This window comes from Anabrus simplex, chromosome 2 (assembly GCF_040414725.1).
Source record: "Anabrus simplex isolate iqAnaSimp1 chromosome 2, ASM4041472v1, whole genome shotgun sequence".
Classification (NCBI taxonomy): domain Eukaryota; kingdom Metazoa; phylum Arthropoda; class Insecta; order Orthoptera; family Tettigoniidae; genus Anabrus; species Anabrus simplex.
Genome location: NC_090266.1, coordinates 505,402,763 through 505,546,941, shown reverse-complemented (window position 1 = coordinate 505,546,941; position 144,179 = coordinate 505,402,763).

Genomic DNA, 144,179 nt, shown 5'->3' with positions numbered 1-144,179 from the left:
TGACTGACTGACTGACTGACTGATTCATCATCGCCGAGCCAAAACTACTGGACATAATGAAATGAAATTTTGGGGATACATTCATATTAAGATGTAAGTGCTCGCTAAGAGAGGATTTTTGGATATTCCGTCGCTAAGGGGGTGAAAAGGGGGGTGAAATTTTAAAATGAGTGCACCTATATCACGAAACTTTGAAAGTTTACAGATGTAAAAATTGGTATTTAGAATCTTCATTAAAAATAAAGAAACACGTATTTTTTTTGTTTTCGGGAAATCCCAATAGGAGGGTGTGGAAAGGGGTGAAAATGTTTTGAACGCATTTAATGAGGATACTTATATCTTAGAAACTGAAGATATTACAGACCTGAAAATTGGTGCTTTGGATCTCCTTTTAAAATAAATAAACACGTATTTTTTTGTTTTTGGAAATTCCAATTAATGGCGGTTAAACAGGAGTGACATATTGGGGTGAATTTTTTGAAAGACTATATCTACAGAATATCAGAGAAACGTAGAATGTTACAGACGTAAAAAGTGGTATTTGGAATCTCCTGTAAATATAACGAAACATAGGTGATTTGTTTTTGGAAACTCCTCTTAAGGAGAACTAAAAAGTGGGTGAAATATTAAAATGAGAATTTATACAGTATATCTAAAAAAACTGAACATGTTACAGAAGTGAAAAATGGTATTTTTTTATCTCTATTAAAAATAAAGAAACGTGTATTTTTAGTTTTCGGAAATACCACTTGGTTGGAAGGGGGGGGGGGTAATAGTGACTGAAAATGGTGTTGAATTCTTTTAATTAGGCTACAGTTATCTCAAAAATGAAGAAGTTACAGACGTGAAATTTGATACTTGGAATCTGCTTTAAAAGTAAAGAAACACGTATTCTTGGAAAATCCAGTGAAGGAAGGGGTGGGGGGAGGCGAAAGAATTGAAAAATTCATTGACTTAATTGTATGAGAATACTTACATCTATTAAAAATTAAAGTTGTTAGGGCCTACAGACGGGAAAATTGGTATTTGGATCACCTTTACAAACAAAGAAAAACGTCTTTTTGGGGGCAAATCATCTTGGGGGGCGGGAGTGAAAAGGAGTTGAATTCCTTTTATGAGGACACATAAATCAGAAACTGAATAAGTTACAGAGTGACAGTCGTGATGATTTGTATTTAGAAGATCCTTTACTATTAAAGGAACAAGTATTTTTTGCCGGAAAATTCACCTGCGGGGGGGGGGGATGTCAAAGTGAAAAAAAGTTAATTATTTTAATCTCAAAACTGAAGGTAATAGACGTAAACCATGGTGTTTGGAATCTCCTTTAAACATAAAGAAACACGCCTCCTTTAATTTTTTTTTTGGGGGGGAGGTAAATAAACTTTACGGCGGTGGGGGTGTAAAAGGAGGTGTGACGAATTGATTTTACTGTTCATAATGTATTTATAAGGAGCCTCCGTTGCTCAGGCGGCAGCGCGCCGGCCTCTCACAGCTGGGTTCCGTGGTTCAAATCCCGGTCTCTCCATGTGACATTCGTGCTAGACAAAACGGAGGTGGGACAGGTTTTTCTCGGGATACTCCGGTTTTCCCTGTCATCATTCATTCCAGCAACACTGTCCAATATCATTTCATTTCATTTGTCATCCACTAATCATTGCCGCAGAGGAGTGCGACAGGGGCTTTATTCATTCCATTCCTGATCCTGTCAAATGACTGGAAACAGTCTGTAGATTTTCGATGTACTTATACTGATCATAAACCGATCATTTTTAATCTTTCCTGGGTTCGTTTTCAAGAGCCATCTTTTCCTTCGGAGAACGTTCCTAGATTACAGTAGATTCTCCTGGCATATAAATAAAAATTTAAACACATTTGAATTAAATGATAGGAATGAGATTGACCGTCCAATTTTTCGCCTCCATAATAAGGTCAATAATGCACGGAAGTATGTCATTCGTATGGCCAGAAATCCCGCACACTTGCCTATGCGCGACAATGGTGCTGGTCTCATTCTCAACAATGTCAATGGCAGCAGATGTAATTTACCGGCAAGTAGCGGTCTTGCATCTTGCTGTGGGGTCCTGAAATCTATAATAATAATAATAATAATAATAATAATAATAATAATAATAATAATAATAATAATAATAATAATAATAATGTTCTGGACCGTCGTCAAATGTGCGGACCGCGCTGGAAACGGGTCCTGGACGGGTAATGACTACGATTGCAATCCGGCCGCGGGTTCAGTATCGCCAAGGCACCCAAGACGACACCACGCTGGATCTCCTGAAGGATGTGATCCGTATTAAAAATGCTTATAGGAAAAGATGGCAAAGATTTAGGGACCCAACTGACCGGGTGGAATACCTCTACTTAGCTCGGGATGTACGAAATCGATTGCTGGAATGAAAGATTGAAAAATGGGAGGATACTTGCCATAATCTATTAGAAAACGAGTCAGATCACGAATTTTGGCGGATTCTCTCAAAAAACGAGTCAGATCGCGAATTTCGGCGGATTATATATAAAACAATAAGCATTCCATTCTAAATTTCAGTATAATACCGTAGCGAAGCACGGGTATCTTGCTTGTACTGTATAAGGTGCTCAAGAAACAGTATCTAAAAGTAAGTAGAATTTATTTGTAAAACAAAAAAGTCGCTCTAAAATATAAAATTACACTATAGAGAACGTAAGCCTGCACTACAACATAAAAGGATGATACGAGGGCTAATCAAAACGTAAGCTACACTTCCAAGTTATGGCCGTTCATGAACCCACATACACAAGGCAACACGGCTATGACAACGTACAATGTAAGTTACCTTTTCCACATAGTCCCCGAGAGAATGCAAGCATTTCTTGGAACGGTCAACAAACTTTGCGATTCCGAATGCGTAGAATCACCTCCAGTACTACGTAACCACCTGCAGACAGCTGCATTCACCTCCTCACAGTTTCGGAATCGTTGTCTACCGAGATCCCTTTTCATCTTACCTAACACATGATAATCGCATAGCGCTGTCTGGACTGTATGGAGAATGTTGCCATACCTCCTAATTTAATCGCTGCCTCAGTTCGAACGTTTGGCAGGCCGTGTGATGTGTTGCGTTAACGTGTAATAAAATCCCATCGGCGCTCAATTTTACCCGCCGCTTTTCTTTAATTACCTTAAGTAACCTGTTCAACGTTTGACAGTAAGAAGCCTAGTTGATAGTCGTGTATTTCGGCATAAATTCTACGTGCGCCACAGCCTCCATGTCAAAGAACACTGACACCATTCCCTTTCATGCTGAAGGTTGGACCTTGACCTTCTTTCATGGTGCTGGTGTGGTGTGCACCCATTCCATCGATGTTCTCTTTGTTTCGGGGGCGAAGTATTCGACCCACGTTTCATCCCCTTGATGATTCACTTCAGAAACTCCTTGCCGTCCACAAAATACCGTTGCAAATATGCCAGTGACGATTGGAAACATTATCCCTTGTGAACATCGGTGAGGAGACTTGGGACCCATTCTTGACACAGTTTTCGAAATCCAGGGTGCTGGTGAACAAAGGAGAATACACCGCCATACGAAATGTTCTGCATGCCGGCAATTTCCTGCTGTATTATGCACCGATTTTCTCTAATGATCCCATTCACACGGTCAACATCTTCATCAGTACTGGACGTTGCTGGCCTGCCTTCGCGATATTCGTCCGTGAGATCCGTGCGCCTGTCGTCAAATTGCTTACGCCACTTTATAATATCTGGGCGAGAAATTGCACGCTCACCATATACAGCAGTGATTTCCTGAAGAATGTGCGCGCAATTTAACTGTTTAGCCCATAAATATCTGATCGCTGCACCCATCGCTAATTTGGAGTGAGCATCCAGTTGACGAGCCATTGGGCCTAGTACGCTCTAATACACAACACAACGGGATACAAGACCAACCTTCCTATCGGACGTGTTAGCAATTACTGCAGCTTGCTCCGCATTGGCCACGGTCACGACACACAGCGTGCTCTCACGGCGAGCTAGTGCGTCTTACTTTTTGATTCGCCCTCGTATATGATTTTCTTTTACCACTGCTTCACTCGTAGTTTCTAGTTCTTCCTTCAACTTTAAGCGTACATTGACTGTTCAAAAGCAGCATTTCTTTCACATTTCTCTCGCTGTACTATTTAATTTATATTCTACAAGAAGAGATTAGAACGGTATAGCTGGATGGATTGTATTAAAAACCTTCGAAATATGATTCTCAAGTCCGTCATTATGGCCCACGGGCTAATTGCATAGTCGAAGGATTTGCTTAAAACTGACGCTAAGACTGAAGACCCTAAACAAACTACAACTTGCTCGCCGAATACCCGTATACGCACGGAAATATCGGCCTCCGTCAAAATTATCTGGAGCCAAGCCTAAGATGACACAGGGGCAAAAATTCTACCACTGACGGTCCATCTTACCTGCCATCTTTGAACTGCACCCTTTAGACTAATGCATGCAGTTTCCTTTAGAGGGCATTATTCTACAAGGCAGTATCTCGAGGCAGCATCTAGGTTATGGAACCTTGCTTAGGCCATGCAGAGAGCTGAGAGTCAGTTGTCGCCTTCTTTGTAGCTAGTTAGTTGTCGCCAACGTAACAAGGTGTATCACGAAATGGGTGAAATATGAAGCTTAAGAAGCCGGCACACTCAGGCTATGCATAATTACGTATCAACAGGTAGTGTAATAAATGAAATAAACATGTGCGTTCTGTTAAGTTTAATTTTAGTGTTTCGATAATGGTAAAAGGGCTTACTGCTCCAGCTTCTTATGCAATATTCAAAATCTATTTTCTCCATTTGCTTTTCGAATTGTCCACGTCGTATTTCCATACATGTCTCATTCGAATTAATATTGTAGGATTCCCTGTCTGATTTAGTTTTTATTTATTCATTTATGTGTTTATTTATTTATTTATTTATTTATTTATTTATTTATTTATTTATTTATTTATTTATTTATTTATTAGAGACAGCCTATGGAGGGCATTGTATACTGATAATATTCATTAGTATAAATAATTATAAAAGATAACAAAGGTATAAACAACAATATTAAATATCAACAATAAATTAACAATTATTGAAATTAACAACGTTACAACAATGGCAACGATAACTGGCAAGCGTCGGTTACAGAAATAGGAAGAAGAATGATCGAGGGTTGGATGGACGGAAGGAAATAGAAACCTGGAGTGGACTTAAAAGGAAACTTTTAATTTTTTGTTTGAAAGATACGAAAGGTGTGAATATGTCGATATCGATTAGTTAGTTACCAAGAGTAGTGAGACGGTGGAAGATAGAGCGTTTTGTAAGGTTAGACGCGTACGGGACACATGATAAGTGCGCCGGTTGCGTTTAGGGTGGGGAGGAAAGTGTATTGGGAAGTACGCCGGAAGAGTATTACATTTGGTGTAGCCATTGGTTATTTTATGAACGTAACATAGATCAGAGTACTGTAAACGGCTTCTCAGGACAAGTATGCCCAGATAGTTCAAAATGTCAGGTTTAGGATTGCGAGTCTTAACAATGAAAGGAAAAAGTTAAAAATGATATTTAGTTGAGATATGCTTGTGATAGCAGATGAGTAGCAAATAAGGAAACAAAAGTCATTATGGGGAGAACATACGAGACAGAGTATAATTTTAAGGTGTTAATATAATTAATGTCAGTGAACCTGTAAAGTATGTCTATTGTACGCATAGCACGGGAATTTGTAGACTGAATATGAGCAGAGACGGTTAGTTTACAGTCTATTATTATAACACCTAGGTCAATTATCTGAGAAGCCGATTGTAATGTATTTCCCTGGATAGGCAGTGTTCATTCCTTGCTTTAGCAATGAAAAGGAGATTGTATTGCACTTCTTAACATTGGGAGAAAGATTACATTTCTTAAACCAGCCACCACACGAATGAGTTATATATAAATATCCACCTTGTCAGACATCACAAAAATTGAAACCCGCTGCCTCTACTCATAAAGCTGAATATATTGACACAGGCCTACGCTACTCACATTTAAATAATTATAAAATCCCAAGTACACCAGTAAAAAGTAAAATATAAATTTCTTCGATGTCTAACTTTATATCGCATGCTGAAGTTCCTTCTGTCGATTGACGATTGAAGCACCAACTTGCGGTGCAGGAACTTAAGTAACGTGCTAAATGACCCAGACAGTCGGTGATTGGTATTGTAAACGTGGAAACTGAAATTTTAGATGCAAAAATATACGTACAAAATAATTTAAGAATGCTGCTGCATGTTTTGTGCCTTTCATAACGTGTGTTGAGTACACTACAAGGAGAGTGCCCTCCCTGACTTCATTTAGTGATTAATTAAATTTAAGATTTTTCATTTTAGGCTATGTTGATTAGGCCCCCTACGTTGAAGTTTAATTATTGAACATCTGCAGCCCCGTGGAAGTTAACGAGGCCTGACACTCTCCTGTACCTGTGCTGTTTAATATTACGTGATTTTCACTTGTCAAGAGATAAATTTTACTAGCTGCTTATAGCGCATGCACTACAGTACTGAATATTTGCAGTTTATCAACTTATAAGGTTTGATGGAAGTGAGGCCCGTCGTCGCTGTTCCGGAAGATGATTGGAAATGAATTATTGAATTGAATTGAATGAATTATTATGTTCATGTAAGATTGGAGCATACCACGCCAGTTTATCTTTCGAAAGAATATTAAGTGGGTTTGACTTTCTCCGTTCCAATGCGATACGGTCTCACTGGCTCACTTTATTTACTGTTCAGATGTGGTAACTTAATCGTCTCTTTCATAAAACACTTCTTGCGAGCAAGCAAGACATAGCTAAACATTAAACGTGATGAATTACAGATGACTTCAGAGTTAAGTGAAATGTAGGCTATGGGAATAATTTTAATGCTTATTTCATTGATACGGCATATATTTAGCCACTGTTTGAGTGAAATTCTCTCAGTGTGATGTCCATTCAGACTAGGGCTACCTAAAAACGTTACTGAAATCATAGAAATTAAATGGTAGTGGATTATTGGCGGAATCGAATAACAGATATCTGGAGATACAGTTCTGAAAACACTCCGAATTATTTAACAATATACTGAAACATTTAATGGCTCTCGTACAGGAAATATCGAGGTACTCATCTGTCTTCTTATTAAGATAGTTATTCGTCTTTGGTCCCTGGACAGCATGGGTAAAAGTCTGTAAGCGAGATATTTACCAACCCCCACAGAAACACGCAATAGTGATTAAATCCCTCCATATAAGGGGTGGTGATATTCGGCCGTAAAATAGGGCCAAATCCATATGTCTGACGCAATTCAGTCCAGTGACCCCACAGGTGTGGAAAAAGTGGTAGAAGGAAAAGCATAGCAATCACCAGATTGTTAAGAACATACCTCCAAATTTCATAAACTTGAGTTTCTGTAAAATATTAGGTAAAATGATACACCTTATAAATAAAATGCTAGGGTGACCGTTGCCAGTAATGTCATTTACTTCGACAAATGTTGATATATTCATCCGGTTCAGGTCAATACAAGGTCGTATCAGTAGTTTCTAGCTTTCATATCTGTTTGTTTGTTTGTGTATACGTTTGTATATTCCGTCATCACGGGTAAACGGCTGAACAGATCTCGACCAAACTTCGTATTTAGATTCCACCCAACCAGGAGCAGGCTTGAATCTGCATTTCATTTAAAAATCAATTTTCTCTTTCACTATTGTATATATCTCGACCAAAATTCATACAGTATTTAGAGTCTACTCATTCAGGAGACTGTTTCGATAAACATATAATTTACAAATTACTGAACAGACTGGAGATTTATAGGAAGAATGGAAGGGTTTCTTCAATTTTTCTATTACACTAATGTTTCAATATGCATACCATTTAAAAATCACTAAATCGACTGGGGGTTTAAAGGAAGACCAGAATAGATTTTTTAAAATTTTCTCTCACACTATTGGTAATGTTTCGCACAAATTTCATATCTAGAGTATATTCATCCAGGAGCAGGCTTCGATATACATATCATTTAAAAATTACTTAACAGACTTGGAGTTTATAGGAAGATCAGAAGTGTTTATTTCACTTACACCACTGATTATATGTAATATCTGTAGGCTATATGTGAAACGCCCCTTCATTTTAAATAATTGTTGTACATAATTTCGCTTGCATTTCAAATGACGGAGAAAATTACTACTTCTTACTGGCTTCATGTTTAGCAGCCAATGACGGACACACTCGCAGATGTACAGTTATTTGAAGGATCCATAACAGGAGAAAATCAGAGGGTGAATAAAATTTCTCCCGGCTTTAAAATTACCCCCACCTAATGTATCTTAACACCGACGTAAAATTAGGTAGAACTTTTTCCTTTGGTGTCTGTTGATGCAAGTGTGTAATGGACTAGTATAACTTGCAAACAATTCTCTAAACCCATAGATAAATAGTGAAAATATAGAGCTCGAACAGTTGGTATTATTATTATTATTACTATTATCTACATAGGTATGTATGACAGGTTGTCAGTACTGGCTTTATCTATATATATAAAACTAGCTGATGTACCCGTGCTTCGCTACGGAATTCTACATTGTATATAGAATTCTATGTTAGGTAGTGTACACGTTGTGAGCAAGATTGTATTCTATTGTATAGCTCTTAACGTTATCCTAGAAACGCGACGGGGAAGTCACCAAACGTCTTTTCTCATTTGAAGATAGGATTAGGGAATTTTCATTGTAATGGTAGACCCGCTTGCCTACCATCAGTCACAATCAGGTTGGGAAGTTATCATTATAATGGCAGACACTCACTCTCCACCATTTTTTTACATCCTCAGAAAGACTGTCATAGTGGTTTTCGTAAGTGAAATGAACATAGGTCATTACAAAGACGTCGGTAGAAATGGTGCGATTTAAAGCAATATGAAATACTCGATCAAATGAAAAACAACGCATTTTCTCACTCTTATCGAACAGTAGTACGCTGCCGATCTACCAGTCCAAAGTTCAGAGCTGGAAAGACCAAGCCGCAGACAGCCGTGATCCGTGAAAACTCTTCGCCTTTTTTCGGTGGGGGGTTAGGGGTCGAATAGTGGAGAGTCTCAGTGCAAATCAATGTCCTTTCACTAATCTGTTTCCTAGGAGTACCAGATGAGTCGGAAAAATCTCATTTCACTACACTGGCGGCGGAAAGATCTGACTTGGAGGCAATTTTTCCTCCAAGCCAGAAGAGAAAGCCCCTGTTCGCTGCTAATTTGGAATAAAATGAATGTAGAATTTAATAAAAGTGAAGAGGAAGTCGCTTTTCTTAAGAAGCGGCTCTTTTCAGGGTTGAATTTTGAATTATTCAGTGAATTGTAGTGCTATAATTTGGAATAGGCCTAAATTGTAATTCTAGACCAGGTCATACTACTATTACTAAGTGAGCCTCTGCCAAATGTGCACGCTGCTCATTCAAAACACCGCGTCCGTGTAGGGATCGAATAGCTGGAATACTATGATGAACCAGTGTGTTACGTACCGGCAGTATCAGACATTGTATGATGCAAAGGAATGGCATGCTAAAGAAAAAAGTTTCCTAACCTCCCAGCTATTTCCCGCCAATATACAGTCAGGCTGTTATACTCGGTATGCAACAGTAATCCCATCAATCGGAGTTGAGTGGCAGCATAACCAACAAAGAACTTCACAACAAACAATGGTCAAGGTAATGTTATTGTTGATCAATGTTATGCGCTTTCGATATTCTAGGCCTTCATATTTAGTTTTCTTCCGACTCTGATATACTACTCTTATCATAGTCGGTACGGTAAAACTGAATAAAACCTTAATGATCGAAAATTGTATTCTCTACAACTTTTGTTATGTAGTACTTTTCTATAGGACCAATAACAGAAGTAGGGTATTTAAAAATTAAATTTTAGTTGCTGCCCCTAAACTACAATTTAATCCAGGGTCAGTAAAATTGTTTATAGCTTAGGCTATAGTCTCTTCTTTATCAACTCTATATACCGATTTTCATTAAAGTCTGTTCACCCATTTTCCCGTGGCTCGCGTTTCTGCGGACTTGGCAACAAAAATCGAAATTCATGAATATCTCGGTTATCGTAACTAGTACGGTAAAAATGTATAAGAAATAAATGGTCGGAAATTTAATTCTATGTAACTTTAGTTATGTAGTATTTATCGATAGGAGCACTAATAACATAAATATTTGAGAATTGAATTTGAGGCCTCCCCCTAAACCACCATTTCACTCAGCGTGAATAAAATAATTTATAGCCTATATTGTAGTGGCTCATCCCCCGACTTTACATACCGATTTTCATGAAGTTCTCTTCTGCCGTTTTCTCGTGATGCGTGTACATACATACACACAGATAGACAGACAGACAGAAATTACGGAAAAGTAAAAAATGCATTTCCTTGTTACTATGGACATGACTGATACAGAAATACCATTATTTTCAAATTCTGAGCAATGTACAGACAAAACTCTTATTATATATATATATATATATATAGATAACACGTAATTAATTGTATAAAGTTTATTATTACCTGTAAATGTGATGTATAATTGCGTTGTAATGTTGTGCAACATATTGTAAGATTCTAGAACAACGCACCTTTGTGACTCGCGTTTTACAGAATGTTGCATATAGGTTACTGGAGACTCGATAATATACGAGAAAGCATGTTGTGTCATACTCTTCTGGAAGCCTGGCCAGGCAAAGTATATGAAAGGACGGTCTTGGGTGGTTGAGTCGAGTTGTTAGTGTGAGACTTTAGTCGAGTAAAGCATGTCAACTCATGTTGTTGTTTTGCCGTTGAAGTGGATATGTTGTGTTGGTACCAAGTGTTCCGTAGTTGGTTGACATGCTAATGTGGCAGTCGATTGAGTACAAGATGGTGGTTCATTTGATGTGCAACTATTAATGTGTATATAATTTGTAAATAAAACGGCACCTCGTGTGTTTGTCTTTGTGAATACAAGTGGCGACCGTGACAGGGCGTGAGAATAATTTTCGGCAGTGAATAAGAGTGTAAATGGAAATGAGGATAAAAGGGAAGTAATACTGGAAAATATGTCTCTAAAACAAATTCAAGACGAACTCGTAAAACAAAATCTTCCGACGAACGGCAGCAAGTGATCATTGAATACACGGCTACAGGAAGACCTCATTAAAAACGATGAAGATACTGGTAAATTTTTTATCGACGTGGACAAACAACGAACCCGTCATCGGAAGATCAGGTAAATATAACCACAATGTGTTCCAACATAATGAGCGTGATACAGACACTCAATAGCAAGATCTCCGAAAGTAATTTCACCTTAAGAGAACAGATTTAACAAGTTAATTCCGCCATAACGGAACAGATTTCCGATAACATCTTGAAAGTAAATGACAAAATTTCATACGAAATTTCACACGTTCTTTCCGTCTTAACAGATCTGATTTACGAACAATTTCCGAAGGCTAATACAGTTTTAACCGAACAAATATCTCAAGTGTACACGCAGGTTTACAAAGTAGAACAGTGCCTAGAATCAAAAATGTCAACCATAGATGATAATATTTCGCAGATCAATTCCCAAGTTAGCGACGTCACGAACCAATTAAAGCAGCAGATATCGGACATAAGTTCAGCACTGGGGAAGACTGAGTAGATCGATAGTAGAGTAAGCCAGCTGCAAAGGGACATCTCTATCCTAAAATAGTAGGTGGAATTCCAGGTTTCCGACATCAAACAACAGGTTGAGGGGACATCATTTTATGACACTGAGGGATATTGTGGAGGCGTATTTTTGCCATTGAAGGAACGTTACAAAACCATATTCCGTAACATCAAGGGAGATGTTCAGAATATGAGTGAAACCATCCTTCGCGCGGTAGAAAACACATTAATTCTAGCTGGACCTATCACCATACCTTCAACCCCCTCATACCTAGCCGGCAATACAGGCCATCTAGACCCGAAGGTGATCAAAGGGAACCTTCCGGAATTCCACGGGACAATAGAAAACCCGACTATCTTCATCAAGGGATGGATCAGTCTACTAGTAAGGACTAGTCTGCCGGAGGAAATCTTCACGCAACTCGTCACACCTCAGTTAAGGGGACAAGCCGCTACTTGATGGAATAACTTGAAGGGCTTGAACTTAACCTGGACAGACTTTAAGAGGGAATTCCTTGCTAGGTTTAATTCCGATATGCTGAAGAGCTCTCTGAAAAGGAAGATACTGACTGATGCACCACCCACCGCCATGAGAGCTAGCGCGTTCGTCATCCAGATGCACCAGCTCTTCAAGCGGCTGCATCCTGAAGGAGATGAAAACGAGATCCATCAAGGCTTCGTGGAGCTACTCCACGTCAAAGTTTACACCCCTAGTGATGCTATCGCAACCGAGATCCTTTGATGATCTGCATAGAATCATCGCCCACTTGAAAAATAACACAAGAATAAAGCCTCGGAGGAGACCAGCTCCGTTAGGAAATGCTACCAGTGAGGAAGAACGGAACACCTGAAGAACAAATGCCCAAATTTTACGTCGGAAAACTAGGTCCGGCCCTTTCTAGATTGAGGGGGTTTGGACCGGGTACAGGAATACGCCTCAAGACATGACGGGCAAGCAACTCTGGACATTATATTAGATCATTAATTTTTGGTAGAATACAAGGTGATCCTAGACTATGCAGCTCATGAAGTCTTTTTGACAACAGACAGATGTTTGAGGGTCACCTGGCACGATGGAAATCTCCAGGCTCGCAATGATGTGGAAGTCGAGGTAGATCTGGGAGATATCCCGTTAACGCATCTTCAACCAAGTGAAAAGGAGGAGGTGAGACACGCTTTAAGGGACTTTCAAAAAGTCATCACCAATAAAATAGGACGGACTACCACTGTTACGAACACTATTGAATGCAGCACTTCTTTACACATCAAGAAACGCCCATATCCAATCAACCAGGTTAAGAGCAACTTCGTCATTCAAAAGAATCAAGGGATAGAAAGGCAAGTTCTCATCGAACCCCCTACAACCTGTTGCGCTTCGCCTATCGTACTACCGAAGAAGAGGAATGAGGATTATCGACTGTGCGTGGACCCGCGAAAGTTGAACCGTTAGTGACGCCTACCCCATGCCTGACCTGAAAGACTCACTGAAACCAGTAACTGGATCTAGGATTTTCAGCACATGGGATCTCAACCCCGGATACTGGCAAGTGGAGGTCGTGGAATGTTTTAGGCCACTGACCGCCTTCATGACACCGAGAGGGTTGTACTGGTTTACATTAATGCTTCTTGGACTGAGGAATGCTCCTGCAACCTTCATCCGACTGATGGATAAGGTTTTGTCAGGATATATTGGAGATTTCTGCCAAGTGTATCTCGACGATACTTTATTTACAGCAAGAATTTTCAGAAACACCTTGTACATCTGAAGAAAGTGCTGGAACAACCGAAAATTCATGGACTGACTTGCCAACTGGACAAGTGCCACTTCGCCCATTCCCGCATAGGTTATCTTGGACATGTCCTAACATCCGAAGGTTTAAATAGGCAACCAGGGAAGAATCAAGCTATGGAGGAAACTGAACGCCCGCGGATCAAGCGACAAGTACGTCAGTTCCTTGGATTGTGTGGATGGTATAGCAGCTTCGTGCCACACTTTGAAGAGAAGGAAATTCCGCTCATCGATCTAATCCGTAACAACCGCCCGTTCTGATGGACCAGCAAGGAAGAGGCAGCATTCCATGGCATAAAGGCTGCGATATGCAACGCTTCCCGTCTATCCCATGCCGACCCTCAACGGAAGATGTGCCTGCAGGCGGATGCCAGAGACTCCGGCTTAGGAGGACTGTTATTCCAGGAGAGGATTAACGGCGGAAGGGTCATCATAGAGTATGCCAGAAGAAAGATCTCTCCCTCGGAACAACGCTACTGCAATGCCGAGAAGAAGCGTTATTCGTGCTGTGGGCCATGGGCAAATTCAGCGGCTACTTGAAGGGAAGGAAGTTCCAGCCCTAAACCGATAACGCAGCTCTCATTTGGTTGAACTCGGTTTCTGGCTCAGTATCTAAACGGATGCGATAGGCTTCGTTAATCGCAGAATTTGATTTTGATGTGTGTCACGTCCCAGGATCGGTGAACATAGGAGCAGACAGTTTAACTAGGCATCCGGCTATGGAACCTGAAACTAGGAACACCACTGTCGAGAGTAAGTTTCCACAAAAACACCAGAGTGAACCCAACGATCCTGTTCTTATGATCATCAAGAAGGAACTTGATCTAACAACAAGAGTTATCAGGCAATGGGAAGAACAATACAAGCCCTGTAGGACCATAAGGCAGTGGATTAACAGAGAGAGCATCGATGGTCGACTCGTCCCGAGGGAATTCACGACGTGGTACAAGAACTTCCGGGTTGATTTGGACTTGATGGGTCCTTACCCTAGAACAACAAGGGGTAAAACAGGACTCCTTAATAATCACCGACCTCTTCACAAGATGGATTGAAGCCTTTCCGATACCGCAAGCCACGACGGGACGCATCACTGTTCTTCTCCAGGATGAGGTATTCGGCCGCTACGGTTATCAACCGGGCGAGTTGGCCGTGCGCGTAGAGGCGTGCGGCTGTGAGCTTGCATCCGGGAGATAGTAGGTTCGAATCCCACTATCGGCAGCCCTGAAGATGGTTTTCCGTGGTTTCCCATTTTCACACCAGGCAAATGCTGGGGCTGTACCTTAATTAAGGCCACGGCCGATTCCTTCCAACTCCTAGGCCTTTCCTATCCCATCGTCGCCATAAGACCTATCTGTGTCGGTGCGACGTTAAAGCCCCTAGCAAAAAAGAACGGTTATCAACGGTGCATTCTATCAGGCAACGAGAGTCAGTTCACGTCAATGAAGTGGCAAGAAATAATGACTCAGTGGGGTGTGGAACCCTGGACCACCCCTATCTACAGCCCAAAGGCCAATCCAATGGAACGACGGAACGAGGAGCTAAAAAGGATGCTACGGGTCCACCTAATAGACAAGGGAATTGACTGTGGGACCTTCAGATACCGCAGTCACTCTTTGCCCTGCGACGATGCATCAACCATGTCACTGGCTATTCCCTAGCGGAGCTGTTCCTTGGCCGACAAATATTCGGCACCGGGGATTGGGACACTAGTCCACCACCCAATTCTGATCAAGTTAAGTATGCAGCTGTTTCCCTAGCAGAGTGGCTCATAAACAGCAGCTGGACATCAAGGAAGAGCAAGCATTGACCGAGAAGAGATTCCTAATCCCGGCCAAGGCTCAAGATGTCCAAGAGACCCAAATTTTCCTACCAGGCCAACAAGTATTGTGAAGTAACCACCCAGTCATTAATACGACTAGTGGGTTTTACGAAGGTCTCGCACCTAAGTGGGTTGGTCCCGTCGAGTTCGATAAGCAGCTGGCCCATGGTGTCTCCTAGACCAACCCTCCTTTAAAGGTCCACGCATCAGAATTTCGGCAAGTCACCCAGCCGCTGCACACAGAGAGTAAGCCTGGTACTGGCACGAGTCCACCTGGAGGAGAGGCTACTTGTGACACGGCACAATCTGGTCGTGAAGAGGAGAACTCATCGACTACCACCGAGAAGAAGGCTGGCGGTGAGGCAACACCGAACCCCGACACGGCTGGTTTCGGTCAATGTGAGGATAGCAATTCCAGCGACGTCGAGGAAGAGACAAGATATATTCTACGATCAAGGCAGCGTCGACAAGTGTGATAGACAGTTGAAATTGTTTCAAGTTATAGGGAGGATATTGATGTAAGTGTGTAATGGACTGGAACAACTTCGAAACAATTCTCTAAACCTATGGGTAAATAGTGAAAATATCGAGCTCGATTAGTAGGTTGTGTTATTATTATTATTATTATTATTATTATTATTATTATTATTATTATTATTATTATTACCTACGTATTTATGTACTGTGCTACAGGTTGCCAGTACGGAATTTATTTGGTATAAATCGTGGTCGTATCATTTATTATTTGTGTTTTGTATGATCTGTCGTGTGTAACAGAACATATGAGGTTATGTCACGATACTTCTGCTGTATGTTCATTAATGCGACTTTATTTAATGTAAGAAAAAGTAAAGTAATTAATAGTATATAATTTATTATTACCTGTAAATGTGATGTATTAATTAAATGTAATGTTGTGCACCACAGGATAAGATTCTAGAACAAAGCACCTTTGTTACTCGAGTTTTACGAAATGTTCTATCATTTGTACTTAGGTTATTGGAGACTCGAGGAGGTACGAGAAAGCATGTTGTGTCATACTTTTCTGGAAGCCTGGCCAGTCAAAGTACGCCTATATAAAGAGACGGTCTTGGGTTGCTGAGTCGAGTTGTTAGTGTGAGATGTTCGTCGAGTTAAGTATGTGAAATTATGTTGTTGTTTTGCCGTTGAAGTTGATATGTTATGTTGGTACCAAGTGTTCCGTAGTTGGTTGACATGCTAGTGTGGCAGTCAATTGAGTTCAAGATCTTGGTTAATTTGATGTGCAACTATTTGTGTGTATATAATTTGTAAATAAAGCAGTGTACACAATTGACATCATCTCGTGTGTGCGTCATTGTGAATACGACACTGTCTGTCTGTCTGTCTGTCTGTCTGTCTGTCTGTCTGTCTGTCTGTCTGTCTGTCTGTCTGTCTGTCTGTCTGTCTCTCTCTCTGGTTATCTATCTGTATGTATATTCCTGAAAGTGGAGAACTACTGGAATTATTTAAACCAAATTACGTATTTGGATCTTACTCACTCAGGATTGTATTTTCAGGTGCGTATGATGCCATGGTAATCACATGGAGCCGGTGTTTATTTGAAGATTATTCTCAAATACTCGTATTTTTGTTAACCTTTGGTCTATCAAAAGACTGTGTACAACAAACGTTTAAGAATATCTCATTTCCTTTCCTTTATCTCATATACGTATTCATCGTACGACGGATAAAAACGCAGATGGTTACGAAAAATTAAACTTTTAGTCCTAGTCGCGTGGGACATGTCGTGCATGTTACTTCAAGGTGAGCAACGGGAAATACTGAGGAGCCATTTTACTCTTTTCGATAGGACAAATATGAAGGGAGGTATTATTAATGTCAGAGCTCCACAAGTGGTCAGAGGTGCAATATGAAACATGAGAACCATGGAGAATTTCGCAAAACTTCGGAAAATGGACTCTACCTTACAATAAATTCGGAAATCGTCATCATTCTCTCTCGACTTTGTTCAGCTTCATCATACTTCACATTACTGCTACGCACTTTCGTAGGAAAATATTATTTGAACATGTCGCATTAAACCTACGAATAGAGCCATGTTGCTTTGCATAAATTTCCGAAGGTAACATTTAATGCACTGCCAATTCCCGTGCAAATAACGGGTACAAATGCTAGTATACAATAAAATAGTTGAACAAGAAGCAAGCATCATTCAAATATCATGCTTAAATTTCATGATATTACGATAACACAACTATCCCCTAGGTGTGGACCTATCAACACTAAAATAAATAATAATAATAATTTCGTGTGGCTATTTCTAGCCGAGTGCAGCCCTTGTAAGGCAGACCCTCCGATGAGGGTGGGCGGCATCTGCCATGTGCAGGAAACTGTGTGTTATTGTGGTGGACTATATTGTTATGTGTGGTGTTTGAATTGCAGGGATGTTGAGGACATCACAGACACCCAGCCCCCGGGCCATTAGAATTACCCAATTAAGTTTAAAATCCCCGACCCGGCCGGGAATCGAACCCGGGACCCTCGGAACCGAAGGCCAGTACGCTGACCATTCAGCCAACGAGTCGGACACTAAAATAAATGAACATGTCACTAATAATTCTGAAGTATCGAGCTCGATAGCTGCAGTCGCTTATGTGCCGCCAGTATCCAGTATTCGGGAGATAGTGGGTTCGAACTCCACTGTCGGCAGCCTTGAAGATGGTTTTCCGTGGTTTCCCATTTTCACACCAGGCAAATCTACGACGATCGTAAGTCCGCAGAAGTACACACACACACACACACACACACACACACACACACACACACACACACACACACACACACACACACACACACACACACACACACACACACACAAACACACACACACACAAACAGCACTCTCAGGCAGGACACAGTCTTCCGTTCCGTATGCCGTCTTCAGTCCAGTTACTCCCCCGTGCCAGGGAATTAACCAATGATAGTAAATATTCCCGACCCTGCCTGGAATCGAACACTGGACCCCTGTGACCAAAGGCCAGCACGCTAACCATTTAGGCATGGAGTCGGTAGCTGGGGAGACTGGACGTGAATAAGTTAAAGTAAGGACAGCTTGCGGATAGGATTGCAGCATTCTTCAGGTAAAGACTGCTCAACTGGCGTCCTGCTGAAAGCCTGTACAATCTTCCAATAAGACCAAGTCGTCGGCATGGGCCAAATTGCTAAGTACATTTCCAGTTAACTGAATCCCTCCCTGCCACTTTACACCTTTCAGTAGATGATCTTTGTAAACAATAAAGGTAAGATATTACCGCCTTGTTTAACACTTGTAATTACCTTGAACCGTGAACTCATTTTACAATCAATTCTAACCGCTCCCCAATTGTCACCATAAATGCCCTTGATTGTTTTAAGTAGTCTGCCCTCAATCCCATAGTTCCCGAGTATGCCCAACATCTTATCCCTCTGTACTCTGCCATATGCCTTCCCTAGATATACGAAACATAAATATAACTGTCTATTCCTCTCGTAGCTGTTTTCAGTTACCTCGCACATACTGGAAATATGATCCTGACAGCCGCTTTGTGGTCTGAAACCACACTTGGTTTCATAAAACTGACTTTGAAAAAATGATCGCACCTTCCCTTACAAAATGGTATTTAAAACCATGCCTTGTACACTGATCAATGCAATACCTCGATAGTTGCTGCAGTCCTTCCTGTTCCCTTGCTTATACAGACAGGTGCAATTGCAGCTTTCGTTCAATCTGAAGGTGCCTTACTGAACCCATAATTCTACGATGAAAAATAATTCCAAATATTTATTTCAGCTACAAACAACTTTCTTGAGAGTAGCCATGTTTTATTTCAAGAGCCTAGATATCTCGTGGGAACAGAGCTCCCCGTGAAGAGCGAGCCGCGAGCTCGGGAAATGCCGGGACACTTCGGTGGACCTCGGGTAATGAATAATCTACCAATTTCGAAAAATCCTCCATAACGAGAAGTTTTGGCGACATGGTAAATCCAGGAATAAAGGATCTCAATTATTTATAAACCGTATGTTTATATAGTACTGACACCTTGGGACGGAAGTTCAAATTTATTCCATTATCAGTTGCACATTTTTATCAGTAAGGGAGTACTATTAGGCGCAGAATTAGAATGAGTGGGATAGGGGTGTACCTCCCGGTACAATAATAATAATAATAATAATAATAATAATAATAATAATAATAATAATAATAATAATAATAATAATAATAATAATAATAATACTAATAATAATAATAATAATAATAATAATAATAATAATAATAATAATAAGGAAAGTTTGCGTCCTGCTCGCGGATCAGCGAGACGTGGCGAGGTCATTTTCCTGAAAAAATGCCGCGAAACTCCAGGGCAGAAATAATTCATTTCACCCGTTGCAAGTATGGGAAAAATATGGAATTAACACCATGATGAATTATAAGTCTGTCCGAAGTTATGGAATAAATTTCAAGAAAATTTGTCCAGTGGATGTGGAATTAGCAGATTTCATAACCGATTCTCGTGGAGAGGGTGGCGTCCTTCCCAGAGGGTCTAAAAGAAACCCCCTTCGCCTATTTTACACATTCTGTCTGTTGGTCTGAACAGTGGAACCCACGTCACTCGTCTGCAAGAAAGTGCGGGGTTTTGCTCTCAAAGTACCTTGTTACATATTCGTGTCAATGGTTCAAGTAGAATATTAAGTGGAAGGTGATAGAAATTTTCCTGAACTGCCGCCGATTAAAACTTTGAAGGTTTAGATATTTGGTTAAAGTACGTAGCTGAGTTTCTCTCTGTATTACAATTGTGTGCGTTTAATATTTGTCAACGGGAAGTCTGGAGGCTAGTCGTGAGGTCTGATTTTCTTATCTGTTTGGAACACCTGGCCAGCAGTACCGTGTACGAAAGCAGAGGCCTGGGAAAATAGTGGCAGTCGTCATTGGAGAAGCGTGCTCGTCGCATGTTAAACGCGAAGAAAGTGCGGTATTTGCGGTGTTAATCGACACCTACTGTATAAATCTGTGTAGCTCAAGTTATATATATAAGAAGATGATGTCAAATGTAGCCATGGAAGGCTAAGCACGAGACAACCTGGCTAAATGTGGCCAGAATCTCCAAGACGGTTATGATTACAGGTCTGTGACTATATTTTTATCAATGTTGTAGTTAGAATTTGTTTGTCCCAATAAATTTTCAGTGCGTGTGTCGAATTGATAATTAATAATGATCAGGCGAATATATTACATTTCTGGTCGTCGTGTGAAATTTTTCAGGGTGTAAAATTCATGTCGAGAAATTATAAAATGCGAAGTTTAAATAATGTGTTAATATTCTTTGAGATTGTGTTCAAATTTAGTAAAGTTAAGAAGGTGACAACGATAATATAGTCGTAGTGAATGTCTTAATTTCGAATATCGTATGAGTTCATAAATTTTCCCGGAATGATAATAATAATAATAATAATAATAATAATAATAATAATAATAATAATAATAATAATAATTGTTACCGTGGTTTGGTGGATCAGCAGAGGTGAAAGAATGTGCCGGGGTGGATGGGTCTAACTACAAAGCGGGGATATGAATTAAATTCTCATTAAAGGTTATATTTTCGAAAATGACAAAACTTAACAATTTTCACATATAATTTCAAAAGTTAACAAATAACAACAAGTCAACAAATAACCGATAATCAGCTACAAGACCAGGAAGAGCCAAGATCCAGAACAATTCTTGGCCTTACGCCCCTCGCTTTACAATTCCCTTGAACTCCTAGCTCGAATATACCAAACGCAATACTTTCAAGGGCAGAAAACCCCTTCATTCAAGGAGCACTTGCTCCAAATTACAATATTTAGCCTTCCAAGACCCACTTTACCATTACAAAACTTGAAACAGGGCTAATAGGCTCTGGGGTACCTTAAGGCTTATTCCAGGCAATACAAAAAAAATACACACTTCCTGGCCTTATATGGCCCAATCTCATACTTTGAAACAGGGGTATCTCGTACACAACCTACAGGGCCTTTACAGAAAGAACAGGCTAAGTAATTAAATGGCTCGAACACAATATGAAGGGAGGGGTATGCTTGCACTCCCTAATATGAACATTAAAACAACCACGGAGGCTCTAGGCCTATGATACAGGGGCAATTCCCAACCTACTGAGGTGACTCGTATAGGAATTACTTTACCACATTACAGAAAGAAGAAAAGTTGAAAAGACGTAGTCATCTCAAAACCAAAATGAAGAGGAGCTCGAGAGGGTGCATCACTCTCTATCCCCGAATTACATTTAAAGATTTATGAAGTTATTACAATAAGTCGGCAGAAAGTTACAACTTTAGGAATCCAATTTACATACCTAATGACTCGGACCTTTCCCTCAGGGTAAATTGTGGAGCTAACAAGAAATAAAGATGTTATGTGGCCATTACCTTGACGGAGTACTGCTGCCTGACGAAAGAGGCGCCTCCCGCCTCCTGCTTTACACCCCCACTCTCAGAAAGACGACGATGAAGTGGCCAAGAGACGTGAAAATCCTCAGGGAGGGGATCTTTCATGAATCCTCAGAACACGCCCACATAAATTTTATTGGCTGATACAAAATGGAGAAGAAACACAGGATAGGTTAGGAATTAATTACAAAAATTCGGGATTGGCTACATTCAAAATTGGCGAAATGGAGGGAAATATTGCCAACCCAGAAATAAATGAACATCACTTAGTTGCCAGAAACCTAGAGATACAAAACTTCTTCAAATCAAAAATTCATTCACTTCGCACCAGGATGCAGTATCCTAGGTGTTAGTACTGACACCTTGGGACGGAAGTTCAAATTTATTCCATTATCAGTTGCACATTTTTATCAGTAAGGGAGTACTATTAGGCGCAGAATTAGAATGAGTGGGATAGGGGTGTACCTCCCGGTACAATAATAATAATAATAATAATAATAATAATAATAATAATAATAATAATAATAATAATAATAATAATAATAATAATAATATTTACCTCTTAATAAAAATTTTTCTATGAAGTGTATTTAACAGTTATGTTCAGTAAGATTTGTGTTGTCTCGAAATCCAGTGAAGTCTGATAAAGTTATACTTATTCGTGGGAAGTTAAAATTTGTGACATAGTGTATGTCGGTGATATAGGAAATCACGGTGTGTGGTTGTATTCCTGAGGTCTGCAAGTTGTAGTGAAAATAAATGAAAAAGGATTCTTATAAAAGTTGTTTGACACGGGAAGACTGAGGTGAAAAGTCTAGAAACAGGAAGAAACTGATTGTGCCGGAATATGTTGAGATAAGAGTTGTATAGATGTTGAAGGCAGAGGAAGAGTGTATTTCATGTGTAATGCCACCGTGAGAGGCGATGAAGATGAATTTTTGAGACAGGTTGATTCGAAATGAGTGCTCTCTGACGCACATTATGATTTCAAGTTAAAATCCCCCAGTGAAAAACAAATTCTGTTGAAGATAGTAGCTCTTGGAAGTCAAGTCCAAGTGACGATGTATGTAAAGTCAGCATAATGAACATTATAGGTGACCTCAAGGGTAAAAGAGCATTCTGAATGCACGGCTGGTGTTATTTGATTGTTGTAACAAATTTCCACTCAGTATATTCCATAAATTACGAGATGATAATTTATCATTAAATCGGAAACATTGTGGGATGAGATATTGGACGTTATTAAAGCGATAGTTTGGCTGTGTAAATTCATTGAATTTCGTTTCACTGGATAATTTATAGATACGATATGTTTGGAATATTGAGATGGTAGGCGATTTATGGGCCTCACCCTAGAATTACAGTGTAGATTTTTGCACTGGTGATGATTACTGTTTTGGTGATATTCACGTATCGTTAGACGTTTGCTGAAAGTCATTATTATTTTTCCAAACTTCATTGCGTATGTCGAGATCGTGTTTGAGTTGTGGATTGCTTGCCACGCGTTATTTATTTTCAAGTTTACGCTTTATTAACAAGACTAGCAAGACACCCGTGCTTCGCTACGGCATTATACTGAAATTCATAATTGAATGCTTATTGTTTTATATATAACCCGCCGATATTCGCGATCTGACTCGTTTTCTGAGAGATTACGGCAACGTTCCTCCCATTTTTCAATATTTTTTCCAGCAAACGATTTCGTACCTCCCGCGCTAGTTCCAGGTATTCCACCCGGTCAGTCGGGTCCCTAAATCTTTGCCATGTTTTCCTATAAGCATTTTTAATGTGGATCAAATCCTTGAGGAGATTCGGCGTGGTGTCGTCTTGGGTGCATTGGCGGTACTGAACCGGCGGCCGGACTGCAATCGTAGTCATTACCCGTCCAGGACCCGTTTCCAGCACGGTCCGCACATTTTGAGGACGGTCCAGAACATTATTTATTATTATTATTATTATTATTATTATTATTATTATTATTATTATTATTATTATTATTATTATTATTATTATTATTATTAGGATGGGTGAAATTAGTTGAATTTAGGTATTTTTTTGCTAGTTGCTTTAAGTCGCACCGACACAGATAGGTCTTACGGCGACGATGGGACAGGAAAGGGCTAGGAGTGGGAAGGAAGCGGTCGTGGCCTAAAATAAGGTACAGCCCCAGCATTGGCCTGGTGTTAAAATGGGAAACCACGGCAAACCATCTTCAGGGCTGCCGACAGTGAGGCTGAAACCCACTATCTCCCGAATAGTGGATACTGGCCGCACTAAAGTGACTGGTGCTATCGAACTCGGTAATAAAATATAAATCTTGATTTTGTATGCACAAGGATATCCTGACCGACAGAAATCCTTACACAACAAATACATGTTATATTTGTGAAATGCATGTGTCATTATTGTCGTCACGGTCGTCATAGTTGTCACTTCTGCGGCTATCAACGCACCCAACGCCGTCGACATTGCATGCTGTCTGGAAATCATTTCAAACAGTTCGTGAAATTGGGAGCGCAAGAGCATGCAAACGTCTCCACACTAGACCCGAAACTGGAGAAGCGGTTGAAGTTAGTGTTTTGGTTGATGTTGCCGAAAACCCAAATACTCTATTAATTTCCATGGTACTGGAGTTGTCATTGGTTGCAGTCGAGGTAACGTATTCTTCTAATTCCTCGTAACAGGTATCCCTTCACCAGGAACAACAGTGAATAGTTATAATAGGTATGGTATTAATTAAAACGGTGAACGAGTGTTGCCATTGTTTGCTTTAAAATTGAGAAATCCTTACACAACATATATATTTTTTTCTTATTTGTGGAATGCATGTGTCATCATTGTCGTCACGGTCGTCGCAGTTGTCACTCATGTGGCTGTCAAGACACCCAACGCCGTGGACATTACATGCTGAGCTTACCTGCAGTGAAATGCACATTACCATAATCCTCACGTACCGGAATTCTTTCTATTTATAAATACAACTCGTTACACGCAACGTAGAAAACATTTAGCTCTATTTCGTTTAGGATGATCCAGCGCAATGTTTACATTGTTTTTTTCACATTTCACCGAGCTCGATAGCTGCAGTCGCTTTAGTGCGGCCAGTATCCAGTATTCGGGAGATAGTAGGTTCGAACCCCATTGTCGGCAGCCCTGAGGATGGTTTTCCGTGGTTTCACATTTTCACACCAGGCAAATGCTGGGGCTGTACCTTAATTAAGGCCACGGCCGTTTCCTTCCCACTCCTAGCCCTTCCCTGTCCCATCGTCGCCATAAAACCTATCCGTGTCGGTGCAACGTAAAGCAACTAGCTAGTCTTTTACCTTTCAGAAAGTAGGGTGATGCTAAACGTGACGAGGTTCTACATGTAAGTAGACACAGCGGTAATATTCAAGCTTAACATTGGAAGTGAAATCGAATCGTCAGTGGCGGAAATTTTGGGTTTGAAAGAAATATGATACTCAACCAACCAAACTTGGTACAGCTGTACCCGATTATCAATCATGAAATGATTTTGTGTGTGAAACGTCTCCTTGGTATTTCACCTCTGGATCATTGTAAGGTGAAATAGCGTATGGCTTAAAGTGCCGGGAGTGTCCGAGGACAAGTTCGGCTCGCCAGATGCAGGTCTGTTTGATTTGACTCCCGTAAGCGACCTGCGCGTCGTGAAGAGGATAAAATGACGATGAAGGCGACACGTACACCCAGCCCCCGTGCCAGCGAAATGAAACAATTAAGGTTAAAATTCCCGACCCTGCCGGTAATCGAACCCGGGACCCCTGCGCCCAAATATCAGCACGCTAACCATTTAGCCATGGAGCCGTACCACTGTACGATATAGGTTACTGAATATAATGATGTAGCCGAAAGTAAAAAGCAAGGCCAATGTTATTTAATTAAGCTTCTGAAAATGATGTAGGGTACAGTTGTACCGTGCTTGGTAAAATATGTTCAGTGTTGTTTTCCTCCCTTTTCACCAGACCGCGTGGTAATTACTTCCTTATTAACGTCTTGTTTCCTCTGTCTGGAAAATGCAACATGTATTCTTTATATGACAACAGTGCAGGCTTCAAAAGTATGAAAATAAAATGTCAGTGACAACTTTTTCTTCTTGCGGGATATTAGGCAATGTTGACGTTGTAAATATGTTTCTTACGAACAGGAAACATATGAAAATTAAAATAAATTCCTCCGGAACGTCGTTAGCCTATACCTGTGAGAAGACAAATGTCAATGTTTAATTTCAATAGGAAACCTCACATTCTTTTCATTTGTGCCCCAACCGAGTAAAGCAGTCATCCCTGTATGTTCTGAGCAACATTATAATAGTTGGACCTATCGTCGCCATAAGACCTATCTGTGTAGGCGCGACGTAAAGCAACTAGCAAAAAAAAAAGGTAGTTGGACCAGCGAATGAAATGGATGCAAATCACCCACAAATATGGGAAAAGCGGCAATAGTAGAAAAAGAAGAAGAACAACAACAAAAACAACAGTTTAAATGTTCCATGTTTTCTAGGAATCAAGAAATGTTTCGTGTAGAATTGGCGCTAACATCGCCATATGTATAATTGGGCCAAGAATCGATAATACGTTGACGCTCAGAGATAATCGGAATGGTACTCTCATTTAAGCTCACACTAAATGAACAGTAGATATACTGCACAAAATGGCGAGTAAATTTTCCCGCAATAAAACAACCAACGGGAGGCTAATTTTGTTAATAGTGTCATAGAACATTGCAGAAGTTGTGACCTAGAAAACTAAAAATCCTGATTGACATCCTAAATCATCAGATAGATGGTAAGATATTCTTCCGGGGTTGAGAGAGGATCTCATAAAGCCACACGTCGAGTGAAAACTGGAAAACGAACTGATTATTATCACGAACTATGGTTGCGATTAAGGACCTTCTGTGAAGTGAAATAGTGGAGAAAAGAAAGCAAAAGGTGCAAACAAGTTCGCCTATTGGACGATGTAATGTGTGTATAAGAAATTCAGGAAATGCAGAAAGAGATATAAGTTCACATGTGCCCTTTCCACGCATAATGGGTGCACTCTATTTGTTATAAACTTTCTGTAAGAAAATACTATCGGCATAAAACTTTTTCAGGGTACTTGGCTGACTTCCTGACTGCTAATGTGGTGTCATAATCATGTTTAATTTGTTTCCTTACATATTATTTCTTATTAATTTGATGACATTTTAATTTCTTGTATACCGGGCGAGTTGGCCGTGCGCGTAGAGGCGCGCGGCTGTGAGCTTGCATCCGGGAGATAGTAGGTTCGAATCCCACTATCGGCAGCCCTGAAAATGGTTTTCCGTGGTTTCCCATTTTCACACCAGGCAAATGCTGGGGCTGTATCTTAATCAAGGCCACGGCCGCTTCCTTCCAATTCCTAGGCCTTTCCTATCCCATCGTCGCCACAAGACCTATCTGTGTCGGCGCGACGTAAAGCCCCTAGCAAAAAAAAAATTCTTGTATATCATGCTTTATCTGGCTTGGTAATCCAAGTACGTTTTTTTGCAAGTTGCTTTATGTCACACGACACAGTTAAGTCTTATGGCGACGATGGGACAGGAAAGGGCTAGAAGTGGGAAGGAAGCCGTGGCCTTAATTAAGCTAAAGCACCAGCATTTGCCTGATGTGAAAATGGGAAAAGACGGAAAACCATCTTAAGGGCTGCCGACAGTGGAGCTCGTACCCACAATCTCTCGCATACTGGATACTGGCCGCACTTCAGCAACTGCAGCTATCGAGCTCAGCCCACGTATGTTTTAAAGCTTGGTATTCACAAGATTAAGTTAACTTTGAAATTAAAGTTTCTTTAAATGAATAACATTTGAAGCATTTGATGCGAAATTATGATGATTGCGATCGAAAATCGTAATCGATGTACCTGATTAGGTAGTCGGTAGATTGTCAGTTCGGTTGTTTTCTGTTTTTAAAAGTTTTGTCAGACTCATTGGCTGACCGGTCCTCATTGAGGCCTTCGGTTTAGAGGTCACGGGTTCGATTCCCGGCTGGGTCAGGGATTTTCATCGCTTCTGATTAATTCTTCTGGTCTGGGGCTGGATGTTCGATTTTGTCCTAATATTCCCCTCTTCATATTCAGACAACACACTACACTATCAACCACGTCGGAAAAACGCAATAGTGATTACATTCCTCCACATAAGGTTGAAGTCAGAGAAGGCATCCGGCTGTAAAATAGCCAAATCCGCATGTGTGGTTTCCCATTTTCACACCGGGCAAATGCTGGGGCTGTACCTTAATTTAGGTCACGGCCGCTTCCTTCACATTCGTAGGCATTTCCTCTCCAATCGTCGACATAATGTGGCTACTCCAACCACTACTCTTATACCTTCATATCTTCCACACAATATAAATAACATTTGTTTGAACGCCAGTTGCTTTTTAAAGAAAAACAACAAAATTCGGTAGTGCATACCTCTTATATCAATTATCTCAAGGCGTGAGGTGATAAACTCACATATCTGGCAATATACAGGGATATGGATCAGGACAATATTAAATTACTGTTGCATTTCCACAATTGAGGATTGTACATGGAGCTGGAATCACTTATTATAATTAAAATAAAACTGAGTTTATGACTATAATTTACGTCACAATGAACAATCATTGACGTCTTTTAATTTAAGAAAAAATATATATATATCGTGAGATTTGCGGTACTAATAAAAGGAAAATTTAATCTAAACAGAAAAAGCTATTGGCATGAACTTGAAGTGAGATGTGATATCGCCGCTGATTACATTCTTCTTCATGTTATGAATGCATAACATGTCTGATGCTTTAATTAACTCATGTCTGCATACACCGCTGTTGAACTTGAAATTCTTGGGAAAACCTATGAGCTGAAGTCGGGAGCCGTCTGCTGTTATCTTCTTATATAACAAGGAGTTGGCCTACATACTATGTACGCGTGTAGGGAGCTCCAAAGTAATTACGTCCACTCAATATATTATAAGAAATTGGAAAATATTATTGAAACATCTTGTGAAGTCCATCCTCACAAGAAGATTATGTTTCTTTATCAGCATAGTACTCGTCTCTGCTCGGATACAATCACCACTTGTAGACCTCCTCGATTATTACTTCTTCAAACACAACTCTTAGCTCTGACCATCACTCTAAGACCACTTCTTCCATTTGATACATCTGACTGATACCTATGATCTGATAGATATGATAGATATGATCTGAATACCTCACACCACCGTTGCATCGACTTTTATAACCTCGCGATGACGACTCATCTCCCTACTCTCTGTTCATCCCTTCCACTTCAACATACAGTAGCTGGCGAATTCTGACACTTGGTCGCAATCACGTGCCCACGCACTGATGTCATCAGTCAAGTGTTGTCTAAGCGTGCCCAAGCGGACTGCAGATGACTAAGTTTCATGCGTCACCGGGAATTCTACTTGCACATAACATTCTCAGTTAAACATAGCCTCGATTGCAAAATACTCTGCCAACACATCTGCCTAGAGTTACAAGCCACAGAATGACTATATCAAACCAACAAATCTCACTTACTAATATACAGCATAATTACAAACATATTCACTTAACCTATGAATAATACAATAATATGCGTGATACCTAATTATTACAGTCTAAATGATGAGAAACAGAACATAAGATCTAATGAATCGGGTTAATAATAATAATAATAATAATAATAATAATAATAATAATAATAATAATAATAATAATAATAATAATAAATACTGAATGGAATCTGTAACCCTGTTGTACGGTTACAGAACGCCTCCCTCATGAAATAATCGATTAAATGAATCGATTGATGCATGAAATATATACATAATCACCTGAAATCGAGTACACCATAGATACATGTATAAAAATGCCCTTTACAAATTGGGTACATAGTATCATCCATCTGGATGTTCGTTGTTACACATATAAAACATTGATCAATTATCATTTTCACTTTGACTATACAGTATTATTTACATACAGAGATTGCATTACTTTCTCACTTCTGTCGTTTCAAACGTTCATTTAGTGTCCAAAAGTAATTCTCGAAGACATTTCATTATATACACTTTCTCCAAGCACTGGAGTTTATTGCACTGCGGTGCTTCACTTAATATCACAACACACGCTAATTTCACTGAAGTCCTGTTCGCAATGCCAGCTTCATAAAACATGGTGAATTAACATAATAATGAAAATTAATCAACAAACTCACATGATATATTTCTTAAGATTTCTTATATTGTATGTGCCTACGATATTTCCCTCCTTGTCTTCTAATGAATAAGCACATTTCCCAATCCGTTTCACTACGGTGAAGTATCCCTGATATAACAAGGAAAACTTAGAAAATTGACCAGCTTCTGCTGATGACGGGAGTGGCACTCTGAGTAAAAACTTGTCACCAAGTTCAAATTCATCCAATTTAGTCTTCTTCTGCTGGCGAATTCGTTTATCTCCTGCTTTCTTTAAATTCTCCCTAGCCAGCTGGATATAAAAATCCTTAGTTTTCTCCTCTCCCAAGTCTAAGCCTAACATACTCGCAGTTTCATCAGTAGGCTTCCTGCCGTGATGAATCTCATAGGGCGTAAATCCAGTGGACTCGTGCAACGTGATGTTACACCAACGTTCGACATTACTCAACTGTGAAAACCACGAGTTGTGTTTGTCATGCACATATGCCCTAAATATACGTACTATTTCACGCATCGTTCTTTCAACCATATTGCTTTGCGGGCAACGTACCGATGAAAATATAGTTTTGATCCCCAGTTCATTTAGTTTGGTATTCCAGATCTTCGAAATAAACTGGCTGCCATGATCAGATAGTATTCTGAGGGGTCATCCGAACTCAGGAATATATCTGTCCACGACCTGTTTGAGACAACGCCTCCCTGTAGCTTTCCTCAATGGGTACATCTTGACTTATTTGCTGAAGGCATCAATCAAGACAAAAACAAATTGGTAACCATATCTGTATTTAACTAACGGTCCAAACAGATCAACACTAATAAGCTTCCCGGGTCTGTCAACAATAACAGCCTGCCTGGACCCCTCTAGAAGTCTAGTCGGGTGCTTAGAGCGTTGGCAGAGATCACACGTAACGAGTATTTTCCTCACGTGCCTTCCCATATTCCTCCACACAAAGTTACCCTGAATAGCATATAAGACCTTATTTGCTCCAAAATGACCCAGCTCCTTATGATAAAACCAAATCATATCCTCTTGCAGGGCTTTAGGTACACATACATTGAACTTCCCAGAATTACATTTCCGAGTGAGAAAACCATTACATAACATATACGTAAGTTTACCGTTCACTAGAACAGTACCTGGTTCCTTACCTCTAAGCGAGGTCAACAGTCCCGCCAACCCTTCTTCTCTTTCCTGCTCGGACAACAGATAACGAAGTCTATCTCTTTCTGCAGTATTATCAGTCATCGAGCCAACACAAATCAAAATACCTTCTTTCACCTCTAAAGATAGAGTATTTTCCTCCTTAGGGAGATACCTGCTGAGAAAGTCAGCCATAACATTATCTTTCCCTTTAATATGACGTATCTTAAAATCATATTCACTTATGGCTAAAATCCAACGAGTCGTACGAATACTAGTTAGTTTGTAGGTATTTAAGAATACCAAGGCCTGATGGCCAGTCCATATCTCAAATGTATTACCTAAAACATTCATTCTAAACTTACTTAATGAATACATGATTGCAAGAAATTCAATCTCAATGATCGTATATCTCTTTTTTGCCATACTGAGCCCACGACTTGCCAAGGAAACGATGCCTAAATTGCCGTTATCATCTCTCTGACATAAACATCCAGCAACTCCCTTCTCTGAACCATCAGTCATTAGAATAAATTCACGATCTGGCACTGGATATCTCAACATAACTGCTTCATTAAATCCATCCTTCAACTTCTGGAAAGCCTCATCATGTTCTGTCCTCCACTTCCACTTCGCACCTCCTTTCAATAGCTCACGAAACGGCTCTAACAGCGCAGAATATTTACCCACAAAACGTCGAAAGTAATTACACATTCCCAGAAAAGATATCAATTGTTTAACATTACGTGGAGTAGGAGTGTTGTTTATCTTGTCTAATCTCGTCTGTTCCGGTTTTACCCCTGTTCAGATACAGTGTGTCCCAGAAATGTAATCTGTTGTGAACACATTGTCGATTTACTCAGTTTTAATGTAAATCCTCCTTCTCTGATTTTATTTAGAACAATATGTAAGTGTTTAATGTGTTCCTCAAACGTGTGGGATGCTATAACAATGTCGTCTATGTACATGGTCACAAAACTATCCGTATCTCTCCCTAATATTTTACTCATGGCCCTAATTAATGCTGCAGATGAAGTACGGGTCCCGAAAGGCACCCTGGCGAACTGATGCAAGCAATTCTTGTATGCAAACGCCGTAAGTGGACGGTCGCTTTCTCTAAGTGGAATCTGCCAGAAAGATGACGACAAATCAAAAGTAGAAAACCATTTTCTACCTTCAAAACATTGAATAAGTTCCTCTACCGTCTCTGCCCTTTGCTGATCGGCTTCAATTCTCATATTCATTAATCTGCCATCAATGCAAAATCTTACCGTGTTATCCTTCTTAGGTATAATAACAAGTGGATTCAAATAAGGACTACATGATGGTTCAATTATATTATAATCTAGCATAATGTCAATCTGCTCTTCAACAGCGCTAGCGTATTTTAACGGAATGGGATATTTCGGTCCTACAAAAGTTGAGTTATAAAGAACATTAAATTTGTGTTCGTAAAGATGTGTTCTACCAGGCCGGTCATTAAAAATATCACTATGTGATATCAATAATTCACACAATTTGTCCCTCTGACTCTCCGCTAAATTACATTTCTCCACTGTCTCATACAATTCATCTCTAGAATCTCTCTGTATAGACACATGGCAGACATCAATATTTTTCCTAATATTAGGAATTTCACAAGCCCTTCCGTACTAGAACACACTTTATTCGCACTAATTTCTGACAAAACATCATATGGTAACCTGACTTCCCTGCTACTCTTTCCCCAAATAAGATTGGCATTACACAGATCAAAATTTAATTTAGCCTTGTGACACGTTAACCAGTCAGTACCTAAAATAACGGCATAAACTAAATTAGGCACAACTAAGCATGGTTGGAATATACATTCTCCACTTATGATAATGGGGACAGCTATTTGTTTATTCACCCTTTGAGTCTTGTTTCCAGCAGCTGTTACGATGAACGTATTCCTCACTGGAATTTCCGCTACATCATAATTCTCTCCCAAAACTTCCTCATACAGCTTGGAATTTACACATGACTTCTCACTACCGGAGTCCAACAAAATCTTTACTTTTCTGCCCCATATCAGCAGTTCAATCGTCGGTGTAACAGTAACACTACTTAAATTATCCTCATTACATAATATAAGATCACTTAACAAATCTTGCCTTATATCTAAATTTAAATTACACTTATAAAATTTATTGTCTACGATTAAGTCGTCACTTAAAACATTTGAATTATTGCTACTTAGGTCACAATCATGTTCTCTTACAAATATACGCTGGTCGACATTAACATACTTATCTACCTTATACGTGAACTCACCATTTACGGACTGTCTCAGTGACCTGTTTATACAGTCCGTTGCGCGTTTAAAGTACTTGGTTCGGTTACGACTTCTTGGTTACACACCTCAGTCGGCCTCCCCTGTTAACTATTTCCTCTAGCGTCATTATTATTATTATTAATATTATGGCCTGGATTCTCCCGCCTCCCAGCTTCTGGTTTATTTCCATAATCACGCCTCCCAGTCCTGAAATGTTCCGAACAATTTTGATAATTTCTCTCCCTGTGGAAATTATTATTAGGTCTCTCCTGATATTCTCTTCTGTAGTTACGATTATTCATAGGCCTGTTCTGATTATTAGATTGGTTACCCCTTCCTTCCACATTCCTATTTAGTGTCCTACTATTATTCAAGCTACTACCTAAAGCATCAAAACTTTCCAACAAAACCTCCATTTCCTTAATAGTCTCCACTTTTTGCATACAAACAGCTTCTCTTATTCTATCGGGATAGTGCTTAGCCATAAGTCTAACTATATCAGCTTCAGGTCCAATACATTCTAAATTTCTCCACACCAAAACATGAGCCAAAAAATATTCTGTCATTCTAACACCCTCGTTAGAATTATACCTGCCAAACATTACTCTCTCTCTCTCTCTACTCTGAACACCTTCACTCCAAAATTTAGCTATGAATTTTTCCTTAAATTCGGTTAGACTAGACATCGAGCTTCTATATACCTGAAACCAAGACTTAGTCTCTCCTACGAAAGCATTAAATAAGATCTCCAATACAGTTTCCCAGCTAATAATATTGTCTCTTAATTGAACAGCAAATTTCTTCTCTACTACTCTCATAAATTCCATCGGGTTAAATTCTTTCCCAGAAAACTTAGGTATATCATAATCTCTAGTGATTAAACCATTATTTACAATTATTTCACGTACATTTCTACTGTCACGCACTTCTTTCTGGAGTACTCTCTGGCAACTCAGAAATATTTCTTCCACTGTTTGCTCAGCCTTTTCTTGAATTTTTCTTAATTCCTCCTGCAACGTTTCTTCCGATTCTCTCACCTTCTGTGATAATGATTTTTGTTCACTCTCTAGATCACCTACTTCTCCAAGTTATCTTTCCACATATTCTACCCTACTAATACATTTCCTAGTATCTTGCCCCACTGTATTGGTTATCTTTTCAAACCTTTCTTCTACTAACTCATTGATTTCTCCTTTATTAGATTCGATCTTGGCGCCTAATTCATCAATCTTATGCCCTTGTTTGATGCATGTCTCACTAACTTGCTCGATTTCAGTATGGAGATTGCTCCGACCCAATTCCATCTCAGCTCTGATGTCACTACACTCCCTATTTAGCTTACTTTCTAAATTATTAATTTGCTTACTTATTTCTAACACCTTATGATCTATCTTATTACTAACATCATCGATCTTCTTATTAATACTAATACCCTGAGCTTCAATTGTCTCACTAATGACCGCTTCAATTTTCTTACTCATAATATTATTCTGAGATTCAATTTTCTCACTCATAATATTATTCTGAGATTCAATTTTCTCACTCATAATATCATTCTGAGATTCAATTTTCTCACTAATAACCGTTTCAATTTTCTCACTCATAATATTATTCTGAGATTCAATTTTCTCACTCATAATATTATTCTGCTCAGTCATTTTGGACATCAGCAAATTAAATAAACCAAGGTCAATCACCCCTTTACTTTGATTTTGCGTGACTGGGTTTTCCTCAGTTTCTACTATTTTCTGACTTTCAGTAGGCCCACCTTAGTCACCAACTTCCTATTTATGTTACCACCTTGGATTTCCTTGGACACAATAACCTCAGCCTCATCACCTGACTGCATATTGCTATCCTTGTCCATCTTCGGTTTCCTACCAATTTTTCGCGATCTCAAAGCTATTTCCCCTTGCACTTCCTCTGACATTACCCCTTAAATACAAACTTCAACAAAATGACCTTCCTAACATTACTCGGTGAATTTAACATGTGCGTACTCATTAAAAGAACTGATCCATGTATATTGCCATTTACAAACACTTTTTCGAACCTTTCGAGTCCCACGTTGCTGGCGACACGCTGTTGCTACTCCAACCACTACACTTATACCTTCATATCTTCCACACAATATAAATAACATTTGTTTGAGCGCCAGTTGCTTTTTAAAGAAAAACAACAAAATTCGGTAGAGCATACCTCTTATATCAATTATCTCAAGGCGTGAGGTGATAAACTCACATATCTGGCAATATACAGGGATATGGATCAGGACAATATTAAATTACTGTTGCATTTCCACAATTGAGGATTGTACATGGAGCTGGAATCACTTATTATAATTAAAATAAAACTGAGTTTATGACTATAATTTACGTCACAATGAACAATCATTGACGTCTTTTAATTTAAGAAAAAATATATATATATCGTGAGATTTGCGGTACTAATAAAAGGAAAATTTAATCTAAACAGAAAAAGCTATTGGCATGAACTTGAAGTGAGATGTGATATCGCCGCTGATTACATTCTTCTTCATGTTATGAATGCATAACATGTCTGATGCTTTAATTAACTCATGTCTGCATACACCGCTGTTGAACTTGAAATTCTTGGGAAAACCTATGAGCTGAAGTCGGGAGCCGTCTGCTGTTATCTTCTTATATAACAAGGAGTTGGCCTACATACTATGTACGCGTGTAGGGAGCTCCAAAGTAATTACGTCCACTCAATATATTATAAGAAATTGGAAAATATTATTGAAACATCTTGTGAAGTCCATCCTCACAAGAAGATTATGTTTCTTTATCAGCATAGTACTCGTCTCTGCTCGGATACAATCACCACTTGTAGACCTCCTCGATTATTACTTCTTCAAACACAACTCTTACCTCTGACCATCACTCTAAGACCACTTCTTCCATTTGATACATGTGACTGATACCTATGATCTGATAGATATGATAGATATGATCTGAATACCTCACACCACCGTTGCATCGACTTTTATAACCTCGCGATGACGACTCATCTCCCTACTCTCTGTTCATCCCTTCCACTTCAACATACAGTAGCTGGCGAATTCTGACACTTGGTCGCAATCACGTGCCCACGCACTGATGTCATCAGTCAAGTGTTGTCTAAGCGTGCCCAAGCGGATTGCAGATGACTAAGTTTTATGCGTCACCGGGAATTCTACTTGCACATAACATTCTCAGTTAAACATAGCCTCGATTGCAAAATACTCTGCCAACACATCTGCCTAGAGTTACAAGCCACAGAATGACTATATCAAATCAACAAATCTCACTTACTAATATACAGCATAATTACAAACATATTCACTTAACCTATGATTAAATACAATAATATGCGTGATACCTAATTATTACAGTCTAAATGTTGAGAAACAGAATATAAAATCTAATGAATCGGGTTAATAATGATAATAATAATAATAAAAATAATAATAATAATAATAATAATAATAATAATAATAATAATAATAATAATAATAATAATAAATACTGAATGGAATCTGTAACCCTGTTGTACGGTTACAGTAAGACTTATCTGTGTCGGTGCGACATAAAAACAAATAGCAAATAGCAAAAAAACTCCACACGTAATACACAGTTCACACCCGCGACCGAAGAAATGTGGAAAAAAGGCAATAGTGGAAAAAGAAGAAGGAGAAGTACAATATTTTAAATGGTCCATGCTTTCTAGGAATCAAAAATGTTTCATGCAGAATTGGCGCTAACATCACCATATGTATAGTTGGACCAAACCAAACCAAACCAAACCAAACCAAACCAAACCAAACCAAACCAAACCAAACCCCATGGCACTACAGCCCTTGAAGGGCCTTGGCGACCGCTGCTCAGCCGAAGGCCTGCAGATTACGAGGTGTCGTGTGGTCAGCATGAAGAATCCTGACGGACGTTATTCTTGGCTTTCTGGACCGGGGCCGCTATCTCACCGTCAGTTAGCTCCTCAATTCTAATCACGTAGGCTCAGTGGACTTCGAACCAGCCCTCAGGTCCAGGTAAAAACCCCTGACCTGGCTGGGAATCGAATCCGCGGCCTCCGGGTAAGAGGCAGGCACGCTACCCTAACACCACGGGGCCGGCGTATAGTTGGACCAAGAATCGATAATACGGTGACGCTCAAAGATAATCGCTATCGAATGCTGTAGTCTGTCTTATTCGGTAGGATACTCACTAGTAAGACACTTTCTTAGGTTGAGAAAATGCGGGACATTTTCCCGCCCGAAAAATGTTTTCAGGGTGGTGGGACTTTTTGCAAAAGAATGTGATGAAAGCGATACCTATTCTATGAGGAATATCTTCGCACGATTCATCGCACGCGGATGCTCTACTGGGATGGCTGTACGAAACAAACCGAGACCAGTTTAAATGACGGTAATAAATATTTGAATCCCTAATAGACCTGATAATAATACCAATTAGTCCCAGAAATTTTTAGCTGCATGCAAATATGCTTGCATTATAAAGTGTACAACACGGTTAAGCCACCTTTGTGAAAATAAATACTTGTGAAAGCCAGTCAACCAAATGTGTCAGAATTTATTAAAACTTGCAGTATAAGTGAAAGAGTTGATTTCTTTTATTCATTATCTAAATTTTATCGGTTGATTAATACTTTATGCATTAAAGCTCAATGTAGCGTATCTATCCATCGAACTGCGCAATACATGACTGAGAATCCATAATGAAACCCAGACATGGGTTTTGTAATAGATGAAGGTGATCCGTTAATAGAGACAGAGATGTTGGTTCTAAATGACCTGTATGCACAAAATGGGCGTCGAAGACGATTGCAGATATTCATTGGGAAGGCTCTTTGTCACACACCTTCTTGCTGTTCACATTCAGCTATTCTGCATCTGACAAGTAACATATTGTTCATTGTTATTTAATTGTTATGCAAAGTGGAAGTGTGTGCAGTTTTCAGGTTTCTTCCAGAAGGAGAAGTAAATTAGGAGTTCATTGCAAATGACAGACTGTTTATGGCCAGGGTATTTTAAGGACTGAAGAAGTGAGGTGAAACAACAAGATCGAAAGAAATTCAATAAAATCAGAAGGAACACTGAGGCACGTACGGAACCATTGTACAGTTGTCATCGTTTGCAAACAACAGATATAAATCGCTACCTGCTCTAAACAACACAGTTGAAAATGTTCTAGCTAACTTCTAATTGCCCTCTTCATTCGTGGTATCATTGCAAGTTAAAAACAACAAGAAGTAAGCTCTGATAAAAAAATAACCTCCATACTGGATTAAGTTCATTCCGTACTACCCCTGCATATGATAAAATTAGATTAGAGATTAGTAAGTACATATGTTGCTCAATAAAGCAATCATGTTCCCTAGTATACGGTGTGTCGCCAGTACTAAAATATCGGCATAATTATAAGTTCTGTACTCTCCTTGTGTACCAACAAATGCCTGCAGTCATTCATGCAAACGGCCATTGAGATCGAAATGATAATCTCCTATGCATTCTTTATCAAACCCCCTGAAAAATATTGTAAAATAACTTCAGCACATGCGAAAGCCGTTAAATGTGGACATCGTAATTCATTCTGACGAAAGATTTCGGCCTGCATTTTTGCAAAATATCTTTAAAAGCATAAACACTTCAACCGTATATTTTTAAATTATTAAAGAAAAACGTATCACCCTGTTTGGCTAATGCGCTCGTCGGTATTTAAAGCCCGCCAGAACCTTGAAAGCGCTGAGCAGCAGGCAAGACAGGAGAGGTGGAATGGCAGTAGACATTCATGCGCCGTCTGTGTCTTGCTGATCAACTGTACTGTACTTCGTGGATATGCATAGACGCCGGTGAGCTGTTGAACAGTGCACATTACATTTAAAATTCCTCCAAATTTAAATTAGAATTCAGTGTCTATTTGAAAATTAAAATTGCAAAGCAACTGGCAATATTCCATTAACACCGCTCATTATGGAATAAATTCCCAATAGCCAATAGATATTCATTAATGTGTGTGAATCGTCTTCTAACATATATCACAGATAATGACATTCCATTCCTTCTAGTGAGGAAATTAATGTTCTTGGAAGAGTTTTTGTAAAGGTTTTGTTTGTTTTGACACTTGCTTACCGCAAACAATGATCTATATGTATAAAACCAGCAAGATACACGTGCATCGCTACGGTATTTTACTGAAATTTATAATTGAATGCTTACTGTTTTATATATAATCAGCCGAAATTCGCGATCTGACTCCTTTTCTGAGAGAATCCGTCAAAATTCGCGATCTGTCTCGTTTTCTAATAGACTAGGACAAGTTTCCTCCCATTTTTTAATCCTTTCCCCAGCAATGGAATTCATACTTCCCGGGCTAGGTCCAGGAATTCCATTCGGTCAGTTGGGTCCCTAAATCTTTGCCATCTTTTCGTATAAGCGTTTTTAAGATGGATAAAATCCTACAGGAGATCCGGCGCGGTGTCGTCTTGGGTGCCTTGGCGGTACTGAACCCGCGACCGGACTGCATTCTTAGTCATTACCAGTCCGGGACCGGTTTCCAGCGCGGTCCGCACATTTGACGACGGTCCAGAACATTATTATTATTAATATTATTATTATTATTATTATTATTATTATTATTATTATTATTATTATTATTATTATTATAGTCCTTCTGGACCCTATAGCAATATGCAAGACCGCTACTTGGCGGTAAATTACATATGTTGCCATTGTCATTGTTGACAATGTGACCAGCACCATTGTCGTGCGTAGGCAAGTGTGCGGGATTTCTGGCGATACGATGACATACTTCCGTGCCTTAGTGACTTTATTACAGAGGTGAACAATTGGACGGTCAATCACATTCCTATCGTTAATTTCAAATGTGTTTAGATTTTTATTTATATGCCAGGGGAATCGACTGTAATCTAAGAACGTTCTCCGAAGGAAAAGATGGTTCTTGAAATCGAACCCAGGAAAGAATCAAAATCATCGGTTTGTAATCAGAATAAGTACATCGAAAATCTACAGCCTGTTTCCAGTCGTTCGACAGGGTCGGGAATGGATTGAATAAAGCCCCCATCTAGCGGCAACAATAGGAATTGTGCCGGGTGCCGAAGTCTGTCGCATTCCTCTGGGGCAACGATTAATGAATGACGAATGAAATTAAATGATATGATATTGGACAGTGTTACTGGAATGAATGATGACACGGAAAACCGCAGTATACGGAGAAAAAATTGTCCCGCATCCATTTTGTCCAGCACGAATGTCACATGGAGTGACCGGGATTTGAACCATGGTACCCAGCTGAGAGAGGCCGGTGCGCTGCCCTGAGCAACGGAGGCTCCTTATAAGTACATTATGGACAGTAAATTCAATTGGTCTCGCCTCCTTTTACACCCAACACCCGTTAAGTATCTTTAGCCCCCAAATAAATTAAAAGAAGGCGTGTTTCTTTTTGTTTAAAGGAGATTCCAAACACCAATGTTCACGTCTATTGCCTTCACTTTTGAGATATAAGTACCCCTTAAAAATAATTCACTTTTTTACACTTCCTTTCACACTCCTCCCTGCCCCCCAAGTGAAGTTTCCGGCAAGAAATACTTGTTTCTTTGATAGTAAAGGATCTTCTAAATACCAATTATCACGATTCTAAATTCTTCAGTTTTTGATTTATGTGTCCTCATGAAAGGAATTCAAATCCTTTTCACTCCCGCCCCCAAATTGATTTCCCCACCAAAACGCGTTTTTGTTTCCTTTAAAGCAGATTCCAAATATCAAATTTCACGTCTGTAACATCTTCATTCTTGAGATATCAGTAGCCTAAATAAAATAATTCAACACCATTTTCAGTCACTTTTACCCCCCCCTGACACCCAAGTGGTATTTCCGAAAACTAAAAGTACACTTTTCTTTATTTTTAATAGAGATAAAATATACCATTTTCACTTCTGTAACATGTTAAGTTTTTTGAGATATACTGTAGAAGTTCTCATTTTAAAATTTCACCCCCTTTTAGTTCCCCTTAAGTGGAGTTTTCAAAAACAATGCACCTATGTTCCTTTACATTTACAGGAGATTCCAAATAACACTTCTTACGTCTGTAACATTTCACGTTTTTCAGATATTCTGTAGATATAGTCTTTCAAAAAATTCACGCAAATTCGTCACTCCTGTTTAACCGCCATTAATTGGATTTTCCAAAAATAAAAAAGGATTTCTTTATTTTTAAAGGAGATCTCACATACAAATTTGCAGTTCTGTAATATCTTCAGTTTCTGCGATATATGTATCCTCATTAAAGGCATTCAACCCATTATTCACACTTTTACACCCCTCCTATTGGAATTTACAGAAAACAAAGAAATATGTGTTCGTTTATTTTTAAAGGAGATTCTAGTATCAATTTTTACATGTGCAAACTTATAAAGTTTTGAGATATAGATACATTCATTTTAAAAATCCACCCCCTTTTCACCCCCACTATTTGGATTTTCCAAAAGCAAGAAAAATGATTCTTTATTTTAAATGAGATCCCAAATACCAATTTTCAGTTCTGTAATATCTTCATTTTCTCAGATATAAGTATCCTCATTAAAGGTATTTCACCCCTTTTTCACCCCTCCTTTTGGGATTTTCCGAAAACGAAAAATACATGTTTCTTTATTTTTAAAGGAGATTCTAAATACCAATTTTTACATGTGAAAAATTTTAAATTTTTAAGATGTATATACACTCATTTTAAAAATTCGCCCCCATTTTCAGCCCCATTTTTTGGATTTTCCGAAAACGAGAAATATCTGTTTCTTAATTTTTAATGTAGATCCCAAATACCAATTTTCAGGTCTGTAATATCTTCAGGTACTGAAATATAAGTAGCCTTCTAAATGGCATTCAACCAATTTTCACCCTCTTCCTCCCTTCCTATTGGGATTTTCCGAAAACAAAAAATACGTGTTTCTTTATTTTTAAAGGAGATTCTAAGTACAAATTTTTACATCATTAAACTTTAAAAGTTTTGAGATATAGATACACTCGTCTTAAAAATTCACCCCTTTCACCCCACATTATTTGGATTTTCCCCCCAAAATAGCAAACGCGTTTCTTTATTTTTAAAGGAGATTCCAAACACCAATTTTCAGGTGTGTAATATCTTCACTTTCCGAGATATAAGTATCCTAATTAAAGGCATTCAAACCCTTTTCACCCCTTTTCATCCCTCCTATTGGGATTTCCGTAAACAAAAAATACGTGTTACTATATTTTTAATGTAGATTCTAAATACCAATTTTTACATCTCTAAACTTTTAAAGATTTTGATATATCGATACACTCATTTTAAAATTCTCCCCTTTTCACCCCCATTAATTGGCTTTTCCAAAAAGGAAAATACGTATTTCTTTATTCTTCAAAGAGATCAAAAGTACCAATTTTCAGGTCTGTAATATCTTCAGTTTCTGAGATATAAATACCGGTATCGTGACTAAAGGCATTCACCCCCTTTTTCACCCTTTTCACCCCTCCTATTGGGATTTTCTGAAAACAAAAGAATACGTATTTCATTATTTTGAAAGAAGATTCTAAATACCAATTTTTACATGTGTAAATTTTTAAAGATTTGAGATATAGACCCACTCATTTTAAAATTTCACCCGCCTTTCACCCCCTTAGCGACGAAATATCCAAAAATCCTCTCTTAGTGAACACCTACAAATTAATATGAATGTATATCCAAAATTTCATTTCTTTATGTCCAGTTGTTTTAGCTCGGCGATGATGAATCTGTCAGTCAGTCAGTCAGTCAGTCAGTCAGTCAGTCAGTCAGTCAGTCAGTCAGTCAGTCAGTCAGTCAGTCAGTCAGTCAGGACATGTTCTTTTATATATACAGGCTGTTAGGGGTATACGTGCAGATATTTCTTGTAGCAATAGAGAACAATGTGACGAAACACTTTATATTAAAAATTTTAGTAATCCGCGGAAGTAATTTTCTAGAGCAAACTGATACGATGTTTTTAGAATAGGTAGTACGCCTTGTTTTTGTGACTGAATCGCTTTCCGTGGATAACAGGCAAGTCAGGCGCCATCCATGCCAAGCTAGTTTGTGTTTATGTTTTGAAGCAAATGTACTACCGTAACAGCTGAATGCTACCTATGCAAGGCCACGAGATGTTACGTAATATACTTTCCAAACTGGTTTTATGCTTACGAGCAACTGAACTACGATAACAGTTGACGGCTGCTACCTGTGTATAGGATGTTACGTTACATTCTCGCCAGACTGGTTTTGTTGTTGTTAGTATTTAGTTTCGTCTTAGGGGCTTCAGACAACCCTAGTCATCGGTTTCGGACCATGCAGATGTATCGAACTGTCAGCGATAATACTGGTCCATTTAGCTGTTACGTCCTTTAGTGGATTGTGATATCTGTGGTCGTCAGCCCCGTTGTCTAGTGAGTGTGGAAATGACCTGAAAACCTGCGTCGGAGCGGGACATGTACGAGCGTGTGATATAATTATTGGCTGGGATGGGCGCGCCGACACCTAAAATACGGTACGATCCCCGTTGTGCATTGCTTAAAGGTAGAAGAAAGAAGGAAGTTCCTTACGCCAACAAAAGCGAGCATGGGATAGGACGTCCAAATGAGTAGCATCGGAATTGAATTTTGGAAGCACAGCGAACGTTTTGCTTCAAGCGAATAATGGACATGTTATTCAAATAAATAAATTAAACGTACCTACATTTCGTGCTTCCTGCCGGGCTGCGTGGTTCAGACGATTGACTCAAACCTCGCAGGCTCGAATCTGGCCCAGTCCGGTGGTATTTGAAGGCGCTCAAATACGTCACACTCGTGCCGGTAGATTTACGGGCACGTAAAAGAACTCCTGCTTGACTAAATTCCGGCAACTCATCGTCTCCGAAAACCGTAAAATTAGTTACTGGTACGTAACGCAAATAACATTGTTATTATTATTATTATTATTATTATTATTATTATTATTATTATTATTATTATTATTATTATTATTATTATTATTATTATTATTATTATTATTATTATTATTATAACTACTCGCCAATAATGTTTGCCCAAAAATACTTCTCATCGTTTAGAACTATGGATGTCGACAGTTGTATAATGTCCTAAATATGACGACATTTTAAAATTGGCTTTACGGCGCACCGACACAGATAGATCGTATGGTGACGATGGGACAGAAAATGGGTAGAAATTAGAAGGAAGCGTTCGTGGCCTTAATAAAGGTTCAGCTCCAGCATTTTCCTGGTGTGAAAATAGGAAACCACGGAAAACCGTCTTCAGGGCTGCCGACAGTGAAGTTCGAACCCACTATCTCCCGAATGCAAGCTCACAATTTCGCGCCCCTAACCGTACGACCAACTTACTCCAAGCTCTAATGCCGGGCTGAGTAGCTCGGACGATAGAGCGCTGGTATTCTGATCCCAACTTGGCAGGTTCGATCTAGGCTCAGTTCGGTGGTATTTGATGGTGCTGAAATACGCCAGTTTTGTTTCTGTAGATTTATTTGCATTAGTAAAGTCCTGCGGTACAACATTTCGGCACTTCGGCGTCTAAAAAAAGGTCAAAGTAATTATTGGAACGTAAAAATATTACATTGTTATTTCGTGCTTCCAAACGAAAAGCTTGTGTGTAATGCTAAATTAAAGCATAACTACTGCTGCCTTTGGAGTGCTCAATAAAGTTATCAAAATAAAAGTGGCCAGTCTGAGTTTCTCAGACGGTTAAAGTACCAGCTTCATGGTTCCAACTTAGCAGGCTCGATCTTGGCTCAGTCCGGTGGTATTCGAAGGTGCACAAATACGTCAGCCTCGTGTCGGTAGATTTACTGGCACGTAAAAAGAACTCCTGCGGGACTATATTACAGCACCTCAGCGCCTCCAGAAACAGTAAGAGCAGTTAGTGGGACGTAAATCAAATAATATTACTGGTATTATTCCTAAGTTATTATTATTATTATGATTATTATTATTATTATTATTATTATTATCAGGTCATGAATAGCTGAAAGGCATGGAATAAAGTAGTATAATATGCGTGGTTCTGGAGAAAACAAGATGAAATCTACTTCACACGTGCCAACATCGTTCGCAGTAGTTAACAACAGAATACTATGCATGAGACCAAAACCAGGTATCTTGGCGATAAGTCAGCTGTATCTTCGTATTGTGGTTAGCACGAGAGGACGAAGTGTGACAGACAGGTTTTGTGTATAAACATCAAACTTGCACATCAACAGACACACACTCAAACCACTTGCAGTGTAGGAATGAGGAACTGCCGAACAAGGTTCAAGGTCAATATCTAGCGTTTTAACAAGCTCGTCTTCCGTGTGTTGTGTTCATCTTTCGCGGCGTACAAGGTAATCGCGCACTGAAACTCTCGATTTATAATTTTTGTTACCGGTACTTCAATTTTTCTACTCGAATTTATGAGAATATCGAACTATCGAGACTCAAACTACTACAGAGATTGAGAACTAAACTCCCAACTCAATACGCTGCAGAAATAGTGTGACATCTAACATACCAATGTGAAACTCGTAGCAATTGTTCAAGTGACCACCCTGGGCTTCTATGAATGCTTCACTTCGTACCAGGCGAGTTGGCCGTGCGGTTAGGAGCGCACATCTATGAGCTCGCATACGGAAGATAGGGGTTTGAACCACAATGTCGGCAGCCCTGAAGATGGTTATCCGTGGTTTCCCAAATTCACACCAGGCATTGCTGGGGCTGAAACTTAATTAAGGTCACGGCCACTTCCTTTCCATTCCTAGGCCTTTCCTGTGCCATTGTTGCCATAAGACCTGTCTGTGTCGGTGAGACGTAAGGTAAGGTAAGGGTGTGTTCTGCCCGGAGGCAGGTCCGAACCTCCGCAGAGGTGTACCTGAGCCGGAGTTTATGTACGGTAGGGTGGCCAGTTCCTTTCCGCTCCTCCATTCCCTTACCCACACCAACAGCGCGTGGCAACCCATCCACTTCTCGACCACGCCCAATGTTGCTTAACGTCGGAGATCTCACGGGATCTGGTGTTTCAACACGGCTACGGCGGTTGGCAGGTGCGACGTAAAGCAACAAAAAATCTCCTCTGAATCCAGTTGCGTCGCATTCGAGCCAAGATACCAGCGTTGTTCCGTATATCCTCTGCTGCTTAAAACCTACGTTCTCGGAAGTCATCTGAAGTCGGTACTTAGGTTTGATATACTTTGTTATTGTCTCTCCCCAGACAAAAATATCCATTGGATTAAGGTCTGGAGATCTGGCGGGCCAATTGATGGGTCCACGTCGTCCTATCCGCCATTGGCCAAATGTCTGATCCAAATGATCATGCAGTAAGCGGCTTATATCAGCTGGTGCACCATCGTGTGAAAACTACATGTTTCTGCGTAGTCGAAACGGCGCGTCCTCTGAAACCTCTAGTAACGTACCTAAAATGAGGAACTCCAGATAAGATACCCCTATGAACCATGCAGGTAAGAAAATTATAATAATAATGCTATTGGCTTTAGGTCCCACTAACTACTTTTCACGGTTTTCGGAGACGCCGTGCGGCCGGAATTTAGTACCGCAGGAGTTCTTCACGTGCCAGTAAATCTACTGACACAAGACTTACGTATTTGAGAACTTTCAAATTCTACAGGACTGAGCCAAGATCGAACCAGCCAAGATGGGTTCAGTAGGCTAGTGCCTCAACCATCTGAACCACTCAGCTCGGCAAGATGATTTGTGCCACGCTGAGTAAAGTGCTGGCCTTCTGAACTCAACTTGAGAGGTTTGGTCTTGGCTCAGTCCTGTGGTATTTGAAGGTACTGAAATACGTCAATCTTGTGTCGGCAGATTTACTGGTAAGTAAAATAACTGCAGTGGGACTAAATTCCGGCATCTCGGCGTGTCCAAAAACCGTATGACGTAATTAGTGGAACGTAAGAACTATTATTATTATTATTATTATTATTATTATTATTATTATTATTATTATTATTATTATTTTTGCTAGCGCCTCAGATAGGTCCTACGGCGACGATTGGATAGGAAGGGCCTAGGAGTTGGAAGGAAGCGGCCATGGCTTTAATTAAGGTACAGTAACATCATTTGCCTGGTGTTTAAATTTGAAACCACGGAAAACCATCCTTAGGGCTGCCGACAGTGGGATTCGAACCCACTATCTCCCGAATGCAAGCTCACAGCCGCTCGCCCCTAACCGAACGGCCAAGTCGCCCGGTATTATTTTTATTATATTACCATTATTATTGTGGAAACTGTAATTAAACGGGTCAGTTAGTCATCATTTTACCTATCGGCACTTCCCGACCAATAATAATTCTTCTATTACAAAATACCCTGCGGCACTTTTAATTCTAATGTTATTTGCGTTACGACCCACTGACTACTTTTACGGTTTTCAGAGACACTGAGGTGCCGGAATTTTCTTTCGCAAGAGTTTTTGTACGTGCCAGTAAATCTACCAATACCCCCTGTGGACGCGGTATGTAGACGAAGAATACATCCACGGCATTTCCTGTCTGTCGTAAGAGGCGAGTAAAAGGGGCGACCAAGAGGTGAACTGGAACCATGAGATTACTTGTGATTAGTATCATTAAGCGAGGAACACCATGGTTCGACGTTACTTACGATTAGAACCATTATGTAAGAAACACCATTGGTTTGGGCGTTGCCTATGATTAGTACCATCGTGTGCATTCCAGCGAGGTGGGGGAGCGGGCGCGCGGCATCATGGTCTAGCGTACCCTAATGGTACGAGGTGCAACGAAATGAAACCGCAATTAAAACTTCAAAATGTATCCACTAACTAAAATCGAAAACGAATGATGATGACAAAATGGCTATGAATCCAAAACAATCAGTGGATACTTCGGTAAGGATTACGTGTACCTGTACTTCTCCCTGAGTACCCTAGACCAGTTTTCGAGTACAGGAAGTGGTCTGGCATGTGTTTCTACCACCCCTACTTGCCCAGCGGCTAGGGGCAGGCACAACAACATGTGTTGGCCTTCGATAACAAACAGGTTCAACAACCTCTGTACTCTGCTACCGTACTCTATTCACGAGGACAGTATGACATAAGCGGCGTTTCCTACAACGGCCGTTCAAAACGCTTTAGGCCCTGAAATATTTCCTGTAAGGGGAAACTAATAGGACAAGGCGAAAAAGTACATAGCATATGTTCTGAGATATTTTTCTTTACCGACTAGCTAAATTTCTGCACGTATACCCCTAACAGCCTGTATAGATAACTTGTCATGACTGACTGATTCATCACCGCCGAGCCAAAACTACTCGACATAAGGAAAAGGAATTTTGGGAATACATTCATATTAAAAAGTAGGTGCTCGCTAAGAGAGCATTTTTGGATATTCCGTCGTTAAGGGGGTGAAGGAGATTGCAAGCTAAGGGCTCCATTCACGATCAAAATTCAGGACAGGTGTCGGTGAGAAATTGGTATGAGTCACTGCAGAACAACCGAGGGAAGATGAGGAACAGGGAATTGTTGCCGAGAAGTTTGGAAGTGGGAGAGAGGGAAGAGGTAGGAAAAGGAAATGTGGAGTAGTGGATAGGAAAAGACAGGTGGAACAGGTTCATGGAAGGGAGTAAAAGGGAGGAGGAAGTAGCTTCTGCAGCAGTGAGAAAAGATAGAGCTGACCAGGAGGGGAAGGGTTCAAATGAGGCGGGTGGGGTTGAGGCTCTGGTCATGGGGGATTCCATCGTTAGACATGTCGGGAAAGTGTGTGGAGGAAAGGGTACCACAGTAGAGTGTTATCAACCAGGAATTAAGGCAGATGTTGAGGAAAGTAGAAGAGAAGGAGGAGGGAAAGTTGAAGGTGGTATTGTTTCACGTTGGTACTAACAACGTAAGACAAGCAGGTATAAGTACCAACATAGTTGGGGATGTGTGGGATCTGGTAAATGCAGCACGGATGAAGTTTAAGGAAGAGGAGATTGTTATCAGTGGAATACTGTGTAGGAGGGATAATGACTGGAAGGTGATTGGGGATTTAAATGAGACTATGGAGTGGGTATGTGGGAAACTGGGAGTGAAAATTCTAGATCCTAATGGGTGGGTAGGATATAGGGATCTTCGCTCAGATGGCCTTCATTTAACCCGCAGTTGTACATATAAGTTAGGAAACTTGTTTAGAAGGATTATAGGCAGGTACATTCAGGGAAACAGGGTGGCCTAGGGAGCGGTGTTAAGGGAACAGGGAACTGGAAATCAAGTAGGGATGACATAAAGCTGTTAGTGCTCAACGGTAGTAGTATTGTAAATAAAGGAATAGAATTAAGTAATTTAATAGATATATACTTACCAGATATTGTAATAGGAGTTGAATCATGGCTGAGAAATGATATAATGGATGCAGACATTTTCTCACGGAACTGGAGGGTGTATCGTAGAGATAGAATTTGTAAGCTACGAAAAAGTTGAAGATGACATGCACGAAATTCCAGGGGTAAGGCTCATTTCTAGAGATAATAGGCAACTTGATGTCTTTGGAGTGTACAGACCAGGTAAGGGTAGCGCAGATGCTGATTCAGAATTATTTGATAAGATAATAAACTATGTGGGAAACGATAAGGAAACGAACGTGATCGTAGCGGGTGATCTCAAATTACCAAATGTCAATTGGGAAGGCAATGTGAACGACAGGAAGAATGACCAACAAATGGCAAATAAGTTAATGTTGGAAGGGCACCTGATTGAGAAAGTGATGGAACCAACTAGAGGGAAGAATATTCTGGATGTGGTGCTGGTGAAACCAGATGAACTCTATAGAGAAACCGAAGTAATAGATGGTATTAGTGATCAAGAATCTGTTCTTTTGGTAATTAAAAATAAATATGAAAGAGATTAAAATTAGGACTCTTAGGCAGTACCATATGGCTGATAAAACAGGCATGAGAGAGTTTTTAATAAGTATCTATGATCGGTGGAAAACGGTAAAAAATAATGTAAACAGAGTCTGGGATGGGTTCAAAGCAATTGTTGAGGAATGTGAAAATAGGTTTGTAGCTTTAAAGGTGGTAAGGAATGGTAAAGATCCACTACATTATAACAGAGAAGTAAAGAGACTAAGAAGGAGGTGCACGTTGGAAAGAAACATATTTACAAATGGCTGCGGAAGGAAGGAGAAATTAAAGGAACTTACTAGGAAATTGAATCTAGCAAAGAAGTCAGCTAAGGATAACATGATGGCAACCATAATTGGTGGCCACACTAATTTTAGTGAAAAATGGAAGCGTATGTATAGGTACATCAAGGCAGAAACAGGTTCCAATAAGGACATTCCAGGAATCATTAATGAACAAGGGGAGTGTGCATGCGAGGATCTCCAAAAGGCAGAAGTATTCAGTCAGCAGTATGTAAAGATTGTTGGCTACAAGAATAATATCCAAATAGAGGAGGTGAGTAATACTAAAGAAGTATTAAAATTTACCCATGACAGCAATGACATTTACAGTAAGATACAAAATTGAAAACTAGAAAAGCAGGTGGAATTGATATGATTTCTGGGGATATACTAAAGACAATGGGTTGGGATATAGTACCATATCTAAAGTACTTGTTTGATTATTGTTTTCATGAAGGAACTTTACCAAATGAATGGAAAGTTGCTATAGTAGCCCCTGTATATAAAGGAAAGGGTGATAGACATAAAGCTGAAAATTACAGGCCAGTCAGTTTGAAATGCATTGTATGTAAGCTTTGGGGAAGCATTCTTTCTGATTATATAAGACATGTTTGCAAAATTAAAAACTGGTTTGATAGAAGGCAGTTTGGGTTTAGGAAAGGTTATTCCACTGAAGCCCAACTTGTAGGATTCCAGCAAGATATAGCAGATATCCTGGATTCAGGAGGTCAGTTGGACTGTATCACGATTGACCTGTCTAAGGCATTTGATACGGTAGAACATGGGAGACTACTGGCAAAAGTGGGTGTAATTGGACTTCACAAAAGAGTGAATGAATGGGTGGCTCTGTTTCTAGAAAACAGAACTCAGAGAATTAGAGTAGGTGAAGCTTTATTTGTCCCTGTAAAAATTCAGAGGGGAATTCCTCAAGGCAGTATTATTGGACCCATATCCTTTATTATATATATCAATGAGGTGTGTAAATAAGTGGAATAAGAGAGATGGCTATTTGCAGATGATGTTATTCTGTACAGAGTAATAAATAAGTTACAAGATTGTGAGCAACTGCAAAATGACCTCGATAATGTTGTGAGATGGACAGTAGGCAGTGGTGTGATGATAAACGCGGATAAAAGTCAGGTTGTGAGTTTCACAAATACGAAAAGTCCTCTCAGTTTTAATTAGTGCGTTGATGGGGTGAATGTTCCCTTTGGGGATCATTGTAAATACCTAGGTATTAATATAAGGAAAGATCTTCATTGGGGTAATCACATAAATATGATTGTAAATAAAGGGTACAGATTTTTGAACACGTTTATCAGAGTATTTAGGGTTTGTAGTAAGGATGTAAAGGAGACAGCATATTTGTCTCTGGTGAGACCTCAACTAGAGTATGGTTCCAGTGTATGGGACCCTTACGACGATTATGTGGTTAAGGAACTGGAAAAAATGCAAAGAAAAGCAGCTCGATTTGTTGTGGGCGATTTCCGACAAAATAGTAGCGTTACAAAAATATTGCAAAATTTGGGCTGGGAAGACTTGGGAGAAAGGAGACGAGCTGCTCGACTAAGTGGTATATTCCGAGCTGTCAGTGGAGAGATGGCGTGGGAGGACATCAGTAGACGAATAAGTTTGCATGGTGTCTTTAAAAGTAGGAAAGATCACAATCTATATATATAAAATAGCTTGTCCTGACTGACTGACTGACTGACTGACTGACTGACTGATTCATCATCGCCGAGCCAAAACTACTGAACATAATGAAATTAAATTTTGGGAATACATTCATATTAAGATGTAGGTGCTCGCTATGAGAGGATTTTTTGATATTCCGTCGCTAAGGGGGTGAAAAGGGGGGTGAAATTTTAAAATGAGTGAATCTATATCTCAAGACTTTAAAAGTTTACAAATGTAAAAATTGGTATTTAGAATCTTCTTTAAAAATAAGGAAATACGTATTTTTTTGTTTTCAAAAAATCCCAATAGGAGGGATGAAAAAGGGTGAAAAAGGGGTTGAATGCCTTTAATCAGGATACCGGTACTTATATCTCAGAAACTGAAGGTATCACAGACCTGAAAATTGGTACTTTTCATCTCTTTTAAAAATAAAGAAACACGTATTTTTTTGTTTCTGGAAAATCCAATTAATTGGAGTGTGAAAAGGGGGGTGAATTTTTAAAATCAGTGTATCTATATCTCAAAACTTTGAAAGTTTACAGATGCAAAAATTGGTATTTAGAATCTTCATTAAAAACAAAGAAACGCGTTTTTTTTTGTTTTCGGAAAATCCCAATAGGAAAGGTGGAAAGGGGTGAAAAATGGGTTGAATGAATTTAATGAGGATACTTATATCTCAGAAACTGAATATATTACAGACCTGAAAATTGGTGTTTTGGATCTCCATTAAAAATAAAAAAACACGTATTTTTGGTTTTTGGAAAATCCAATTAATGGGGGGGTGAAAAGGGGGTGAATTTTTAAAATGAGTGTATCTACATCCTAAAATTTTAAACGTTTACAGATGTGAAAATTGATATTTTGAATCTCCTTTAAAAATAAAGAAACATGTATATTTTGTTTTCGGAAAATTCCGCTAGGAGGGGTGTAAAAGGGTGAAAATGGGTTGAATGCCTTCAGTGAGGATACATATATCTCACAAACTGAAGATATTACAGAACTGAAAATTTGCATATGGGATCTCCTTTAAAAATAAAGAAACACGTATTTTTTTAAATCCAATTAATGGCGGTTAAACAGGAGCGACATATTTGGGTGAATATTTTGAAAGACAGTATCTACAGAATATCTGAGAAAAGTAGAATGTTACAGACGTAAAAAGTGATATTTGGAATCTCCTGTAAATGTAAAGAAACATAGGCGATTTGTTTTTGGAAACTCCTGCCTCCGTTGCTCAGGCGGCAGCCTCTCACAGCTGGGTTCCGTGGTTCAAATCCCGGTCTCTCCATGTGACATTCGTGCTGGACAAAACGTAGTTGGGACAGGTTTTTCTCCGGATACTCCGGTTTTCCCTGTCATCATTCATTCCAGCAACACTGTCCAATATAATTTCATTTCATTTGTCATCCGTTAATCATTGCCCCAGAGGAGTGCGACAGGTTTCGGCTGCCGGCACAATTCCTATTTTCGCCGCTAGATGGGGGCTTTATTCATTCCATTCCTGACCCTGTCGAATTACTGGAAACAGGCTGTAGATTTTCGATGTACTTATTCTGATCGTAAACCGATCATTTTTAATCTTTCCTGGGTTCGTTTTCAAGAGCCATCTTTCCCTTCGGAGAACGTTCTTAGATTACAGTACTTTTCCTGGCATATAAATAAAAATTTAAACACATTTGAAAAAAATGATAGAAATGAGATCGACCGTCCAGTTTTTCATCTCTATAATAAGGTCAATAATGCACGGAAGTATGTCTTTTGTATGGCCAGAAATCCCCCCACAGTTGCCTACGCGCGACATTGGTGCTGGTCACATTCTCAACAATGACAATGGCAGCAGACGTAATTTACCGCCAAGTAGCGGTTTTGCATCTTGCTGTTGGGTCCAGAACATCTATAATAATAATAATAATAATAATAATAATAATAATGATAATAATAATAATAATAATAATAATAATAATAATAATAATAATAATAATAATAATAATAATAATAATAATAATAATAATAATAATAATGTTCTGGACCATCGTCAAATGTGCGGACCGTGCTGAAAACGGGTCCTGGACGGGTAATGACTAAGAATTTATTCCGGCTGCGGGTTCAGAACCGCCAAGGCACCCATGACGACACCACGCCGGATCTCCTGAAGGATTTCATCCATATTAAAAATGCTTATAGGAAAAGATGGCAAAGATTTAGGGACGCAACTGACCGGGTGGAATACCTGGACCTAGCCCGGGAAGTATGAAATCGATTGCTGGAAAGAAAGATTGAAAAATGGAAGGAGACTTGCCGTAATCTATTAGAAAACGAGTCAGATCGCGAATTGTGGCTGATTCTCGCAGAAAACGAGTCAGATCGCGAATTTCGGCGGATTATATATCTAAAACAATAAGCATTCAATTATAAATTTCATTATAATACCGTAGCGAAGCACGGGTACCTTGCTAGTCTATATATATAAAATAACTTGTCCTGACTGACTGACTGACTGATTCATAATCGCCGAGCCAAAACTACTGCACATAAAGAAATGAAACTTTGGGGATATATTCATATTACTATGTAGGTGCTCGCTAAGAGAGGATTTTTGGATATTCCGCCGCTAAGGGGGTGAAAAGGGGGGTGAAATTTTAAAATGAGTGTATCCATATCTCAAAACTTTAAAAGTTTACAGATGTAAAAATTGGTATTTAGAATCTTCTTTAAAATTAAAGAAACACGTACTTTTTGTTTTCAGAAAATCCCAATAGGAGGGGTGAAGAAGGGGGAAAAGGGGTTGAATGCCTTTAATCAGGATACCGGTACTTATATATCAGAAACTGAAGATATTACAGACCTGAAAATTGGTACATTTGATCTCTTTTAAAAATAAAGAAACACGTATTTTTTGTTTTTGGAAAATCCAATTAACGGCAGGGTGAAAATGGGGGGGATTTTTAAAATGAGTGATTCTATATCTACAAACTTTTAAAGTTTGCAGATGTATAAATTGGTATTTAGAATCTTCATTAAAAATAAAGAAACACGTATTTTTTTGTTTTCGGAAAATCGCAATAGGAGGAGTGAAAAGTGGTTAAAAAGGGGTTGAATGTCTTTAATGAGGCTACTTATATCTCAGAAACTGAAGATATTACAGACCTGAAAATTGGTGTTTGGGATCTCCTTTAAAAATAAAGAAACACGTATTTTTTGTTTCTGGAAAACCCAATTAAGGGGGGTGAAAAGGTGGTAATATTTTAAAATGATTGTATCTACATCTCAAAACTTTTAAAGGTTATAGATGTAAAAACTGGTATTTAGAATTTCCTTTAAAAATAAAGAAACACGTATGTTTTGTTTTCGGAAAATCCTAATAGGAAGGGTGGAAAAGGTTGAAAAAGGGGTCGAATGCATTTCATGTGTCTACTTATATATCAGAACCTGAAGATATTACAGACCTGAAAATTGGTGTTTGGGATCTCCTTTAAAAATAAAGAAACACATATTTTTGTTTGTGGAAAATCCAATTAATGGGGGGGGGGGGTGAAAAAGGGGTGATTTTTAAAATGGGTGTATCTATATCTCAAATATTTTAAAGTTTATAGATGTAAAAATTGGTATTTAGAATCTCCTTTAAAAATAAAGAAACACGTATTGGTTTGTTTTCGGAAAATCCCAAAAGGGTTAATAATGGGTTGAATGCCTTTAATGAGGCTACTTATATTTCAGAACCTGAAGATATTACAGACCTGAAAATTGGTATTTTGGATCTTCTTTAAAAGTTAAGAAACACGTATTTTTTCGTTTTTGGAAAATCCAAATATTGGAGGGTGAAAAGGGGGGTGAATTTTTTTAAAATGAGTTTGTCTACAACTTAAAACTTTAAAATTTACAGATGTAAAAATTGGTAGTTCGAATCTCCTCTAAAAATAAAGGAACATGTATTTTTTGTTTCCTGTAAATCCTAATAGGAGGGGTGTAAAAGGGTGAAAAATGGGTTGAATTCCTTTAATGAGGATACATATATCTCAGAAACGTAAGATATTACAGACCTGAAAATTGGTGTTTGGGATCTCCTTTAAAAATAAAGAAACACGTATTTTTTAGTTTTTGGAAAATCCAATTAATGGCGGTTAAACAGGAGTGAAAAATTGGGGTGAATTTTTTGAAAGACAATATCTACAGAATATCTTGGAAACGTAAAATGTTACAGACGTAAATAGTGGGTGTTTGGAATCTCCTGTAAATGTAAAAAACATAGGTGATTTGTTTTTGGAAACTCCGCTTAAGGGGAACTCAAAAGGGGTGAAATTTTAAAATGAGAATTTTTACAGAATATCTAAAAAAAACTTAACATGTTACAGAAGTGAAAAATGGTATTTTTTTATCTCTATTAAACATAAAGAAACGTGTATTTTTAGTTTTCGGAAATATCGCTCGGGTGGAAGGGGGGGTAAAAGTGACTGAAAATGGTGTTGAATTATTTTAATTAGGCTACTGATATCTCAAAAATGAAGATGTTACAGACGTGAAATTTGATAATTGCAATCTGCTTTAAAAGTAAAGAAGCACGTATTCTCGGAAAATCCCTTGAAGGCGTGGGGGGAGGGTGAAAGAATTGAAAAATTAATTGACTTAATTCTATGAGAATACATACATCTAATACATATAGTTACAGACGTGAAAATTCGTATTTGGATCTCCTTTAAAAACAAAGAAAATCGCATTTGGTGGGGAAACCATCCTGGAGGGCGGGAGTGTAAAGGAGTTGAATTCCTTTCATGAGGACACATAAATCAAAAAATCTGAAGAAGTTAGAGTCGTGATAATTGGTATTTAGAAGATCCTTTACTATTAAAGAAACAAGTATTTCTTGAGGGAATAATTCACTTCGGGGGGCAGGGAGTATTGTGAAATGAAGTTAAAAAGGAAAATTATTTTTATGGGGATACTTATATCTCAAAACTGAAGGTAATAGACGTGAACATTGGTGTTTGGAATCTCCCTTAAACATAAAGAAACAAGCATTATTTTAATATATTTTTGGGGGGGGGGGGTGGCGGTAAATAAACTTAACGGCGGTGGGGTGTAGAAGGAGGTGTATCCAATTGATTTTACTGTTGTTAATGTACTTATAAGTATTCTCCTTTGCTCAGGCGCAGCGCGCCTGCCTCTCACAGCTGGGTTCAAATCCCGGCCACTCCATGTGACATTCGTGCTGGACAAAACGGAGGCGGGGCAGGTTTTTCTCCGGATATTCCGGTTTTCCCTGTCATCATCCATTCCAGCAACACATAATAGTAATAATAATAATAATAATAATAATCATAATATTCCGGACCGTCGTCAAATGTGCGGACCGCGCTGGTAACGGCTCCTGGACAAATGACTAAGAATGCAGGCCGGCCGCGGATTCAGTGCCGCCAAGGCACCCAATATGACACCACGCCGGATATCCTGAAGGATTTTATCCATATTAAAAATGATTATAGGAAAAGATGGCAAAGATTTACGGACCCAACTGACCGGGAGGAATACCTGAGCCTAGCCCGGGAAGTACGAAATCGATTGCTGGAAAGGAAGATTGAAAAATGGGAGGAAACGTGCCGTGAAATAATAGAAAACCAGTAAGATCGGGAATTTTGGTGGATTCTCGCAGAAAACGAGTCAGTTCGCGAATTTTGGCGGATTATATATCTAATTCTATAAGCATTCAATCATAAATTTCAGTATAATACCGTAGCGAAGCACGGGTATTTTGCTAGTCTATATATATAAAGTAGCTTGTCCTGACTGACTGACTGACTGACTGACTGACTGACAGATTCATCATCGCCGAGCCAAAACTACTGGACATAATGAAATGAAATTTTGGAGATATATTTATATTAAGATGTAGGTGCTCGCTAAGAGAGGATTTTTGGATATTCCGTCGCTAAGGGGGTGAAAAGGGGGGTGAAATTTTAAAATGAGTGTGTCTATATCTCAAAACTTTAAAAGTTTACAGATGTGAAAATTGGTATTTAGAATCTTCTTTAAAAATAAGGAAACACGTATTTTTTTGTTTTGAGACAATCCCAAGAGGAGGGCCGAAAAAAGGTGAAAAAGGGGTTGAATGCCTTTAATCGGGATACCGGTACTTATATCTCAGAAACTGAAGATATTACAGACATGAAAATTGGTACTTTTGATCTATTTTAAAAATAAAGAAACACATATTTTTTGTTTTGGGGAAATCCAATTAATGGGAGGGTGGAAAGGAGGGGTGAATTTTTAAAATTGGTGCATCTATATCTCTAAACTTTGAAAGTTTACAGATGTAAAAATTGGTACTTAGAATCCTCATTAAAAACAAAGAAACACATATTTTTTTGTTTTCGGAAAATCCCAATAGGAGGGGTGAAAAGGGGGGAAAACGTGGTTGAATGACTTTAATGAGGATACTTATATCTCAGAAACTGAAGATATTACAGACCTGAAAATTGGTGTTTAGGATCTCCTTTAAAAATAAAGAAATACATATTTTTTGTTTTTGGAAAATCCAATTAATGGGGGGTGTGAAAAGGGTGTGAATTTTTAAAATGAGTCTATCTATATCTCAAAACTTTTAAAGTTTAAAGATGTAAAAATTGGCATTTAGAATCCTCTTTAAAAATAAAGAAGCACGTATTTTTTTTCGGAAAATCCCAATTGGAAGGGTGGAAAAGGGTGAAAAAGCGGTTGAATGCCTTTACTGAGGCTACTTATATTTCAGAACCTGAAGATATTACAGACCTGAAAATTGGTATTTGGGATTTACTTTAAAAATAAAGAAACAGGTATTTTTTGATTTTGGAAAATCCCAATAATGGAGGGTGAAAAGGTGGGGTGAATTTTTAAAATGTGTGTGTCTACATCTTAAAACTTTAAAAGTTTACAGATGTAAAAAAATGGTATTTAGAATCTTCTTTAAAAATACAAGAACACGAATTTTCTGCTTTCTTTAAATCCCAATAGGAGGGGTGTAAATGGGTGAATAAGGGGATGAATGCCTTTAATGAGGATACATATTTTTCAGAAACTGAAAATATTACAGAACTGAAAATTTGTATATGGGAGCTCCTTTAAAAATAAGGAAACACGTATTTTTTTGTTTTTGGAAAATCCAATTAATGGTGGTTAAACTGGAGTGACAAACTGGGATGAATTTTTTGAAAGACTATATCTACAGAATATCTGAGAAACGTAAAATGTTCAGACGTAAAAAGTGGGTATTTGGAATCTCCTGTAAATGTAAAGAAAGATAGGTGATTTGTTTTTGGAAACTCCACTTAAGGGGAAATAAAAAGAGGTGAATTTTTAAAAAGCGAATTTTTACAGTATATCTCAAAAACTTAACATGTTACAGAAGTGAAAAATGGTATTTTTATCTCTATTAAAAATAAAGAAACGTGAATTTCAGCTTTCGGAAATACCACTTGGGTGGAACGGGGGGGGGGTAAAAGTGACTGAAAATGGTGTTGAATTCTTTTAATTAGGCTACTGATATCTCAAAAATGAAGATATAACAGACGTGAAATTAGACATTTGGAATCTGGTTGAAAAGTAAAGAAACACGTATTCTCGGAAAATCCAATGAAGGGGGGGGGGTGAAGGAATTGAAAAATTAATTGAATTAATTGTATGAGAATACATACATCTAATAGAAACTAAAGTTGTTACGGACGTGAAAATTGGTATTTGAATCTCCTTAAACGAAGAAAAACGCGTTTGGGGGCCGGGAGTGAAAAGGAGTTGAAATCCTTTCATGAAGACACATAAATCAAAAAGTGAAGAAGTTAGAGTCGTGATAATTACTATTTAGAAGATCCTTTACTATTAAGGAAACAAGTATATTTTGCCGGAAAATTCACTTACGGGGTGTGGGGGGAGGGGAGTGTGAAAGGAAGTGAAAATAAAGTGAATTATTTTTATGGGGATACTTATATCTCAAAACTGAATGTAACAGATGTGAACACTGGTGTTTGGAATATCCTTTAAACATAAAGAAACGCGTCTTCTATTTTTTGGGGGGGGGGGGTAAATAAACTTAACGGCGGTGGGGTGTAAAAGGAGGTGAGATCAATTGACTTTACTGTTCAAAATGTACTTAAGGAGCCTCCGTTGCTCAGGCGGCAGCGCGCCGGCCTCTCGCAGCTAGGTTCCGTGGTTTAAATCCCGGTCACTCCATGTGACATTCGTGCTGGACAAGACGGAGGCGGGACAGGTTTTTCTCCGGATACTTCGATTTTCTCTCTCATCATTCATTCCAGCAACACTGTCCAATATTTCATTTCATTTGTCATTCAGCGATCATTGCCCCAGAGGTGTGCTTCGGCAGCCGGCACAATTCCTATTGTCGCCGCTAGATGGGGCTTTATTCATTCCATTCCTGACCCTGTCGAATGACTGGAAACAGGCTATATAGTTTCGATGTACTTATTCTGATCATAACCCGATCATTTTTAATCTTTCCTGGGTTCGTTTTCAACAGCCATCTTTTCCTTCGGAGAACGTTCTTAGATTACAGTAGATTCTCCTGGCATGTAAATAAAAATTTAAACACATTTGAAATACACGATAGAAATGAGATGGACCGTCAAATTGTTCACCTCTATAATAAGGTCAACAATGCACGTAAGTATGTCATTGGTATCGCCAGAAATCCCGCACACTTGCCTACGCGCGACGATTGTGCTGGTCACATTGTAACAATGACACTGGCAGCAGATGTAATTTACCGCCAAGTAGCGATCTTGCATCTTGCTGTGGGGTTCAGAACATCTTTTAATAATAATAATAATAATAATAATAATAATAATAATAATAATAATAATAATAATAATAATAATAATAATAATAATGTTCTGGACCGTTGTCAAATGTGCGGACCCCCCTGGAAACGGGTCCTGGACGGGTAATGACTAAGAATGCAGTCCGGCCGCGGGTTCATTACCGCCAAGGCACCTAAGACGACACCACGCCGGAACTCCTGAAGGATTTCATCCATATTAAAAACGCTTATAGGAAAAGATGGCAAAGATTTAGGGACCCAACTGACGGGGTGGAATATCTGGACCTAGCCCGCGAAGTACGAAATCGATTGCTGGAAAGAAAGATTGAAAAATGTGAGGAAACATACCGTAATCTATTAGAAAACGAGTCAGATCGCGAATATTGGCGGATTCTCGCAGAAAACGAGTCAGATCGCGAATTTCGGCGAATTATATATCTAAAACAATAAACATTCAATTATAAATTTCAGTATAATACCGTAGCGAAGCACGGGTATCTTGCTAGTCTATATATATAAAATAGCTTGTCCTGACTGACTGACTGACTGACTGACTGACTGACTGATTCATCATCGCCGAGCCAAAACTACTGGACATAAAGAAATGAAATTTTGGGGATATATTCATATTATGATCTACGTGCTCGCTAAGAGAGGATTTTTGGATATTCCTTCGGTAAGGGGGTGAAAATGGGGGTGATATTTTAAAATGAGTGTATCTACATCTAAAAACTTTAAAAGTTTACAGATGTAAAATTGGTATTTAGAATCTTCTTTAAAAATAAGGAAACACGTATTTTTTTGTTTTCGGAAAATCCCAATATGAGGGATGAAAAAGTGTGAGAATGGGGGAGAATGGGTTGAATGCCTTTAATCAGGATACCGGTACTTATATCTCAGAAACTGAAGTTATTACAGACCTGAAAATTGGTACTTTTGATCTCTTTTAAAAATAAAGAAACATGTATTTTTTGTTTTTGTAAATCCAATTAATGGGAGGGTGAAAGGGGGGTGAATTTTAAAAATGAGTGAATCTATATCTCAAAACGTTTTCAGTTTGTAGATGTAAAAATTGGTATTTAGAATCTCCTTTAAAAATAAAGAAACACGTATTCTTTTGTTTTCGGAAAATACCAATAGGAAGGGTGTAAAAGGGTGAATAATGGGTTGAATGCCTTTCATGAGGCTACTTATATTTCAGAACCTGAAGATATTACAGACCTGAAAATTGGTATTTTGGATCTACTTTAAAAGTAAAGAAACACGTATTTTTTCGTTTTGGGTAAATTAAAATATTGGGGGGTGAAAAGGGGGGTGAATTTTTTAAAATGAGTGTGTCGACATCTTAAAACTTTAAAATTTACAGACGTAAAAATTGGTAGTTCGAATCTCCTCTAAAAATAAAGGAACACACGTATTTTTTTTGTTTCCTGTAAATCCTAATAGGAGGGGTGTAAAAGGGTGAAAAATTGGTTGAATGCCTTAATTGAGGGTACACATATCTCAGAAACGAAAGATATTACAGAACTGATAATTTGCATATGGGATCTCCTTTAAAAATAAAGAAACACGTATTTTTTAGTTTTTGGAAAAGCCAATTAATGGCGGTTAAACAGGAGTGACAAATTGGGGTGAATTTTTTGAAAGACTAAATCTACCGAATATCATGGAAACGTAAAATGTTACAGACGTAAAGAGTGGGTGTAAATCTCCTGTAAATGTAAAGAAATATAGGTGATTTGTTTTTGGAAACTCCACTTAAGAGGACCTCAAAAGAGGTGAAATTTTAAAATGAGAATTTTTACAGTATATCTAAAAAACTTAACATGTTACAGAAGTGAAAAATGGTATTTTTTATCTCTCTTAAACATAAAGAAACGTGTAGTTTAAGTTTTCGGAAATACCACATGGGTGGAGGGGGGGGTAAAAGTGACTGAAAATGGTGATGAATTCTTTTAATTAGGCTACTGATATCTCAAAAATGAAGATGTTACAGACGTGAAATTTGATATTTGCAATCTGCTTTAAAAGTACACGTATTCTCGGAAAATCCAGTGAAGGGTGGGGGGGAGGGGTGAAAGAATTGAAAAATTAATTGCCTGAATTGTATGAGAATACATACATCTAATAAAAACTAAAGTTGTTACCGACGTGAAAATTCTTATTTGGACCTCCTTTAAAAACAAAGAAGAACGCGTTTTCGTGGGGAAACCATCTTGGAGGGCGGGAGTGTAAAGGAGTGGAACTTCTTTCATGAGGACACATAAATCGAAAACTGAAGAAGTTAGAGTCGTGATAATTGGTATTTAGAAGGTCCTTTACTATTAAAGAAACAAGTATAAAAAAGTGAATTATTTTTATGGGGATACTTATATCTCAAAACTGAAGGTAATAGACGTGAACATTGGTGTTTGGAATCTCCCTTAAACATAAAGAAACAAGCATTCTTTTAATTTTTTTGGTGGGGGGCTGGGCGGCGGTAAATAATCTTAACGGCGGTGGGGTGTAGAAGGAGGTGAGACCAATTGATTTTACTGTTATTAATGTACTTATAAGGATCCTCCGTTGCTCAGGCGGCAGGGCGCCGGCCTCTCACAGCTGGGTTCCGTGGTTCAAATCCCGGTCACTCCATGTGGCATTCGTGCTGGACAAAACGGAGGCGGGACAGGTTTTTCTCCGGATACTCCGGTTTTCCCTGTCATCAGCCATTCCAGCAACACATAATAATAATAATAATAATAATAATAATAATATTAATATTCCGGACCGTCGTCAAATGTGCGGACCGCGCTGGAAACGGCTCCTGGACGGGTAATGACTAAGAATGCAGTCCGGCCGCGGGTTCAGTGCCGCCAAGGCACCCAATATGACACCACGCCGGATCTCCTGAAGGATTTTATCCATATGAAAAATATTATAGGAAAAGATGGCAAAGATTTACGGACCCAACTGACCGGGAGGAATACCTGAGCCTAGCCCGGGAAGTACGAAATCGATTGCTGGAAAGGAAGATTTAAAAGTGGGAGGAAACGTGCCGTAAAATCATAGAAAACCAGTCAGATCGGGAATTTTGGTGGATTCTCGCAGAAAACGAGTCAGTTCGCGAATTTCGGCGGATTATATATCTAATACAATAAGCATTCAATAATATATTTCAGTATAATACCGTAGCGAAGCACGGGTATCTTGCTAGTATGAATATAAAGTTGGAATTCAAAAGGACAAATTTGGGTAAATATTCGTTTATAGGAGGGGTAGTTAATGATTGGAATAACTTACCAAGGGAGATGTTCAATAAATTTCCTATTTCTTTGCAATCATTTAGCAAAATGCTAGGAAAACAACAGATGGGGAATCTGCCACATGGGCGACTGCCCTAAATGCAGATCAGTTGTGATTTATTGATTTGAAGGGGGGTTAACTTTTAAAATGAGGGTATCTATATTTCAAAATTTTAACGTTTTCAAACGTAAAAATTGGTATTTGGAACCTCCTTTAAAAATAAATGAATACCATTTTTTTTGTTTTCGGAAAATCCCATTAGGTGGAAATGTGGTTGAACACCCTATTATGAAGGGACTTATATTTCAAAAACTAAAGATGTTATAGACATAAAAATTGGTATTTGGAATCCCCTTTGAAAATAAAGAAACCTGTATTTTTGTGTTTTTGGATAATCCGATGAATAGGGGATGAACAAGAGTGATAAACGGGGTGAATTAAAAAAAAGACTATATCTGCAAATTATCTCAGACACGTAACATCTTAAAGATTTGAAAACTGGTATTTGGAATTTCCTGTAAAAGTAAAGAAACATTTTTTTCGGAAAATCCACATGAGGGGAACAAGAAAGGGGGGTGAATTTTTAAAATGAGCATATCTACAGTATATCTCACAAAGTTAACATGTTGAAGACGTGAAAAATAGCATTTTGAAAATTCATTAAAAATAAGGAAACACCTATTCTTTGGTTTTCGGAGAAAAAAATTAACGGGCGGGGGGGGGGGGGGGTGAAAGAATTGAAATATTAGTAGAATTATTTGTATGTTAATGTATGTATATATAACAAAAATCTAAATATGTTACAAACGTGAAAACTGATATTATGAATCTCTTGTAATCATAAATATACACGCATTTGGTGGCCGGGGAGGGGGGGTAAATCAACGTGTTAGGGGGGATGAAAACAGTAATGAGTTCCTGTTACGAGGATACATATATCACAAAAACGGAAGATTTTACAGTCTTTAAAATTGCTATTTGGGAGCTCTTTTAAAGAAACGGGTACTGTTTATTTTTGGAAAATTCACTTGAGTGGGGAGTGTGAAAGGAAGAGAAATTGAAGATCTTCTTCTGGTAAAATTTATATCTAAAATCTGAAGGTTACAGACGTCAAATTTGGTATTTGGGATCTCCTTTAAAAGTAAAGAAACGTGTATTTTATTGTTTACGGAAAATCCCATTAAGGAGATGAAAAAAGGGGAAAATGGGTTGAACACCTTTTATGAGGAGACTTATATCTCAAAAACTGAGGATGTTACAGACATAAAAATTGGCATTTGGAATCACCTTTGAAAATAAAGGAACACGTATGTTTGTGTTTTTGGATAACCTGATGAATAAGGGGTGAACAGGAGTGACAAACGGGGTGAATTTAAAAAAGACTATATCTGCAAATTATCTCAGATACGTTACATATTACAGGTTCAATAAATGGTATTTGGGATTTCCTGTAAAAGTAAAGAAATATAATTTTTTTTCGGAGAATACACTTAGGGGAACTGAAAACGAGGGGTGAATTTTTAAAATAAGCATATCTACAGTATATCTCAAAAACTTAACATGTTTTCGACGTGAAAATTGGTATTTGGAATCTCCTTTAAAAGTAAGGAAACACGTATTCTTTGGATTTCGGAAAAACATTAACTTGGTGGGTGGAGTAATTGTAAAATTAGTTGAATTATTTGTATGAGGATATCTTTTTATGAGGACCCTAGATATCTCAAACAATGAAGAAGTTACAGTTGTGATAATTGGTATTTGGAAGCTCTTTGAAAGTAACGGGTACCATTGGTTTTTGGAAAATTCACCTAAGTGGGAAGTGTGAAAGGAAGTGAAAAAAAAAATTCTTTTTCTGGAGAAACTTATATCTCAAAAGTGAATGTAAATGACGTGAAAATTACTATTTTGAATCTCCTTTAAAAATGAAGAAATACGCATTTCTGGTGGGGAAATCAACTTAGGGCGTGGGCGGTGAAAAAGGAGTTGTATTCCTTTTTATGAGGATATATATATCTTAAAACTGAAGATGTTACAGTCGTGATAATTGGCATTTGGAAGCTCCTTTATAAATAAAGTAACAAGTATTTTTGTTTTACGGAAAATTCACCTACGGGTGGAGGGTGAAATGAAGTGAGAATATTTAATTCTTTTTGTGGAGAAACTTAAATCTCAAAACCTTAAGTTTACACACCTGAAAATTTGTGTATGGAATCACCTTCAAAAATAATGAAACATGCATTTTTCGGATTGGGGGGGGGGGAATCAACTTAACGGCCTGGGGTGAAAAAGGAGTCGAATTCCTTTTATGAGGATACTTATAACTCACAAACTGAAGATGTTAAAAGCATGAACTTTTGTTTTTGGAATGTTCTTTCAAAGTAAAGAAACACGTGTTCTTTTGTCTTCGGAAAATCCACTTAAGGGGGATGAATGAATTGAAAAATCAGTTGAATTCTTTGTATGAGTATACTTATATCTCAAAAATTAAAGATGTTAAAGACGTGAAAATTGGTATTTGGAATCTCCTTTAAAAATAAAGAAACGCGCATTTGTTTCCTTCGGAAAGTCGAACTAAGGAGTGCGGAGTTGAAAATAAGTAAATAAGGAGGTGAAGTATGTTAATGAGGACACTTTTTTCTTAGAAACTGAAGATGCTACAGACGTGAAATTTGGTATTTTGAATGTCCTTTCAAAATAAAGAAACACGTACTTTTGTTTTCGGAAAGTGCATAACCCTTTCAGCCCTAGTGTTGCTACAGATCTACATGATATTCCAACATTTTTAGTACCAGAAAACAAAATTATTCCCTTCAACTCAGATGTTGCTTTGAACTCACGTCTTAGTAGTTCCTGAATCACCCACTAGATGCCTCATGTCTGCTATCCCATGATAGTATGTGTACTCTTTTGATTCTGCTCCATCACAGAATGGCGGTAACCTGCACTGAATGTTTTTCAGCTTGTGTTATCGTGTATTTAGTTTGAGTTTTGAAACTGCTATCTACTATAATTATTTATTTTTTTGCTAGTTGTTTTACGTCGCACCGACACAGATAGGTCTTATGGCGACGATGGGACACGGAAGGGCTAGGAGTGGGAAGGAAGCGGCCGTGGCCTTAATTAAGATACAGCTCCAGCATTTGCCTGGTGTGAAAATGGGAAACCACGGAAAACCATTTTCAGGGCTGCCGACAGTGGGGTTCGAACCTACTATCTCCCGAATACTGGATACTGACTATAATTATTACAGGACATATTCCAGAATTCATATTCTACCTTTAAATTTAGTGAAGAAATCAACAATGTTTGTGTGCATTGGTTCAGAAATCGTGTTGCTCCTAAGCTACACTGGGGGTGAGTGGTTGTGCTTCCTCTAACCTAAAAGTAATATACAACGATTCAGTGTTCAAATAAAACTCGGTAGATAATGAACTCAATACTTAGGACTGAAAGAGATATAGAGGACCTTCTTGACAGAGTATTGGATGGTAATATTTCTGACCTAGAATATGAAAACTTTTCAGATATAGAAGATCAAACATCTTTATTTACTAGTGGAAAGGATCTGGATATTGAACCTGAAAATGTGGTAAGCTTCTCAAGGCAATATTTGTCCTTGAAATAAGTATAGCCTATTATTCAAATGTATATTGTAGACTTAATATCTACATATGCAGCCACTGAGCCACAGGAAACGGATTACTGTTGATCGCCCATATAGAGTGAAAGAGTACAATCAATTTATGGGTGGTGTTGACTTGGCAGATGTGCTGCTTGAATTGTACAGAATTGATGTCCGTTTTCTGAAATGGTACATGAGAATTGTGTTCTTGTGCATTGGAGTTGCCGTAGTCAATGCTTGGCTTCTATACCGAAGACATCAGAAGCAACAAAATAAGAATTGTGAATATTCACTACCGAAGTTCCAAGCTCAAACAGCATCAGCTTTGACTAGGGCAGGGAAAACACAATGTAGGAAACGTGGTCGCCCAAGTGAGTCACCTAAGGAAATTAAGAAGAAGAGACATTTTTCCCCCAAGACCTGTTGCAAATGTACGATATGATGAATGTGGGCACTGGGCACAATATGAGGAAAAGAAAGGTCACTGCCAATTTTATCCTACTGGATTCACTCAGTTGCTGGGTACTAAATGTAAAGTGCATCTGAGTTTGACATCTGCACGCAATTGCTTCTATAACATCCACAATAAGTAATGACATCCATGAAGACAGACTGCCAGTATGAAGGGATCAGCGGTTCAAGTATTTGTGACTGTTTCACTACCTTCGGAATTTACGATTTGCCATATGAGCCTGTTTTCATCTTCCGTCTATCAAGAACTCTTTCTACTAATATAAATACTATTTCAAGTGTTGTCCTGTTTTGTCATATGACCAATTGTGCCCCATCATTTCATCGTCATTTGCACATTTTCTTGTAAAACTGCAACGTAACAACAGTGAGTCACTACTTCTCAGCCACCCTGTATATAACACCATTTGTGAATACCGGCATATCTACATTATATGTCAAAAACTTAACATGTTAGAGACAAAAACTTGGTATTTGGAAAAGTCCTGTAAAACACAGGAGCATGTACCTTTTTGTTTTCAAAGAAGGCACTTAAGTTGGGGGGGGGGGGGTGAAAAGAAGTGAAAAATAGTAGAATGATTTTTTATGAGTATACTTATATCCTGAAAACTGAAGATGTTACAGACGTGGAAAGTGGTATTTCGAATCTCTTTTAAAAATAAAGAATTATGTATTTTTGTTTTCGGAAAACACACTTAGGTGAAGGTGGGGTTTTGGGGATGGACTGATCAAGGGGTTACATTATTTTTATGGGGATACTTATGTATATCTCAAAAAATGAATATGTCACAAGTGTGACAATAGGTATTTGGAATCTTCTTTAAAAATAAGGAAGCATGTATTTATTTTTCGACTTGAGAGGAGGCTGTTTCTCACATGTACAATTGTACAGTTTATCGCGTGGAGGTTTTAGCCCCAAAGGGTAAGAGCACAAACATGTTTTACAAATACTTTCTGGGGTAAATGAAACTCAATTTTTGGGAATTTTTTTAGGAAATTTCTGATAATGTCTTAGTACAATGCCTAGAATGGATTACTTTGATAAAGTTATGAAATCCACGCGAACGAAGCCGCGGGTAATTGCTAGTATTTATATAAGAACGGAATTATCTGCATTATCAATTTAAATTATCAGACTTCTCTTGAAATGAAGGGCTGCGTATCCTTGGTGTGAAGGCGTGTTCGGTTCACTCGGAAGGACCTGGGTTCGGTTACTCGTCAGGAAGTCCAAAAATTTAGAAACATATTTCCACTTCTGGAGACGTACATGCCCTGAGTTTCATTTAGTCTACACCATTTGGCGACAATCACCTTTGCTAATGGAATAATAACCCTGTGGCAATAATACTAAGTGTACTTTAGAATGATTTCTATGATATAAATGTTGATTACACTATCATTCCTTGAGATTCAGCGTGGAAGTACAGAGGTTCTATCCATCCAAAGTCTGTTTACTGGTGCAGTATGTAACAGAAATTATATATTCCAGTTTTTGGAAGCCAGTTTGCCAGTATGACTACAGATATCTGAGTAAACTGCTTGAAATATCTTTTGAATATTTCATGACCAAAATTAAGTCTACTGTAAGTGAATTTCATGGATTTCATAGCATGTTTTCTCATCCAAATAAATTTCTTTGGATGGCAGTCATATATTTTTTCGTCATCGTGTTACATAAATAGTACACAATAACTCTAAATTAAGACACATTTCCTTTTCCCTTCTTAGTACGTTCAAATGAATGGTAGCATAAAGACATTTTGTTGCTACCGCGCGCTTAAGATCATTACTTTTCACGTAGCTTGCTCTAAAATATGATACTTTGACAGCAATAAACATGAACAAATGTAATTGGCGCGTGGCCATCTAAATGTATTCCTCCGTAATCTCCACTAGTTTGTTGGCTGTACGTTAGATAGTACACGTTCCAGACTTTGCTGACTTTCCGTCTGTCCCTGTCTGGCTTGCACTTCGTCCATCACAAAGACGAGAGTTTATTTTTGCATACGCACTTACTCTTGTTGTTGAGTGAAAATATAGAAATTTAGCACCTTCTGAGGCTATATTTTATGAAAACAGTTGAATACATTTTAAGTGCGATTACATTTTTGCTAGGGGCTTTACGTCGCACCGACACAGATAGGTCTTATTGCGACGATGGGATAGGAAAGGCCTAAGAGTTGGAAGGAAGCGGCCGTGGCCTTAATTAAGGTACAGCCCCAGAATTTGTCTGGTGTGAAAATGGGAAACCAAGGAAAACCATCTTCAGGGCTGCCGATAGTGGGATTCGAACCTACTATCTGCCTCTACGCGCACGGCCAACTCGCCCGGTAAGTGCGATTACAGTAAGAGGGTCTCTTACTTACAGGAGCCTTATCTTCCGCTTAGAGAGAAGTATGGTAGATTTCCAATGTCACATACGTGCCGTTTTCTTCATATCTTGCATGATGTAAGTCCAGTTTTCGAAAGCCAGTTTGCCAGTATGACTACAGATATCTGAGTAAGCTCTCTGCAACGTTTGAGGATATTCCATTAATTCTACTGTGAGTGAAGTTCAATTTTATATCACGTTTTCCCAAACAAATAAATTTCACAGGCACCCAGTGATATATAATTTCTTGATCGTGTTACATAAATAGTACATAATAACTCTAAGCGAAGATAGAATTCCTTCTAGTGCTTGTACAAGCAGTCATTCTCTCCATTTTGATGTCTTCACTTTCACATTCTGAATAAGTCATCCAGGGTCCACTCAGCTTTCATATTCGTGCAGCAATTCCGATCTGGAAACTTTCTTACCTTTTATCACACGTCCGAGCTCACTGCGATATCATTGCTACACTTTTATTAGATTTCAGTTAGTGTTGTTGTTTGAGCCATCAGTCCATAAACCGTTTTAATGCAGCTATCAACGCCACACTATCTTGAGTTGACAATTCCATTTCTACGTAACTGCTGCATAATACATCTGCTCTAATCTGCTTGTAATACTCATACCTTGGTTCACCCCTACCATTCTTACCGCCTACACTTTCCTCAAAAACCAATTGCACAAGTCCTGGGTGTCTTAAGATATGTCCTATCATTCTATTCTTTCTTCTGGTCAAATGTAGCCAAATTGATCCCCTCTCACCAATTCGATTCAGTATCACTTCATTGGTGATTCGATCCATCCATCTCATATTCAGAATTCTTCTGTAACACCACATTTTAAAAGCTTCTATCCTCTTCTTTCTGAGCTAGCTTTCGTATCATATCATCAACAAATCTCAGGGTTTCTATTTCCTCTCCCTGGACGTAAAGTGAATTTCATACATTGCTACGCTCTAGACGAAAATCTTCAAAAACATCAATATTCGAACTGAGCAAATATCTTTTCTTAAAAATGGCCTTCCTTGCTTCTTCGAGTCTGCATTTTATGTCCTCCTTACTTCTGCACTCGTTAGATATATTACTACCCGAGTAACAATATCCATATATTTCCTTTAAAACTTCTTTTCTAATCTAATATTATTCCGTTTTCATCCCCTCTACCAAGTTGATTCTCCCCGCCCAAAACAATGAGTCTTTCTTTTTTTTTAAATAGATTCCAAATACGAGTTTTCACGTTCGTAAATCTTTTAGAATTTTTGGTATATATATTCATACAAATAATACAACTAATTTTTCAATTCCTTCACTCCCCGTTAATGGTTTTTCGGAAAAGAAATGGATACTTGTTTTCTTCTTTGTAAAGGAGCTTCAAAATACCAATTTTCACGTCTGCAACATGTTAAGTTTTTGAGATATACTGTGGATATGCTAATTTTAAAATTTGAACTCCTTTTTCAGTTCTCCTTAAGTGGCTTTTCCGAAAAATTATGTTTTTTTTACAGGAAGTTCCAAATACCAGTTTTCAAACCTGTAATATGTTACCTGTCTGAGATAATTTGCAGATATAGTCTTTTTGAAAATTCATTATGTTTGTCACTCCTGTTCACCCCGTATTCATCGGATTATCAAAAAGCACAAACTTACATGTGCCTTTATTTTCAAGGGAGATTCGAAATACCAATTTTTACGTCTGTAGACCTTTATGTTTTTGAGATACAGGTATCCTCATTTTAAAAATTCACCCCTTCTTCACCCCCCTTAGCGCCAGTATATCCAAAAATCCTTCCTTAGTGAACACCTACACCCTAATATAAATGTATCCCCAAAATATCATTTTTTAAAATCCAGTAGTTTTGGCTGGGCGATGATGAATCTGTCAGTCAGTCAGTCAGTCAGTCAGTCAGTCAGTCAGTCAGTCAGTCAGTCAGTCAGTCAGTCAGTCAGTCAGTCAGTCAGTCAGTCAGTCAGGACACGTTATTATATATATAGATTACATAAAAATAAACAGGACTGATGTGTACAATTATATCAATATGCGAACGTGCAGATCTCATGCCTAGTATATTTAAAAATGTACTTATCGATACTGTGTGTGATTTGCTGCCATCTCAAGGGTACACCTGAGGTTTTTAGACCTCCATCACGAATGTTCACTGGTAGATTGTCCTAGGTTCCTCTTCCTCGTGGTGTCGTCCATGATGTCTTGATCTGTGGTCTCCTACTGTTGGATTATCTCGACGTTCTCTGAAAATACGAATGCAGGCACTAGGCGCGACTTTAGTTAATTTAAATCCTCATTAATGTACAGGCAAAAATGGGGAATTGGTTAATGAACACTGTTTATACGTTTCCAAAGAACCTACGGGTGATTAGACCCACTCATTGATTCAAGTGGACTAACCCGAATAGCGGTAAGTCTGTAAATCACTATTGATTCCCCTTTAATACACGGCCTGATTGATGGTTACTGTTACTTAGCATGAGTGTCCATGGACTATGAAGACGTCCTTCTATCAAGAACACCGTTCTATTTAATTATTGAGCGTCACTCACTGTCTTACTAATTCTGAGCGACCTTATGCGTTTAGCCTGTTCTTTGATAATTACTTCATGAGCCGTCACTGAAGTTACAAACATTTATAGGAATAAATGTTGAAATAACACCTCTATTCATCACTACCGTACTTGTCTCGTTCCACACGGCTTATTTCCGCGATATTTTTACCGCACTGATATATATTTATTTAACACAGCACTTCACACACTGTTATCCATTTTGGACAGTTCCACACTGACACATAAGCACTACGGCCACACAAATTACAATGGGTTATCGGAGCTAGGTCTGGGATTCATTAATAGTATTTTAGCTGAGTGGTCGGAAAGGTGGCAAACCACACCCCTAACCGAAATTTCGATGTGATAATTATGATCTTTCAGCGACGTGATGGTAATCAAATTGTAGCACTTGACCTCTATTTTGTACTGATCTAATTTCATGTAGATCCGATCGCTGGGTCGTTCTCAATCACAAAAGCGCCCTTTTCATAAATTCACGCGTCATGGATTACCTCGTGGCGAATCCAACTTTTGTCTCACGTTACCAGATCTTAACCCTTGGCTGCAATCTACGCACTACTGCATGACATGCGTCATTACCGATCCATTATTAAAGTATTGCGCTTTCTACATCATCAATTTGCATAAAATACGCCGGTTCAAACGAGTCCTTACTCATAAATTTCCAACGGTTATATAAAAAAATATTGTTACTTTTATTATTAATAGAATAAGGCAGGTTGGCACCAATGAATGTGCGGTTAAATCAGTAAGGATTTTTATTTCTTGAGGGTTAATACACCTGGATCCATCCCACTCTCTGACCAAATACTCTTCTGCGCGTAGCGTCTTCTCTTTCTTGTTTCTCGCTCCAAGTGAGAGCGCGATCTCAAGGTTACGCGGTAATGCGCCTTCCACCTCTCGATACAAGCACAGAGACCTGCCCCCTCGAGCTTGCGTACCGCAACTCGTATCCTGGTTTGAGGCGTAAATTGCTAATTACGACACTATATTTCGCAGACTGTTGCGGAAAACGGCATATATTGTTGACTGGGCCTCCTAACATGCCTATAGCGTGGTGATGAACGGTTACAATATATAGGTCCAGTTTCTTTGAACATTCCAAGGGCCTCATAAGATTTCGCTACATATTTCGAGAAGTTGATGGTAATATATGCATAGTAAAATATGATTAGAAAAAACACGTACTGTATTTTCTACTATAGAAAACGTATTCATTCACCGATTAAACTTGGCACATGTGGACGTCAGCAAGTGTGGCATGTGTAAAACAACAACAGTGCGAGAGACCGCTACAATGTTTCCCGCATCCATTATTTGCATTTAGGTGGAACTAGAAACACATCTCACGACCGAGTAGAGAAAGCTTTGCCTTAAAGAGTGGCAATTTTGACTAACCTTTGAGCTCTACATACGCCACGTGGAGGAATAGGTTCACACCGTCGGTTGTCCTGAGAATTGTTTTACGTGGTTTTTCTTTCTCCAATGCTAAAGCGAATGCTGATGTAGTTCTTACATTATAAATCTCCCTGGCCTGATAGACGCCGTTATAGTCTACGAGGCTCATCGTATCCTGTCCGGGTACAGAATGAAAGCTTTCACCCCAACCACATCTCACACTGAGTACAGTTGGATTAGGGTTAAGAGCAGCTGGTTTAAATAGACTTTCAGCTCTACATACTGCAGATGGAGAGTTTGGTCCCCACAGCTGGTTATCCTGAGAATGGTTTTCCGTAGTTTTAAGGCAATAAAGCGAATGCTGGGTCAGTTCCTATTATAGATCATGGCTGCACTCATCTCACGTTCTCCGCAAATCACATCAACGATACAAAAATCACCACGGTTTGAAAGACGGCGTTACCGCCTGCGAGGCCCACCGAACCCTCCCCGAATACGGAATGAAAGCTTGTAACCACGTTCCCTCTCACATCTCAAATAAGGTCTGCTGTGAAGTGTGGAGCATGTATCTCGTGTGCATTCATAAAGAGGAATACAAAAGGGCACATTTATTAAGACACATATTGACGACCACATATCAGGATTGTGAGCATGAGACGGTTAACATCTTTTCAATTATTGCTAAGGGTTGTAAGAGAGAACGAGTATCAGAATGTGGTCCCATGTAAGTTCGTTAATGTCCCTTTAACTATCCCCTAAATACCAGCGGCGTCTGCAATGAACCAACCCGCTCTCTCGAACACAGAGTATATGCACGTGTATCAAACTTCAGCTCACTTACATCACGACCATATTTGAAACACGGAGATTTTCTTCATAGTTTGTTGCACAATTTATTTACAAATACTTTTTACAGCTTGTCCTCCATCATGCTCACAGTTCTCATTCTATTCGCCGAAAGCGCAAAAGATTACATTTTGATGACTTAAAATAGCAAGCAGAACGATCATAACTGCCTCCTTCTTGCTCGCTCTTGCTGAAAACTTGCATACGTTCACCGTCGTGCAGTGCATTCTAAGTTGATTTTTAGCCAGTCAAAACTCAGCGGAGAATCAGCAGGATCCCTTGGGATGAACCGTTCTTAAATCCAGTAAGTAAATCTCAGGATATTAATCGGATAGAAATAAAATAAAAGATATGGAACAACAATATTTATCAAGAAAATTAATGAAATTATGCCAAAATATGTTGGAAAAAATTCATTCTGGCACGATAAATTATAAAATGAATTTCAGATCTATATAAGTGAGATTCGTTTAACAATGCAAACGTTTAAAATTAATTTTAAGTAATTAATTTTCCTAATTCACGTTCAATTATTTCTTTAGACTTTTACTAAATTAAGTAAAATTTTGAATAATATTTTAGACATGAAGTAAATGATTATATTCCATGACTTCTCGTGGATAATTCATGTCCCAAAAATTAAATATAACGTTGTTCTCGTCAAAATTTCAATCACAATTTACATACATTTGGCAGAAGTCCTAACAGAAAATTAAGAATTAAATAATTAATTAACGTTATCATCTAAATATTTCTTTGTTAAAAATGGACTTTAAGTTTCATATCGTTTCTAACATTTAATATTATTTTTACCGTCCAACCTTACATTGTTTTTTGAATTAATTTACAATCCGCTTTGTTCAACCTTCCTTAATTATCCAAAATACGTGACAATATTGCCACAATAAATTCATTACAACAGTCTGATATCCAGCAACACAGTAAAAATAATATAAAGAATATAAGTCGAGATGACTTACACGGAAGTATACATTCGTCATGGTGTAGTTTTTTTCAGATGATCTCATACTAACTTACCCGAAATATCGCGAGTGAAAATAACATTTAAAATGCACACTAAATGCATCAATTTAACGTTTCAGATCATGATTATTATGAAGTTATTATATCTATACCTTAGTACGTTGTTTTAAGGTACAATTATAGTTGGGGAAATCACTCCCTCACTATAAGTCATTTCACAAGATCAAACATGACTTCAAATCTAACAAAAACCACTACATAAAGATTATAAATGGAAAGACCGGTACTACTACAAATCTAACTAACAGAATTACTTTACACTGCTACAATGATATATGAGTTACATATGTTACATATGGTAAGAAAGAAATTAAGTGTAATTAATTTATAACATTGTACTGAAATGTTGTTGGGCTCGACCTCGTAGTTTCTCAGGTTTCTCCGGTGCTCCACAATTAAAATCACAGCTGTGCGACCATGTTCGACGAGCTATTTGTTCTGAGAATGACTACGAGATCTGCTATTCTGTTCAGCCGCCTAGTATTCCTTCAACTGTCCCACATTTGACCATCTAGACCAGAGATGCTAGGCGCCCGTTGAGTATAGCCCAAGGCCGGATTGGCTGGCCTCATGTAAATTCGGGCAGTTAGTGAAATGTTGATTGGGTAGCTATTTTAAAATAATGAAACTGTAATTGCTAGAAAAACGACTTTTTCACGATATTCCAGTTTGACTTACACTGCGCTCGATATAAAGACTCTGTTTTACTTTCTTATATTTGTACATTAAAAGAGAAGTGATAGATTACAATTTTTGTGTTACAATTTACAAAGATACGGGGTTTAAGCGTACAAGCTACGATTTACAATTCCCTGATGGAATGACAGTGTTTCCCTTAAGAAAAGTGAAATTTGTATGATCTCTTCAGAGAAACGTAATATATTTACATAATTAAACTAGTTCAATGCTCGATTTTACATAATGTTATAGTGTTATTTATGACTTTCCCTGTTCACTGAATTTTTGAAAATCATATTTGAAACTTAGGCTATAAGGCGTCCGATATTACTAGCTAGCCTCTAAATGGCCATTACGTTTCATTACAAGTGAGGACACAGATATTTACTATCCAAGATTAAAGTTCAGCAACAATGCAAATGCAGCTACCAAATAGATACACAATAAGACTTGAAATAAATAACCTAACTTACGTTATTTCCGGTAGGCATGTTTGTAGTTTTCGCGAGTTTATCAGATAATTTATGCCCAAGTGAACACAAGCCACAGCTTAACCTTAACTCTGTATTACATTATAAATATTTCTAAAGCACCTCTTAAAATATAAAAGTGAGAATTGTAATTCACACTATAGTACAAAAATATTTGAGGTTGTAACACTGTACTGTATCCGGTCAACTGAAAATGACGCGGATTTCTGTTCACTGAAAATAAAACATTAGCCGTTGAAAAATTAATACTTAATTGAACGTTTAATGTGCTTCACTTCTTCTGCACTCCCTGTCACCTCCCGTCTATCTTATTGTAGTTACCAAATTTCACCTTTCAATTCAAAATGTAATTTTGTGCGGTAAGAAATCGTTCAAATGTTTCTTCAGATCTTCATCACTTTTAATTCGATCACCCCATTCAACAGCCTCATGCGAATGAGCACATTTCGTTTTCTAGTGGCGTTCTACATTATACCTCTTTGATATAACAGACTTCCCACTTACTAGGCGTTCTGCACGGTCTGCTGCTTGCAAAAACAGCCTTCCTACTGGCTCATTGCCAGGCCCTCTTTCTTTAATTATTCTCTGCCTCTATTTCGAACGTGGGTATCGCCACAGTGATCGAGAGTGACTGGCAGAATTTTTCAAATCTTCGGTGATCCATGTCGGTCTAGAAATTTTTGTTGCTATTAATTTATAGTAATACATGTCTAACGTTCCTCCAATTGCTATAGAACGGATGCCATTTGGAAACGAAATCATTAATGTACCAAATATTCTATAATAAGCCGGGTCTAAAACATTTTAGCATTGATTGTGATTTTTCATGTGATCTAGAGCATATAGAGATGATATGAACCTGCAGGAAGCCAGTCTTGGCATTTATACTCTTCCTGTAAGATTTCCATCCATTGAGTGGGCGGACGATACTATCCACCATCATACAGTAGGCCGCAGGTTGCTCACCTCTCAATAATTATTTCCGGCCATTCTAGATTTTTTTTTTTTTTGCTAGGGGCTTTACGTCGCACCGACACAGATAGGTTTTATGGCGACGATGGGATAGGAAAGGCCTAGGAGTTGGAAGGAAGCGGCCGTGGCCTTAATTAAGGTACAGCCCCAGCATTTGCCTGGTGTGAAAATGGGAAACCACGGAAAACCATCTTCAGGGCTGCCGATAGTGGGATTCGAACCTACTATCTCCCGGATGCAAGCTCACAGCCGCGCGCCTCTACGCGCACGGCCAACTCGCCCGGTATTCTAGATTTTGAGGTTCCTGAATGTTGCCCTTAGTATACTGAAATCAGACTATAGGATAAAACGACTGCAATGACCTTTGTGATTCTCATTCTTCGGCCTTCATATTAAACATTCCTTAAATGCCATTCCACTCGGTATGCAACACACTGCGTGCTCATACCTGACCAACTTTAGGGTACTACGGGGCGAATTGGCCTTAGGAGCGCTGAGCTGTGAGCTTGCATCCGGGAAATAGTGGGTTCGAACCCCACTGTGGCAGCCCTGAAGATGGTTTTCCGTGGTATCCCATTTTCACGCCAGGAAAATGCTAGGGCTGTTCCTTAAGTAAGGCCACAGCCGCTTCCTTCCATTACTACGCCTTTCCTATATCGCCGTCACCATAACACCTATCTGTGTCGGTGCGACTTAATCAAATTGTAAAAAAAGCGGTAATGCTAGAAATACGAGTTCAAATGACCCCATAGCTCGCCTGATAAAGTAAAGAAATGAATATCCACAGCCTGTTTACAGTCATGAGACCGGGTCACGAATAGAATGAATGAATGAAGCCCCATTTAGTGGTGAGAACGGGAATTGTGCCGGCTCCCGAAGCCTGTCGGTCTCCTCTGGAGCAATGATTAACGAATGACAGATGGAATGAAAGGATAGTGGGGAGTGTTGTTGGAATGAAAGATGACAGGGAAAACCGGAGTACCCGGAGAAAAACCTGTCCCGCCTCCGCTTTGTCCAGCACAAATATCACATGGAGCGACCGGGGTTTGAATCACGGAACCCATGGGTAAGAGGCCGGTGCGCTGCCACCTGAGACACGGAGGCTCCCTGGTAAAGTAATATAAGTATTTATTCTTTTTCAAATCAGTATTACATCTGCATTTTATCGTTACAAAATGGGTTCATAAAAGAGATAAATTGTCTTTCAGATTCCCGTAGGTGGTTTCGGGGAAACAAATTCACGATACGTTTTCGTGGAGGGACAGAACAATGCTACTAATTTATAACAACGTTTTATTTCTAACATCCATTTAGATAATAATATTAATAAGGTAAGCTGGAATGTGGGAATATTGCCTGGAACAGATTATAACGTGTCAATAAATCTCCTTACACAAGCTCCTTTCATTTGAATACTGTCAACAGTCAACCCAATGTGGTATATTAGGTCATCTGCAGTAAAAATGACTGACATAAATGAGTGTCTTCATCGCAGTCCTAAAGATACTGAGAGTAAATTTTGAGAAATCAGCCTGTCTTCCCACGTTTTCCTTTCGTGATTAGGTACGTAATAAACAAAATTAACTAAAATCAGATTCCAATTTCATAGAAAATGGGTCGAGAATACAGAAATGTCTAATCAGTTTATAAAACAAAACCAAACCCCATGGCACTACAGCCCTTGAAGAGCCTTGGCCTACCAAGCGACCGCTGCTCAGCCCGAAGGCCTGCAGATTACGAGGTGTCGTGTGGTCAGCACGACGAATCCTCTCGGCCGTTATTCTTGGCTTTCTAGACTGGGGCCGCTATCTCACCGTCAGATAGCTCCTCAATTCTAATCACGTAGGCCGAGTAGACCTCGAACCAGCCCTCAGGTCCAGGTAAAAATCCCTAGCCTGGCCGGGAATCGAACCCGGGGCCTCCGGGTAAGAGTCAGGCACGCTACCCATACCCCGCGGGGCCGGCTTAATCGGTTTATAGTGAATAAAAATATTATTTAATATTAATGAATGTTGTTCTTCACCATGTGTATCGTATGCATTGTTCCCGTTATGACTGAAATATCACAAATGCTATTTTTTTGCTAGTTGCTTTACGTCGCACCGACACAGATATGTCTTATGGCGACGATGGGATAGGAAAGGCCTAGGGGTTGGAAGGAAGCGGCCGTGGCCTTAATTAAGGTATATCCCCAGCATTTGCCTGGTATGAAAATGAGGAACGACGGAAAACCATCTTCAGGCCTGCCGACAGTGGGTTTCGAACACACTATCTCTCGAATGCAAGTTGACAGTTAGGTGAACCAAACCCCGCAGCCACTGGATTGGTTTTTCTCTATTACCTTGGATAGTAGCTGAGTACTAATTCTAAAGGAGAAGTTCAAATTCTTCTTCCAGCTGTTTACACCGTACCTTTAAAGTATATATAAATTATTTCAAGACAATTTTAGCTATTTTAAGTTTTGAATATAAAATGGAATATACAAAGATATGAAATTTCAAAACACACTGAAAATGTGTTAGAATACATTAGCCATTACAGAATATACTGCTTGCTCAAACGACGCATTTTATTGATTTTTTTCGCTCCTTTCTTTAACCTACAGTTAACATTCTTCAATTTAGTTCCTGATTATTCGAAGTATGCATGCATTCGCAGCACCTTTACACTCGGAGAGGAATTCTTCATTCGTGGCATTCTACAGACATTTTCGTTTAAGTGATGCAATCAGCCTGTCATCTTCTGTAACGAACCCTAGCTTTGTGGCGAGGGAGTAAAATGTCTAAGTCCAGGGAAAATCAACACACAAACCCATGAGACAGCCAACGGTTCATAATTTTCCTGGGAAGTAAAAGGGACTCTGTGGTGCTGCGCGCGCCTCTCCTCTGAGTCCGGGGATAATAGCAACGTAAACACTTAGGTGTACTAAGATACGGTGGTCTGTACGGTTAATGACCTTGATATTTGGCTCCTTGAAACAACAACAACTATCATAATCATCATCATCATACGCTGATCTATACAAAAATATAGCTGATTGAAATTGAGAACGATATAAAAGTACTGAACTTAGGTTTCAGGAAAGATTAAAGTAATTACCATTTTAAGTGTTTTGCTCTTAGATTATTACAGTATGGTAGAGGATTTGGTCATTGTGCATTTGAACTATAAGAGATTCAAGCATAGATCTGGGAACCAGTGGTACACGTAGACGTTAAAAATGCTTAGCTAGGTTTTCGAGATCTTATTCAGGAACGATGACCAACGTCATCGGGATGGCAAAATTATCGTAAATTATAAATACTTAAGTATTCTGACTTCTAATAACCTGTGCGCAGGTGTACTTAGTTTCTGGTTAATATCGTGAAAGTAGCTACAAAGTTCACAATTTTCTTAACGTGAGTGTGAGGAATGTGAGAATTACCTCGGTTGACAATGATCGGCATTACCGTCAAGATATTAACTCCCAATCTTCAGTTATTCAGATTAATATTTCTTCCTCGGAGACAACGGTGGAGGAAGTACCAGCAGGTGGTCAATGAGGTCTGCTTAGGACATAAATGGTTGCAAGCACTCCTTTGCGGTGGAATCCCTTGACTGTGGACGATCAACATCTCGGGCTCGTTAACACACACACAGTGGAATTCACATCTGTAACACGTCATGGGTTTGGACGAGTCCCTGTCCAACTTGTACTGCAATGATGGTCGTATACGCATTAGGCGGTCGTGGCGAGCAGTTCATTTTCCAGCCTCATCCGGGCCGATAGCGATTTTGGGGCGCCAGCGACCGGTACTTCAGAGAAGTTGTAGAGGTAGAAGTCATGCCTTTCCTTCAGGCTTCTGCCCACTTCTGACGTTATACTTCAGTAAGACGATACCCGGGCCCGTGTTGCGAGGAGTGTTCTAGCTTCCTTCGAAGCTCAACAGATACGGATTATCGAGACATGTTACCCTCTGGATTCCGAAACAAACGGACCGCAGTGGAAAGAACCCTCCTGGTACAGGCCGTACTTATCGGAGCAATGTTGCCAGTTATCTTGAGATATGTAGCAAGGACTATCATCTGTGCTCAATATATGATTATTTGACGGAACGGAAGGGCAAATATCCAGGAACACAATAATTATATGAAATCTTGTTTGGTACCAATCCAGTAGGTTAATACTGATAATTATATACATATATTTTGTTATGTTATAGTGTATGTTATTATCCACCTTACCCCTTCATACTTCATGTATCTAATTTGCCACTCTTTTACCAGTCAATTAGAAACTGAAGTCCAGCTTAGAAACTTTGTTTCAACTATAATCATCATAATTTCCCAAGGACACCGCAAGATTAGCAAAGTAGATCCCTGAAAATAATTCTCCATTATTGTGGGTAGGCTATGCAGAATTATTTTGAAATCGATTGAACACAATTCGTTGCTTTATACTAAATAATTCACAAGTATTTGCAAGACGAAATCACTCTTATATACAAAATTTGTGGAAAAACAATTCCTTTATTACCTTCGACTAAATCTCATTGCGTTACTAATATGAAATGCTAAGAAACCATTTGTAGCCAGTATCTGGACTTTCCTTCCTTCCTTCCTTCCTTCCTTCCTTCCTTCCTTCCTTCCTTCTCGATATTGTTCAAATTGTTGTTGGAGAGCTGACTGAGGATGCTCTTGGAAAACACTGAAGTTAACGCCTTTCGAACGGCAATGTGTGCCGACAAACCCTGAGATCAAGAACGTGGCAAGAAATGACTGCTAAAGAATGTGCATGTTTACCCGTTGCTTGGTTTTCGTTCAGTCTACTAGGACCCAATAATGTTGAGTCCTGTATTCGTTAAAAGAGTCCCTGTTATTTTAGAGCAGTCTGCGCACGTGCGTGCTATTGGATCTCTTTATTGAATTCCGATATAATAAAGGTGACCCTGTATTTTGATATAGACTGCGGTGGATGGGAAAGCTGTGTTTCGTAGAGATTCCAGTATGGATTAGAATATTGGTGGAGAAGCTATTGTTGAACGGAAATATTTCCTAATCAAATACCTTTTTTGTGTTTTTTGGGATTTAATTTGATAGCAGTAGGGCAGTGTTATTATTTTTACTGTATTATGCTTTGAAATTGTGAATAATACTTATTGATATAATTAATGTTCGATGATTGTAGCTTATATGAACATGATATTTTTTGTATGACACTTCATGTAATTATAAAAATTAGTAATATCATTTTTACTCTGACCGAACATTTTATTCGCGAGAGTGCCGCGATGACTGTAAATGGGTGTAATTTTAAACAAATGATATTGAAGCCCGTATAATTTATGTTCTCCCACAATTTTAATCGGCAGAATTAATAAAATGTAAGGAGAACTCTAATTTTCTATCAAACATTTTAAAACGTCTGTTTCTCTCAAATGATCGTAGGAATAGTAATTGCGTAGTCTCTGAAGTAGCTGATATAAATTAAAATAAGACTGGACTATTTCAATAGTCGTAATTATAGACATTTTTAATCATATTACTTTCATCCTTGGATTCGGTTATCGATTCGATTTTGAAGTGCATATTCTGATTAAAACCTCCTAGTATAAAATATTTAAATCCCTCAGGAGAAACGCATTGGTGCATACGTTTTGAACAGGACACATATTTAATTATCGCATGCCTGATATAATCGACGGTGATGACAGTGTTTGAGAACAAATTCTCACGATGACCGCCTATATAACTTTTCTACATTACTGCAAGTAAAAAGAGTACTACGATGCAGTATCTTCCTTTTCTTCCATCTTCTACATATTCTACGTCCTTGCCTTTCACCATTGACCTGGGATCGGCATTCTGTATGCATTCGGCCAAATTTTACGACCTTCCCCGACACTAACCCTATCTGAAGAGATTTATTCACTATTGCGTGTGTGTACGGTGGTTTGTAACGCGATATGTTGTTCGTAAAGAATATGTGCATTAAGACGAACACATACACACACATGGCTCCCAAGACAGAGTAATTAACCGGACGCTGTTAAAATCCTCGAATCGGTCGGGAATCAAAGGTGATGCCCTCTGAACAGCAGGCCACTACGTTGACTATTCAGACCTTGATACAATATCTACACATGATATAAATCATGAAGGACTATACAGTACAGGGTGTAACAATAATGTACTGCCAAATTTTAGGACACATTTTTCACACGTAGATATTGAGAACATGTTATATAGACATGGGTCCGGAAACGCTTTATTTCCACGTTAGAACTCATTTTCTACAACATTACCTATTGCATTAATCATGGGAACCCACAAGAACAGAACGTACCAGCATACCACATGAAACACTTCCTTACACGAATTCTTTAATATGCCCTCCGTTAGCACAGATACATGTAAAAACACGCCGCCAGCGCATGCGTGAATCAATCCAAGGGAATTTTGTATACCAGGTGGCTCGCAAACGCCGTACTTTCTACTTATAAATGTCACGCATGCAGTTATGATGAATGGAATATCTACTAAATGATTTTCACAGGGCCACTACTCCTAGCGGGCAGGTTACGTAAGAATGTGCAGAGATAACAACCGGATGGTCGCTCGCTGCATATTTCTCAGCTATACCAGACTAATGAACCCCCCTTGCATTAGTAAGCGCCGGTATATGGTACAGCAGCACTACATTTGCTGTCTGCATATCGGCAATGGCTAGTGTGTTCAGCAACGACGAATATACATACATTATTTTGATCTACGGAGAATCTGGTCGAAATGCTGCCGAAGCTCGCAGACGGTACGCACAGCAGATTCCAAACAGACGTCTGCCTTCTATACTTGTATTTCGCCGAACAAAGCTGCAGTTAAGAACTAATGGATCATTCAAGGTACATACGAGCAGGGACAGATCCGTCTGCGACAATCCTGGCGTTGTGCAGAATGTACTGCAATACATTGAACGCAATCCTTCACACGGTAAATGAACTTCACCTTACTCTGATGATACAATAATACTACTAAACAATAATAACATACAAACCATCATTGTTACAAACGTGCACATGTTTAATGTTACTTAGGGCAAAGACGAGTTGCGGATGAGCTAGGAGTATCCCAAGCGTCAATACAAAGGATCCTGAAGGAGAGAAAATGGCACCCGTACAAGGCGCACCTACATCACCAACTATATGGAGATGATTTTGATCGCAGGGTAACATATTGCAGAAGAATGGCCTCGGCATCACAGCAAGATTCACATCTTATCAGGGAATATCCTGTGGAGCGATGAATGTTAATTTTCGAATGATTCCATCGTCAACACTCACAATCTCCATTATTGGGCTCCAGCAAACCCCCACTAGGTTCGAACACAGCATGTGCAACTCCAGTGGGGGGTTAATGTGTGGTGGGATATTCTGGGAGACTATACCACTGGGCCTGTTTTTGTAGCCCCTAGGTTCACTGGTAGGCATTATCTGAAACTTTTAGAGTCCGATTTGTCTCTAGAAAATCTTTTAGAAGATATTCCACTGCAGCTAGTACTGCAAAGTTGGTTTCAGCATGATGGTGCACCACCTCACTACCTTCGAGCCTTGAGGGAGCATCTGGAAGCACGATATCCTGAACGGTGGATAGGTCGTGGTGGACCCTGGCAGTGGCCACCACGATCGCCTGATCTCACCCCTCTGGACATTTATGTATGGGAATATTAAAATCGAAAGTATACGAAACTGTGCCAAAAATATTGAACAATTAGAACAACGAATTCGTGAGGCCGTGCTGCGGTGAAACTTGAAATGTTGAGACGTGTCCATGTAGACACTGTGAGACGTGTTGGGCACTGCCTGCTCCATCAGGGACATGTTTTTGAGCATATCTATTATGGGTAGTTGTAGAAGGAAACGTTCTGGTAGATCCAAGTGTGATATTATAATTTTCTCAACTTTGAAGCTATAATAATATGTATAGTTTGTGTTTTTCCTACAAACAAGTCTTTTATAGGTTAAAATGTCTCCACCTTTGTACATTAATAAGTTATTAAATTGTCTTTTCTGTATCTTTGGGAAATTTACATATGCATCCTGTCACAGAACCTGTGTAGTAAAATGACTGCTATTTATGCATTGTTCATAAACTTCAGAATCGTATGTTCCCAAGAAAGAAAGTTACCTGCACATGACAGATACCGCCCACCCTCGTCGGAGGGTCTCACTTACAAGGGCTGCACTCGGCTAGAAATAGCCGCACGAAATTATTATTTTTTTCGTTGGTCACCATCAGTGCCATAGGTCGTTCGGACCATCACGAAGTGATTAACTGCACCATATATTGTTTGAATCCTCACTAGTGAACATCTGCTGTGGAGGTCATGGTTGGTGTGATAAACCGATTTTTCTGGGATATTATACTGGCGGAAAAAAATATCCAACACAATGATATAAGGAATGTAGAATACGGAAATTTTGGCAATCAATTTGTCGAGGTAACATATTTAATTGATTAAAGGTACAAACTACAGGTTAATATCCGCGCGAGAAAAGCCATCGCAAATGTGCCATACCGCTCCATTAATAACAGGTGTAATAGCCTGACTGTTGAATGCGGGCATGCAAACGTGCATGCATTGTGTATTACAGGTGCCGGATTTCAACTAGTGGGATGGAGTTCCATGCCTGTTTCACTTGGTCGGGCAATACAGTGAGAGTTAATGCCTGTTGTGGATCATGCTCGAGTTGTCCAATGATGTTCCATACGTGGTCGATTGGGGACAGATCGGGGGATCGAGCAGGCCAAGGCAACAAATCGACGCTCCGTAGAGCACGTTGGGTTACAACAGTGGCATGGGGGCGTGCATTGTCCTGTGGGAAACACCCCCAGGAATGCTGTTCATGAATGGCAGTACAATCACCAGACGGACGTAGACTTCTGCAGTTAGGGTGCGTGGGATAACCATGAGACAGCTCCTGCTGTCAAAGAAAATTGCTCCCCAGAGCAGAACTCCCGGCGTAGATCAAGTGTGTCGACGCCGCAGCCAGGTGGAATGCAGGCGTTCACCTGGCCTCCTTCTAACCAAGAAAAAGCCATCGCTGGCACCAAGGCAGAAACGTCTTTCATCGTTAAACACAACAGATCTCCACCTTATCCTTCAATGAGCACTCGCTTGACACCACTGAAGTCGCAGACGGCGGTAGTTTGGGGTGAGTGGAGTTCACGCCGTAGGGCGTCTGGCTAGGAGCTGTCCTTCATGTAAACGATTTCGAACAGATCGTTGCGTCATTGTGGTGCCAAGTGCCGCTCGAAGTGCAGCTGCACACGCAGTTCCGTGCACCACAGCCATACGCCGAATACGGTGGCCCTTTCTGTCGGTGGTGCCACGGGGACTTCCGGATCCCTGTCTTCTTGCGAGCGTACCATTCGTGATCACTGCTGCCAGCACGCAGGAGCAGTGGAGAAATTCCTGCCAAGTCGTTCTGCAATAGCGCGGAAGGGAAATCCAACTTCACGTAGCCTTATTATGCGGCCACGTTCAACCGCAGTGAGCTGTTGATTCTGGCCTCTTCGTCGTCGTAAGGACATTCATGACCCACTTACCGTCACCCTGTCCAATCTCACAGGTAACTATCGCTCTCGTACAATACAACCAGTAATTAAACAAACCTGATGTGCAACGTCATGGGGCCGCTATTAGCGCCGCGCTATTCAATTTGCGAGAAATTTGAATGAGCGTCATTTTCAGATGCATAAACACGCCTACCAACGTTCGTTAATCTACCACAACCCATTCTTGGTGTTTGGATATTTCTTTTCCGCACCAGTGTTGCGTAACCTGGCTAGATGTACATACCTCCACCACATGAAGCTCCAGCTGAAAGTGAATGGCTTTGACCACTAGTCTACGATTATTTAAGTGATCGCCGTATTTCATTTCTTTTGTACTTAAAAGTCATATATTGTCCTGTCTGTTTTGCGCTTAATGTTTATTGTTAGTTAGTATTGACAACCTTTGTTGTTTCGCAGTTGTATGTGAAGTGAGAGCTGTTTGGACTAATAAGCAGTGAAGTTGATTATTTTAGTAAGAGTCCGCATGTGATGACTTATTTCAAGTTGTATTTTCCTTTTGCTGTGGAACATTAAGACGACAAAACAATAAATGTGCATTGTTTCTTTTCCAGGCCAAGGAGTTAATAATTATATTCCAGTAAATTAAAAATGAACTGCTTACCTGTGTAACTGATAACATTTTACTCGCGTGTAAAATCGAGCGCTTTTATAAACAAACTATCAGTAAATTATTTGCATCATCAACCTGAAAGTCAGTTATTAGATTTATAAATTTAACCGTTATTCAAGGGTAGTTTACGGATTTTATGTCCCTTGCTTGTTCATTTGGACATAGTTAATTCTTGTGCTTCTTTTGAGCATTTTCATTTTGACATGGCCATGATGCCAGCTTAACTCGGGTGATGTAATTTTATTTTCTCGCAGTTACTTTATACGTTATGCTTCAGTGATGTGCATATTTGACTCTATCAAATGTATGGCTCGTTAACGATGCGTCCAATTTGAACTGGAGGTTATTTTGTCTCAATTAAGGTTCCATTCGGTGATTGTCTTGTACCCTGTGTTGGTGTTCGATCAGTGGATAACGTTACATTAAAGAAAGGTTTGGTATCGATTCCGAGAATTAAATATTCACGAGTAAACATCTTAACTTCCGGTCCAAACTGACATAAAATTTTGTGTTCAGCTATATTTCTCTTAATTAACGGTGATAATAATATAAGGCAACCTCAGAAGGCCATTGGGTTAATTTATAAAAAGCCAATGCATTATTTGCGGTCATACTTCAAAGATAAATAGTATATGTGTTTATCTGTCTCTTTGCGATACGTACCTTTATTAAATGTTATTATATTTTTCTCAATTCTATCTTGCTTTTCAATAAATCTGAGTCAGTAAACTTATCTCTTATTTCAAGTAGTTAATACATACCTTCGTACCCAGTCCATCATTCGAGGAAGTGACTAAAGGAAAGAAGGAACGCCCTGGGATAATCAAGATTTCGTAAGTATTTCCTTACAATGCTGAGATCCTGAGAGAAGATCATCATTAAAGGTCACAGTACCCTGAAGGGGTAGGGCGGACCACTTAGAGGGTGGCCCATAATAGGAACCACATTTAAGAAAGTTGATGGAAAGTAAAATATGTTAAATTTTTAGCTTCGTGGGGAAGTATTCTTATTATCAATCTTTGACTGTATTAAATTAAATTAAAGCCAAGTGGCACCATCAAATAACAGGAATTTGCTTCGGGCATTGTCCCTCATTACCTCAACGCAGGAACTGCTTTGCCATGATCAACCAACTATGTACGTACGCCATTGCACTAGTTCAGTAAATTATATTGTGTATTAAATTTCCTGGATTTTAGTATCTTCATCACTCCCTTTTCTCACTTTACAACAATACAGGACGTCTCTAATGCGTTATATTGCGACTTGATCGACCTAAACGGTAACTTAAGAGATACAGAGGTACAAATTCTAATAGTATACAACATAGACGTACCTAAGGATGGCTACTTCGGATGATGATTACTGAGGTAGGAAATTGTAGAATAGAGAAATAAGGGACAATCATCAGTATACAATCAAGAAATTAACAGCGTCTGAAGAAGTGAAACTTGAAAGGTTAAAATGATAAAATAGAAGTCTTCATAAGTTTGCTCCAGACCTATATTTAACCAAATGTTCTACAGTATGATATTCTTACGCGGACCAATATCAAGTCCAAAGTAATAGAGCTACTAGGGACGGAAGATAATATCTAATATCACACTCTGCAAGCACGTTCTAATGATATTGAGTATATTCATATCAACCGTATTTATAATTATCAGTATTCAAGTTTGGTTCCTATGCAGTAGTCGTCTGGGTATTCTTTAAAATACTTCAAGAACATTCACTAAAAATCTGTTTTACTTGGATATCTTAAAGTTTATGATACCTAAGAAAACAATCACGATCATCATAATTTTCTACAACAGAAGTACGTGAATAAATCTACTGATGCGATATGATCAAACAAGTTAAACTTATCTTTGATTGACTGATTTACGAACTCCAACCCAGCAGGTAATCCTCCGACAATAAAGAGCCTGTCAGCTTGGTAGACCAGGCGCTTACCTGGTGAGCTGTTGCTTATAACGTAGCACATGCATCCGGCACAGGCTTCGTGAGTGAAGTACTGAGCTACTAATTAACACAGCAAGGCGTCAGTTTTGTATAATTTATTAACCTCCACATTTAAACAATAATTTATGACTACACATAATTGGAAGTCTGAAGTCTTGTCATATCAAAATATCTGGAACAACTATCTAAAATGTTTGGAATTCAAAATACTACGAGTTATAAAGTAATGATAATGAGTTACACAGACGTATGTCAAAATGCTTAGAGTTCGATTGTCTTGCTACTACATATTATGAATGTTACATATCATAATGTCTTAAAAAACTGTAATATTTTAGAAATAGTTTACGAGAGAGTTTTAAATTTTCTAGTAAAGTACAGATATATTTCAGGTGTCTCGTGATTAAATGTCCCAGTTCGAACATTCCTCATCACGAGTACTGTGAACTATATCTAAAACATTACGTTTATTTAAGCCGGTGGAACACTCAGCATTTTATATAGGCCTGCATCAGTGTTACTCATTTCGATGTAAATGGACTACAGTATTCGTGAAAAGATTCGACATAATGTTTTTGATGGATCGTGACATTTCATGACATTGAAACAGTGGGTTTCGCAACGTAAGTGTCATTTAAGACGTCTTGGGTTAGGGGAGGGGTTTCTTTTCAGTCACTTGGGCTGCATATTTCATCTAAAGCAACAAAACATTACTTGCTCCATTTGAATCAGGATGAAAATTGCGAGTTTGTGGGATGGTTCCTGTCCTCATTTAGTTGCCTTGATCCTCCTCATCATGGTCTGTTATTATTGGTGGTCATTTTCGTGCATCTTGCGTTTATGCGTGTATAAAAGTGGTTTTGAAATGTATATTTGCGTTATAATTATACTGTAGTTTGTTAAGTAGGTGAGTATTCGATATGGAAGGGAAGCCTGTTGTTTACTGGGGTAACAATTTACTCTCCGGAAAGGCCTACCACAGATCTTTCAAGTTGACCCTGCACGTCTGTGAGGATGGTGCCTACCTAGGATGGTATAATTATAATATGTATGACGGCACACGAACCCAGTCTCCGAGCTGGGGTAATTAACCAATGAAGGTTAAAATTCCTGATCCGGCTGGAAATCGAATGAGGGACTGCTTGGATAAAGGCCAGTCTGCCAACCAGTTAGACATTGAGCCGAACGTTCACTGAGGCAGGAAAGAGGCACATTTCAAGAAGTATCGAAGAACGAAGACAAAATAGTTACGCTCGAGGGACTCAGAAACGAAATTATCTGCGAAATATTACAGATACAACCATTCCGCGGCGTCGGACTCCATCCCAGCTGTCGATAGACGATTCGTAATTTCAATCAATCAATCAATCAATCAATCAATCAATCAATCAATCAATCAATCAATCAATCAATCAATCAATCAATCAATCAATCAATCAATCAATCAATCAATCAATCAATCAATCAATCAATCAATCAATCAATCAATCAATCAATCAATCAAACAATCAATCAATCAATCAATCAATCAATCAATCAATCAATCAATCAATCAATCAATCAATCAATCAATCAATCAATCAATCAATCACCACTGATTTGTATTTAGGGCTGTCGCCCAGATGACAGATTCCATTTTTGTGGTTTACCTAGTATTTACTTAAATATGGGTAATTTCAGAGAATTTGGAAATTTATCGAACATCTCCCTCGGTAAAATATTCCAGTCCCTAACTCTTTCTATAAACGAATATTTGCCCAAGTTCGTATCCTTGAATGTTTACATAATATTCATATTTTGATCATTTATGCTCTTAAAAGCACCACTCAAACGTATTCGTCAGCTAATAACATTTCACGCCATCTCTCCATTGACAGGTAAGAACATACCGTTCAGTCGAGCAAGTCGTCTCCTTTCTCCCAAATCTTCTCAGCGCAAACTTTGCAGCATTTTCGTAACGCTACATTTTGTTGGAAATTATTTATACTTGTCCTTGTGTACGGTGTGTAAGAATGAATTCGTTAATAAATATTAGTTGCAGAATGTAACGCTATCATTTATCTATTTATTTCCCACCGGGCGAGTTGGCCGTGCGCGTAGAGGCGCGCGGCTGTGAGCTTGCATCCGGGAGATAGTAGGTTCGAATCCCACTATCGGCAGCCCTGAAGATGGTTTTCCGTGGTTTCCCATTTTCACACCAGGCAAATGCTGGGGCTGTACCTTAATTAAGGCCACGGCCGCTTCCTTCCAACTCCTAGGCCTTTCCTATCCCATCGTCGCCATAAGACCTATCTGTGTCGGTGCGACGTAAAGCCCCTAGCAAAAATATTTATTTCCCACCTGTCGTTACCTTACAACAGGTGTCAGGATAGTAACTGACTGGTAGCCTACTTCGTAGTCTGTACAAATCTCTAGTGAGTAGCAAAATGGATGGCGAAAACTTCCAGGCTTTTCCCAACAAGTTCACAGACGAACTGAAGTCTAGTCACAACGAACTTAAGAGTGAACTTTATTCCAGTCTAGACGAACTGATGGACGAACTTAAATCTAGCCGAGACGAACATAAGCGTGTATTTAAATCTTAGAAGGACAAATTCATCAGTGAATTAAAACTGAATCAGGGAGAATGTATGTGTGAACTGACCTTGGGATTAAGTGCACTTAACGGGGTACAGTTAGAACAGGACGATAACAAACTAGACGAATAGCAGTATGACTAAATACCCCAGGTTGTGGAGCCCGGAGTTCAAGACCAGAGAGAAAAGTGAGTGCCCTGCGGGAAAGGACGACGGCCGTGGAGACCCGAGCAGAGCCCATAGCAATGACGGCGGCTGCAACATCGTGAATATGGATCTCCCACTTCACGACGGATCACTTCCTGAAGAACGCTCTTTGCCCATTTCGGGACCATCCGTGAGCACCATGGTTGGACATTGGAGGAGAGAGCGGAATACCTGATCGCAGCACTACGTTTACAGGTGGTGTATGTACTACAAAGAATCCAGACGGATTCCACCTACGAAGAGATTGTGGGAGTACTCGACGGACGCTACAGCGACAATAAGCTGACAGCCATTTACCGTATCCAGCTACGGCAGAGGATCTAGCGTGCCGATGAAACGCCGTGAGAATTCGCCTCCGAGTTCGAGCGCCTAGCCCATGTGTATCTGCGAGGCGGCTGACACCTTCATGGATGGGCTCCGCGACACCGAGATCCCGTCAACCGATGATGCTTCGTGGAGAGGATAACCTCAAGAGGAATCTGACGAAGCCCCAAGGATGGAGGCTGTCATTGTGATAGTAAGGCTGGGAAAACCCCCACAAGGGAACAGCGTGCTATTGGATGCCAAAACGACAACCACCGAACCTAAATTTTGTCTGACCTGGACGATCGTTCGAGCATGAAGCTAAGCGCCGGTACAAACAACGAATTCGACACTGCAGGATCGGATATCCAGCAGGAACGGGCTTGGGACATGTGAGCCCGTCACGTCAGTCGTGCTTGTGGAAGACGTCCAGTCCCTTGAACAGACGGAGGCTCGAACTATGGGAACGTCACGGGAAATTCGGTCACCCTGCGAGGACCCATGAATCGTCATCGCCAGGACCAAGGACGTTGCCCACCAGACTCAAGGGATCCTCCCCCAAACTGGGAAGATGATGTGCAACCAATCGAATTGCCTGGTGCTGAGTTATGGAGCAACTCCGGACGACTTGTCGTAAGGAGGGGCAATGTGATTGTGTTCGCCATTTTCTTGTAAGACCGTGGGGTGTAGCGAGATTGTTTGGAACCGCCTCGCGTGCAGACGTCACTACATTGAATTTAGTTTTTATTTTTTATTTCAATTGACTTTACGTCGCACCAACACGGCTAACAATAAGTCTTACGGTGACGATGGGAAAGGAAGGGCCAGAAGTAGGGAGGAAGTGACCATAACCTTATATAATGTAAAACTCCACGATTTACCTGGTGTGGAAATGGGAAACCACGGAAAACCATCTTCAGGGCTGCAGACAGATAATCACGTGCAAACATTCATTCGAACTCAGTATCTCCCGAATGCAAGTTGATAGCTACATGAACCAAAACGCTCTGACACTTGCTCGTTTAAAATTTGGTCAATGCTGTGTCCATTTGTCCACATAATATGGTCAGGTGGTAGTAGCGTGCAAACAAATTATACTACACCTTTTTTTCCTCCCGACATATGCCATGCCTGTCTTCCTACAACGATGAAGGCGATGACGCTAGTACCCCTATTATCCAGTGTACGTAGTGTGTACAGCTTTATTAATTACTAGCAAGATACCCGTGCTTCGCTACGGTATTATACTGAAATTTATAATTGAATGCTTAACGTTTTATACATAATCCTCCGAAATTAGAGATTTGACTCGTTTTCTGAGAGATTACGGCAAAGTTCCTCACATATTTCAATCTTTCTTTGCAGCAATCGATTTCGAACTTCCCGGGGTAGGTGTAGGTATTCCACGCGGTCAGTTGGGTCGCTAAATCTTTGCCATCTTTTCCTATAAGCATTTTTAGTATGGATCAAATCCTGAAGGAGATCCGGCGTGGTGTCGTCTTGAGTGCCTTGGCGGTAATGAACCCGCGGCTGGACTGTATTCGTAGTCATTACCTGGCCAGGACCCGTTTCCAGCGCGATCCGCACAATTTTACGACGGTACAGTACATTATTATTATTATTATTATTATTATTATTATTATTATTATTATTATTATTATTATTATTATTATTATTATTATTAGATGTTCTGGACCCCACAGCAAGATGCAAGACCGCTACTTGGCTGTAAATTGCATCTGCTGCCATTGTCATTGTTGACGATGTGACCAGCACCATTGTCGCGCGTAGGCAAGTGTGCGGGATTTCTGGCTATACGAATGACATACTCCCATGCATTATTGACCTTATTATAGAGGTGAATAATTTGACGGGCAGTCTCATTCCTATCGTTTATTTCAAATGTGTTTACATTTTTATTTATATGCCAGGAAATTCTACTGTAATCTAAGAACGTTCTCCGAAGGAAAAGATGGCTGTTGAAATCGAACCCAGGAAAGATTAAAAATGATCGGTTTATGATCAGAAAAAGTACATCGAAAATATACAGCCTGTTTCCAGTCATTCGACAGGGTAAGGAATGGAATTAATAAAGCCCCAACCTGCGGTGACAGTAGGAATTGTGCTGGCTGCCGAAGCACTCCTCTGGGGCAATGAGCGATGAATGACAAATGAAATTAAATATTGGACAGTATTGCTGGAATGAATGATGACAGGGTAAACCGGAGTATCCGGAGAAAAACCTGTCCCGCCTCCGATTTGTCCAGCACGAATGTCACATGGAGTGACCGGGATTTGAACCACAGAACCCAGCTGTGAGAAGCAGGCGCGCTACCGCCTGAGCAACGGAGGCTCCTTAAAAGTACATTATGAACACTAAAATCAATTGGTCTCACTACCTTTTACACCCCACCGCCGTTAAGTTTATTTACCCCCCCCCCCAAAGGAAAATTAAAAGAAGGCGTGTTTCTTTATGTTTAAAGGAGATTCCAAACACAAATGTTCACGTCTATTACCTTCAGTTTTGAGATATAAGTATACCCATAAAAATAATTAACTTTTTTTCCACTTCCTTTCACACTCCCCCTCCCCCCGCCCCAAGGTGGATTTTCCGGCAAAAAATTACTTGTTTCTTGAATAGTAAAGAATCTTCTAAATACCAATTATCACGACTCTAACTATTTCAGTTTTTGATTTATGTGTCCTCGTGAAAGGAATTCAACTCCTTTTCACTCCCGCCCCGCAAGATGGTTTCCCCCCTAAACGCGTTTTTAAAGGAAATCCAAATACCAATTTTCACGTCTGTAACAACTTTATATTTATTAGATGTATGTATTCTCATACAATTAAGTTAATTATTCTTCAATTCTTTCACCCCCCCCCTTCATTTGATTTTCCGAAAATACGTGTTTCTTTACCTTTAAAGCAGATTCCAAATTTCAAATTTCACGTCTGTAACATCTTCATTTTTGAGATATCAGTAGCCCAATTAAAAGAAATCAACACCATTTTCAGTCACTTTTACCCCCCCCCCCTTCACCCAAGTGGTATTTCCGAAAACTAAAAATACATGTTTCTTTATTTTTAATAGAGATAAAAAAAACATTTTCACTTGTGTAACATGTTAAGTTTTTTGAGATATACTGCAGAAATTCTCATTTTAAAATTTCACCTCTTTTTATTTCCCCTTATGGGGAGTTTCCAAAAACAAATCACCTATGTCTCTATATATTTACAGGAAATTACAAATACCCACTGTTTACGTCTGGAACATTTTACTTTTCTCAGATATTCTGTGGATATAGCCTTTCGAAAAATTAACCCCAATTTGTCACTCCAGTTTAACCGCCATTAATTGGATTTTCCAAAAACAAAAAATACGTGTTCCTTTATTTTTAAAGGAGATTCTAAATACCAATTTTTACATCTGTAAACTTTAGAAGTTTTGAGATATAGATACTCTCATTTTAAAAATTCACCCCCTTTTTCAACCCCATTATGTGGATTTTCCAAAAACGAAAAAATACCTGCTTCTTTATTTTAAAAGTAGATCCCAAATACCAATTTTCAGGCCTGTAATATCTTCAGGTTCTGAAATATAAGTAGCCTCATTAAAGGCATTCAACCCATTTTCACCCTTTTCCACGCTTCCTATTGGAATTTTTCGAAAACAAAAAATACGTGATACTTTATTTTTAAAGGAGATTCTAAATACCAATTTTTACATCTATAAACTTTAAAAGTTTTGAGATATAGATACTCACATTTTAAAAATTCACTCCCTTTTCACCCCCATTAATTGGATTTTCAAAAAACCAAAAAATACGTGTTTCTTTATTTTTAAAGGAGATCCAAAACACCAATTTTCAGGTCTGTAATAACTTAAGTTTCTGAGATATTAGTATCCTCATTAAAGGCATTCGACCCATTTTTCACCACTTTTCACCCCTCCCATTGCGATTTCCCGAAAACAAAAACATACGTGTTTCTTTATTTTTAATGAAGATTTTAAATACCAATTTTTATATCTGTAAACATTAAAAGTTTTGAGATATAGATGCACTCATTTTAAAAATTCACCCCCCCCTTTTTACCCTCCCATTAATTGGATATTCCAAAAACAAACAATTCGCGTTTCTTTATTTTTAAAAGAGATAAAAAGTACCAACTTTCAGGTCTGTAATATCTTCAGTTTCTGAGATATAAGTATTCTCATTAAAGGCATTCAACCCATTTTTCGCCCCCTTTCTCCCCTCCTATTGGGATTTTCCGAAAACAAAAAAATACGTGTTTCTTTGTTTTGAATGAAGATTTTAAATGCCAATTTTTACATCTGTAAACTTTAAAAGTTTTGAGATATAGATGCACTAATTTTAAAAATTCTCCCCCCTTTTCACCCTCCCATTAATTGGATTTTCCAAAAACAAAAAAATACGTGTTTCCTTATTTTTAAAAGAGATCAAAAGTACCAATTTTCAGGTCTGTAATATCTTCAGTTTCTAAGATATACGTACCGGTATCCTGATTGAAGGCATTCAACCCCTTTTTCACCGTTTTTCACCCCTCCTATTGGGATTTTCTGAAAACAAAAAAAATACGTGTTTCCTTATTTTTAAAGAAGATTCTAAACACCAATTTTTACGTCTGTAAAGTTTTGAGATATAGATACACTCATTTTAAAATGTCAACCCCCTTTTCACCCCCTTAGCAAAGGTATATCCAAAAATCCTCTCTTAGCGAGCACCTACATCATAATATGAATCTATACCCAAAATTTCATTTCTTTATGTCCAGTAGTTTTGGCTCGGCGATGATGAATCAGTCAGTCAGTCAGTCAGTCAGTCAGGACAAGTTATTTTATGTATATAGACTAGCAAGATACCCGTGCTTCGCTACGGCATTATACTGAAATATGTAATTGAATGCTTATCGATTTATATATAACCGCCGATATTCGCAATCTGACTCGTTTTCTGAGAGATTACGGCAACATTGCTCCCATTTTTCAATCTTTTTTCCAGCAATCGATTTCGTACTTCCCGGGCTATGTCCAGGTATTCCACCCTGTTAGTTGGGTCCCTAAATCTTTGTCATGTTTTCCTATAAGCATCTTTAATCTGGATCAAATCCTTGAGGAGATCCGGCGTGATGACGTCTTGGGTGCCTTGGCGGTACTGAACCGGCGGTCGGACTGCAATCGTAGTCATTACCCGTCCAGGACCCCTTTCCAGCACGGTCCGCGCATTTTGACGACGGTCCAGAACATTATTATTATTATTATTATTATTATTATTATTATTATTATTATTATTATTGATGTTCTGAACCCCACAGCAAGATGCAAGACCTCTACTTGGCAGTAAATTACATCTGCTGCCATTGTCATTGATGACAGTATGACCAGCACCATTGTATACCGAAGGGAATTGCGCAGGACTTCTGGCGATACGAATGACATACTTCCGTGCATTATTGACCTTATTATAGAGGTGAATAATTGCACGGTCAATCTTACATCTATCGTTTATTTCAAATGTGTTTAAATTTTTATTTATATGCCAGGAGAATCTACTGTAATCTAAGAAAGTTCTTCAAAGGAAAAGATGGCTCTTGAAAACGAACCCAGGAAAGATTAAAAATGATCGGTTTATGATCAGAATAAGTACATTAAAAATCAGCAGCCTGTATCCAATCATTCAGCCGGGTCAGGAATGGAATGAATAAGCCCCAAGCTAGCGGTGAGGATAGGAATTTTGCCTGTTGCCGAAGCCTGTCGCACTCCTCTGGGGCAATGATTAATGAATGACAAATGAAATGAAATGAGATTGGAGAGTGCTGCTGGAATGAATGATGACGGTTAAAACCGGTTTGTCCGAAGAAAAACCTGTCCCGCCTCCGCTTTGTACAGCACAAATCTCACATGGAGTGACCGGGGTTTGAACCACGAAACCCAGCGGTGAGAGGCCAGCGCTTTGCTGCCTGAGACACGGAGGCTCCTTATAAGTACATTAGGAACAGTAAAATCAATTGGTCTCACCTCCGTTTTCACCCCACCGCAGATAAGTTGATTTCCCTCCGCTCCAGAAAAAAAGAAGGCGTGTTTCTTTATGTTTAAAGGATATTCCAAATACCAATGTTCACGTTTGTTACCTTCAGTTTTGAGATATAAGTATTCCCACAAAAATAATTCACTCTTTTTCACTTGCATTCACACTCCCCCTCCCCTTAAGTGAATTACCCGGCAAAATATATTTGTTTCTTTAATAGTAAAAGATCTTCTAAATACCGATTATCTTCAGTTTTTGAGATATGTCCCCTCATGAAACGAATTCAGTTCCTTTTCACACCCGCCCCCAAAGATGATTCCCGCCCCCCCCCCAACTAAAACGCGTCGTTTTATTTTTAAAGAAGATCTAAATACTAATTTTCACGTCTGTAACAACTTTAGTTTTTATTAGATGTAAGTATCTTCATACAATTCAATTAATTTTTCAACTCTTCATCCTACCCCTCCCTTCATTGGATTTTCCGAGAATACCTGTTTCTTTACTTTAACAGGAGATTCCAAATACCAGCTTTTACGTCTGTAACGTTTTACGTTTCTGAGATATACTGTAGACATAGTCTTTCTAAAAATTCACCCCAATCTGTCACTCCTGTTTAACCCCCATTAATTAGATTTTCCGAAAACAAAGAATAAATGTTTCTGTATTTTTAAAGGATATTCCACATACTAATTCTCTGGTCTGTAACATCTTCAGTTTTTGAGATATAAGTATCCTCATTAAAGGCATTCAAATCATTTTTCGCTCCTTTTCACCCCTCCTATTGGAATTTTCCGAAAACAAAAGAATACGTGTTTCTTTATTTTGAAAAGGGATTCTAAATACCAATTTCTACGTCTGTAAACTTTTACAGTTTCGAGATATAGATGAACTAATTTAAAAAATTCACCCCCCTTTCACCGCCCATTATTCGGATTTTCCAAAAACAAAAAAATACGTGTTCCTTTATTGTTAAAGGAGGTCCCAAATTTAAATTTTCATGACTGGAACCTCTTCAGTTCTTGAGGTATAAGTCTCCTCATGAAAGGTGTTCAACCAATTTCCCCCCGCCCCCCTTTACACCCCCTTCATGGGATTTTCCGAAAACAAAAAACTACGTGTTTCTTTATTTTGAAAGGAGATTCTAAGTACCAATGTTACATCTGTAAACTTTTAAAGTTTTGAGATATAGGTACACTCATTTTAAATTTTCACTCCCCCCTTCAACCCCCCACTATTTGGATTTTCTAAAAACAAAGAATACGCATTCCTTCATTTATAAAGGAGATCAAAAATATCGATTTTCAGGACTGTAACATCTTCAGTTTGTGAGATAACAGGATCCTTATTAAAGGCATTCAACCATTTTTCACCCCTTTTCATCCCTCCTATTAGGATTTTCCGAAAACAAATAATACGCTTTTCTTCATTTTGAAAGTAGATTCTAAGTACCTATTTTTACACCTGTAAACTTCGAAAGTTTTGAGATATAGATACACACATTTTAAAAATTCACCCCCATTTCAACCCTCCACTATTTGGATTTTCCAAAAACAAAAATACATGCTTCTTTGCTTCCAAAGGAGATCCCAAATACCGATTTTCAGGTCTGTAACATCTTCAGTTTCTGAGATATAAGGATCCTTATTAAAGGCATTCAACCACTTCTGCACCCGTCCTACTGGGATTTTCCGAAAACAAAAAATACGTGTTCTTTTATTTTTAAAGGTGATTCTAAATACCAGTTTTTACATCTGTAAACTTTTAAAGTTTTAGTATGTTGATACACTCACTTTAAAAATTCACCCCCCTTTTCACCCCCCATTAATTTGGATTTTCCAAAAACGAAAAAATACCTGTTTCTTTATTTTTAAAGTAGATCCCAAATACCAATTATCAGGTCTCTAATATATTCAGGTTCTGAAATATAAGTACCCTCATTCAACTGCATTCAACACATTTTCACCCTCTTCCACCCTTCCTATCGGTATTTTCCGAAAACACAAAATACGTGTTTCTTTATTTTTAAAGGACATTCTAAATGTCAATTTTTGCATCTATAAACTTTAAAAGTTTTCAGATATAGATACACTCATTTTTAAAATTAACCCTCTTTTCACCCCCCCCCCCCATTAATTGGATTTTCCAAAAACAAAAAAAATACGTGTTTCTTTATTTTTAAAGGAGATCCCAAACACCAATTTTCAGGTCTGTAATATCTTCAGTTTCTGAGATATAAGTATCCTCATTAAAGGCATTCAACCCCTTTTTCACCCCTTTTCACCCCTACTATTGGGTTTTTCCGAAAACAAAAAAATTCGTGTTTCTTTATTTTTAATGAAGATTCTAAATACCAATTTTTACATCTGTAAACTTTAAAAGTTTTGAGATATAGATGCACTCATTTTAAAAATTCATCCCCCTTTTCACCCTCCCAATAATTGGATTTTCCAAAACCAAAAAATACGTGTTTATTTATTTTTAAAAGAGATCAAAAGTACCAATTTTCAGGTCTGTAATATCTTAAGTTTCTGAGATATAAGTGCCGGTATCCTGATTAAAGGCATTAAACCCCATTTTCACCCTTTTTCACCCCTCCTATTTGGATTTTCTGAAAACAAAAAAATACGTATTTCCTTGTTTTTAAATGTGATTCTAAATACCAATTTTTACGTCTGTAAACTTCTAAAGTTTTGAGATATAGATACACTCATTTTAAAACTTCACCCCCCTTTTCACCCCCTTATCCAAAAATCCTCTCTTAGCGAGCACCTACATATTAATATGAATATATCCACAAAATTGCATTTCTTTATGTCCAGTAGTTTTGGCTCGGCGATGATGAATCAGTCAGTCAGTCAGTCAGTCAGTCAGGACAAGTTATTTTATATATATAGATTAATCTAACTTCCACGTTCACTGTGAAAACATTCAGATAAGACTCCTGTACGACTTCATGTCGTAGTTGAAATGATCAGGCATCTTAATTTGATTAGGTCTCTTGTTTCTCGTAGAGTCCGAAAACATGTCCCGAAAACAATAGGACGTGGGCGACCAGGAGTGATATCCGAAAGAGAGGACCGTTATTTGGCCATAAGGTCGCAACTGTACCGTAAAACCATAGCACTGAACGGCAGCCGGCGTCTGAAAATACAGCAGCCTGTGCAACAGTTATATCCAGGCAAGTTGCCGATTCGGTTTTCGGAATGAATCACGACGGATTCGCATCCGGTGAGAACCTGGAACACGGTTTTGGCCCTCAGATATTGCGGAATGGACGTGGATCAATATTTTTGTGGGGAGCCAATATGGCATCCTCTCCATACAATTGTACGGGTAAACCGGCAAAATTGACAGCCGTTAGGTACCGTGACGCGATCATGACACCTCATATTAGTTTCTTTCGAGGTACGGTGGGCAAAGATTTTGTACTGACGGGCGATAGTGCACGCCCTGATAGGTTGCAGCTGCTTGATATCCTTCTGCAAACTGAAAATATTGCTCGCATGGATTGCACGTGTGGAATGGCCTTGGGAGACGCGCGAATCACCAATCACCCTGCAGGAGATGGAGATGGGTGTACAGGAGGTATGGGCTTTAATACAACAAAGTGAGGTTGATAGCATTATTTACAGCATGTGCTACTTCGTTTCCCGACCTCTATTATTGTTAGAGGTGACCTCTCGCCCTAATAAAAAGAGCCAACGCGTGTTCTGGCCTTTTTGACAGTGGATACATTTCGCAACAAAGCAAACCGTGGTGATTTGCGACTGTTCATTCATCAGTAACAAATGCAGTAGAATTCCATTAGTCCGGCATCCGACATACCGGAACGCCCGATGGTTCGGCACCATTCCAGTATTTTTTATTGTTATCTCTTAATAATGATCTCTCCTGAACAATTTGATGCATTATTTGTCGAAACCATTGGAAGCGTATTTTTTATTATTTCAAAGTTAATAGTGCAAATGTATCTGATACAATCCAGTTGACTTACTTAAATATCTCTATCTCTGGAAAAGAGGAGTGTGTTATTAAACTAATGATTCTGCTGATCAACATTTTACTGCAGAACGCCGTGTTACAGCTGTTTTCGCTGTACGCCTTTACCTATATCGTAGTAAGAGGTATCGCCCGATAGTCCGGCATTTTCGGTAATCCGGCACCGATCCGGTCCCGATCGTGCCGGACTATCGGACTTCTACCGTAATGATAGCGTGTTTACTTCGTTTGAACTTTGTATTTGACTGTACCTGATAATATTTCCTGATAATAAAATCATAAGAGGAAAGGATTTATGTTAGTTGCTTTTATTTTGGACTCATGTACGACGTCAAATATATTATGATTGTTCATTGTAAAATTTTTTCAGTTATGAAATAATTATGTATGAATAATATTATACGTACTTTCTTTCATCCAATGCCCAGTCATGTAACTTCAGAAAGAAACTCGTAGCACATACAGCCCATTGAGTGCTTTGACGTACCAAGATGACAGCTGTCCATTGGAAAGCCACGTATTCAGCATGACGATATCCTCAATCATAGTGATTGGCTTTCATGACCGTGTTTACTACGTCTCATATCATACAGCTCCTCAGTTGGTTAATAAGGCTGAGTGAGCCCTTGTTCCAGTCCTCAGTTGGTAAAGTAATTAAAATTCTTTGACAGGCTTGGAATTGAACTCCGGGCGCCCATTGAAGGGGTAGACACGTCACCCCTAAAAATCGTGTTTGGTGCCTTAAACCGTTGACTGAAACACGAACTAGCGAGGGGTGCTCCGCCTACCCCAAGTATACGTAGGATGAGCTTTGCAAAGTTTTAGCAAACATTACTTTGGGAGAAGAAATGTGTTTTACTTCAAATGAAAATAAATATTAGGAACAAAATTAAAAGCTATCACTTCCATACCGTTCGTTGTTGAGAGTATCCAGTACGGCCACTAACACAGTCCTATTTAGAAAATTATGACTGTATTTCATACATTCCTTCTCCTTACTTGCATTAAGATCGACGGAGGAATCAAGACGGAGAGTTATACGTCTCTGACGGAGGAGTGCCGTGGGCTATGTGACAATAATATAGCGTGTTCTTTATTGATATTCCTATTCAATGAAATGCAGCTCTACGTATCTTCCTCCTACTGCTCTGCAGAACGAATTAAATAAGTTTGATGGTGCTGTAGAGGTAAACCCAATCCATTCGCTGTTCTTTAAATTAAAACATTCCTGTTATAATATACCGTATACATTTGTTCACAAAAACATTATGCCATGAATAGTACTCTACGTAGAGCGAGTTTAGATTCAGTGAATAACCTAGTGTTTCTATTAGGAATTTACGTTAGACTCACGAGCGATTGTGTTTGAATGCTCAGAAGTGCATGAAAATTGGAAGGAGAGCTCAAATATGGTCAGCGAAGACGAATGTAGTATTTATTTGTTTGTGTAAGGTTACACATCTGATTAAGCGATTGATTTAAAGTATTTGCAGTTAGTAATATTATTCTAAGACGTTTACTTGCAATGTTGAATGTGATCAGAAAGCACCATGTTGCAATTAATTACGTATTGTACCCTGGGAAACGATGAAGCGGCAGTAATCTGGTCTAGGTTTCTGCCACGGCACTCTGTAATAAAATACACTTACCGCTCGGAGACTCTCATCCGCTAGGGACGCGATCAGTTCGGGATCCTTCTCCATAAGTTTGTCATAAGAGAATGAAATGCAACGGGTACTATCCCTACTAAATGAGAGTGGGCTAGATTAAATGTTTAACTAATTAATTTATTGTAATCCTGAAATCAATTAAATTCCCAAAAGTTTAAGTAGACAACAATTATCATTTTAACTGAAACTGTGGAACAACAACCAATAGTTTAGGTTACGGCATGAGCAAAATTTGTCCATAAATCTCTTAAATAAATACTAATACCAGATCAACATCACTTAAAATGTTCAATTAAACTTAAAATTGATCGATGACAATATAGATTAAATGGTTGGCGTAACCTTAGTTATATTGCGTTTTAAAATGTCAAATACAGTAATCGCTACATGAGGTAACTCTGAGCAGTGTTCAAGTTATCTTTAGTTAAATTGAAGGTTATCAAAATTAAAATAATAAAATAAAATAACTATTATGAATTGAAACTGCTCCAACAAATGACAGGAGTTTCCTGAGAACACACCTCAATTTGGGAGTTTACTGCTCTCTGTTATATTACCGTTAGCTAAATTAGCATAAAAATACATATGGCAACAACTGGCCTTTTATGACTTGGTATCGGATGGTTACTCAAACAAAATTACATCAGATCGTTATATTACATAATCGGCCTGATTTGTATATTAGCAAGTTGTAAACACTTAAGAGCACTTCTGATAACTGTGTTGTATACATGGATTCCGTGGGTCAAATGCCATTATGTTTTTCTTTATATCAGCTGGGAAGACCCGCCTAACATATACATATTAGCATTGAACACACTCAAATTTTTAACCCGATCATGTCTGCATGATTCGCAGATATTTTCCCCCAGTTACTAAGGAAATGCCTTAAAGTGTAAGTATTTATTTGCAGAGTCCGCCTCTGTGGTGTAGTCGTTAGCGTGATTAGCTGCCACCCCCGGAGGCCCAGGTTCGATTCCCGGCTCTGCGACGAAATTTGAAAAGTGGTACGAGGGCTGGAACGGGGTTCACTCAGCCTCGGGAGGTCAACTGAGGAGAGGTGGGTTCGATTCCCACCTCAGCCATCCTGGAAGTGGTTTTCCGTGGTTTCCCACTTCTCCTCCAGGCGAATGCCGGGATGGTACCTAACTTAAGGCCACGGCCGCTTCCATCCCACTTCCTTGCCCATCCCTTCCAATCTTCCCATCCCTCCACAAGGCCCCTGTTCAGCATAGCAGGTGAGGCCGCCTGGAAGAGGTACTGGCCATTCTCCCCAGTTGTATCCCCCGACCAAGAGTCTGAAGCTCCAGGACACTGCCCTCGAGGCGGTAGAGGTGGAATCCCTCGAGTCCGAGGGAAAAGCCGAACCTGGAGGGTAAACAGATGATGGTGATGATGATGATTTATTTGCAGTCTTATTTACTTACACTTTACCGAGGTCTATTCAGTGATTTGATTATTCAGTTACAGTTTGCTTGGCACTGTAAGAGAAATGTTGTTACAAAAGAAATAACCAAGTGTCCAGTATTCGGGAGATAGTAGGTTCGAACCCCACTCTCGGCAGCCCTGAAGATGGTTTTCCGTGGTTTCCCATTTTCACACCAGGGAAATGCTGGGGCTGTACCTTAATTAAGGCCACGGCCGCTTCCTCCCCACTCCCAGCCCTTCCCTGTCCCATCGTCGCCATAAGACCTATATGTGTCGGTGCGACGTAAAACAACTAGCAAAAAAAAGAAATAACCAAGCTTCCTTCCTTCCCAAGGTTACTGACCTCATATTTACATTACGGTGTGAGTGAATCCTCCCATGTTGACCATGAAACAAACTAAATGACAAGTGAAAGAATCTTCTAAACCTCTGTTACCCTAATTATACCATCTAAGTATTTCAACGGCCGGGGTGGGTGGTTCACATGGCAGAGCGCTGGCCTGTTGAGCTCAAGTTCGTGATTTCAATCTCGGATCAGTTCTGTTGCATTCAAAAGTGCTTAAATACGTCAGTATCGTGTGGATAAATCTACTGAAATGTGAAGGACCTGCTGAGGAATAACGTTCTGGCACCTATGCGACTCCGAAAACCGTAAAATTAGTTGATTTGACGTATTATTATTATTATTATTATTATTATTATTATTATTATTATTATTATTATTAGTAGTAGTAGTAGTAGTAGTAGTAGTAGTAGTAGTAGTAGTAGTAGTAGTAGTAGTAGTAGTGGTATTGACTTAGTTGGTGATGTGTAATCAATAACGTCAGATAGTTCCGAAATAAGGGTGTCACCTCATTGTCTGAGTATATGCGCCTATTGATTGATTGATTGATTGATTGATTGATTGCATCCTCCATTAGTTAATTAATTAATTAATTCATTCATTAATTTATTCATTCACTTTTTCATTTCGTCATTACTCTTCCGATCCTTTGATTGATGGGAAGGTTTCTCCTTAATATGAATTAGAGTTCATTTACATTATATTTCATTTCAGTTGTCTTCTTCGTGTATCTAACACAATTCGTGTATGTACAGTACATGCTTTGTGCAAGAAATTTCGACACACATTATTGATCTGCACGTACCGTTACAGGAAAGAATAAGACAGGCATGAAGACTGGATCATTCAAGTGCCATTCTAAATCCGTCTTCTAACTGGACTTTTTCCCGTCCTCATTCCACCAGTTCGGTGTATATTGATGCCACGATTGGCCATCGTTTCGGTCAGAACGTGGTGTAATCGCATTACCTTTTGTGACATTGGCGATAGGTAAAAGACCGCATCCATCTCCCATAAGCACCTCCATATGTGTTGTGAAAATTATCTAATTTGATTTTGAATGCCCATAATGTGATACAAGTATTATTTGACCGATGAACAATCATCCTGGTTTGCTATTTTTGTTTAGTGTCCACCACCGTGTTTATTTTACTCGGAGATTTGCCACTAATGACAGATTGATACAACCAACAAACATTCAAACGATCTATTAGAGAACTATATGATAGGAAGTCAGGAAAATACAGGAGAATACATAAAATGTGCGTTTCATTATCCGCCCCAGTTGGATAATTGTGATATACGTATACATCATTGTAACAATGTGTTGACGCAGTCAGCATTTGAAAACATCTCTCTGAGCCATGTAATTCATTTTTATTTTGCATTTTAGGTTACTGTCCGCCTCTGTGGTGTAGTGGTTAGCGTGATTAGCTGCCACCCCCGGAGGCCCGGGTTCGATTCCCGGCTCTGCCACGAAATTTGAAAAGTGGTATGAGGGCTGGAACGGGGTCCACTCAGCCTCGGGAGGTCAACTGAGTAGAGGTGGGTTCGATTCCCACCTCAGCCATCCTGGAAGTGGTTTTCCGTGGTTTCCCACTTCTCCTCCAGGCGAATGCCGGGATGGTACCTAACATAAGGCCACGGCCGCTTCCTTCCCTCTTCCTTCCCTCTTCCTTGCCTATCCCTTCCACTCTTCGCATCCCTCCACAAGGCCCCTGTTCAGCATAGCAGGTGAGGCCGCCTGGGCGAGGTACTGGTCATTCTCTCCAGTTGTATCCCCGACTAAGAATCTGAAGCACCAGGACACTGCCCTTGAGGCGGTAGAGGTGGGATCCCTCGCTTTGTCCGAGGGAAAAGCCGACCCTGGAGGGTAAACAGATGATGATGATGATGATGATGATGATTTTTAGGTTACTGAAATATTTTCAAAACGTAATAATGAGTATGATTAACGTTACAATTTTGTATTCTCAGACGATTGTTGTCGGTAAATAGGAAGTAGGATTCGAAAGCAAGTAGAGCCTCCGTGGCTTAGGCGGCAGCGCATCGGCCTATTACAGCGGGGTTCCGTGGTTCAAATCCTGGGCACTCCATGTGAGATTTGTGCTGGACAAAGCGGATGTGAGACAGGTTTTTCTCCGGGTACTCCTCTTTTCCCTGCCATCTTTTATTCCGGCAACAATCTCCAATATCATTTCATTTCATCTCTCATTCATTAATCATTGCCCCGTAGGAGTGCGACAGGCTTCGGCAGCCGGTACAATAGCCTATCCACGCCGCTAGATGGGGCTTCATTCATTTCATCCCTGACTCGGTCAAATGACTGGAAACAGGCTGTGGATTTTCATTATTCAAAAGTTAGTGGACTGTACACACTCAGTAAATAAGGAATATATAGTTAAAGCAATGCTATCTGAAGTGTATCCTACCATGCCTCTACTCCACAATGAACAGTGAAACAGCGGCGCGCGCGGCACACCCTCATCTATTGTTAGTCGTATGTTTGTACTGCGAAGTAGGAAACAGAGTAGCGTGCAAACATTAATTATGTTGACTACTTCAAGGTTTTAGCAATGCCATTCGAAGTGTTCGGTACCTCTACGATAGTGAAATCAGGAGTTGAGAGTGGCTGAAAGGGAAAGATTTGCTGGAGGTCGTTTTGGATTAGAAAAGAATTTTACATGTGGAGTTCATTCCTAAGGAAGAATAAACAAGAAGGTGCATCTGGATATTGTACGTCGTTTGTGGAACTCCAACAGTCGCAAGTGGCCTGAGATCTGATGAAGAGGGCAATGGTACTTTCTCCATGACACTGCTTCTGTACATCGGTCCCTCTTGGTCTCAGAGTCTGTCACCAATACCAAACATGAAACGCCTGTGCTTCAGTATCCCGCCTGTTCTTCCAAGTTAGACCCCAGCGACTTTTACCATTTTCTGAGAATGGAAGGTCTGAAGATATTTCATTTTCCAACAGTAAATGAGATAAAAGCAGCATTGTAGGGGCCATCGTGGGATGTTGTAAACGACATCCAGTAGTGCTTCTAGAAGCTTTACTACCGCTGGAAAGAATGTATAGTCACTCTAGAGGATTACTTTGAAGGTGGTTGTTCTTTAGTGATTAACAACACTTTTCCAGCGCCCCCAACTTTTGGATCCTACTTTGTATTACTTAAGAATTTTGAATTCCTAAAACTTGTACCTTTCTATGTATCCTGTATATTTAGTTACTCAATCGTTAAAAATGTATGGTTATATTCCTCTAATGTGCTTTGAAGTGATGAATGAACGTAAGTGGATGTAATCGAGATACAATAGATTGCAGTAGACGAGATGTGCTGGAGCAATCTTAATTAGTTTAACAAAGGATGGAAGCCAGGTTGAGTGGGTCGGATGGTAGAGTGGTGGCTTTCTGAGCCTATGGTGGTGGTTTCGATTCCAGCTCGGTTCGGTGGTACTTGAAGGTACTGATCTTCTGGCGGTAGATTTAATGGCACGTAGAATGATTCATGTCACACAACTCTTCAACGTCCCCGAAAGCTGAAAATTTGAATAGTTGGACGTAAAACGTTATTTTCCTAAAGGATAGGAGATAAATGTTGCTACTAACGTAGTAAAGTAACCTTTTGGCTATGTGACATTTACAGGAGAGAGGAATGAACGACACGTATTGAATAAAGACTATAGACATTGAAACAGGCTCCTCTTTTGCTATGGGGTAATTTGGAGTCATAAATGAAGAGTTGGTGAGAAAAAGTACAATTTTTCATATTTTAACAGAAGGGATAGGCAGGCTGAGCCAGTACATCTTGATGCAGATCTGACCTATTTCAGGACGAAAGGCTAGATATAAGAAAGGCTGATATTCACTGAAATAGGAACATGAAATATGAAAAGTAAAACCTTAGCATGAACCGTATGGCGTAGATAGCTTCATTTATAACATTCAGACATTTACTTTTTTTTTGCTTTTTTTTTTTTTGCTAGTTGCTTTACGTCGCACCTGCATTGATAGGTCATATGGCGACGATGGGACAGGGAAGGGCAAGGAGTGGGAAGGAAGCGGCCGTGGCTTTAATTAAGGTACAGCCCCAGCATTTGCCTGGTGTGAAAATGGGAAACCACGGAAAACCATCTGCAGGGCTGCCGACAGTGGGGTTCGAACCCACTATCTCCCGAATACTGGATATTGGTCGAACTTAAGCGACTGCACCTATCGAGGTCGGTGACATTTACTCTTGAAAGTATCAATATTCAATGTGGAAAGTATCAAAACACTCAACCGAGCTCGATAGCTGCAGTCGCTTAAGTGCGGCCAGTATCCAGTATTCGGGAGACAGTAGGTTCGAACCCCACTGTCGGCAGCCCTGAAAATGGTTTTCCGTGGTTTCCCATTTTCACACCAGGCAAATCCTGGGGCTGTACCTTAATTAAGGCCACAGCTGCTTCCTTCCAACTCCCATCCCTTCCCTGTCCCATCGTCGCCATAAGACCTATCTGTGTCGGTGCGACGTAAAGCAACTAGCAAAAAAAAAAAAACCCACTCAGTTAATTAATTGATAGAATTTCAACGATTTAGCAGTCAGGTACGGATTTTACGCAATCCCTTACGATAACATAAAACCCTAAAATACGTCATAAGAATCAGATAACATGAAATTATCTGTAAATGAATGTTATTGCAACTGTTATTCGGAGCTTGGTGTAAGTCCCTATAATTACGTCTACGTAAACAAATAGTATGTTAAAAATTACACAGAGAATTTAAGTCCTTAGGCAACTACTACGATGCCAACGTTATTTGAACCTGATTGATAGAAATGACATCCGTTCGCAGGCTCTTGATAACTAGGAATAATACGCAGCAGTAGTTCTCCATTTAGTTGGTTTGCAAAAACTTTCAACTTCTCCACCAGTCCTTCTCATTTTCCTTTTCACGCGTCATTTTGTTGTGTGGTACATTGATACCTTCTATAGAAGTTATTCTTTTTCTCAGGTATTCTTACCTTCAAGTACACTGAATTTCTGTACTTTGCACACTAGAAAAGTTTCATTCCGGTTTCCTCTCCATTTAAATTCAAGTTAGCAGCCGGTGCTGAATGTTAAATCCAATTCTTGTTCATTGTATCATAGCCGGCGAGTTCCAAAGAGAACAGAGGCTGCCACATTTCCGAGTTGGCATTAGACTGACTGACGTCTCCTTTGGGCGCGATAAAGGAAGTACTACGAGAAAGCGATCAATGAATTGCCACGTTTTCAAGCCCATTACGAGTGTGAGAGCTGCATTGTGCATGCGTCGTGGTGACTGACACATAGCCAACACCTATAGAACAAGTATTATTGCGTTTCTTCAGGAGAAATATGATTGAAAATGTATGTCGCTTGTTCACCTGACTTACCTTATTCTCTGTTAACTTTAACGTGAGTCCAACTAGCTTATGTTTGTATCATAGGACATGTTTCATGTATTTTTTTTTTTTTGCTAGTTGCTTTACGTCGCACAGACACAGATATGTCTTATGGCGACGATTGGAGAGTAAAGGTCTAGGAATGGGAAGGAAGCGGCCGTGGCCTTAATTAAGGTACAGCCCCAGCATTTGCCTGGTGTGAAAATGGAAAACCACGGAAAACCATCTTCAGGGGTGCCGACGGTGGGGTTTGAACCCACTATCTCCCGATTACTGGATACTGGCCGCACTTAAGCGACTGCAGCTATCGAGCTCGGTAGGACATGTTTCAGAAGATAATCGAATTTCAATGATTAACCATGATATGCCAGAGCATTTAACACACAACTGGTATAGTGGAGGTCAGATCACTGGCATGCACACATACTGTGGGTTTTCCTCTTTGCATTTTCATACCAAGGGCATCCGATCACCAACTCACCAAGCTCCAAAGGAACTTTTTGTGTGTTTATAACGCACCTAGGCCCGCTTGAACCTCTCCGTATCCCGAGTCTTGTACAATTTTTGTAGCCGGATGCCTTTCCTGTCATTAACCGTATATGACGTTGTGTGTTTCTGTAGTGCGATATGTTGCATGTGTATGAAGATAGACTATGTGTTAAGAAGAAAACAAATACCCAGCCCCAGAGCTACAGGAATTAACCAGACAAAAGTATAATCCTGATCCGGCCAGGAATCGAAATCAGGGTCCTTGACCAGATGATTACTACGCTGACCATTCACCCCAGAAGCTGGAAAATTCCGTAAAACGATCATAAGTCACAGTGCTCTGTTGTTAGTGAAACGAGAAAACCTCTACCTTCTGTTGTGAGGAAAATGCATCTTCCTGTTAGTGAACACGTATCCACCAAAGCTGAGCATAATTTGTCCAATAAAAGATTGGAAATCTGTAAGATGAATTCAGTAATAAATTCCTGTTGGAAAGGAATCTTGTTCATTCTGTAACCAGCTATGAAAGAGAATTTAGAATTTGCATTACGTCGCACCGACACAGGTAGGTCACGTATCAACGATGGCATAGGAAAAGCCTAGGAGTGGGAAGGAAGCGACCGTGGCCTTAATAGATTTACAGTCCCATTTGCCTGGTATTAAAATGGGAACCCACGGGAAACCATCTCAAGGGCTGCCGACAGTGGGGTTCGAACCCACTGTCTCCGGAATGTAACCTGCTAGCTACGTGGCCCATGCCGCTAGGCTACTTGCTAGGTGACTATGATATATTTTGGCACATAAGTATTTACTTGCGGTGCATTGTTTTACTAGTAACCCTCTAGGATATACAGGGGTTTAATTTCATCCTCTTTCAGTGTCGAGTGAGCAGAGACACACACAAAATAACAGGGCCTGTAAATCAATTGCAGGTGACACCTTACATGCCACGACACCTCCCGGCGGTTATTCTTACTCTGGTCAACACTTAACTGTCCGGCTCCATGGCTATATGGTTAACGTGCTGGTCTTTGGTCAGAGGGGTGCCGGGTTCGATTCTCGGTAGGGTCGGGAGTTTTAACCATCATTGGTTAATTTCGCCGGCTCGAGGGCTGGGTGTATGTGTCGTCTTCATCATCATTTCATCCGCATCACGACGCGCAGGTCACATACGGGTGTCAAATCAAAAGACCTGCACTTGGCGAGCCGAACATGTCCTCGGACACTCCCGGCAATAAAACCCATACGCCATTTCATTTCATTTCATCACTTAACTTTTCCACACCCAATATTGGGAAATGTTACAATTGTATATATTAATTTTCAAGTTTTGGAGCACTCATCGTAATAACTTGCAATAATGAGGAGTGTTACACTCACCACTCAGAATTCATAATTATTATCACAGGTAATCGGATACCTCAGACATATTCCTGTAGGCCTGCGTGGTCTAGATTACAAAGAACGGCCCCGCAGTTAAAATTTAGTATTTTGGCCGACCCCGTGGTGTAGGGGTAGCATGCCTGCCTCTTCCCCGGAGGCACCGGGTTCGATTCCCGGCCAGTTGAGAGATTTTTACCTGGACCTCAGGGCTGGTTCGAGGTCCATTCAGCCTACGTGATTAGAATTGAGGAGCTATCTGACGGTGAGATTACGGCCCCGGTCTAGAAAGCCAATAATAACGGCCGAGAGGATTCGGCGTTCTGACCACACGACACCTCGTAATCTGCAGGCCTTCGGGCTGAGCAGCGTTCACTTGGTAGGCCAAGGCGTTCCAAAGGCTGTAGTGCCATGGTAAAAAAATACAGTATTTTGAGTTCTCAAAACCTAGACTACAGCAAATATTTATAAAGCTGCTCTTTTGCCAGGCGCTATTTCTTGCTATTTTGTGACTACTGTATTTTCCCATCTTCTTCTTCTTCTGCTAATACCACTTTTCCCACATCTGTGGGGTCACGGGTTCCGACTGTAACGTACATGTATCTTTGACCCTGTTTTACGACCAGGTGCCTTTCCTGACGCCAACCCTATGTGGAGGGGTGTAATCACTATTGCGTGTTATTCTGGTGGTTGGTAGTGTAGTGTTTTGTCTGAATATGAAGAGGAAAGTGTTGGGACAAACTCAAACACCCAGTCTCCGGGTCAGAAGAAGCAATCAGATGCGATTAAAATCCCCGACCCGGACGGGAATCGAACCCGGACCCTCTGAAACGAAGGTCTCAATGCTGACCATTCACCCAGTGAGTCGGACTTGAGACTATATTCCTATCACGTAAGCTATATATGTTTCTGGTGGCTTACATTTAATTCCTAAATAATTCGCTTCTAATATCACATGTTTTACAATTTTAGAAAGTGCAGGTCGAATATTCAGTATTGTAATCATAATTTTCATAGCAGGAAGAGGGTTAGGTTACACTGCAGCTTATGAGCACATCTTGTCAGGAGGCGTATTTGTGTAGACTTACGATTTGGAGCCTCTTTGTGAAGCATTTTAGCAGTGATGGACGCCGCACAGGCACGGCAACAATAGCTGCCAAGTTGACAAGGGCTACGCTCCACTCCATTGTTATATGACAGCTTTTTGGTATGTTACAGAATTTTGTTTGAGCGCTGGAAATTTGTAAGGCAGCTCGTTTCTTAGTCTGTTGAAGGCTGTCCAGCTCCACTTTCGCTCGCGGTCGTATAATAGACGATTTTGATCAAAATATAGAGTCCATGATTTACGTAACTCGATTCGTGGGAGTTCAAATCGTGGAGAAATGCTTCAGTGTAACTGCAGAAATGTCACTTGAGCGTCTTAACTTAGTCCACAGTTCTTGTAAACTGTCTTTAATGACTGCTGATATTCGACTGATTTATTTCCTAGGATTAAGGTCCGTATTTCCTTAACTTCTACTGGCTGAATATTCAGTTGCTTTCCCTTTGAGCCTTGGGGCTCCAGGATATATGTTCGACTGGGTCGAGGGACTGTTATCGTAAACAGTTATTTCCCTTGATTTCAGGACTGGGTATTAATTTTGTCGCCAGTGTTCCTGCAACTCACAGAGCAATACCATCCACCACAATAACACGCAATTTCCTGTTCACAGCACACTCCACCGGCCCTCATCGAAGGGTCTGCCTTACTGGGGCTGCATCCAGCTTTAACAGTCTCATCACCGTATTGTCATTACTTTTGTAGTGATTAGGAACTTCTTCATTAGTATTTCCTATTGTCTGTGAATAGTGCGTTGTTGGTAATTTCTCCAGAGGCAAATACGAGTCAGGCGTTTCTTAAACAAGGGAGCTTATACATTATTCTGTTCAGTTCATTTCTTTTTTCCTGAGAGATACATCCGATCTACACTTGTGGTTGGAGACTTGGGATGATTTTGCTTTTCCCACATTTCGTGGTCTTCATCCCTATTTTCTTCTGTTCCTTCGTCCTCAATGAACTGAGGTTGTGGACGCACACATTGCATTCTTTGGCTGTGGTAAAAGGTGATTAACGAGAATCCACATCCTTCCATTGTATTATGGATCAGTAATTGAACTCTACTCACGGAGTATCAAGACTAGTGAGTTCAACAACTGGCGATATCTACGAGTCTAAAGCAAATTCCCTACTCTGAAATTCACTTATCCATCTCTCTTTCTCCTACGTTGCTTTCTAAGATCCACAATGTTTAGAACAGTTTCTCACATTATTGTTTATCATGTTTTCTTACAGTTATTATGATTGAAAACCTTCCTAATCACCACACGCCGATAGCAGAAATTTTAGAAGCCATAAAACAGAAAGTCATAATTATCATAACTTTTCTTTCTTTCTTTCTTTCTTTCTTTCTTTCTTTCTTTCTTTCTTTCTTTCTTTCTTTCTTAATCCGTTTACCCTCAAGGGTTGGTTTCTCCCTCGGACTCAGCGACGGATCCCACCTCTACAGCCTCAAGGGCAGTGTCCTGGAGCGGGAGACTTTGGGTCAGGGGATACAACTAGGGAGGTGGAGCAGTACCGCGCTCTGGCGGCCTCACCTCCTGGGCTGGCTAGAGGCCTAACGGATGGACATAAAGGTGGGAAGGGATAGACGAGTAAGGGGGAAGGAAGCGCTCGTGGCCTTAAGTTAGGTAGTTAGGTACAATCCCTGTATTTGCTTGGAGAAGAAGTGGGAAACCACGGAGAACCACTTCGAGGACGGCTGAGGGGAGAATCGAACACTCCTCCACTCAGTTGAACCCCTGAGGCTGAGTGGAGCCCATTCCAGCCCTCGTACCACTTTTCAAACTACGTGGCAGACTCGGGATTCGAACCCGGAACTCCGGGGCTGGCAGCTAATCACACTAACCCCTACACCATACCTTCATAAACTGTTATTTAATGAGCTGCCAGAATGCTCTTGAACTTCCCAACCGATTGATCCGAATTTCAGTCCACGCGAATGTAATACCCATCTGAGGATTTGCAGGGTTTGTAAAGGGATAGAATTATCCTGAAGGAAAAACTGAGGAGTAAGATGCGTTGCGGTCCAACTTTCGATCTTTCTAGAACAAATAACTTCAGCTCCGAATGATTGTTAAGATGTTACCAAACATACAGTCCACTGCCTCACACATCGTAGCCGCAGTTAATTTCCAAATGCACATTCCAGTACCGACACCATAATTACGAATAACAAACTTCAAATGCACTAAAACACGAGGATGTTGACTGTAATGTAATGACCTAAGCCTCCTACAAATTCCTCCAACGCAATTAGTGAGACTAATCATTTCACGTTCTCTCTAGAGTTTTATGGCTGTTCCCTTTTACATTTGCTAGATTTTTCATCTAGTTGTATATGGTCACACGTTCTGTTACGAGGAGCTGAAATGGTTAATTGTTAGTATTCTCTATCAGGTTTTATTCTTCGCTTTAGAGAATTTCTATACTCTTTCTCAAATTATTGTTAGTTCCATCGGTACACTGAACCAGGAAGATTCTCTGTATATATGATCAGTTGATGTCGTGATACAACATACGATACTAATTAAATTATACCGGGTAAATCAGTCGCCCACATTTCTTCGGATCTATACAACCCATAGTTTATAATCTAACATGAAATCATCTCCCACGCAGTCCAGTAATTTCTTACATAGGTAGGCCTTACTTGGCTCAAAATACATGTATTTGTTACATACAAACCATCAATAAGTAGGTCATAATGAATGAACGACTGTGTTACGCGTATAAAAGAAATGTTCCGTGTTGATTAAAAACTGCGTTTGCACTGAAATGTTATGGAATGAGGGGACTTGCAAACCTGTTTGCCGTGGTCACGGCCGTTAACGGTCAATATTAAACCTGGTGCAGGCAGAAAACCTTTATGCATTTATTAAAATCATGAGTGAGACGCAATAATTAGGACCTATTCCTTGCAAGTATTTTAACATCGCACCGACTCGGCAGGTTCCCTTCGCCACGAAGAGATTGAGAATGGCTAGGACTGGGAACAAAGATAGATCGAAGAATGTTGGTATTACAAGTGCAATGAAACTCTACTCTTCTCATAGTGATGAAGAAAGTAATCTTTTACGCATGGCAGGATGGTGTCCGAAAGTTAATAACAACTGGATGATTAATCAGGACGCTACTTTTTCTGGTATGTTACCATTAAAACATATTTTCGGTTTTGCTAATGCATTTAGACGTATTATAATAAACGCAAAACAAGAGCTAATTCTGATCCGTGATCGAAGTGATTAATTCTCATAAAGCAGCAGAATCACCAGTAGTATCGATAATTACTCTTCACCGTATATTGTGGAGGATTCCACGTGTAACATTATCTGATCGAGAAAACTGCGATCGCTCAAGATTGTAGAAAATGATACACCATTACCTATACGTTTTCGAAGCTGGGAGCTGCACGAGTATCCTGTGTTACCACCTACAAACGAGCATAGCTGGGTTGTTAAAACGTCACGTTTTACTGAAAAGCCTTTGTATATTATTTGTGGATTTCAAACCCATCTTAAATTCTACCATGAAAAAACATAGTGTGCCCTATAATGCTTTTGATTCCAGTCAGGCAAACGCCGAGATCGAACCAAGAACATTATAGTGACCAATACACCCATAAAAGGACGTATTTTGGTACATAGCTTACCTTGCGTTATGTATCCATATTCTGCAGCTCAGTAGAACATGAATCAGGGTATCAGGGTAAAAACGAGGGGTAACTAAGTTAAATTAGGTGGATACGAAATAATACAGGGTAAGAGAAAAATCCTACAAAATAAAATATCTAACAGATAACATCGCTGCATTCAAAGTTTTACAATGAGGGATTTATTACATAAAATATACTATTTACAAATACAAGATAAAACACAGTGGAAATGGGCAGCGACATAATATGTGTCGTGTAAAATAATGTCAATTGCTTTCAAATGTGACTGGGGAAATATAATGTTGAGTCGAAGACTACCAGTTCACTGCCTTTACGAAACAGCAAGGCTGTAACAAGCATGGGATAATGGTGTAAGAAATGGATTAAAGAAAGAACGGATATCTGCAGAAATACACGTCCAGCAGTAACCTCCTCATCACAAAATTACTATGCCTCGGAACATCGAACCCTGGAGCTAACAAATATAAACACATTATGTACAGTGCTCTGACCCGGTATAGATCGCTGGTCCAGTAAAGAGCAAGGCATTGAATATCCGCATACAAAATAATAAGAACACAGCTCCCTCCTCCAAGGGCCAATATAAAACGGGCAAAACGTTAAAAATGAAGCAGAAGAAACAGAAATGACATCTCTTCAGGCATCATAACATCAAGGTCGCCCTTCCCTTCAAAACACTCGACAAACCGCAGACAGCTATATTGCCGAGTTCCAAGATTGTAACGTCAGACACTACACCCCTCACCAGCGGTTCGCATTAGACAGGCGGCGGCCCCCTTCTTTATGAGCTCAGCTGATGGCCTGGTAGGCTGACTGCAAGGGAAGTTTCGCTTTTCATAGTACTTCACATAATTTGGCTACTCTAGCGCTCTCTTAATTACACATGGGCTACACGCCATCATATCAATGTCACAAGCTATACAACAAAATCTCATATCCGCCACCACTGGGCTCATCCTTAATTATACAAGGGCACAATTCAGTGCGCCATAATCACATAGCCACAATAAGGCGTCTCAGATGCATCTAACACATTCTTAATCTGTGCTGGGGCTTTCTCCATATCAATACACAGTCAGCTACATGCATAATGCCCAAATTTCTCAAACATAAGGACACGCCCACCCTATCACATAAAGCTAGGTGAGTTACGGGGGTAAATCCAGATTTCCAATACACTACATTCGACCGCAAAGAAATATGCCTTGACGCTACACAATAAAGAGTCCCTGTCTGTCTGACATCACTAACATGACCAAGAGAATCCAACCTGACCCATGAAGACAAGTACACTAACATAATACTACCGAATAGAAATGTAATCACACCAACAAGGAATATACAACCTACTATCTACGCTAATATACTGGGTTCGAGCTTGAGGCATAGCTATATCTTACCAAGAATGTTTCTAATATAAATTAACCTGTTGGCTGACGGCCAACCTTGTTCTTATCTGGACTTAAATTTCATGCTTGCTACAAAATTTGAAAGCTCTGACCTTAAATGATTGATGACATGACGGAGCGGCCCCCCACGTGGACCACTGGAATTACCGCATCATGATAGACTGTGACGCTGGCAGCAGATACAGGCGGACGACTGGAGACATTCTAGCTGGCGCGAACATATCTTGCAGCTTCTTAGATGGTTGGAAGGTGTCCCCTTCGACGTCGTCCTGAGCAGGTTCGCCAGACGTTCCTGGGTCGATGCCCGATGTCGTGCCGGCTTCAGCTCCCGTTATTTCTTCCTCGCAATGAGTGTGTAGAAGCTCGTACTGGATTGATGCAAGGGCAACTGAAAAGAAATTTCTCATTACATACAGTCCAGATTCATTGCCTGTTTCCACTAAAACCATGCCTCACACGTTACGTTGACCAAGTCTTATACTGAATTTGAACTTGGTACACCACTGTCTTCTTCATCAAACTCGGTAACACTCTTATCCTATCCTTTCATTCGGACAACACTTCGCGGTACCAGAAATACCCTGAGCCTTCATTAATTCTTGTATTACGTTAGTTACAAGTGGACCTCAAAGAAATATGAAGCTACTAGTCCAACCGTCTTTTATAGACAGTACCTCATCTGATGACAGCAGATCAACACATGTAATATCAAGAATTCAGCTTAATTATGCAGGTTAATTAACTTTCTCCCAGATTCAATAGTGCTAGGTATATGTGCAGATCGAAGATAAGACGTTGTTCTCGATACCGACTCGCAGCGTGACGACCTCGTCCAAGCAGCCTTACGGTCAAAGAATGAGGCTGACGTGCCAGGCGGTCCAGCATTTATAATCAGGCTAGCGTTACCACGCCCGCTTGGTCGCGTATGGGATACCCGCGCCCGCGAGTCGAAGTTCTCCCGCATAAAGAGCGTCAAGTACCATACTTAATGAATGCATTTATAATTACAGCCATGTTGTTTACCAAACTTTAGTGGAAATTATGCAGGTTGCAATTCTCTTATCAAATCCAGTGCATCTCTTCCGTAGCCAGAGATATTAAATTAATTCCTTCTTCCCTCCAAATGTTTGTTTGGCTTTATATGGTGCGCGTTCCCGGTCTCAATTAAGAAGCTTCGCTTGGGCAATAAATTCCTTTTATGAGTTTCTGGAATTTTTCATAATGAGGCTGTAGCTATCTTCCCACGAGAAACGCTACCTCTGGAATCTCTTATGAAATGAACTATTATACAATGACTTCCTTGGTGATCTCAGGTAATCCCAATACCTAATGCTAAAATCCAGACTATTGGCACATGAACTGTGTGGTTCAATAGCTCACAGTTTGATGACTGTAAATTAAAAAATATTGGACTATATCTCAACAGAAGTACTTATCCCTAAGAAAACATGTACATTGATTTTGAGAAAAATAAATTTGGTTGCTCCATGACATGCTATGTAATTTCCAAACATCGTATCATCAGAAAGGAGATCTTCCGCTATTTTCGCCTGAAGAATTTAGAATTAAAGCTCCGATTGTTGTTATAGACTGCTATTATTATGAAGAATCTATAAAAGAATCTCCTGTCGATATTCGTTCTGAGTTTGAAACATCTGGAAATATTTCCGCTTACACAACAGCCTATTGTCTCGTTATTCATATGAGTGATGACGCTTACATTCGAATATCGTTACAAGACTATCGTTCATCATGAACATTAATGTGTGCTTCTACACCGTGCACTATGGAACGAGAGGAAGAAAAAAAGACTACACGGTTACAGACAATCGTCTTGATAACAAACAAAGCTGTGAATGTACATTCTGTTCGCCTTCCAATAAAACTAATATGTTACATCTTATTTAACTCACTCAAGTAAGTGAGGCTACTAAGATGTTCCATAAACATAGAACCTTATATCAGATTCCTAAACATGTGATTCAGTGTTTACACCAGGGTTTTTATCTACATACGCTGCTCCTTACGTAGATGCTTTTTGGGGCATCCTACCTCTCCAGAGTAAGATGTCAATCGATGTGGCTTCATGCAGACGCTGTCGACGAGATAACAAGCATCGAAGTGTAAATCACATCCATTGGGATGGATATAATCCGAAGATTAAAAACTGTACACAGTGTGTGCATGAAATTTCCTCCTTCATTACAATACCTGATAATGATTCTGAATGGAACTAGTGGTGGGGACGGAGCGGAGCGGAGCTGTTTTTGTGACGTCATTACCCAGTTGTACCGAGTGAACTACCGAGTAAATGTACTGTGGCGGCACGTTTAAATACATTATTGTTATGACAACTAAAATTCAATGCCCTTTTCTCACAACATAACTATTTTGCTGAATACAGCAATGTTGTTTTCTGCTGGAGAAGCTGACCTGCTCATTTCATTCATGTGATGCCTCTTGATATGATCCCACAAATTTGATACACCACCACCCGTCGCGTAAATGCGGCCGCAAAATTTGTATTTTGCATTTTGCTGATTTTTATCATCAGTAATTTCAAAGAACTGCCATGCATCAGACGGTTTTCGTGGCATTTGTGGTACAAATTTCTGTAAAAATATATGCAATTCCTTAAATATTCTAAAACATGAATACCATCTCAAAATGGGATTAAATATCAAACTAATGCCACATTTATTTATTTATTTATTTATTTATTTATTTATTTATTTATTTATTTATTTATTTATTTATTTATTTATTTATTTATTTATTTATTTATTTATTTATTTATTTATTTATTTATTTATTTATTTGGGAAACCAAAACAGCGAGAGGCCGAATTACAGAGTTCCGCAAAGGAAAAATATATTTACAGTGGAGTAACAGAAGGGAAACATTAAAAAAATAAGTGGAAGAACAATGAGGAAATAACATCTAATAATAAATATAGAGGAAAAATGTTTTGCATTATCTACAAAACACAACAAGCGAAGGAAATATAGACGCAAATTAAGAGACATAGACTGAATACAGGTACAATAATCTTACAAGGGGAGGCCACGACATTCGGATCACGGAGTATCTTCAATTTTTGTACACATTTTGTAGTCCATTAGGGTAAGATAATGTGCAAGCAGTAATGTGTACTACTAACACGTTCTCGAGAAAATCGCAAGGGAAGTTTTCGCGTCGAATATATACAGGTGGGTTAAGATCATGAGCACGAAACGGTGGTGGTCCAGTGGTTAGCGTTCAAACTCCGTAATCGTTGGCTCGCTGGATCGAGTACCGCTTGCCGTTTTGTTTTTCAACACTGGTCATATTCTTTCATGTATATTACAATTCAAAGGGAATATAATGAAGAAAAGGTATATTTGCATGAATTTGTATAGGATTTCCAATGTTATTTGGCTCTTTACTCATGTTTAACGTTACAAACAGTATATTTCTTTCTTTCTTTCTTTCTTTCTTTCTTTCTTTCTTTCTTCCTTAATCTGTTTACCCTCCAGGATCGGCTTATCCCTCGGACTCAGCGAGGAATCCCATCTCTACCGCCTCAAGGGCAGTGTCCTGGAGCGTGAGATTTTCGGTCGGGGATACAACTGGGAAGGATGACCAGTACCTAGCCCAGGTGACCTCACCTGCTATGCTGAACAGGAGCCTTGAGGATAGATGGGAAGATTGGAAGGGATAGGCAAGGAAGAAGGAAGGAAGCGGCCGTGGCTTTACATTAGGTAGGGGCCTACATCCCGGCATTTACCCGGAGGAGAAATAAATGGGAAACTACGGAAAACTTCTTCGAGGATGGCTGAGGAGGGAATCGAACCCCCATCTAGTCAGTTGACCTCCCGAGGTTGAATGGACCCCGTTCCAGCCCTCGTACCACTTTTCAAATTTCGTGGCAGAACCGGGAATCAAACCCGGGCATCCGGGGGTGGCAGCCAATCACACTAACCACTCCACAACAGAGGTGGAAAAAATATATCATTTATAATTATCAACAAGTAAACGGCCCAATGCATAGAGTATTCCTGAAAATGTTTGGCTGTCGAACAGTGAAATCGAGTAAGGTATTCGGAACTGCTTTGCAGCTGGACGCTCTGACCTGCGATATATATGAAAGAATATGACCAGTGTTGAAAAAAATAGCGACCAGCGAGACTCGATCCAATGCTCCACCGATTACGGAGCTTCAACGCTAATCACTCGACCGTCGCCATCTCGTGCTGTTGACTGCAACGCACCGGTACATATTCGACGAGGAAATTCTCTTGCGATTTTCTCGAAAACGCCTTAATAGTACGCCTTACTACTTGCACATTATCTTGTCCTAACGGACTACTAAAAGTGTACAAAGTTTGAAGATTCTCCATGATCCGAACGTCGGGGTCTCCCCTTGTTAAACATGTGTCGTGCTCTACACTGTTCTCTGGTCCTCCGCGAGTACTTGCAGTTGTAAGCGGAGGGGATCGGTGGTGCGCTCTACTGCTATTATCGGATTACTCATCGGTATTACTCGCTCCGTTCCCAGCTCTAAATGGAACTAAACACATGGATGACATCAAGGTAAGAACTGCTTCGACTTCTTTGTAAAGCATAACATGCATAGTATAATATAATTTGAAAGCCTATTTTCATAACCAATGAATATTTTGTGTAATTTGAATGTTGCAGGGGGCATTAACATTTTGGAAGCATGCTACCTATTCGCAGTAAGATGTTAAGGAGTACAGCAAACTTGTGGGCAGCGTAACAAATAATGTAGTATAACCGGTAATAGTTTGATTTTGTAAATAATTACCCTATACATATTTCATTAATATTAAAATGTTCTTCGTATTGCATTCTCTTACCCTCTTCACACCTATCACATATTTTGCTCAACTAAGTAGAGATGAGTTTTAGGAGGAGGAGGAGGAGGATGTGTATTGATGGTTATTCGCCCGTCGTATGGAGACGTAAAGACTTGAGCAGACATCTCGATGCCTTTAGGCAGAAAAAGTCTATGTGCCACTACCGGGTTTTACCCTCTCCCTTCCTGCTATCATATATCATGTCATTAATTTCATCTTATTATCTTCCCTGATGAGGTTGACGTCAGGAAGGGCATGCCGTAAAAAAGCATCCATCTTAAGAGGTTAATCTCACCACAAACCCAACACCGTTGAGAAACGGGACAAGGAATGGACACACGTTAGGTTATAACATCAACCACCCTTAGCCAGCAGTCCCAATTTCATATCACCCACGCTGTTACGTGACAGCTCTGTTAGGAGAGGGCCTGCGCGTTCGGATGAGTAAAGATAAGCATACATTTTCAAATCGCGCGGTAACTCATAAAGTCTCCGCAAGATCGAACTGATATGCCTGTAGCGGGATCTGACAGTCATTTTTCACCCTATGACGTCACAGCTCTGTCATGAGATGGCCTGCGCGTTCGGTTATACGCAGTAAGTTAGGAAATGTGTTTGGAAGGGTAATAGGGACGTACACTAATGGAAACGGGGAGGTCTAGGCAGCAGTGATAAGATTACAGGGAGCTGAAAATAAAGTAGGGATGACTTAAAAGTATTAATGTTGAACTGTAGAAGTATTGTAAAGAAAGGAATAGAATTAAGTAGTTTCATAAATACTCGTATATACTTACCAGATATTGCAATAGAAGTTGAATCATGGCTGAGAAATTATATAATGGATGCAGAAATTTTCTCACGGAACCGGAGTGTGCATCGTAGAGATAGGATAGGACTGGTATGAGAGGGAGTAATCATTCTGGTGAAAGAAGAATTTATAAGCTACGAAAAAGTTAAAGCTAACAAACATGAAATTCTAGGTGTAAGGCTCATTTCAAAAGAAATAGGCAACTTGACGTCTTTGGAGTGTACAGACCGGGAGAGGGTAGCGCTGCCGCTGATTCAGAATTATTTGATAAGATAATCAGATATGTGGGAAACTACATTGGAACAAATGTGATAGTAGCGGGAGATCTGAATTTTCCAAATGTCAATTGGGAAGGTAATGCGAACAACAGGAAGAATGACCAACAAATGGCAAATAAACCAATACGGGAAGGATAGCTCATACAGAATATGATGGAACCAACTAGATCGAAAAATATCCTGGACGTGGTGCTGATAAAACCAGATGAGCTCTAAAGAGAAACCGAAGTAATATATGGTATTAGTGATCATGAAGCTGTTTTTGTAGCAGTTAAAAATAAACGTGATAGAAAGCAAGGCCTTAAAAGTAAGTCTATTAGGCAGTACCGTATTGCAGATAAAGCAGGCATGAGGGAGTTTTTAAAAAGTAATTATGATCGGTCCAAAACGGTAAATAAAATGTAAACAGATTCTCGGATTGGTTTAAAGCAATTGTTGAGGAATGTAAAAATAGCTTCGTACATTTATAGGTGGTAAGGAATGGTAAGAGAGCCTCCGTGGCTCAGACGGCAGCGCATCGGCCACTCACCTCTTGATATCGCGTTTCAAATCCCAGTCACTCCATGTGAGATTTGTGCTGGACAAAGCGGAGGCGGGACAGGATTTTCTCCTTGTACTCCGGTTTTCACTGTCATCTTTTATTCCAGCAACACTCTCCATTATCATTTCACAGCATTAATCATTCATTAATAAATCACTTTGGGATTGGCGACCCCATCGTACTAATAGCCTATATACGATTCATTCATTACATCCCTGACCCGGTCAAAGAGTGGAAAACAGATTGTAGGTTTTCAAGTAAAGATAAAGACCCACCTTATTATAATAGAGAAATAACGAGGCTAAGAAAGATGTGCAGTTTGGAAAGAAATAGAGTTAGAAATGTCTACGGAAGTAAGGAGAAATTGAAGAAACTTACTAGGAAATTGAATCTAACAAAGAAGTCAGCTAAGGATAACATGATGGCGAGCATAATTGGTAGTCATACAAATTTTAGTGAAAATGGAAGGTTATGTATAGGTACTTTAAGGCAGAAACAAGTTCCAAGGAGGACATTCCAGGAATCATTAACGAACGAGGGGAGTGTGTGAGGATCTTCAAAAGGCAGAAGTATTCATTCAGTAGTACGTAAATATTTTTGGTTAGAAGGGTAATGTCCAGATAGAGGAGGTGACTAATGCTAAATTTTTAAATTTATATAGTCTATGATAACAATGACAGTTACGATAAGATGAACAATTTGAAAACTAGAAAAGCGGTTGGAATAAATAAGATTTCTGGGGATATACAAAAGATAATGGGTTGGGATATAGTACCATATCTGAAGTACTTATTTGATTATTGTTTGCATGAAGGAGCTGTACCAAATGGATAGAGAGTTGCTATAATAGCCCCTGTGTGTAAAAGAAATCGTGATAGACGTAATCTGAATATTACAGGCCAGTAAGTTAGACGTGCGTTGCATGTAAGCTTTGCGAAGTCTTTCTTTCTGATTATATTAGACACGTTTGCGAAATTGATAACTAGTTCGATAGAAGGCATTTTGGGTTTAGGAAATGTTATTCCACTGAAGCTCACCTTGTATGATTCTAGCAAGATATAGCAGAAATCCTTATTCAGGGGGTCAAATGGACTGTATCGCGATTGACCTGTCCAAAGCATTTGATATGGAGGATCGTGGTAGACTAGTGGCCAAAATGAGTGCAATTGGACTAGATAAAAGAGTGACTGAATGGGTGGCTGTATTTTAGAAAATACCGTACATCTTAGAGAATTGGAGTAGGCGAGGCGTTATCTAACCCTGTAATAATTAAAAGGGGAATTCCGCAAGGAAGCATTGTTGGAAATTTATATTTTCTTATATATATATATATATATATATATATATACGTAGTTGGATCAAAAGGTTAGTTGCACTAACGCGCCGCAGCAGCGCGCTGTGTGTCGCAAACGTGGGCACAGCGGAGAAAGGGACAGACACTGCCCACACGTCTGTTAGGCAGGTCGCTGTGGTGTCTCGTTTAGTATATTGTTAATAGCGGCCAAATGCAATGGCGCGTCAACTAGACGTTCACTCGAAATATGAGGTGCGTGCGACAATCCGATTCCTATGGGCTAAAAGGAAGAATTGCACGGATATTCATCGTGAAATTAGTGCTTTGTATGGGGAGCGGGCCATTTCCCGGCTAGGTATCGTAAAGTGGTGTCAGCAATTCGAAGCCGGACCCACGGATATCACGGACAACAATCGCGAAAGCAGGCCCGCAACGTCCAGGCCCCGTGCAAAGACAAACAGTGTGAATGCGATCATTAGACAGAACCGGCGCATTAAACTGTGAGAAATCGCGACGCAGCTGAACATGTCGTATGGCAGTGTGTTCGCCATTGTTCATGAGGCCCTTGGATATCGTAAGCAGTGTCAAAGGTGGGTCCGACGTCTCTCACCGATGAGCACAAGGGACAACGTTTCCAATCCTCCCTGGCATTTTTGCAACGCTATGCTATGTTTCTGCGGCGAATCGTCACAGGCGACGAAACGTGGGTCCACCACTTCACCCCCGAAACGAAGCGAACATCAATGGAATGGGTGCACCCCTCATCACCACAACGAAAGAAGGCCAAGGTTCAACCTTCAGCCGGTAAGGTTATGGCGACAGTGTTCTTTGGCATGGAGAGTTTGCTGCACGTGGAATTCACGCCGAAAGGAACGACGATCAACGCGGCGTCGTATTGTCAAACGTTGCACCGATTGTGTAAAGCGATTAAAGAGAAGCGCCGGGGGAAATTGAGCGCCGGTGTGATTTTGTTGCACGATAACGCAAAACCTCACAAGACCCGCCAAACGAGAGGACTGCTGCAGCGTTTCAAGTGGGAGGTCTGGCAACATCCACCCTACAGTCCCGCCCAAGCGCCATGTGACTTTCATCTGTTCGGTAAGCTCAAAACGGAGCTCGGTGGTCGACGTTTCCAGACCGATGACGAGGTGAAGGTCGCTGTCTCCGAGTGGTTGGAGAACGCTGGAGGAAATTTCTATGCATCCGGCATCGACAAGTTGGTTGTGCGTTCACAGAAATGTTTGGAGTCTCTTGGAAACTATGTAGAAAAGTGACGTTACAGTGTATGTCGTTATTGTCGTGTGTTGCTGTTGTATAGATGGTGTAATAAATGGCCATAACTGGGAAGTGCAACTAATTTTCTGATATGCCCTCGTATATATGTGTATCAATGATATGTGTAAAGAAGTGGAAACAGAGATAAAGCTTTTTGCAGATGATGTTATTCTGCACAGAGTATTTTTTTTGCCATTTGCTTTACGTCGCACCGACACAGATATGTCTTATGGCGACGATGGGATAGGAAAGGCCTAGGAAGTGGAAGGAAGCGGCCGTGGCCTTAATTAAGGTACAGCCCCGGCATTTGCCTGGTGTGAAAATGGGAAACCACGGAAAACCATCTTCAGGGCTGCCGACAGTGGGGCTCGAACCTACTATCTCCAGATTACTGGCTACTGGCCGCACTTAAGCGACTGCAGCTATCGAGCTCGGTCTACACAGAGTAATAAATACGTTACATGATTGTGAGCAACTGCAAAATGACCTCGATAATGTTATGAGTTGGACAGCTGGCAATGGTATGATAATAAACGGAGTTAAAAGTCAGGTTGCGAGCTTCATCAAATAGGAAAATACCTCTCAGTTTTGATTACTGCGTTGATGGGCTGAAGATTCCTTTTGGGGATCATTTTAAGTACCTAGCATTTAATATAAGGAATGATCTTCATGGGGGTAATTACATAAATATGATTGCAAAGGAAGGGTACAGATCTCTGCACCTGGTGTGAAGATATTTAGGGTTTGTAGTAAGGATGTATAGGAGAGGGCATATAAGTCTCCGGTAAGACCCCAACTAGAGTAGGGTTCAAGTGTAGGGGACCCTCACCAGGATTACTTGATTCTTGAACTGGAGAAAATCCAAATAAAAGCAGCTCGGTTTGTTCTGGATGATTTCTTATAAAAGAGTAGCGTTACAAAAATGTTGCAAGGTTTGGGCTTGGAAGACTTGGGAGAAAGAAGACGAGCTGCTCGGCTAGGTGGTATGTTCCGAGCTGTCAGCGAAGAGTTGGCGTGGAATGACATTAATATACGAAAAATTTTGAGTGGTGTCTTTAAAAGCAGGAAAGATCACAATATGGAGATAAAGTTGGTATTCAAGGGGAAAAATTGCGGCAAATATTCGTTTATAGGAAGGGGAGTTAAGGATTGGAATAACTTACCAGGCGGAAGTTCAACAAATTTCCAATTTCTTTGAAATAATTTAAGGAAATCCAAGGAAACAACTCACAGGGAATCTGCCACCTGAGCGACTGCCCTAAATGCAGATCAGTACTGATTGACTGGTTGGTTGATAAGCATGCATTTTAAATCGCCCGCACTTATTTCGTCACAGATCCGTCACTACTCCAAGGGAGAGACGACACAGAGCGTGTGTGAGGTTAGTTTACACTTCGTGGCCAAGGTTATGTTAACAGACGTATTAACCACACCTACAATTCACCTCACTAGTTTGTAGTGTCGTGCAAAAGACGCTCTATGCTCGGTTCATATTTGGCGAGTATGGCCATGACCGAGCCTTGCTTCTCACAGGCGAGGCGAGCTATGTTCGTTCGAACTTGCCCCTTCATACTCGCTCCTTCACGCGCTGTCTCAGACACAGGTAGACGTGCTAGCTTCCCCTCGTTCTCGTTTAGCCGTACTCTGTTGTTTGTCTCGCGCACCTTTATCTATGGAAACATTCGCTTTTGCCTCAATGGTGGACTTATGGCTGAGCATGTAACTGTCAATAATTAAACTCGTATTTTTAGACTGTGATTCTACAATATACTGAACTCGGGCGGCCTCGTGTATATATATAGGTAAGCAATACTGGAAAATAATGTAGTAATTATAGCTCCTGTCGGAGAAGTTAACGTGCAGCAAGACCCCTTTTTTCAGGTACCTCACAACTGTCTTTGTGGCGTTTATTGTGTTTGCAGATACTGGAGCGTATTTCATAAGAAATCTCGTGTCATCAAATACGTGCGGAAGTGCTGTATTTATGCAGTGAGCATCACAAGGCACACGTCTATGTTCTTCGAAAGCTGTCTTTATGTTTGAACCCTGATCTGTTACAAAAAAACATGTCTTCATAATCACACTGAGGAATGTTTAACTCGGACATTCTTTCGTAAACTTCCTCAATTATACTTGCACTTGTTTTCTTTGTACTTGGAAATGTTGTAGTAAAAACCACATTACTGATCAGCTTCCACTCTCTGTCTATATATTGCGTAGTCAGCGTCAGATAATGGGTTTGGTTGTATTGGTCAGTCCACATATCAACAGTAGCTGAGCAACATCTGTCGTGTATAGCAGAAATAATCAGCGGCAATTTTTCGCTTCGTATTTCATCTGCCTTTGCTTGTTTCTACTGATGGTGGAAGGATGCGGTAACACATCAACAATATCTACTTTTCCAAAACTAGCACCTATATTAATCAGTTCTTGCCTTAATTCTTTAATGCATTCTCCGGCAACGGTGTTAAACGGTCGGAAATCTTTGTCACACATGAAATCACACCCGCTAGTTATGGTTTGCATTGTAATGCCGGGCAATACTTGGAGAGAAAAGCCAGCATTAAATTTTCAAACGTGTTTCTTTTTAAATGAGTTGTACCGGGTTTATATGTTAACAGTGCATTGCACATTTCACGGGAAACATACTATGTCTGCTGACTATCTGCAGTGACCATAAGCAGGAACTTCTTCCAAACATCAGAACTGGGCCCATCTCTCTTGATTAGTTTATATTCACTGCTTTGAATTTTAGTCATAACGCAGTCCGTCAATTCACGTGCCATAGTGAACTTCAGCTCAAAACAAAATGGTAAGTCAGCCATTCCTTCGCCCTTTTATAGCTCCGAATTCCCGGGCTTTTCTGTATGTAAACAAGGGATTCCCTATATCTGGAGAAAACTACATTGCTTGCAACGTCAGTAAGGCAAGCAAGACCATCCTCCCTAGTCAGCAAGCTTCGCTCCGAACATGACCTGTCGAACGAATTGGAGCAAACTCGGGCATTTTAGCTTACACGCTCCACTCATGCGTAATACTGGTTGCATATGCAGCTAGGCACATGATGTTCTGTCTTGGTTACCCGTCTCAAGTTCGAACAATGCACGACACTACTAGTTTGGCTCCTCCAAGGGGAACCCGTCTGAGGTTAGGTTCGCGTTCGCGTTCCTCGTTGCGAGGTTAGGTTGAAGGCCGCACACCGCTGGCTGCGCAGCAGCGTGTGACTGGGGAGGAGATGGCCATGCGCGTACCGGCATGTTGAGGGCATTCCTGAGCTCGTCGAGGAGATCTAGTACGGAATGTATACATTAATTTATATTAACAGATTATAAAATATCAAAGCCATCTTAGTAAACTGTGCTGATGATAATATTTAGTATTAATCAAAAACAGTCGTAACAGCACACCATTTTAAAATAATGTGTTGACACGACTGTTTGTGAGTAATAATAAATATAATTAACACAAGCATGAATACACCTGTCGTTGTGATTATAATTTTTATGACATGAGATAACACGGTAAGAACGAATGCTAATTAGGTACATAGAGAAAATGTTTAAAAAGGAGAGCATTAGGAAACAGAAGTTCGTCAGTTCTCAAACAAAACATTGTATTGCTAATTTTAAATCACATGCCAGGCAGACATTGTATACAAGGAAGTAATCCGAGTTCTGAAGCGGTAAAAGTGGGGCGTGAAGTGTGAATGTCTGTGTGTTCTTTCAGATTGATTCTCGGTAAATGTCCGACAATACAGTATATCATTTAAGCCCCAGGGAAATTTAGCCATTCTCAACTAAGGACGGCCTGCACCAACTACCATGCACACATAAAAAACTGAAAACATTTTGCATTGTTGTTGAACAATCTCCACTAAGATGTTTTTGCTTTACGGCACACCAACACAGATAGGTCTTAATGGCGACGATGGGATAGGAAAGGCCTGGCAGTAGGAAGAAAGAGGCCGTGGCCTTAATTAAGGTACAACTCCAGCATTTTTCCTCGTGTGAAGATGGGAAAACACGGAAAACCAGTGGGTTCGAATCCACTATCTCCCGGATGCAAGCTCACAGCTGCGCGCCCCTAACCTCACGGCCAACTCGCCCGGTACTAACATGTTTTAAATTAAGAGAACACTGCCCGGAAACAGAAAAACATCACATATATCTATACATAAAATTGTTAACCTTAAAAAAGGTGACATAGCTCACAGGCTTGTAATTAGGATTTTATAGACATGCGCTAGCAAAATTTTTAAGAATATATTTAAACATTCTTCTACTATATAACAGACGTGAAAAGGGGGAAAATTAAGACTTACGGTATTTACAAAGATTTTTTCAGGTAATGTTTAATAATTTGAAGCAATACATTGCCCTAAAACTAAATAGGTTTCACCAAGCTTTATCAACCACATTTTCCGGATTCTAGGCCCATGTTTTTCCAATTATTAGTACCGGTAATGGAATGGCGTATGGCTTTTAGAGCCGAGAGTGTCCGAAGACATGTTCATCTCGCCAGGTGCAAGCCTTTTGATTTGACCCCCGTAGGCGACCTGCGCGTCGTGATGAGGTTGAAATGATGATGAAGACAACACACACACCCAGCCCCCGTGTCAGCGAAATTAACCACTGATGGTTAAAATTCCAGACCCTGCCGGGAATCGAACCTGGGCGCCTGTGACCAAAGGCCAGCACGCTAAAAATTTAGCCATGGAGCCGGACATTAGTAACGGTATACGGTCTGTAAGTAAAATATGCATGTTTTTTCATAATATCTGTTAATTTCTTAAGAATTATCCCATACTAAATTGAAAAAACGCGAATAATGAGAAGCCTGCGCATTCAGAATTTCATGTGCACACGTTCTCTGAATTCACCGTCCTATGGTCTTCTGAATTCACGATTTATGGTAATTGAAAGTAATTTCAGAATAGTTCAATGTCCACTCACTTATGTGAAGATATACCAGATCCCTTCTGACAGCGATCTGTACAATTACAAGTTGCCCAATGGTTCACCATCCTTGAATAATTTTCCACTCCACAAGTAAGGCCTAACATAGTTCTCCCCTAACATTTACCATCAATTCAACTGCTGCAAAAGCTCTTATTTACTGAAAATATTTGGCATTATATTATCACTCCTTCACATATAATACTACCAGAGATCCACTAACCGACACGCAAGGAACTGTTAACATTATTACGTGCTAGCCATGCATTCAAAGCTGAAGTTCCCACAACATGGCGATGCGCGAATGTGTTCAAAATACCTCATAGCATCAGCGCGCTCTGTGAATCTAGATAAGTAATATTAAAGTCCTTGGTTATTTTAACATATCATAACCTCAACTACCAGTCACCTAACCGATTGGACTCTTCCAAGGGGAGCCTGTGTGTGAGGTTAGGTTTGCGTTAGTGCGCAAGGTTAGGTTAACACGTCATAATGACGCCTTAACCACATCTGCAGTTCGCCTAACCGATTTGCGGCTGCTGCATGGGCGCCCTATCGATTTGGCTCCTCCAAAGGGGTCCGTAAAGTTAGTATTTCCCTCGTATGTAAGGGGTCCGTAACCTTTCCGACTCGGTTCCTCCAAGGGGGGTCCAATTCGGCTCCTCCAAAGTCACCCGTGACGTTAGCTTGCCCTCGTACGTAAGGGGTCGGTGACGTTTCCGACTCGGCTCCTCCAAAGTGGGCCGTGAGTTCAGCATTGCCATCGAGCGTAAGGGTATGACGTCATAACTTCACCTAGCGGTCAAAAACACTCCAGATAGACCAGTAAGGCTTGCATTGCCCTCGTAATATGCGTATGACGTCATAACCTCACCCAGAGGGTCAGAAATAATCCCAGATCTTTTCCTGACCAATTAGGCCCCATCCAATGAAGTCTGTGGTGTTAGGCCTGCTCTCGTATTGAAGGTTCCGCGTTCAATGGTTTAGAACCTGCATTGTCTTACTACTCAACTATGGGTCAATGACTTCGTTTCAGGAGCGGCATAGCCTTGCTACTCAACTTTGGGTATTGACCTTATGGGAAAATGCTGACTCAACACCCATTGTATTAGAACATACCTTGCCCTACTACTCCCGAGGATCCCTATGACTTTGTTGTTTCCTCGAACCTATGTGCACAAGCTGAGACGATGTCGTAAGTTTGCAACTGTTTCTGGCCGTGGCCCCCGTTATCTCGGTGGTCACGTTCCAGCCCAGTACTGAGTAATCCCTTGCAAATGCCCTTTTCCTCATCTATTTACATTTGTCAACACACAGTTATATTCACAATACTGAGGCCTCTGCGGTGAAATATCCCCGCGCATCAAAATCTTAAGTATTTTTCCTTTCATTCAAGAAGTACAAACATGGAGAATTATGCATGGCCCTACTGAGCCTTGCTAGTAGATTCTTTGTCTTTAACTTAATTTAACTTTTCGGCGTAAGTTTTTAAGTTGTTCGTACCGTACGCAAAACAACGGCTGATCCTCGCTCTAGTTTCAGGAAACATTGTTTGGGAGGGGGCAGGTCCCCCCTCTGGTTAGGCTAGTGACTCACAGTTCCTTCATTAGACCATACCAGAATGCATAGTGAACAATGAAGGCCATGTCTAGTCAGAAATTGATCTGCTCTTAATTAAATAATATAACTAGTGGACACTTGCTGCTCCGCAGAATTCGTTATAAGTAGGTCAGCTAGATCGGAAATATATGTCTGTCGTAGTCATATTGTTTTCGTTTCACTTTCAATAGTTTTATGAACAATTAATACAGGTACATATTAACTGATTCATTCGTAATGTAGTTTATAATACTTCTTTCCATACATTATTCAGTATGCTTCAGCCATTCGGGCGTATGTTGATCTTAATATTTTCAAACGATCTTGCCCGGGATAGTGCAACATACAATTAGCTGTGACTGAATATTTGTTTGGGTACAATTATAGGTTATCTTCCTAACTATTTCAAGAGTTTGTTCCTGCGCTTTATGAATGGTCATACAGATGTTTAGTCGACATTATACCTTCCCGTTTGTGCTTACGCCGACTGCCTTCTCTCAGCAGCATGTAAGCTAACAGGAACGTTCTGCCACCTGCTGAGTATATTTAGAAACTGGGGAAAGTCAGAGAATCAAAGAGTGTCTAGCAGAGAATAGTATTCTTTCGTGATCAGAGAATGTGTATACTCTCCGGCTTGACAGGTATAAATCAAACATGTCTGTATGCAATGACGTTAATAAGGATGAAATCACATACCGTAGGCCTAGTTCATAATGTTAATGAAAGTGTTAGCTGCTTAGCAACCCGCTAAGTACAGAATGTATTCAGGGCTAGGGTAAGTCTTTGTCTGCCGTTATTGGAGTGGTCATTTAGTGATTTGATTTTAGGATTATTCACTTCTTACAGCAAGTTCTAGGTTTATGTGAAATTAAAATTCAATTTTGAATTCGGTACTCGTTTTCAGTCCCAATTTTAAAAATAGTGCCTATAACAGAGCCTTCTTCCAAGGAATTTAGTGCCTTATTGCCTCCCAGTCTTATAACGTTTTAGTGCCTAAGGTCCGATCTCAATATACTGTATTACTTGGTGTACGTTTGCATGTGATATGTTTGAAACTGCATTTCATTTACTTCAATGAATCGATGCTAATGTGTTACAGACGAAAGCTTTTCCACGCCATCATTACGGCCTGGTATTGCATTAGCACGTTCAAAAATCGCGTACACTGCAACACGCTTCTCACGTCAACAGAGACCGAAGATTTCCGTTTATTTTAGGCGATATGACGTCACATCTCTAAATTGAGAAGATAGAACCACCGAATTTACGAGTGGATTGCCAGTTCCATGCATCATTAGCCAAAGATTCCAACATTCAGACCTGTACCTTAATAATATTAATGCCACAGCCACTTCCTTCCCACTCCTAGTTCATTCCTGTCCCATCGTCGCCATAAGACCCACCTGTGTTGGTGCGACGTAAAGACACTTGTAAAAAGACATGAGGTTTGCAGGTTGTGTGTAAATTTGTGATGTGATTATAGTTTGTTTCGTTGTGTAAATATTTGTTTTCGTGGTGATTGAAATCTACGTGATGGGAATTACTCGTAATTGATTTATGCAAGTGATAATTTTAAGTAATCGCATGATTCACTCATAGTGTCGATAAATTGATAAATAGATAGAAATTTCCCTCTAAATGTGTACGCAAGCTGAGGATAGGATCTCACAACTATTTGAGTTGATATGAGGTTAATACTCACCTTTCGTGAGTAGTAGATAAAATACAGTGGCTGTATAAAGTCAAGAGCATTTTAGAGCAGGAAGATTAATTCAATGTGTGTCCGTGAAACTGGATAACATAGATCTTCTGAATTTGCTTGTTGTGGTCTTGTTTGTGTCTTAATTTTGAATAAATTGGTACTAAAATTTAACCAGTTGTTGACCATTATTTATAAGATAGCTTCACCCGTTTCCCTTGTCTGTCTGTTTAAGTATATGTTCTCCGAAATCTTATCCCGTGTCAGATTGAGACATTATTTAGGTATGGTGAGAACCGGTCACACCTGAGATCTCAAATTAGCCTGAGCGATTCCAAATTTTGGACGTATACGGTGACAGTACTCAAGATGACCCACCTGTTCGGGTTTCGTATTCTTTACGTGAATTTTAGTCCTCCAGGGTTCCTTCCAAACTGATAACAGTTCAGCCTTGGGAATATTACATTTCATACCATACTCAAAACATTTATTTTCAAGATCTACGTTAGTAAGTGGCGGTCTTTCTACAGTGGTCTAAGAAGACACCCACGGTGTTCCATTAACTTATCTGCAAATGTGTTTAAATGTGTATTTTGCAATTAAGTAATCCGACTACGCTGTGAGAGATGAACGCCTAAGTGAATGCGCCGCACAACCGGACACTTAATGCATATATTGGGCCACATTGTACGGCTTTCCTCTTCCATGTCATTTTACGGGAATCTGAGGTACATCATCAGCTGGAGCCCTTTAAAATTTAGGAAGTACTCGCATGGTGGCTATCAGTAATCCGAAATGATTTTTTACATTTATTGGTTCCTCTCAAACCATATAAATGATGGTAGATTGGATTGGTGGACTCACATATAACTTTCAAATTCACGTGTTTGTGCAGAAAATGTAATCCTTAATTCACAGAACAGTTTTTCTTTGCTATTTGCTGTACGTCGCACCGACACAGATAGGTCTTACCGCGACGATGGGACAGGAAAAGCCTAGGAATGGGGAGGAAGCGGCCGTGGCCTTCATTAAGGTACAGCTCCAGCATTTGCATGGTGTGAAAATAGGAAAACACCGAAAGCGATCTTCAGGGCTGCCGATAGTGGGGTTCTAACCTACTATCTCCTGGATGCGAGCTCACAGCTACGCGCCCCTAACCACACGGCCAACTCGCCCGGTACAGAACAGTTTAAATTAAACTGTTTCTTCCTGGCTTTCTAACGACAAAGGTGTTATTATATTTTAAATCACAGTTTAAATCCCAGAACAGTATGAAATTAAATCGTACAGATGTTACTTTGTTAGAAACGTAAACATCTAGAAAAGGAAATAAAGTTTAGAAGAAAAATGAATAATTTGCTCTCTGACAGAATTATGAGTAGCTCGAGAATACTATCGTTTCTCGATCCTCTAGCTTCCCTTAATGAAGATGCGCTTTTTTAAAGCGTGGCAATCGGCGACAGTTTGCTACCCACGCGAGTGGATGAACGTTAACTACAGTTACTACAGCTCCATTGCCCCGACTCCATGTCTAAATAGCGTGCTGGCCTTTTGAGTCCTAAGTTCGATTTCCATCCAGGTCAGGGACTTTAACCTTCATTGGTTAATTCCGATGGCTCCGGAACTAGGTGTATATGCCGACTTCAGCATAAGAAATCATCATAAGTTAGACTCCGTCCTCACAGACGCGCAGGTTGCCTATAGGAGTCAACTCGAAAAACATGCACCAGGCCTCTCCGGAGGCCATACATCATTATTTATTTAGTTAGTTACATTTCCTTTAATTTCCCGGAATGAATATTGCATTCCTTTATGCATAGAGTACCTAATATGTGCGTAGTCTTTGACGCCTGTATTTCCTGCAGAGATTGCAAGGCAACGTCTAAGAAGTCGTTTTGTAGTCACTGGCGCCTTACTTTGGTAAGTGGGAGACGGAGCAGGGAGAAGATGACCTTAGAAGGGCACGCCGCATAACGCGTAATTTCTGATGCGTGCAGCGCCCCTGGATGGAATATTGAAGCATCCAACCCATCTCATACGGGAGCTGCAAGTACCAACTTTCAGAATAGATTTTGCCTTCCAGATTGGAGGCCTTATTAATGCAAGCGGAAACCTCCCACCTGCGAGGAATATCTTTGCTGTTATCCGACGAATATGTCAGCAATTTTCGCCAATTTGAACTTTAATACAGATTTAATACAGATTCTTTTCATGCAAAATACATTTTTTATTTAACTTAATATCCAATGTATGCTCATTTAGTTGGATATTTTGAATTAACGTTTGAAATCACCCGTTGGGAAATGGAGAGGCATTGGGAATTTTTTTAGCGGATTACATACGCTTAGGGAATAAAGATAGGAAATAAGAAAGAAGTGAGTTATTGATCAAATACTTCTTAAATCACTCTGGTTTTTCTTTACATTGCTACATACCAGTGAAAATTGGGAGAACTCTGGTATCTAATATATAAACTGGACTGAACCCATATAAAATTAATGTGATAAATTTCTTATTCGGAATGGTGGGAGAATATTATTAATTAGAAATAAAGAAAATGTTTTGTGAATGTGCATTTACCAGTTATAAACTTATTGGTCTGATGGAAAAATAAAAGAGAGCTAAATGTTTGTAAATTACAAATGTATTAGTGTGTGTGTGTGTGTGTGTGTGTGTGTGTGTGTGCTATATTTCGCAATTCTTGTTGCATACCGTCTCGTCGTATTCCGGCTAGCACAAACACATTTATATCCGGGATTTTCCAGTTGGATTTCTTTTTCAGTGCAGAGGAAATCTGAGAATGTTCGTTTTACTAGAGGAAGCAGGTCATTCTGTGTCAAATGCCGTCTGTTAATTCAGCTCGTACATCCTAATACATTATTTGTATTATGGATTGTACAGTATTTCAACCGACGACACGGTTCTTTCCACATTATTACTCTTAAGAAGCTGGCACTGCAAAGCGTGGTTTCTGACCAATTAGAGAATTACATAAGATTGCAATGATTGTTGAAAGGAGGAGACCATGGAAAGTGTATGTATGTACACTCATGTGCATAAAAACCAAAGCACGCTGAAAGACTAGAGATGGGAAGTTTATATTCACAGGACATGTGCGTTAGTATGTTCTGATGGATTGATTAGCATTTGAACCATGTCGACCCTCATATTCAAGGTCCAAATCGATATCTCGGCGCACCACCACCGACTGGTAAAATGTGCCTGCGGCTTTCGTTGTCGCTATACACAGAAGGTGTAGGATGCTCCGCAGACGTATGCGAGAACCGTGCCCTCAAATGAGTGAGTTTGATAGAGGGCGCATTATTGGCATGAGAGAACGTGATGCTGCTGGTGTGGGACGAAGTGTGTCGGCAGTGCAACGGGTGTGTACAGAACTGCTCACAGAAGGCCGTAGAACACGGCGGCATGGGTTTGGTGGCACCACCCAGACCACACACTGAGAAGATCGACACCTCATCCGAATGGCATTGCAGGGGAGATCTGCGCCCTCCTCGGCTCTGGCGCAACACTGGAACAGTGTAACACATCATACACTATCAGAAGTAACAGTCCATCTCTGTATATTACGGTCTGGGTTACCGGCGCGTCGTCCACTTCCCGCCTACCTTTGACTAATGTGCATTTACATACTAGATTACAATGGTTCATGGAACGACGTCACTGGGGCCAAGAATAAAAGCAGATAGTATTTTCTGAGAATCCAGGTTCTGTTTGTTTGAAAATAATTGGCGTATTTTGGTTAGCCACAGACAGGGGGAAAGGCATCACATTGACTGCATTCGCACAAGACATACAGCGCCAACTCAAGGCCTTATGGTGTGGGTACAACCACAAATCACAGTTGGTGCGTGTCTAGTTCACTGTGACCAGTTTGACCTACGTGAATGATATCCTACGACCCGTAGCCATACCCTTTCTGTACGACACCCTAGACGCCATATTTCTACAGGACAATGCGCGGCCACATGTTGCTGCACGAACACGTGCCTTCCTGTTGTCGCAGGATGTCAGACTATTGCCATGGCCCGTCCGATCACCGGACTTGTCGCCAATCTAAAATGTGTGGGATATAGTGAAAGGACGGGTGCGGCGCTATGACCAAATGCCTGCCACAAAGGATGAAATGTGGAACCAGGTGAATGCAGCATGGGTGGTTGTACCCCAGGAGGCCACTCGCGTCTTATACGCGTGGATGCCATTACGCATGGAACAAGTTATCAGTGCCCATGGAGGACCCAGTGCCTAGGCAGGACACATGCTGAACCTAGGTGACCGGGCGAGTTGGCTGTGCGGTTAGAGGCTCGCGGCTGTGAGCTTGCATCCGGGAGATAGTGGGTTCGAATCCCACTGTCGGCAGCCCTGAAGATGGTTTTCCGTGGTTTTCCATTTTCACAACTGGCAAATACTGGGGTTGTAACTTAATTAAGGCCACGACCGCTTCCTTCCAACTCCTGGGCCCAACCTATCCCATCGTCCCCATAAGACCTATCTGTTTCGGTGCGACGTAAAACCATTAGCAAAATATATTACCTAGGTGACTGAAATCCTAATCGTTTCTGCAGAATATACTAATGAATATGTCCTGTGAATATGAACTTCCTGTCTCTTGTCTCTCAAGGCGTTCTATTTTTATGAACATATTTGTATGTACGTATGTTAAATTTTAACGTGCATAGGTAGTATACATTTACCATCTCCATTTAAATGTATTAACTTATGTCGGTACTGGATACATTTCCTCTTTCAGAATGGAATTTATAATTTTCCTTTTGTTTCTCATACACTAGTATGGTATGCTTGACAATTGAGTTATTTTTGAAGATTCGGTAGATGGCGTGCGTTTTAGTGTTGATAACGTACTGTCGTCTGCACACAACACTGTTACCCATCGAAATGCATTCAATTCTAGTTATGAGTTATTGTTTTGTCAGTATGAGATCGTGAAACATGTGTTTGAGGACGCTTAGTACTTAATGATTGCTGAAAAGCTATTTTGTAATAACAGGTAATGTAAAATCTGATCTTGAGCTCTGAATGTCCAGAAGCTGGTATGATTTCATTAGAATCGATTGATCTTTTCTGAACTATGGAAGGAGTTTCAGGATGGTTCGTGTACCGATGTGGCGATCCGGAAACTCGTCAGTCGCACCTTATATGCCAAAGTCGTTTTCCTGGATTGCAGGATCGTCAACGCAAGTGGGTTTAGCACGATGGGACAAAAGCCCTCTTTTCACATGCTGCTCTTCAACAAATTATCCAGATGTTTCCGGAGAAGTGAATAGGAAGAGGATATCCTGCTGGATGGCCAGTTCGTTTTTCTGATCTGACCGCACTTGATTCCTTATTATGGGGCCATTTGAGTCACTCGTAGAGACTGAAGAGTATCTCCTGGGAAGAATCCTCGCTGCATTTGATATCATTAGATCGGTGGCAGAGTTTTCGACCGGATACGCTAGAATGTTTACTGCGACATTTTTATGCCTCTATAGAAGACGGGGGACGTCATTTTGAACAGTTACTTTAAATACCTTGGTAACTTGTTTCTGTAGTGCTGGTAAATAAACGAATTATGCAAACGTATGCACTGACTCGTAAGGTCATTCTTTTTTTTATCCCACGTTCATAGGTATCCGAAAACAAATTTTGGCCTTTATCCGGCGACTGAGATGTTTTTGAACCGGGGTTTCCTACCTCAGATTGATACATGTGCACTTTTCCAGATTCCGTGAAAGTA